This window comes from Leucopleurus acutus (genome assembly GCF_964270905.1).
Source record: "Leucopleurus acutus genome assembly, chromosome: 7".
Lineage (NCBI taxonomy): Eukaryota > Metazoa > Chordata > Mammalia > Artiodactyla > Delphinidae > Leucopleurus > Leucopleurus acutus.
The window spans coordinates 49,745,544-49,889,722 of NC_139150.1; the positions used below are offsets into that span (position 1 = coordinate 49,745,544).

The window sequence follows — 144,179 nt, forward strand, 5'->3', positions numbered from 1 at the left end:
CAGACAAATATTGTATGACATCATATGTAGTTGAATCTTTAAAAGCTGAATTCGTAGAAATAAAGAGTAGAATAATGGTTGCCAGGACTGGGGGAAGGGGCAGGGCAGGGGAAGGAAGTGGAAAGATGTTGGCCAAAGGGAACAAGCTTCCAGTTATAAGATGAATACGTTCTGGAGATCTAATGTACAGCATGGTTATTATAGTTAATAATACTGTATTATATACTTGAAAGTTGCCAAGAGAGTAGGTCTTAAATATTCTCACCACAAAAAAAGAAATGTTAATTATGTGACATGATGGAGGTGTTAGCTAATATTATAGTGGTCATCGTTTTGCTATACAGAGTGTTAACAAATCAACATGTTGCACACCTTTAACTTATACAATGTTTTATCTCAATTATACCTCAACAGAGCTGGAAAAAGAAAAGGCTCCAACATCTAACCAATAGGAGTCTCAAAAAGTAAATCCAGAGAGAATGCCAGGGGGAAAGGGAAGACATTTTCAAGGAAATAATTGAACATTCCCCAAAACTGGAGAAAGACACAAACCTTAAGATTGAAACAGCCGACCAAGAGCAGAGGACAATGATTAACAAAAAATTTAAAGCCTCATCCTCTGAAATTTACAAACACTAAGAATAAGCACAATATGTTAAAAGATACCCGAGAGAGAGAACTGAAGAGGGATTGAATTGGGCTCATACCAGCCTTCTCATCAGCAGCATTAAGTGCTGGAAACTCATTGCTCAAGCACGGGCCTCAGACCACAGACAAGATCATCATCTGGGGGCTTATTAGAAATGCAGGTCTCAGGGACTTCCCTGGTGGTGCAGTGGTTAAGAATCCGCCTACCAGTGCAGGGGACACGGGTTCGAGCCCTGGTCCGGGAAGATCCCACATGCCGCAGAGCAGCTAAGCCCACGTGCCACAACTACTGAGCCCGCGTGCCACAACTACTGAAGCCCGTGCGCCTAGAGCCCGTGCTCTGCAACAAGAGAAGTCACCACAATGAGAAGCCCGCGCACCACAAGGAAGAGTAGCCCCCGCTCGCCGCAACTAGAAAAAGCCCACGCACAGCAACGAAGACCCAATGCAGCCAAAAATAAATAAATAAATTTATTAAAACAACAAAAAGAATTGCAGGTCTCAGGCCCACCCCAGACCCACCAGTCACGATCTGCATTTTCACAAGATCCCAGGTGATTCATGTGCACACAGACAGGCTAGAGCACATAGGATGATGACTTCATGGTATGAGAAAAAAATTATTATGAACTAAGAATTCATATGCCCAATGATCAGTCAAGTATAAGGGCAGAATCAAAGCACTTTAAGGCAGAATACAAAAACTTTGTCATTCTAGTGAGTGATGTTGATAATGGGGGAGGCTATGAATGTGTGGAGGCAGGGAGTAGATGGGAAATCTCTTTACCTTCCTCTCAATTTTGTTGTAAAGCTAAAACTGCTCTAAGAATAGTCTTTCTTTTTTAAAAAGGTGATATTTAAAGCTATAAATGTAACCAATAAAAATATAATTATTAAACATTGGAAGACAGCAAGAAAAGGAGAGATTAAGTGAACTAAATTCTCATCTTTCATCATCTTTCATACCAGGAGGTCAATAGATATTGTCTAAATTATTAAGTCAGTAAATTGTGATATATTTTGTAGAGTTAAGGAAGTAAGCCTTAGAAGAACTAAAAATAGTAACAGGATATTTTTTTCCTCTTGTTACTCAATGATTCTTTTTTTTAAAATATTTATTTATTTACTAGGTTGCGCCGGGTCTTAGTTGCAGCAGGCAGCCTCCTTAGTTGCGGCATGCGAACTCTTAGTTGTGACATGCATGTGGGATCTAGTTCCCTGCCCAGGGGTCGAGCCTGGGTCCCCTGCATTGGTAGCATGGAGTCTTAACCACTGAGCCACTAGGGAAGTCCCTCAATGATTCTTTTTTAAAGCTGAGAGGTAATGACTTATTTTGAGGTCTCACTGAAATGTCCCTGTGCACAGATTAGAATAACATAAACAAGCTCCAAAATTTTATTGTCGTAACACATTAAAAGTTAATTTACTAACAGTTGCAGTCCAATGAAGGCTATTTCTGGTCAGTAAGCAGTTTTCCTCCAATTCAGGGATCCAGGCCACTTTCTTCTTGTGATCCAGGCCACTTCTATCCTTCTTGTGATATCCTGCAGGTCTTGGACTCTTTTGCACGTAGCATGAATGGGGAAGGAGAGCATGGAAAAGGCAGACTCACTTCCTAAATGACCTGGCCCCCAAAGGACATCCTCACTTCCACTTTCACTCCCTTGGAGAGAACTAGTCATGGCCCCATCTAGATGTCAGGAGGGCTTGTAAATGTAGTTCTTGGTGACAGTTCTATGTCATGAAGGGTGAGCTCAAATTTTTGGTGGGCAACAAACCATTTCTGCCACACTCTGTATCCAGATAGTTATGTATAAATGGCATGTACACCTTGCACCTCCTCAGAAGGGCATGTGGGTTCCAGACACTGCAAAGTCAAGTGCCCTGCAGATAGAAAGGATGGTGTGTTGATCAGATTTGCTCTGAGTTGTTTGAATATTAATTCCTTTCCCTTGCTCTGATATCATTTAACCAAGCACCTTTTTATAATCATTTCCTTTCCCTTAGTAGATCTGTCTCTTGTAACTGGATGTCCTCTTTGTAAATTAATAAATCAGTGTTATAATGGGACAGTGGAAGGAGGTGTGGAAAGAGACCGGGCAACATGCTGCTCCCTGGTAGCAGCTTCAGTAACACGTGTGTGACTTTGAACTGGTTATGTAACCTGTCCACTCCTTGGTATCCTTATCTGTAAAATAAGGGACTTGTTGGGCTTTGCCAACCCTTTCTGTTCTAAATTTTTGTTACTTTATAATTCTCTCCATCAGTGAACTGATCATATTGAGTTTCTGGAGTGCGGTCAGAGTGACCACAGCCTGGACTAGAAGTTCCCACATAAGTATAGCAACTCTTAAAGTCCTTTTCACCACAGCCACCCCTGCAATCTGTCACAGAGACATCAAACTTGAATAGTGAGACTCTAAAGAAAAACAGAGGTTGAGAGATAGTGTGGTAGCAAGGAATCTGCCTCATGATGAGAAATCGCCATCAGTACCAGAAGAGAAAGCTTTTATAGGGATTCAGCTCATCAGCCCCACCACAAAGCCCTCCTCAACAAAAAGGGTGATAAATTTTCCCAGGCACTTAACAGTTCATAAAGCAGTCACCATCCCCACAAGGTAAGCAGAATAGGTTATTAATTTCATTACATATTTAGGGTTTTTTGAAATAAGTTCATGGTTCAAACATTAAAAAGTACAGGGGCTTCCCTGGTGGTGCAGTGGTTGAGAATCTGCCTGCTAACGCAGGGTACACGGGTTCGAGCCCTGGTCTGGGAGGATCCCACATGCCGCGGAGCAACTAGGCCCGTGAGCCACAACTACTGAGCGTGCGCGTCTGGAGCCTGTGCTCCGCAACAAGAGAGGCCGCGACAGTGAGAGGCCCGCGCACCGCAATGAAGAGTGGCCCCCGCTTGCCACAAGTAGAGAAAGCCCTCGCACAGAAACGAAGACCCAATACAGCCAAAAATAAATAAATAAATAAACTCCTACCCCCAACATCTTCTTTAAAAAAAAAAAAAAGTACAAAAATGCATGTGTTGAAAAGTCCCCCATCTACCCAGTTCTCACCCCTCATCCTCCCACCCCACCCCCGAAAGAAATAAGTACTTGTCTTAGTTTTTTGTCATTTCAGAGACTTTCACACATATGTATTCTTTTCCCTCCTCTTATATTCATTATACACTGTTCTGACCTTGCTTTAATTTAATATATCAGAGAGTTCTTTCTATTATCTGTACATAAGAATCAGCCTAGGTTCTATAGAAGTCTATCTATAATTTATTTTATCAGTTTTATTTGTTTCTAGTCTTTTGTGAACGCAAACCATGCTTTAGTAATTTAAGTAGAGTTGTACGTAAGTCATTTCACACACTTGTGTATGAATGTATACATAAATTCCTCAGAGTGGTAATTTTGATAGATACTTTCAAATTGCCCTTCGATGACCCATTTGATAGATGAGCAAAGGTGGTAAGAACTTATGGTTGCAGATCAAGGGCAGTACACAGCTTGGTGCTCACAGGTATGATTTTCCTGAGTTGGAGCTGCATGGGTGTGAGTAGGTCTAGTACTGTAAGCTGACGCCGGCTGCCGTGAGGTGGGCACGCCGGACAGCTCACCAGAGTGCAAGCTGGAGGAGTGAAGCTTGGCTGCTGCGTGTTGGAAGGTCATAGGGCAGATGTGAGCTGAGTGCTTCCAGTGTCTGAGCAGGCACTTTGTGAGCCAGGAGCCCAGGGTGTGGGCACCGGCTTGTAGGAGGCTCCAGAAATAGCAGTTACACACACATTACAGGGTAGCCTTTGAGCCAGGTGGCCAGGAGGTGGCTCTCTGTGCCAGTCAGGTTCCTGCTACCCACACCTGGGTTCATTGGGTCTTAGATTTGGGACAGTGATAAGGCAGTGGCAGAGTTGTGGCCAACCACAATGTCACTTAAGCGTCAGTGAGGGCTAGTGGGGTAGTTTTGTTAAAGTGGAGCAGCCTTGCTTGCATATTTTAAGTAATAAAATATGTATTGATATATATGTGTGTCATTATATATTCTTATATAATATTTATATTATATATAATATATCTAAATATCTTATATATTCATATTATTTATATACAGTAGTCACATATATATTTAATTATATATATTTTACTTATATATATATAACATGTATATAACATGTATATATATATAACATGTATAATATAAAGTATATTTTAAATACATATATGCATATATAAATTATATATACATATAAACATACAAATTATACAAACATAAGTTATACATATTTATATATAAATTATATTTTAAATACATATTTACATAAATATTTAAATAATGGGATTTATTTCATATACTTTATTTTTTAGAGCAGTTTTAGGTTCACAGAAAAATTAAGTGGAAAGTACAGAGAGTTGCCATATGCCTCCTCTCCCACACATGCGTAGTCGCTCCCATTAACAACATCCTGCACCAGAGTGGTACGTTTATTACAACTGATGAACGTACATTGAACGTCATTATCACCCAAAGTCTGCAGTTCACATTAGGGTTCACTTTTGGTGTTGTACATTCTGTGGGTCGACAAGTATATTTTTTATTCTTGTTCTTAGTGCTACATTAACACATTTATTTAGCTAGTAACACTATGAGGTCGGTGCTGTTATTACCCCCATTTAGGGAAGAGGAAACTGAGGCATGTAAGGTTAAGTGACTTGCCCACGGTCACATATCTAGTGAGTGTTGGAACTGAATTTGAACCTAGGCAGGGTGACTTAGCATGTGTTCTTAACTGCTATGCTCTACTGCCTCTAACTTGATTCCCCAGTACCTGGGGTTCTCTTTCCTCTTCCCACTACTCCTCCAGGTGAGAGAAAAGTGCTCCCTGTGTTCTTACTTACCTGGCTTTCCCAGAGCCTCACTGCCTGTTTGAGGAATCTTCGCACAACTTCTGTCGTTCTCTACAGCAGGGGTGCTGTGGGTTAGCACAGGTGCACAGGTTAGCACAGATTCCTGGGTGCTGTGGCCATGACCCTGAGGGTTATCAGTGAGGGGGACAGAAGGGGAAAGGGAGAGTGAGGCTGGGAGTGATCAAGAGGGGAAAGGAGCAGTACAGCAACACTGGCCTCAGCGTCCAAAGAGATCTGAGATTAAAGGACAGCAGTGAAATTTGGGGGAGGGAAGAATATGGGACCAGTCCCTTTGAGAGACCAAAGAACAGACAGTATGGGACTTCTGGCTCTAGGTCACAGCAACAATCAGGCTTTTCACTCATTCACTTATTTGTTCATAATCTCCTGTTATTTGGAGGGAAAATTCTGATAATTGGAGGGTCTTTTGTTTGTTGAAAAGGGTGATGGAGGAGGGTGACGTTACATGCTTTTGGAAGAGCTTGAACACAGCTAAATTGTTCTGCAGAAGAAAAGGAGAGAGTTTAGGAAGCCCAAAAGGAAGATCTAGAGTTGCACTGTCCAGTATGGTGGCCACATGTGGCTATTGAGTCCTAACGGAGATGTCTGTAAGTGTAAAATTCACATTGGATTTTGATGACTTAGTAGGGAAAAAAGAATGCAGACTGTCTCAGTAATAATTGTTTATATTGGACATATGTTGAAATAATATTTTGGGTATATTAAGTAAAATAAAATATATTATTAAAATTAATTGTACTTTCTTTACCTTTTTTTAAATGTTACTACTAGAATTTTTTAAATTATGTATTTGATTTGCATTATATTTCTACTGGACTGTGGTGATCCAGAAGGAAGGGACAAGAACCATGAAGACTCAGGACTGTAGGGGAAAATTCATGAGAGAGGGAAGCCCTATAGCTGATGACAGAAAGCAAGATGTGGGAAAAATTAATCGATGAGGTTTGGGGAGGGTAATGGGTGTGATGCACAATGTAGTCTCTCACTCCAGTCTTCCCTATGAGATCTTTAGTAAAATTCACATTTTTTAATAAAACAAATTAAAAATAATTTCCTTTGGAGAAACTCATGTCTTCTCTTGAGGTGACTAAAAGCCTCTGTGTCCTAGCAAAACTGTATTTGAATTTCACTGGCCTATATCTGGGGCCTAAATGAAATCAGTTAACTAGAAAAAGAGTTACAGATACTCTACCTCTTTATATTCTAGTCAACATGTCCAATGAACTCAAGAGTTTCCAGACTATCCTTGAGTCACTTTTAAGAGAAAGTAGTTTTCTTCTTTCCCCACATACGTTTTTTTCCCTGTTAACTTTTTGCTAATGTGGCCAAATTGAGAGGGTTGATTGTCGAGGAAGGCTTTGAATCAATATGGGATTGCTGGCTCATCAACTTCAAATTCAAGTCATCCCCAATGTTGCTACCTAATAGTTGCTTAATGAATTTTGTACTTTGGGAGTTGTGAAGCTGAATTGTCAGGGAGTGAACCTTCCGGGATACAGCTGTTTTTAATCATCTTGCATATCAGATTTGAGGCATAACTGAAAAGACGTTTGCGGACAGTGGCCAGCATACCTGACGCTGCTTTCTTGACCTGTGAATAAGAAGAATGTCAGAAACAGGAACTTAATCTGAAGCTTTGTAATTAGGATTGTGGCTGACATTCTGGTGTGGATTTTGGGAAGGAAAATGCTAAAGGAAGTTACAGAAAACTTGAGGGAATAGAGAGAAGGAAGTTAACTGACTTTCTAATGAGCCAAATAATTTGTAAAAGTAACAGTAGCGGTAAATTTGAGGGGATGTGGTCTCAAAGGAAGGACTACATTCTAATGAATTACTGTTCAATTCATCCTTAGCCTGGTATTTCCCCCATTTCCATCTCCTCTTGCGGGATGAAGTAATGAGCCTCTGAAAACTAACATGGCTGAACCGATTTTAGAAATTTACTGTCTTTAACACTAAAATGTGGTGTGTGCATGGCTTTCTATATAATAACTGAAATATCAGGAAAATGGTCCAGGTTGATTATAACGGGTGATTTAGTACCCCTGAACTGAATGTAGTGTAGCAACAGAGATAGTAAATGTAGTGGAGGGTGAGGAAAGGAAGTTATGTAGGGGCATGAAAAAAGGGATTGAAATGGGGAAAAAATGTCTATTTTGTGTAACCCTCAGTAAATATGGATTTTGTAGGTGTGTCTGACTTTAAACCAGGGGCATTTCACAGAAATTCAGATAGACTTAATTTATTTTTTTAAAAAGATTTATTTATTTGTTTGTTTGTTTGTTTATTATTGGCTCTGTTGGGTCTTCCTTGCTGCGCGCGGGCTTTCTCTATTTGCAGCGAGTGGGGACTTCTCTTCGTTGTGGTGCCTGGGCTTCTCATTGCAGTGGCTTCTCTTGTTATGGAGCATGGGCTCTAGGCGCGGGCTTCAGTAGTTGTGGCTTGCGGGCTCTAGAGCGCAGGCTCAGTAGTTGTGGCTCACGGGCTTAGTTGCTCCGCGGCATGCGGGATCTTCCCAGACCAGGGATCTAACCCGTGTCCCCTGCATTGGCAGGCGGATTCTTAACCCTGTGCCACCCAGAAAGTCCTCAGATAGACTTTTAATCAGCTTTGATTTCCAGAGAATGTGCCTTGAATTTTTATAAAATTTACAAGATTTCCCCTCTGAGTTTCCATGATTGCCTTAAGCTTATTTCATGTATTTTATTGGAATCAGAGTAATAAATGAATGATTTGATTGTTAAAGTGTCAGACAGAGAGCCAGACAATAAGGTAGTCTGCATAAATTCAGAATTTTCTCTTTAATCAAAGGCTGGGTTGTGATCAGAGCTTTGAGGTTGGAATGGCTGAATTAATCCAAGTGGATGAATTAATTTTCCTGACTGTTCAGTGTTAGCCACAATTATACAGATTTCAAGGTGGATGAAAGTAATGAACCTGATTTTGTAGCCATCACACAAGAATGTATTCTTCCAAATGGCCTCTGTCCCTCTGTTCACTCTGCAAGGATAAAAGCATCTGTGAAAGATGTGGCCACTGGCCAAAACAGTATTTAAAGCCCTCTTTTGGAATTGACTTCAGAGCCTGAATAGACTCTTTTTAATAATCTTGGCTGTCGCATATCTTCATCCTTTAGGGATAGATTTGGTATTTGGAGAACATCAAACAGCATTCTCAGCTAAATCTTGTAAACGAGGTGGATGATGATTTTGGATGACACCCTTTGAGGTCAAAAATCAAGTATGACTAAATATGACTATAGAATATTGAAAACAGTTTGCTAGTAGCTTCAAATACCTCAAATTAACTTTGAAATCAGTTCCAATAAAGGAGTGGCCAAAGTATTTTGAGCAAAGACAGTGCCCTTGGAACATGGAAGTATAGAGTCTGCCAAGGTGACTATTCTAAAACGGATTACACCAATTTAGATGTTTGTTTAAAAAATCAATCGCATCACTTTCTGGGCACAGTGAAATGTAATAGGAAGAATAGCAAAAGCCAGAGGGATCCACTTCCACTCCTTTTGGCTCTGAGTGACCTTGGACAAGTTATTTAAGCTGTCTTAGCTTCTGCTTCAAAATTAGCAATTGGAGATAATAATTTCCACTGAGACTGTTGTGAGGGTTAGAAATACAGTATGTAAAACACCACATATATCACTGGCCTACACATAGTACAGGGTTTGTGATTATTTGATGGATTTATTTATACCGAGCCTTACTTCAAAATGGATTAAAAGTAGCTTAACTGCTTGTTTTCCACCTCTACGTAGCCTTATTTAGGAAAGGGTAATAATAAATGTACCATGTGCTCTAGTCATTATATTAACTTTTTTTTTTTTTGCTTTTTAAAAACAGTATATTGATCTGTTAAATACTAACTATGGTATGTGCAGAAAATGCACTAATGAATGTTAAATAGCCCTTAAAACGTATCAGACATGATTCTAAGTTTTATACATATATATAAAATATTAACTTGTAGTATATCTATTAACTTGTATCATCCAGTAACCATGTGATGTAAGTACTATTGGATTGACCAAAAAGTTCGTTTGGGTTTTTCGTAAGATGTTACGAAAAAACCCGAACGAACTTTTTGGTCAACCCAATATTACTATGCCCACTTTAGAGATGGTAGAATTGGAATATTTTCTGTGATTAAATTATTCAGAGTCAAAGAGCTAGTAAGTGATGAAACCACAATGCAAATTCAGGCAGTATGTCACCCACACCTGTCCCCACACTACTACAATACCTCATTAAGGATAGTGAATGACAGGATGATCCCTTAGGGATAAATGTGGTATTTGCAAACTAATAAGCACCATTTATAGCCAACTCTTGTAAATAAGGTAGGGGATAATCCTTTGGAGTCAAAAGTCAAATATGACTAAATACGAGAATAGAATATTGAGAACAATTTGCTTCAAACCTCATAAATTAACTTCGAAAGCTGTTCTCATAAAGGAGTGGCCAAAGTGTTTTGAGCAATGGCAGTGGCCTTGAAACATGCAAATAAAGAGTCTACAATGGCTAGTTGAGAAGGACCAGGACCCACCAACCTGTGTTGAGCAGGTGCTAGAAGGCAAATCCAGGTGCAGTATGGACAAAAGTGTAGTCCAGCAGGCAGTCCACTATCTCTAAGGGATCAACAAGTGGCCATCCAGACAAGCCGTTGGCATTCTTGATCCAGAAAATAGGGTATCCAAGGTGGTGAGGCAGCCAACATTGGGTCAGTCTGTCCACAGGTGAAGAACCCAGATCACTGGATCAAGGGACAGATCCACCAGAGCTTCCCACTGGCCAAACCCAAACAGAAGCCAGAGCAACAGGGAGCTGTTGATGCAGCCCAAAGAGGCCAGCCTCGCAGGGCACAGGCAGGGTGGGGAAGGTGCAGAGTGGATCTGAAGAGGGAAACAAGATGTCCAGCCCCCATGTCTTCATCAAAGCTGGACAGGGTCAAGGACACAGTCCTGAGGTCCGGCCAGAGACCTCAGTCTGGTTGACATCTGGTACTCAACTCATTCTGAAACCATTACCAAAACTATCTGCGAAGCCATGCTTCACAATTTCAGGCATAAGGATATCAGAGAAAACAAAATGACAGTTTGCTGAGGCAAGATAACTCTGTGTGAGGAGGCTTTTTCTGACCATGTAAGCCTATTTAAACTGGTAATGATTTTAGGAAGGTGAAATGTGTGTTCTGTATCCATCTTGGCTCCCAGTATCATTAAATTTAATTTCCAAATGATTCAAAGGAGATTAAGCTTTAATAAACTCTAGTCTTTTTTATTTCTGTCTTTTATATGTTACTCTTATAAATAGATGTATTGTGTTTAGAAGAGCTGATGATTTGAGTAGGGTTCTTGATGTCCTTTGGATTCCCTAGTAGATGTTTTATAATTGATCTAACTCATGGAAGGGAAACACATTTATAGGCTAGGGAAGGTAGATAAGAATACCTGGGTATTCCTATTCTGTCATCTTTTTTTTTTTTTTAATGAGAACCACCAATCTCCCAGCCCATGCAGATTGCGTGTGTGTGTGCACATTTGCATGCCCACTACATCCAGGGCATAATCTTGTTTGGCAACCACAGCTTTTGTTATGGAAATTAATAGTCTCAGTGTCATAGACAGCCCCTCCAGTGGCTTGGTGGCAGACGTCATGTTGACTGGAACAGTATGTGCGCGGGTGCATTAGGATAGGCTGCAGTCCCAAGAAATAGAACTTCCCTTCCAACTCCAGCAGGGCAAGACAAGCAACATTCATTAAGTCCACAGGAGGTAGTTGTACTACTTTAAATATTTGCAAAAATATAAAAACTTATATAAATGGAATCATATTGTTCATTCTAGTTTTCTCAGAGGAGAGAATGGCTAGTACAGACTTTCTTCTTCTTTTCCCACTTCTCTCTACCTTCACGTGTTTTCCCTACACCTGCATTACTACCCCACCCCCTCCCCATACTCACACAATACTCTCCAGGTTAATAATCTGGTGTCATTCTTTTTTTCTTTTTTACATTTCATTTTGTCTTCAGTCAGGCCCTTCTAAAACTACTTCTGAATGTGTTAAAAGAAACAGTCTATTGGAAATTGTTATTAACAACTTCTTAAGGACAGATCAACCAAAGTAATGATAGCCTCCCCTTCTATTCATGCCAAACCAACAGGAGCCTCAGCTAACATTACGAGCTACCTGGATTCAGTTGCTGAATCATGAAATGTTTTTATTTCTAAATGATGCACTGCAGTGGAGTTCCCTCCCTCTGTTCACTTTTTCCAACTCAGCTGTGGAACATTCCAGAACCAAGAGCCAGAAAGCCACCTGTGCTTCACCACAACGTGGATTCCCTCACTTCTGCATCCAAGATGCCGTAGCACCTCCTTTTCATGTCATATGGCTGCTCCTGCAGAGGAGACCCTCTTGCCTGTGTCTTCCAGGTCATCCAGCCTTTTTGTAGAAGGGGAGGGATTTTCTTTGATCAGCTGTAACTCCTCCCTTCTACTCTCCCAGCCTCCGGTGACACATGGGTCATAGTCAAGAACATTGGCTGGATGATGGCACTCCTCTCCTAGGCCTCAGTTCCTAGGATGCTTATGAGCTATGAAATCCAGAACCTATAAGAACAGTAGCCCTCACATGATTCGCAAAGGTGATGCAGTTGTTGTTTTAACTCTAGCTTCTTTTGGTAGCTGGAACCTATTTCTGTTTTGCATTCATCACCAGGTATTATAATCGCCAAAGCTGTCTGCCCTTGAAGGCTGGGATCATGGTTTAGAAACTTGCATCCCCCTTGCCTTGCACAGTGCCTGGTACATATCCAATAAATGCCAACTGGATCAGCGCCCTCAAATACAGGCAGAGGTTGAATCACTGGAGTTCTTGGGGCACTTAAAGCATCAGAAGAAGGTGGAGAATTTCACAGGGGCAGATGAGATCGGTAAAGATTCAAGGTGGAAAGAAGAAATGAGTTCTCCAAAGGCTGGGCATGCCAATGTCCAGAAGGCCCCTGATATTGGGAAGTGGGAGGATAATTATTTTCTTTCTAATCACTAAGAATTTACTGACTACCTACTACGTTCCCTCTGTACTTGGCACTGGGGAATCAAAGATAAATGACATGTCCTCATTTCTCAAGGACTTCATATTTATAAAGAATTGCTACTCAGAATGACAGGTGCCATAATATGATAGATAGATAGATAGTGAGGATGATGGGAGGGGTTAATCAGGCTTTATTACTCCCCTGCTTAAACCCCCCCAGTAGCATGCCAGTGCACTTGAAATAACTCTACCATGATGTACCAGGCCCTGCCCTGCTAGCCCCTTCCCAACTTTCCGTCCTCATCTCCTACCACATCATCCCTTGCTCAGTTCACAGACATTATTTCTGTCTTTGAACACAGCAAGTCCTTTCTCACCTCAAGGCCCTGCCCTCAGATCTTTAGTTGGCTGCCTCTTTCTTTATCAGTCAGACCTCAGTGCCCATATCATCTCCTCTGGCCACTATAGGAGGCCCTCTCTCCTCGGTCAGTTTCTCTGCCATTACTCTGTTTCATTTTCTTCAGAAGACTTTTTGTTCCCTGATGATTTTGTTTATTAACATAATTATTGTCTCTTCCCCTCTCCTTTCCCTCCACCCCCATGAACTAGAATGGTGGCTTCCTGAGAACAGAACAGCCTGTCTGGCTTGGCCACTGCTCTGCCTCTACGCCCAGAACATTGCCTGGAGGCTGGCACGTAGTAGACATTCATTAGGTATGAGCTTGCTTTGGGGAAGATAAGACAGATTCACCAAAGAAAAGTTAGGTGAAAAATGTGCTGAGGTCAGGCTTCCCTGGTGGCGCAGTGGTTGAGAGTCTGCCTGCCGATGCAGGGGACACAGGTTCGTGCCCCGGTCCAGGAAGATCCCACATGCCGCGGAGCGGCTGGGCCCGTGAGCCATGGCCGCTGGTTCTGCGCGTCCGGAGCCTGTGCTCCGCAATGGGAGAGGCCACAGCAGTGAGAGGCCCGCGTACCGCAAAAAAAAAAAAAAAAAAAAAAAAAAAAAATGTGCTGAGGATAGGGAAGGCAGTTAGGGCTAGTGTCAGGACTTCGGGGTGTTAGAATACAGGGTGGAGGTGAAGCGTGAAGATGAGGCTAGGAGGAGTGATGTGGCCCAAGGGCTCTGTTTGTCAGGAGTAGGACTCAAGCACCAGAGCCTAGAGGCGGGGGTGGGGTAGGGGGGTGACACCAGTTCCGCCAGCAGGTGTGTGACCTAGGCAATCACCTAACACCACCCGCCTCCATTTCCTCATTTTTAAAAGAACTGACAATAATCTCTCTAAAGACGATGGAAGAGTATGCTCTTCATAGGCTAGTGTGAGGATTAAATGAGTCGTTTTGTGGCAAATGCCTAGTAATGTCTGGTAGATAGTTAGCTAAGCATCTGTACTATGTACTGGAGGGAGATCGCTGAAGAGTTTGAGAAATAGGGCTATGGGATTCAGATTTGCATTTAGAAAGATGAGCAGGTTGGCTCATAGTGAGGTGAGGATCGACTGGAGGGGACTGAGAAATTAGTCAAGGAAATTTTTTAGGCGAGAGGGACCGAGACAAGGTAGTGGCAGTGAGGATGATGTGAGAGCTATGAAGACAATGGACTTGGTCCTCAGTCTGGGGAAGGAGGTTAGGGAAAGAGACAACTCAGTAATGATTCCTGGACTGGGGACGTGGTGGTGCCTTTCAGCCATATAGGAAATACAGGAGGTGGGGCCAGGTTTGGGAACTGAGATATTCAGCTGTGACAGGTTGAGATTGAGTGCTGTGGGAACTCCAGGTGGAGCTAGCCAGCCAGAGAAGCCCCACACCTTCCTGAACTGCAATATGATGCTAACACGCTTATTAGCACTGTACTTATTCGTACTTAATGTTAGCGCTTAATAGTTAGCGTTTATAATCTTTACTTTTTAAGCAAATACCGTGAGAAACATCTTTGTCCTCATCTGAGTTTTTCCTTTGAGATTTCTATGAGTAGAGTTACTGGGGCAAAGGTATATTACCTTTTTAAGATTTTAATTCATCTTGCCAAATTGCTTTTCAAAAAGGTGGTACCAATCTCTATACCCACAATAACCTTGGATTCTTTCAAAATAGCCTCAGTGGGGTTTTTAAATAAATATCACCCCCAAAGTTGCCAGGGTACAGGGAACCATCCTCTCGTGCGCTACCGATGGACCCGACCACCAACGTCAGCTCCACCTTTAAAAGTTGGGAGTTGCCTTTGTCCTAGAGAAATCCCTCAAATTGATGTCTGTTATTAATTAACATGCCGCAAACACTGCAACCCAAACTATATTCTTGAAACCACGGTGGTGAGTGAAATAGAAACGCTCCGTGCATGCGGGAATACTCCCCTGAGGCCGGGGGAGGGGGTATAAGGACAATGCACCCAGTGAATAGAAAGCTCCACTGTAGCAAAACTGCATTATTTTGACAGTATTTTTCCCTAAAGTAGTGGTTTCTTGTAACTTTGTTTACCATAACTCAGTGTACGGACATGCATGGAAATCTCATTTCCTTTGGATCAGTGCTCTATGAGATGGTACCATTTGCTGGTCAAATACAATTTTAACCCAGAATAAACTAAAATCTCTTTCTGATGCATATATCGATAGATTTTCATCAAAGTGAAAAGGGAAAATGCCATTTTCACTGAGGACAGTGTTTTGATCAGTTCTGCACATGGTTGTCATGAATTCTTGGCTGGTTCAGGTGTTTTGGATGGTGGTTGTTGCATTGCTAACACTAAGCACACACAGCTGACACACTGCAGGGCAACAGTACCCCGGGAAGTATCTGGCATGTTTGGTATCCCTCCCAGTGAATGCTTTCTTTGTGCTCAGCAGACTTAGATTTGTACATGAGTGTGGTTTTTATCTGTTGTCTTTTCCAGAGAGTCCTTATAAAGGAAACTTGGATAGACTGTTGTCGTCCATGTGTTGAATTGAATATTTGTTTTGTATTTTGCGTGATCCGCTGGAGGCCACCTAACTTGGGGGCCCTCAGCACCAGCATTTGCCTCTTCTGTTCAGTGCGTTAACCATCCATCTGGTCTGAATGGAGACTCGTACTTGGAAAACTTTCTTATACCTAGTTCACAGTCACTGTTCTCAGGGGTTAAATGAGAGGAGGCCACAGTTTTTCAAAGAAGACAGGGTCTAAGTTGTATGAAGTGGGACTCTTATCAAGGAAGGAAGCAATAAGGATTGATCATCTCTGCTAAACCACAATTGCTTTCTAGTGAGTATTAGTCAGTGGTGGATCCATCAAAGAATGGGAGAAAGATGATACTTCTGCTTTAAGATGAACTTGGTAGCTTCAAAATGGCCTCCTTTACTGCTGGGACTGTCCTAGTGCCTGAAGGAAATTGCTTTCATTGTGGTGGGAGTTGAGCAGAATATAATGCATCAAAACATGAGAGAGTCCATCAGATGTTCCTGGTCCTCCTGGAGCTCTCTGCTATTACATTAAAGAGTTCACTTCCCACTTTTGTCCATTTGTAAGATGAGCTCTCCAAAAGAACACTGTGAGAAAAGTTTACACATTTTAAAAATATATTTATTTATTTAGGCCGTGCCGGGTCTTAGTTGCGGCACACGGGATCTTTAGTTGCAGCATGCAAGATCTTTTTAATTGTGGCATGTGGGCTCCTTAGTTGTGGCATGCATGTGGGATCTAGTTCCCCGACCAGGGATCGAAACTGGGCCCTCTGCCTTGGGAGCTCGGAGTCTTACCCACTGGACCACCAGGGAAGTCCCTAAAAGTTTACACATGTTGAACCTATTTACCATAAATGTCTTGAAATCATAGGGATCCTGCTTGTTTTTTTGTGTATAATAAATGTGTAAATAAACACATTTATTTGGAATGTGGAAATAAACACATCTTTTGTGTTTATTTCCATACATTGCACACAGATTATGCTATAAAGCTATTTTGTGATAAGAATGAGAGAGGTTGAGACCAAAGCTGTGTCTCTAGCTGCAAGTCCCTCTGAAAATAGGGAAAGAGACCTAGCCATATTTTAAAGAAATAAGCGTGTTATCCAATATCAGCTATAATGCTAATTCATAGAATCAAAGAATTGTAGATCCAGGGTGTATGAGGGAAGTGAGTATTAGAAATTAGCTAGTCTGTATTTCTCTAAGTGCATTTGTCAGAACACTGGCCTGTAGGAAGAAAGTGTTTCCCAGTCAAACAAGTTTGTGAACCGAGCATCCTGTATCTTCCTCCCCTTGAATATTCACAATGAAAAGTCAACTCGAAGTCAGCATTTCCCAGACTTATTTGACCACGGAGTCTTTTCTTATCTAGGTAATAGGTGTTAACATCCTGCTATAGGAAATGAGTCCAGTCTCATGGTGGAGGTCCGGAAAATTGAGCCACTTAACCGGAGGCAACAGAGCCAGCAGTGCCAGGAGTAGAACCCATTGATGGTTGATAGCCTCCCCCAGAATGGCTGCGAATTTGTATTGACAGCAACGGATCCAAAACATTCCAAGATTATTTTTTTCCCTTGAAACTTATTTTAAAAATCGTTTCTAGTATAACTTAGATTTATCCCTTAGCAGATGGAAAATGTGTCAATTGTCTCATTCAATTTGGTAGTACTCTCTATTCATATGCATCAGAAACAGAACCTGAATAGTAAGCATGGTGGGGAACTAACGGCTCAAGAGGCTCTCAGTCTGAGGGGTGGGGAAGGGAGAAAGCCAGTAAGCAATTACACAAGGAGATATGTAATTACAAATTACGACATGTGCTACGAAGAAGATGAACTATGTGCTCTCAGGCTGAGCTTAAATTTGCAATCACTTTTGAATTGACCGAGATTCAGATGGGATCAATAACAGCTGTTTTTATGGTATCTTGGTACTCAGCTCCCGCCTACAGTCTGAACCACGTAATAGCCCCTCCCCCCTTCTTGTTTTTCCAGCCGGGTGGAGCAGAATGAGAGCGCAGTGAGCCGGCCCAGCCCCTCTCCCAGCCGTCGCCGACGCCCACCATGAACCACTTGGAGGCGGCCGCGGAGGTGGAGGTGACGGACGAGGCGGCAGGCGGGGAGGTGAACGAGTCGGTGGAGGCCGACCTGGAGCACCCGGAGGTGGAGGAGGAGCAGCAGCAGCACCATGCGGGCCGCCCCCCGCGCGGGCGCGCCGTCGAGGACCTCCGCGCCCAGCCCGGGCCGCAGCAGCAGCAGCAGCAGGAGGAGGAGGAGCGCGGGGAGTGCCTGGCGCGCTCCGCCAGCACGGAGAGTGGCTTCCACAACCACACGGACACGGCCGAGGGCGACGTGATCGCCGCAGCGCGCGAGGGCTACGACGCCGAGCGCGCGCAGGACCCCGAGGACGAGAGCGCGTACGCAGTGCAGTACCGGCCCGAGGCCGAGGAGTACACGGAGCAGGCGGAGGCCGAGCACGCCGAGGCCACGCACCGCCGCGCGCTGCCCAACCACTTGCACTTCCACTCGCTGGAGCACGAGGAGGCCATGAACGCTGCCTACTCGGGCTACGTCTACACGCACCGGCTCTTCCACCGCGGCGAGGACGAGCCCTATGCCGAGCCCTACGCCGACTACGGGGGCCTCCAGGAGCACGTGTATGAGGAAATCGGGGACGCACCCGAGCTGGACGCGCGCGACGGCCTGCGGCTGTACGAGCAGGAGCGAGACGAGGCGGCCGCCTACCGCCAGGAGGCCCTGGGCGCGCGGCTGCACCACTACGACGAGCGCTCCGACGGCGAGTCCGACAGCCCCGAGAAGGAGGCCGAGTTCGCGCCCTACCCGCGCATGGACAGCTACGAGCAGGAAGAGGACATCGACCAGATCGTGGCCGAGGTCAAGCAGAGTATGAGCTCGCAGAGCCTCGACAAGGCGGCCGAGGACATGCCTGAGGCCGAGCAGGACCTGGAGCGCGCCCCCACCCCGGGCGGGGGCCGCCCGGACAGCCCCGGGCTACAGGCGCCGGCGGGGCAGCAGAGGGCGGCTGGCGGCGAGGCGGTGCAGCGGTACAGCAAGGAGAAGAGGGATGCCATCTCGCTGGCCATCAAGGACATCAAGGAGGCCATCGAGGAGGTGAAAACCAGGACCATACGCTCGCCTTATACCCCCGACGAGCCCAAAGAGCCCATCTGGGTCATGCGCCAGGACATTAGTCCCACCAGGGATTGTGACGACCAGAGGCCGGTGGATGGAGATGTAAGTGTGTGCGGGTTCAGGCCCGCTCAGCTCCACGCGCGGCCAGGAGGGGAGACGGGCGCTCGGTGGCATCGTTTGTCATTGGGAAATGACTTGATGAGAGAAACGATCTGTGGGGATGCTCAGAAACAGTTTGTGCTTAAGCGCGCCTGAGTGAAACACAGGTGGGAGGGAGTTAAGTGTTGAGAGGTTGCCGTAAATCAGTGGTTCTCAAACTGTTCCTGGAGCACTTGTTCAGAAATTGATTTCCAGGCGCACCGCTTCCCATCCCCTAGTTTCCCACTTAGAAGGTATGGGGTGGGGCCTGAGAATTTGTATTTCTAACGTCAAATAAAAAAACAGGTCTGGATTGAGTAAGGAGAGACTTTATTGGAAAGCATTATTGCAAAGGGGAAAGGTCCTATTGTAACAGAGGAAGGGGGACTGTTGCAGTAGCAGAACCTCTAAGATCTGCAAGCGTCTCTAGAGTTAGGCACAAAGGGGGTTCTTTTGGAGGGAGGAGTAAACAAGGCTTGGAAGAACAAGGTGTGAGGAAGTGGGATGAAGCACAGCTTGAACGCATTGCCCATGAAAGAGTGTTTTAACCGGACATCAGCCTATTCCCAGGAGGAGCTGTTGAGTAGGGGTGGTAAGCTGGCCAAAGTTCAGGGACCTGGAAGAAGGCGAGGAGCTTCATCAAAGCCTGGTTAATAAGCATTTTGTCTTGATTAATCAGCAGTTCAACTAACCATTTGTCAGGCAAAGAATGTAAATTTGGAGGGTCTGTGTCTGGCCTTGTCATAGGTAAACAAGGGGGCACCTGTGAGCTACTCAAGTCTAATGGGAAGGTAGGTTCTTTGCCTAAGCCATTTCCAGAACACAAAACGAGGGGAGGGGAGCCCTTAACCTTTGCTGTTTTCCAGGCTCTCAGGGCTCAGGTGAAACTCAACGTTGTCACTAATAAGTTCCCAGGTGATGTTAATGCTGCTGGTCCCAGGACCATAATTGAGAACCACTGCCTTAAAGCAACCCTTAAAAGTTTGGGATGGATAGTGTGGCCTCTTTGGAGGAAATCCTTCTGCCTTTTGGGGGTGTCTGCAGTTTTTTCACTGTGACTTTCAGGAAGGGCTTAGTTTTCATCTCTGGTGGTACCAGAGTGTCCTTCTCACCTCACAAAAGACATGTTTTTGAACTGAAATACACTTTCTTGTGAAGAGCTACAGAAAGCTATTGCTGCCCTGTCTGCATTTTATTTTCTGTGTTTGAAATACCTAAGAAATTTGATAACTCGGCAAGCTTGAGTGTCACCACAGTCTAATCAAAATAAATCAAGAAGGCTAACCTTTACCCCCACTACCTGGCTCTAAAGATTCTCTTTCTCCTCTGACTCTCACTTTTCCATTCTCTTGAATAATTTTTAAGCACTTTCATTTTTTTTAAGCACTTTCGTTTAAAATGCGAGCTTGGAGTAAAAGAAGGGTCAAGTGGTTAAATTCGGTTTCATTTAATTCTGCATTTTATGATTGCACCAGCCTATTTCTCGGTATATCTTTCGGAGTGAGAAACAATTATTGGAAGCTGTTTGTTCATTTTACTTAAACAGGTAAAGGGCTATGCAGGTCAGAAAGGTATCATTCGCCTGCTCTTTTAGTAACAGTCAGCATTGGCTGTTAGCTGATTAAATCGCTGGCACCTTTAAGGCAAGGTTGGAAATGGGTTGGGAAGGGATCTGCATCCTCCCAGCCAGGGGGCGGCATTGGGTCAGTTAGTTTAGCACGCTTGGTGTCTCCCTCTGCTTTCCAGGCTTCACAGTCAAACAGTTAAAAATAGGTGCACTCACGTGCAGAATTGTCGGTGACCTCCCGCTGTCTCCAGGTTCCTTGTGGCTTGGAGGGATGGAGTGCAGCAAGTATTTTGCAAATGTAGTGGAAATGGAGCAGGTTTTTAAAAGTAGGGAGCTTCAAGAGGCCGGGTTCTACATCCTTTTTAGAAACTTGGAAAGCCATCCGAGAAAAAGATGCGGGAGCATTCGGTCCAGATGCTGGCCTCTTCCTTCAGCTCTCTCACCTGCACCAGCTCCATGAAACTACTAGCTTAACCACCTGGTCCTTGCAGCCTCACGATGAACCCATCACCCAGCCTCCACTAGGGCTGGGGGCTTGCTTTTATCCATTTGAACTAAGAAAACAGCTTAACCCTCTTGTAAGATGTTTCATTCAGGAGGTAGAATTGATTCCAGAATATTGGGTGATGCTTTAGAAACCCATCCAGTCAGAAATTCAACTTGACACTAAGAAATTGGTTAGTTGGGCTTTCTGGGTTATGAATAGTTAATACAAAGCAAACCCCAAGACCTGTGCTTTAAAATATTCCACCAGTTGTCTTTAAGCCATTTGAATTTGTGGGTTGCATTTCATCGGTCATGCCACATTTATCGGAAAGACCTTCATTTGCTACCTCTTTGATGGTATCATGGGGGAAATACATACATTCTGTGGATTTCTTCCTCAGCATCAAAAAATATTTACTGAATGCTCATTCCGTATATACTGTTGTAGAAAATGGAAAAGCACTATTAAAAGCCACGTGGCCTGAAGTCTTTCTGGAAGGTACTTGTTAAAAATACAAATTACTACCTTTCTTTTCCAAACCAGAATACCTAAGATGGGGTCCAGTGATCTGGGGTTTTGTTCATTAGGTTTGTTTTCCTTGTTTGTTTTTGTTTTGTAAATTCTCCCTGTGATTCTTGAGTATGTAAAAAATTAAGAACCACTGATTTAAAGGACAAGTATCATCTGGGTAGTTTCCCCGTGTTAGCTCTATGGATTAGAGACCTAGACCTAAACCACAGGTGTGGTTTCATGGAAGGGGCTCTCCCACTGTGGTTTTGGTCAACTGGCCTGGAAAAGGGGCCCTGGAATTCTTGTTACAGAAGCAGCTCGTTCTCAAAATAGCAACATCAGAAACTACAGTGATGCAAATAGATGGTAATAAAAACCACCTGTACTACTACTTGCCAGAGGTATCTGCTGATAGCTAAATCTGCTCTAAACACTACTTTTTTTTTAAACATCTTTATTGGGGTATAATTGCTTTACAATGGTGTGTTAGTTTCTGCTTTATAACAAAGTGAATCAGTTATACATATACATATGTTCCCATATCTCTTCCCTCTTGCGTCTCCCTCCCTCCCACCCTCCCTATCCCACCCCTCCAGGCGGTCACAAAGCACCGAGCCGATATCCCTGTGCCATGCGGCTGCTTCCCACTAGCTATCTACCTTACGTTTGTTAGTTCTAAACACTACTTTTAATTCACTCGGACCTTTAGCATTTTTCTCATACTTGGAGGAAACTGGCATCTGTTTGCAAGTGAATGCTACAGAATGCGAAAATAGGATTGCTCGTTAGCAAGGACTTATTGAACATAGACTAGATGCTCTGCAGTGAGTGAATATAATTGTTTTTTGAAAAAAGTATTTATAAATACTTTGCTTCTAGTAAAGGCTCTTTTCTAGATAGATGTTTGAAAACTACCACGCAGCCCCCTTCTTGAAAAGTATTGTTAATGAATGACCAGTTCTGAAAAGTTCCGCAGCCTACCCGTCTCTCTTTAGGCAACAAACTCACTCTGAGTAGAGAACAGAGCGGGGGTGGAATCAGAGGGATGGATGGGAGCAAGCACACAGCGTAATGGGAGGGTTTTGGCTACTTGGAGTAGTGAGTTGCACAGTCTGAATTGGTCTTTATCACTGCTCCCTCTTAAAGCTACACTAAACATACAGACACTAATACGTATAAAATGGATAACTAACAAGAACCTGCTGTTTAAAAATAAATAAATAAAACAAAATTCGAAAAAAAAAGCTACACTAAAATGACAGTAAAATAATAAAAATACGTAAAGCCACAATCACCAGGAGACAGAGGAAACAGCAGCAGATGAGAACAACAAAATTTTGGAACACCATAGTGGTGACTGGCTGTGGTAGACATTAGTGCCCCTCCCCCATATTGCCAGTTGTCCTCTGCTTTCAAGCCCAGGGATGACTGCACTGCACCTCCTCATACCCTAGGAGCAAGACAAGGCCAGTGAAACGGGAGCAGTGAAATGTGATGTTGCTTCTGGGCAGGAGCAGCTCAGAGCACCTTCTTCCCCTGAAGCCTCAGGTTAAGATGGCGGTGTCACAGGATGGCAGAGCCTCTGTCCGTGTGGGTCCCAAGTGACCGTGGTGAGCCGGGCTCTCTCCTGCCCCTGTGGACATGTAGTGTGAGAGAGGAAGCAACCTTTGTTGTTTTAAGTCTTGGGGATTTGGGGTGGTTTGTTGCCACAGCGCAGCCTGATCGATTCTCATTCATACACTGATGAGGTTTCTGTGTTCCCTACTCTGTGAGGATTTGTGCCGGGGACCCCCAAGAAAGGCTAAGGAATTTGAGACACCAGATACCGCCGATGGCAGGAGTATGGCTGAAAAACAAAAGAGGATTGTTTGAAGGTGTGTCACAGGAGAAATTAGACGCCAAATCCCTTCTCCAGCCCATGCCACCAAGTTTCCACTTCTCCTCCACCCCCCACAGAAGGTGGGAGGTTTACTAAAGAGAGGGTGAACCAGAGAAGTGCTGGAAGTAGCCACAGCTGAAAAAGGGGTTAAGGGGTACCTTATGGAACACAGGACCCACTAAGCAGTGAGACTCTGAGAAAGCCTTGGAATTCTTAGCCATCAGGCTTAGAACCTACCCCCTCGCAGCCCCCAGCCCCAGCCGGAGATTAGAACATTCCTCTCTGAGGAAACAGAAAGACGCAAGAGTAGGTACCTACAGTTACTCATGTTTGGGGCTTTTCCAGCATAAAATCTGGTTCCCTACCTGATCACCACGCAATGAAGGTTACTGCTGCTCATGGACCTTCCAACAGGCTTTTTGGGACCCACTGTTAAATATGAGTGGATATCCAAGCATCTCCGGACATTTGACGAACATCTCTTAACATGAAAGACAAAGACACAAAAAAAGCAAATGGAAAAGGAACTTGGAGAAATAAAGGCAGTACTCAGAGCAGGAAACAACTATAAAACATTCATCAGTATTCTCATCAGTATTCATCAGTATTCTCAGTATTATCAGTATTCTCAGAAGGGTAGGAGAAGATAGGGGAGCCACTAAATTAGGATGCCATTTTAAAAAAAGAACATTCCAAAAAGAATATTTTTTTTTACATCTTTATTGGAGTAGAATTGCTTTACAATGGTGTGTTAGTTTCTGCTTTATAACAAAGTGAATCAGTTATACATATACATATGTTCCCATATCTCTTCCCTTTTGCGTCTCCCTCCCTCCCACCCTCCCTATCCCACCCCTCTAGGTGGTCACAAAGCACCAAGCTGATCTCCCTGTGCTACGCGGCTTCTTCCCACTAGCTATCTATTTTACGTTTGGTAGTGTGTATATGTCCATGCCACTCTCGCGCTTTGTCACAGCTTACCCTTCCCCCTCTCCATATCCTCAAGTCCATTCTGTAGTAGGTCTGTGTCTTTATTCCTGTCTTACCCCAGGTTCTTCATGACATTTTTTCCCTTAAATTCCATATATGTGTGTTAACATACGGTATTTGTCTTTCTCTTTCTGACTTACTTCACTCTGTATGACAGACTCTAGGTCCTTCCACCTCGTTACAAATAACTCAATTTCATTTCTTTTTATGGCTGAGTAATATTCCATTGTATATATGTGCTACATCTTCTTTATCCATTCATCTGATGATGGACACTTAGGTTGTTTCCATCTCCGGGCTATTGTAAATAGAGCTGCAATGAACATTTTGGTACATGACTCTTTTTGAATTATGGTTTTCTCAGGGTATATGCCCAGTAGTGGGATTCCTGGGTCATATGGTAGTTCTATTTGTAGTTTTTTAAGGAACCTCCATACTGTTCTCCACAGTGGCTGTACCAATTCACATTCCCACCAGCAGTGCAAGAGTGTTCCCTTTTCTCCACACCCTCCCCAGCATTAATTGTTTCTAGATTTTTTGATGATGGCCATTCTGACTGGTGTGAGATGATATCTCATTGTAGTTTTGATTTGCATTTCTCTAATGATTAATGATGTTGAGTATTCTTTCATATGTTTGTTGGCAGTCTGTATATCTTCTTTGGAGAAATGTCTATTTAGGTCTTCTGCCCATTTTTGGATTGGGTTGTTTGTTTTTTTGTTATTGAGCTGCATGAGCTGCTTATAAATTTTTGGAGATTAATCCTTTGTCAGTTGCTTCATTTGCAAATATTTTCTCCCATTATGAGGGCTGTCTTTTGCTCTTGTTTATGGTTTCCTTTGCTGGGCAAAAGCTTTGAAGTTTCATTAGGTCCCATTTGTTTATTTTTGTTTTTATTTCCATTTCTCTAGGAGGTGGGTCAAAAAGGATCTTGCTGTGATTTATGTCATAGAGTGTTCTGCCTATGTTTTCCTCTAAGAGTGTGATAGTTTCTGGCCTTATATTTAGGTCTTTAATCCATTTTGAGCTTATTTTTGTGTATGGTGTTAGGGAGTGATCTAATCTCATACTTTTACATGTACCTGTCCAGTTTTCCCAGCACCACTTATTGAAGAGGCTGTCCTTTCTCCACTGTACATTCCTGCCTCCTTTATCAAAGATAAGGTGACCATATGTGTGTGGGTTTATCTCTGGGCTTTCTGTCTCCTTCCATTGATCTATATTTCTGTTTTTGTGACAGTACCATACTGTCTTGATTACTGTAGCTTTGCAGTATCGTCTGAAGTCAGGGAGCCTGATTCCTCCAGCTCCATTTTTCGTTTTCAAGATTGCTTTGGCTATTCGGGGTCTTTTGTGTTTCCATACAAATTGTGAAATTTTTTGTTCTAGCTCTGTGAAAAATGCCAGTGGTAGTTTGATAGGGATTGCATTGAATCTGTAGATGCTTTGGGTGGCAGAGTCATTTTCACAATGTTGATTCTTCCAATCCAAGAACATGATATATCTCTCCATCTATTTGTATCATCTTTAATTTCTTTCATCAGTGTCTTATAATTTTCTGCATACAGGTCTTCTATCTCCTTAGGTAGGTTTATTCCTAGATATTTTATTCTTTTTGTTGCAATGGTAAATGGGAGTGTTTTCTTGATTTCACTTTCAGGTTTTTCATCATTAGTGTATAGGAATGCCAGAGATTTCTGTGCATTAATTTTGTATGCTGCTACTTTACCAAATTCATTGATTAGCTCTAGTAGTTTTCTGGTAGCATCTTTAGGATTCTCTATGTATAGTATCATGTCATCTGCAAACAGTGACAGCTTTACTTCTTCTTTTCCAGTTTGGATTCGTTTTATTTCTTTTTCTTCTCTGATTGCCATGGCTAGGACTTCCAAAACTATGTTGAATAAGAGTGGTGAGAGTGGGCAGCCTTGTCTTTTTCCTGGTCTTAGTGGAAATAGTTTCAGTTTTTCACCATTGAGGATGATGTTGGCTGTGGGTTTGTCATATATGACCTTTATTATGTTGAGGCAAGTTCCCTCTATGCCTACTTTCTGCAGAGTTTTTATCATAAATGGGTGTTGAATTTTGTCGAAAGCTTTCTCTGCATCTATTGAGATCATCGTATGGTTTTTCTCCTCAGTTTTTTAATATGGTGTATCACGTTGATTGATTTGCGTATATTGAAGAATCCTTGCATTCCTGGGATAATCTCCACCTGATCATGCTGTATGATCCTTTTAATGTGCTGTTGGATTCTGTTTGCTGGTATTTTGTTGAGGATTTTTGCATCTATGTTAATCAGTGTTATAGGCCTGTAGTTTTCTTTCTTTGTGACATCTTTGTCTGGTTTTGGTATCAGAGTGATGGTGGCCTCGTAGAATGAGTTTGGGAGTGTTCCTCCCTCTGCTGTATTTTGTAAGAGTTTGAGAAGGATAGGTGTTAGCTCTTCTCTAAATGTTTGATAGAATTCGCCTGTGAAGCCATCTGGTCCTGGGCTTTTGTTTGTTGGAAGATTTTAAATCACAGTTTCAATTTCAGTGCTTTTGATTGGTCTGTTCATATTTTCTATTTCTTCCTGATTCAGTCTTGGCAGGTTGTGCATTTCTAAGGATTTGTCCGTTTCTTCCAGGTTGTCCATTTTATTGGCATAGAGTTGCTTGTAGTAATCTCTCATGATCTTTTGTATTTCTGCAGTGTCTGTTGTTACCTCTCCTTTTTCATTTCTAATTGTATTGATTTGAGTCTTCTCCCTTTTTTTCTTGATGATTCTGGCTAGTGGTTTATCAATTTTGTTTATCTTCTCAAAGAACCAGCTTTTAGTTTTATTGACCTTTGCTATCGTTTCCTTCATTTCTTTTTCATTTATTTCTGATCTGATTTTTATGATTTCTTTCCTTCTGCTAACTTTGGGGTTTTTTTATTCTTCTTTCTCTAATTGCTTTAGGTGCAAGGTTAGGTTGTTTATTCGAGATGTTTCCTGTTTCTTAACGTAGGATTGTATTGCTATAAACTTCCCTGTTAGAACTGCTTTTGCTGCATCTCATAGGTTTTGGGTCGTCGTGTCTCCATTGTCATTTGTTTCTAGGTATTTTTTGATTTCCTCTTTTATTTCTTCAGAGATCACTTCGTTATTAAGTAGTGTATTGTTTAGCCTCCATGTGTTTGTATTTTTACAGATCTTTTCCTGTAATTGATATCTAGTCTCATAGCGTTGTGGTCAGAAAAGATACTTGATACGATTTCAGTTTTCTTAAATTTACCAAGGCTTGATTTGTGACCCAAGATATGATCTTTCCTGGAGAATGTTCCATGAGCACTTGAGAAGAATGTGTATTCTGTTGTTTTTGGATGGAATGTCCTATAAATATCAATTAAGTCCATCTTGTTTAATGTGTCATTTAAAGCTTGTGTTTTCTTATTTATTTTCATTTTGGATGATCTGCCCGTTGGTGACAGTGGGGTGTTAAAGTCCTTTACTATGATTGTGTTACTGTCCATTTCCCCTTTTATGGCTGTTAGTATTTGCTTTATGTATTGAGGTGCTCCTATGTTGGGTGCATAAATATTTACAATTGTTATATCTTCTTCTGGGATTGATCCCTTGATCATTATGTAGTGTCCTTCTTTGTCTATTGTAATAGTCTTTATTTTAAAGTCTCTTTTGTCTGATATGAGAATTGCTACTCCAGCTTTCTTTTGATTTCCATTTGCATGGAATATCTTTTTCCATCCCCTCACTTTCAGTCTGTACGTGTCCCTAGATCTGAAGTGGGTTTCTTGTAGACAGCATATATACAAGTCTTGTTTTTGTATACATTCAGCCAGTCTGTGTTTTGGTTGGAGCATTTAATTCATTTACATTTAAGGTAATTATCGATATGTATGTTCCTATTCCCACTTTCTTAACTGTTTTGGGTTTGTTATTGTAGGTCTTTTCCTTCTCTTGTTTTTCTTGCCTAGAGAAGTTCCTTTAGCATTTGTTGTAAAGCTGGTTTGGTGGTGCTGAACTCTCTCAGCTTTTGCTTGTCTGTAAAGTTTTTAATTTCTCCATCAAATCTGAATAAGGTCCTTGCTGGGTGGAGTAATCTTGTTTGCAGGTTTTTCTCCTTCATCACTTTAAATGTGTCCTGCCAGTCCCTTCTGGCTTGCAGAGTTTCTGCTGAAAGATCAGCTGTTAACCTTATGGGGATTTCCTTGTGTGTTATTTGTTGTTTTTCCCTTGCTGCTTTTAATATGTTTTCTTTGTATTTAATTTTTGACAGTTTGATTAATATGTGTCTTGGCGTATTTCTCCTTGGATTTATCCTGTATGGGACTCTCTGTACTTCCTGGACTTGATTAACTATTTCCTTTCCCATATTAAGGAAGTTTTCACCTATAATCTCCTCAAATATTTTCTCAGTCCCTTTCTTTTTCTCCTCTTCTTCTGGAACCCCTATAATTCGAATCTTGGTGTGTTTAATGTTGTCCCAGAGGTCTGTGACTGTCCTCAGTTCTTTTCATTCTTTTTTCTTTATTCTGCTCTGCAGTAGTTATTTCCACTATTTTATCTTCCAGGTCAGTTATCCGTTCTTCTGCCTCAGTTATTCTGCTATTGATCCCATCTAGAGTATTTTTAATTTCATTTATTGTGTTGTTCTTCGTTGCTTGTTTCATCTTTAGTTCTTCTAGGTCCTTGTTAAATGTTTCTTGCAGTTTCTCTATTCTATTTCCAAGATTTTGGATCATCTTTACTATCATTATTCTGAATTCTTTTTCAGGTAGACTGCCTATTTCCTCTTCATTTGTTAGGTCTGGTGGGTTTTTATCTTGCTCCTTCATCTGCTTTGTGTTTTTCTGTCTTCTCATTTTGCTTATCTTACTGTGTTTGGGGTCTCCTTTTTGCAGACTGCAGGTTCGTAGTTCCCGTTGTTTTTGGTGTCTGTCCCCAGTAGCTACAGTTGGTTCAGTGGGTTGTGTAGGCTTCCTGGTGTAGGGAATTGCCAGCAGTGGAGGGTCTCCTGCAGAGGTGGGCGGTGGCTGTGGTTCACAGTGGGGACAAGGACACCGGCAGCAGAAGTTCTGGGAAGCACTCCCTGGCATGAGCCCTCCCAGAGTCCCCAAAAATTTTTAATTAAAAAATGCCAGCAGGAATTTTTAAAATCCTTTAGTAGGAAGCTTAGAAGACAAAGTAGAGGAGATCTTCAAGAAAGTAGAATAATTAAGGTAATGGATGGAAAGAAGTAGGAACATAGATAAAATTGAGATATTGTGAAAGACTGTTTCCTGGAAGCAAAGGACATGAGAGTTTCCTGATTAAAAGATTCCATTGGCCGGGCTTCCCTGGTGGCGCAGTGGTTGAGAGTCCGCCTGCCGATGCAGGGGACACGGGTTCGTGCCCCGGTCTAGGAAGATCCCACATGCCGCGGAGCGGCTAGGCCTGTGGCCCATGGCCACTGAGCCTGCGCGTCCAGAGCCTGTGCTCCGCAACGGGAGAGGCCACAACAGTAAGAGGCCCGCGTACCGCAAAAAAAAAAAAAAAAGAAAGAAAATGGAAGAAAATGAGATTCCATTGGGTGCCTAGAACAGTGAAATAAAAAAAAGATCCACATAAATTTCAGAACAGAAGGTAGAAAGAGAACATCCTCCGTGCTTTCAGAGAGGTAAAAACAGGTTACAAATGATCAGGAATCAAAATGGTGATGGACTCCTCAAAAGCAACACTGGAAACTGGGAGGCCTACACCCAGTCTAATTTCCAATTAAGTGTGAAGGTGGAATAAAGATATTTTCAGTTACGCAGAGTCCCAGAAAATTTACCTCCCAAGCACCTTTTCTCAGGAAGCTACTAAAGGATTGCTTCCCCAAAATGGGCGTGTAAATCAAACTCAAGAAAGAAGATGGGATCCGGGAAACGGAATCTAACAGGAGAAACAGGCAAAGCAATGCCCAGGGTGATGGGGGAGGAGATGACAACCATGTAGCAGGACAAGGCATCAGCCGGTCTAGGGTGGACCAGAACTTGGAGAGCTCCAGGTAGGAGGTTTCCAGAAATGGTGGAAATGAGAGATTTCCTAATATGTTTTTTTTTAATATTTTAAATCTGTATTTAATTAGAACTTTTTTTATCTTTGAAGGATATACTACTTTTTAAATTTTTTAGTTTATATTGGAGTATAGTTGATTAACAATGTTGCGTTAGTTTTACGTGTACAGCTAAGTGATTCAGTTATACATATACATGTATATATTCTTTTTCCAATTCTTTGCCCATTTAGGTTTTTACAGAACATTGAGCAGAGTTCCCTGTGCTGGAGAGTAGATCCTTGTTCGTTATCTGTTTTGAATATGGCAGTGGGTACATGTCAATCCCAAACTCCTAATCTATCCCTCCCCTGCACCCTTCCCCCCTGGTAACCATAAATTCATTCTCTAAGTCTGTGAGTTTTTCTGTTTTGCAAATAATTTCATTTGTGTCATTTTTTTGGATTCCACGTATAAGTGATATCATCCGATATTTGTCTTTCTCTGTTTGACTTACTTCACTTACCATCCCTGTCACTGCAAATAGCATTATTTCATTCTTTTTAATGGTTGAGTAGTATTCCATTGTATATATGTACTACATCTTCTTTATCCATTCTTCTGTTGATGGACATTTAGGTTGCTCCCATGGCTTGGCCGTTGTAAATAGAGCTGCAGTGAACATTGGGGTGCATATATCCTTTCCAACCATGTTTTTCATCATATATATGCCTCGGAGTGGGACTGCTGGTTCATATGGTAGCTCTCTTTTTTTAGTTTTTTAAGGAACCTCCATATTGTTCTCCATAGAGGCTGTACCAATTTACATTCTCACCAACAGTGTAGGAGGGTTCCCTTTTCTCCACACCCTCTCCAGCATTTATTGTTTGTAGACTTTTTGATGATGGCCATTCTAACCGGTGTGAGGTGATACCTCATTGTAGTTTTGAGTTGCATTTCTCTAATAATTAGCAATGTTGAGCATCTTTTCATGTGCCTCTTGACCATCTGTATGTCTTCTTTGGAGAAATATGTATTTAGATCTTCTGCCCATTTTTTTGATTGGGTTGTTTGGTTTTTTTTGATATTGAGCCACATGAGCTCTTTGTAAATTTTGGAGATTAATCCCTTGTTGGTCACATCATTTGCAAATATTTTCTCCCGTTCTGTGGGTTGTCTTTTTGTTTTGTTTATGGTTTCCTTTGCTGTTCAGAAGCTTTTAAGTTTCATTAGGTCCCATTTGTTTATTTTTGTTTTTATTTTCATAACTCTAGGGGGTGGATCAAAAAAGATAGTGCTGCAGTTTATGTCAGAGTGCTCTGCCTGTGTTTCTGTTTAAGAGTTTTTATAGTATCTGGCCTTACTTTTAGGTCTTTAATCCATTTTGAGTTTATTTTTGTGTATGGTGTTAGACAGTGTTCTAGTTTCATTCTTTTACATGTAGCTGTCCAGTTTTCCCATCACCACTTATTGAAGAGACTGTCTTTTCTCCATTGTATATTCTTGCCTCCTTTGTCATAGAGTAATTGACTATAAGTGTGTGGGTTTATTCCTGGGCTTTCTGTCCTTTTCCATTAATCTATATTTATCTTTGTGCCGGTCCCATACTATTTTAATGACTGTAGCTTTGTAGTATAGTCTGAAGTCACGGTGCCTGATTCCTCCAGCTCCATTTTTCTCTGAAGATTGCTTTGGCTATTTGGGGTCTTTTGTGCTTCCATACAAATTCTAAGATTTTTTGTTTTTGTTTCATTTTTCCAATGAAAAATGCCATTGGTAATTTGATAGGGATTTCATTGACTCTGTAGACTGCCTTGGGTAGTATAGTCATTTTGACAATATTGATTCTTCCAGTCCAAGAACATGGTATATCTTTCCATCTGTTTGTGTCATTTTCGATTCATTCATCAGCATCTTATATGAATAGTTTTAGGAGTACAGGTCTTTTGCCTCCTCAGGTAGGTTTATTCCTAGGTATTTTATTCTTTTTGACACGATGGTAAATGGGATTGTTTCTTTACTTTCTCTTTCTCATCTTTTGTTGTTAGTGTATAGAAATGCAACAGATTTCTATGTATTAATTTTGCATCCTGCAACTTTACCAGATTCATTGATGAGCTCTAGTAGTTTTCTGGTAGAATCTTTAGGATTTTCTATGAGTAGTATCACATCATCTGCAAACAGTGACAGTTTTACTTCTTCTTTTCCGATTTGGATTCCTCTTATCTCTTTTTCTTCTCTGATTGCTATGGCTGGGACTTCCAAAATTATGTTGAATAAAAGTGGCAAGAGTGGACATCCTTGTCTTGTTCCTGATCTTAGAGGAAATGCTTTCAGCTTTTTACCATTGAGTATGATGTTTGCTGTAGGTTTCTCATATATTGCCTTTATTACATTAAGTTCCCTCTGTGCCCACTTTCTGGAGAGTTTTTATCATACATGGGTGTCAGATTTTGTCAGAATTTTTTTATGCATCTATTGAGATGATCATATGGTTTTTATTCTTCAATTTGTTGAGGTGGTGTACACACTGAATGATTTGCAGATATTGAAAAATCCTTGCATCCCTGGGATAAATCCCACTTGATCATGGTGTATGATCCTTTTAATGTATTGCTGGATTTGGTTTGTTAATATTTTATTTTATTTATTTATTTTTGCGGTACGCGGGCCTCTCACTGTTGTGGCCTCTCCCGTTGCGGAGCACAGGCTCCGGACGCTCAGGCTCAGTGGCCATGGCTCACGGGCCCAGCTGCTCCACGGCATGTGGGATCTTTCTGGACCGGGGCACGAACCCGTGTCCCCTGCATCGGCAGGCGGACTCTCAACTGCTGCGCCACCAGGGAAGCCTGGTTTGTTAGTATTTTGTTGAGGGTTTTTGCATCAGTGTTCATCATGATATTGGCCTGTACTTTTCTTTTTTGTGTGTGGTATCTTTGGTTTCAGTGTCAGGGTGATGGTGGCCTCATAGAATGAGTTTGGCAGTGTTCCTTCCTTTGCAATATTTTGGAATAGTTTCAGAAGGATAGATGTTAACTCTTCTCTAAATGTTTGATAGAATTTGTGCACGCAGCCATCTGGTCCTGGAGTTTTGTGTGTTCGAAGTTTTTTTTTAAATCAGTGTCAATTTCAGTCTATTCATATTTTCTGTTTTTTCCTGGTTCAGTCTTGGAAGGTTGTATCTGTCTAATAATTTTTCCATTTCTTCCAGATTGTCCATTTTATTGGCATAGAGTTGCTTGTAGTAGTCTCTTATGATCCTTTGAATTTCTGTCGTGTCTGTTGTAACTCCTTTTTCATTTATAGTTTTATTGATTTGAGCCCTCTTCCTTTTTTTCTTGATGAGTCTGGCTAAAGGTTTATCAACTCTGTTTTTCTTTTCAAAGAACCAACTTTTAGTGTCATTGATCTTTGCTATTGTTTTCTTCCTCTCTATTTCATTCATTTCTGCTCTGGTCTTTATGATGTCTTTCCTTCCACTAACTTTTGGTTTTGTTTGTTCTTCAGTTGCTTTAGGTGTAAGGAAAGGTTGGTTTTGATTTTTCTTTTTTCCTGAGGTAAGATTGTATTGCTGTAAACTTCTCTTAGAACTGCTTTTGCTGTACCTTGTAGGTTTTGGACCGTCATGCTTTCAGTTTCATTTGTCTCTAGGTATATTTTAATTTCCTCTTTGATTTCTCAGTGATCCATTGGTTGTTTAGTAGCATATTGTTTGGCCTCCACGTGTTTGTGTTTTTTAGGTTTTTTTTCTTGTAGTTGATTTCTAATCTCATAGCATTGTGGTCAGAAAAGATGCTTGATATGATTTCAATTTTAAGTTTACTGAGGCCTTGATTTGAGCCCAAGATGTGATCTATCCTGGAGAATGTTCCATGTGCCCTTGAAAAGAATGTGTATTCTGCTGCTTTTGGATGGAATGCTGTATAAATATCAATTAAGTCCATGTGGTCTAATGTGTCATTTAAGGCCTGTGTTTCTTTATTGATTTTCTGTCTGAATGATCTGTCCATGGATGAAAGTGGGGTGTTAAAGGCCCACACTATTACTGTGTTACTGTCAATTTCTCCTTTTATGTCTGCTAGTATTTGCCTTATATACTGAGGTGCTCCTGTGTTGGGCGCAGATACATTTACAGTCGTTATATTTTCTTCTTGGATTGATCCCTTGATCATTATGTAGTGTTCTACTTTGTCTCTTGTGACAGTCTTTATTAAAGTCTATTTTATCTGATATGAGTATTGCTACTCCAGCTTCCTTTTGATTTCCATTTGCATGGTATACCTTTTTACATCCCCTCGCTTTCAGCCTGCATGCGTCCCTAGATCTGAAGTGGGTCTCTTGTAGACAACATATACACAGGTCTTGTTTTTGTATCCATTCAGCCAGTCTGTGTCTTCTGGTTGGAGCATTTAATCCATTTACATTTAAGGTAATTTTATCGATATGAATGTTCTTACTGCCATTTTGTTAATTGTTTTGGATTTGTTTTTCAAAGTCTTTTTTTCTTCCCTACCTCTTCTGTTCTCTTGTGATTTGGTGGCTAACTTTAGTGTTGTATTTGGACTGCTTTTTCTTTTTGTGTGTATCGTAGATATTCCATGAGGTTTTGATAAAGCAGTCTGTATATAAACAAGATTGTTTTAAGTTGCTGGTCTGTTAATTTCAAATGCATTTCCAATATCCTGCATATGTGCCCTCCTTTTCTCACAATTCCTAGTTTTGATATCATATTTGTGTGCGAATGATTTCCTGCCTTTATATTTGCCTTTAGTGGTGAGGTTTTCCATCCGTAATTTTCTTGTTTCTAGTTGTGGCCTTTTCTTTTCCGCCTAGAGAAGTTCCTTTAGAATTTGTTGCAAAGCTGATCTGGTGGTGCTGAATTCTCTTAGCTTTTGCTTGTCTGTAAAGTTTTTGATTTCTTCATCAAATCTGAATGAGAACCTTGCTGGGTAAAGTATTCTTGGTTCTGGGTTCTTCCCTTTCATCACTTTAAATATATCACGCCACTCCCTTCTGGCCTGCAGAGTTTCTCCTGAGTAATCAGCTGATAACTTTATGTGAATTCCCTTGTATGTTATTTGTTGCTTTTCCCTTGTTGCTTTTAATATTTTTTGTCTTTGATTTTTGTCAATTTGATTACTGTTTGTCTCGGCGTGTTCCTCCTTGGATTTATCCTGCCTGGGACTCTCTGCACTTTCTGGACTTGGGTGACTGTTTCCTTTCCCATGTTAGGGAAGTTTTCAGTTATTATCTCTTCAAATACTTTTTCAGGTCTTTCTCTCTCTGTTTTCCTTCTGGGACCCCTATAATATGAATAGTGGTGCAGTTAATGTTGTCCCCAGATGTCTCTTAGACTGTCCTCATTTCTTTTCATTTTTTTTCTTTATTCTGTTCTGTGGCAGTCATTTTCACCATTCTGTTTTCCAGCTCCCTTATCCATTTTTCTGCCTCAATTATTCTGCTATTGATTTCTTCTAGTGTATTTTTCATTTCAGTTATTATATTGCTCATCACTGTTTGTCCTTTAGTTTTCATAGGTCATTGTTAAACATTTAGATCTGTGCCTCTGTTCTTTTTCCGAGATCTTCACTCATCTTTACTATCATTACTCTGGATTCTTTCAGATAGATTGCCTATCTCCACTTCATTTAGTTGTTCTTCCTGGGGTTTTATCTTGTTCCTTCATCTGGGACATACTCCTCTGCTGTCTCATTTTGTCTTTCTGTGATTGTGGTTTCTGTTCTGCAGGCTGCAGGGTTGTATTTCTTCTTGCTTCTGCTGTCTGCCCCGTGTTCTAAGAGGCTGTGCAGGCTTCCTGGTGGGAGGAACTGGTTCCTGCCCACTGGTGGTTGGAGCTGGGTCCTGTCCCTTTGGTAGGCAGGGCTCTGTCAAGCAGTGTGTTTAGCAGGAAGCTGTGTGCTTAGGAAGACTTTAAGCAGCCTGTCTGCTGATGGGTGGGGCTATGTTCCTACCCTGTTGGTTGTTTGGCCTGAGGTGTCCCAGCACTGGAGCCTACAGGCTGCTGGGTGGGGCTAGGTCTTGGTGAGAAAATGGTGGCCTCCTGGTGGGCTCACGCCAATGAGTACTCGCTAGAACTGTCGCCGCCAGTGTCTGTCCCCATGGTGAGCCATAGCTGCACCGCCTCCAGTGCTAGCAGGTAGGTCTGGCCCAGTCTCTTATGAGGTCACTGCTTTTTCCCCTGGGTCCTGGTATGCATGAGACCTTGTGTGCACCCTCCAAGAGTGGAGTTTCTGTTTCCCCCAGTCCTGGGGAATTCCTGCGATCAAATCCCGCTGGCCTTCAAAGCCAGATTCTCTGGGGGCTCCTCCTCCCACTGCCAGACCCCCAGGCTGGAGAGCCTGACGTGGGGCTCAGAACTTTCACTCTTGTTGGAGAACTTCTGTGGTATAATTATTTCCCAGTTTGTGGGTCACCAACCTAGTGGGTATTGGATTTGATTTTATTGTGATTGTGCCCCTCCTAGTGGCTTCTTTGTGTTTGAATGTAGGGTATCTTTTTAAGTAGGTTCTGTGGGGGGGGTTGTTGTTGATGTTTGTTCAGCAGTTAGTTGTGATTTTGGTGTTTTGTAAGAAGAGGTGTGCTCAAGTCCTTTTACTCCATCTTGTCTCCATCTGAGATTTTCTAATATGTTTGTACTTAGAGGAATCTTAGATTGTCTTAGAGAGTTTGGCATAAATTATTGATCAGTACACAGAAAACTAAACAAATGGAAAAACAATGCAGCTATTTACCTCACTGAAAACAATTGTTATGCAGGCACGAAATGCGATAATGTAATGCATGCGCCTCAGGGAGTACCACGTGCATAGTCCTCGGCATGCGAACACTGAATATTGATTAACCAGAAATGGGAATATTGAGAGGATAAGGGAAGGTATAGTATAAAGTAGGTAAATCCTAGTCTTTTATAGTAGAAGCCAAGAAATAATGTCTGCAATTGAAAAATCAAGGAGAGGCAGTGTAAACACCCTATTTATGATGTGGAAGTAAATACCAGAAGAAATGCTAAAAGGGGGTGGGGAGGAGTAGGGAAAAGGACTTCAGTTTTTGCCATAAGCCATATAGTACTGTTTGACTTTTAAAACTCGATTTCTGTATCTCTTTGCCTTATTAAAAAAACAAGAGTTGGGGGCTTCCCTGGTGGCACAGTGGTTGAGAGTCCGCCTGCCGACTGGGGAGACACGGATTCGTGCCCCGGTCCGGGAAGATCCCACATGCCGTGGAGTGGCTGGGCCCGTGAGCCATGGCCGCTGAGCCTGCGCGTCCGGAGCCTGTGCTCCGCAACGGGAGAGGCCACAGCAGTGAGAGGCCCGCGTACCGCAAAAAAAAAAATAAGAGTTGGAATCGTTATTCAGAGATCACTAACTGTACAAAGGGATTGTCTCAATGTTATCATCCATTTTCTTGAAAAAACAGAGAAAGGCAAACACTTCTGTATATTATGTGCACAATTTATAGAAAGTGACTGCTTTATTAACTGTTATATGGTGAGCTGAGTGTTCTGAGTTTTTCATTTTAATTTCATGCTGTGTTTGTGTATGTACTAAGCACACACACTTACATTTGGCTTATATTACACACATAAGAGTAAAGAGGTAAAAAGTAGGTCAAGGATAGGGCTGTACTGCTTAAGGTGAAGAACCCTAATTGGTAAGTGGATTTGCATCTTGACAGTGAATAACCTGAAGAGTTCAGGAACTGTGGGTTTGATAATGAGCTTAGAGTTTAGAAACTGCTGAACATACATGGGAAGGATGGCAGCTAGAATACGAATAGCTGCAGTGAGAACGATGTTTGCTGAGGTCAAAGTGGATGCATTGATTTCTCCTCAGGTTTATACACTCACTTAGGTTAATGGTCTGTACTTTAAAAATGAAATGTTTTCAAGGTGCCATAAGCCATGGTAGGGTACATATAACGGCCCATTCTGCAACTTAGGGTCAGCGGTAAATGGCCATATCCTTGGCAATGGGGAGTAATGCTCTAAATAACAGAACCGTGTTGTCAATTTAAAAAAATTCACTTTTCTGTGAACTGTGAGGACCTGATGTGACCAAGGCAATGTTTTTAAACATGTAATAATCTTACTGTTACAACTTGGAAATGAAAAGGCCTGACCTGGAAGTCCCTATCAGAGAGCAAATATGTAATTTATTTCAATCATGAAAAAGCCAAAGGAGGTAGGAGTATGTGTGCTTTTGCTCTCTCCTCCTGGGTTTGAAGTATTCCTGATTATTTTAATTCACCTTTTGAGTATCACCTGTCAGTTCAGCTCCAGACCAGCCCTGTTTACAGGGCAAGGCAGGTATCTCCCCACTGTCATCAGAGCATCACCATATTGGAATCACTGGCACAAACCAGTCTGATGATCTGCACAGCAGAACGCGAGGTCTCCAATTCTCTGTGCTGCGTGGAACGAAGCTACGTGATGGGAAAGATTGATTTTTTGTAACCCCCAGGCTCCAGTTTTTTCTCTTGACCTGACCCCACTCCCAAGAGGAATCTTTCTCAACTTTTTAATGGATTGTCTCACTAGTCAGTGTGTATGTGAAGCTGTGTCAAGAAATGTGGGGAGAACCGCAGGGAAGGAACTGCATGATTTTGCCAGAGAGCATTTTGTTGTCACTTTCCAGGTAGCAACGCAGCACGCAGGGCCATGGTTTGGGTATCTCTCGTGCTCGCTTAATAAGTTGGAGCTCAGGAAACTTCCCAGGAGTCTTCAGAAACCATTGTGTTAGTTCTCCCAACTGTACGCTCTCGGTATTTTCTGTCAGTGGACTGGGGCTGTACAGGGGAGGAAGGGAAGGTGCAGGGAGGGGAGCAGATAGATCATAGCTAATTGAATTCCATATGTAACCCAGTTAAATCCTGGGCCCATGGAATTATGAATTGCGATTTATCCGTAAATGTGATCATCTTCAAAATGGGAAATACTCCCATTACAGGTGTATCTGACAACATGTCCTTAATACAGAGATGTAGCTTGTCAATCCACTTTCTTTGAAACACAGGTTTTCACTGGAGAGCAGGCATGGCGAGGATGTTGGGTTTTTTTGACTAATGCCACCTCACTCTCCTGAAGAGTCCCACTGGCAATTTCTCTCTCCCGCTGTTTTGCACAGGAAGACAACGGGCACTCAGCTGCCCACTTGGTGTGCCTGGCTGACCTCTTTAGTTGGTCACATCCTGCCCGTGGGACACCAGAAACGGACGAAGTCTGGGAATGGATTGAAGGAGGTTTGGAGCCAGGCTGGGCATTTTGGCCTCAGTTTCCACAGACAGAATAGCTGAAAATAGCTGGGTTATGTGACCCAGCAGCCTTGACCTACCAATCATGGTCCGTGACACATTTCACAGCTTTAGAGCACAAATTATCCAAGATGTCTACACCCTTTGTCTTGGGCAAAGACAGATTCCTCCAGGCAGTAATTTCCTCATGGGATTTCAGGGATGACTAGGCAGACCCCACTGGACCGAGACCAGATGGCGCTTTTGGCGTGTAAGGACCCCCCACCCCCGCCCTGCATTGGCTTACTCATTGGCCTTGTACTTACAAATTCTACATCTGCTTCTGTTTATGCGGACTTGCCTCCATACCCCACTCCTTACCACACTGGCCCTCACTTCTGACCAGATCCCATGCGTATTCAGTGCAGTCAGGGCCCCAGTCTTTGAACGGATAGATTCCAGATTCCAGACTTCCTGATTAAAATCTCTGGAGGTCGGGTCTTATCATGAGTATCTCTGAGGCCCAGTCAGAATTGGTAACCACCAACTTAAACTGCAAACTACAGTTTAAAACTTGATTCTTTACTGTCTGTCTTTCTACTTGTCTCACGTGCATTCACCTATTGCCTCTGTAAGTCACTGTCAGGTCTATTGAAGGCATAGTGTCCTTTCCTCCTCTTGTAACTCAGAGGAAGTCACAACGCTGGTGCTCAGTAAGCATTCATTATATGTAAATCTTAGCTCTGTCGTCGACCTGCTGCAGCTACGTTGAGTTGCTCACCACCTTTCTTCCTCAGATTCAGTTTCCTCATCAGTAAAACAAGTTATCAGGTTTATTTCCCAGAATGGCTGAGTGAAAATGGTTTTGCAGACATTGAGTTCTCCATGGAAATGTGAAATCAGAATTACAAGTTTGGGGTATTAGTTGCCTTAGTAGGTCAATACCCACTTAACATTTAGGGTTGGTCAATGGCAAACTGAACTAGAGGAGTTGGCTGTTAGCACCCCTTCCTCACTTTCCCAGCCTGGTGTTGCCCTTCTGCTTCCCCCAGCACTCACATCCCTCCCGTGCCCTCATGGTACTGCCCATCTGGTCAGGCACTCTGAATAACCTAGGGTCTCCAGTTCCACTTTGAGCAACACTTTAGCATCAGCTTTTATTTTGCAGGGCTGGTCTGATTAAGTCAAACTCAACTGCTAACTAGTGATAATGGCAGTATGCACCACCCCCTTAACATAACATTTACCTTTTATTGGCATCCCCAGTTCCAGAGACCAATTGGTGAAAGTATTTTGAGCGAGGAAACCATTTGGGCACTAACACTTCTTAGACAGAAACCAGCCACTTTCCTGCTGAGAGGGAGCTATTGCTAAAATCCTGGGAAGTGTGAGGGCTTGATGTTAACACCTGCCCTGATCATGTGCACTTCTGTGCCCACCTTCTTTTTTTTAGTTTTTATTTTTTTTGGAGAAAGATGATGTAATGAGGGTGGAGAAGCATCCTGGCTTCATCTGAGCCTTGGTTTCCTTGACGTCACCTCCCCCCATCCTCTCTCCCTTTCCCTCTATCCTGAATCCAACATCAGCCTACATGAATTGTTGTTGTTGTTGCTGGGAAACTCTTGACCAAGGTCACGTATACATGCTAATTCATTAAGGCTTGTTGGCAGCATCTTATCCTGTTATGGTCGTGTTGTCAAGCTTACAGGGGTGAGTGAAAAGAACCGTTTTTGACCAAAAAAAAAAAAATGTTTCTGCTGCTGAAGGCTTCTGTTTTCATGAAGGATTCTTGTTAAGGTATCCTTCTCTGAGAGGTCCTTTTGCCAATGCACATTCCTTAGGGAGTTCTGGCCAGCCATAGTTTTTCCGGGATCTGAATAGCAAAGGATGGAGTTGAAATGAGATCTGCAGTCAAGCAGACAGACTTTAGAATGAATATGTATTCTGTTGGGGCCTGATTTCCCTGAGTAGAGCAGTTCCTAGCTGGAATGTGATTCTTGGCAGGTGGGGGGCAGGGAGGAGAGTTTTCCTAGGATAGTCAGCTCCATTCTGTGTCCTTTCGTGGCTTGAAAAGGACTAGACCCCAAGCAGCCTTAACTCAGAGTGTTCTCCTGGCCTGCTGTGGAAGAGTATCCCAGTATCCCAGTATTGGCTCTAAAACCAACTTTGTTCTGTTATATGGTTCATGCTGTTTAGAAAAGGGGGGCTGGCAGACCCTCTAGGTTAACATCCCAGAAACTTACCCAGAAGCATAACTTTAGAACCAAAGGATCTGATGTCAGGACAGCAAAAATGGGCCCCAGGATATTTTGCTAAATAGAACTCAGAAGCCAATAGGAAAGCTCGTCTTAGACAAATGAATGATATCAGAGGAATAAATGTGCTCTCAACCATCTGCCATGCAGATTGTCATCAAGTGATTGGATTGAGCTGTTACAGTTGTTCCCTTGCTAACACTTTTGGGTTTAATAGAGTACAGGCTACGTATAGGACACTGTCTATGAGTAAGAAATAGGGCTTGGCCACATAGCCACACTCTTCTTAGTTTTGTCAGTGAACCAAAGAGAGTTGTGACTACTTTATCTCATCACAAATTGAAAGTCTCTCAACTTATCATCCACTCGTTTAACAAATACTTCCGAGTTCCTTCTGTAGCTCAGGCACCATGCAAGACACCAGGGATACAGCAGCCACGGAGATGCAGGCTCTGGCTAAAACAGACACAGGGCCTACCTGTGCAGACTTTATGATCTGTTCGAGGCTAGTTCTTTATTGAGCCCTCAGCCAGACCTCAGGTCTTCTCTGTTCTTGAGGCTTTCCTCTGAAGCCGCCTTTAGTGTCTCAGCTGTGTAAAATCTGCTGCTGTGTAAAAAAAATTGCCCCAAAACTTAGTGGCATAAAACAAGCCATGTTGATTGTCTTACAGTTTCTTTGGTCGAGAATCTGGCATGGCTTAACTGGTCCTCTGCTTTGGGGCCTCTCAGAGACTGCAGTCAAGGTGTCAGTGGCCTGTAGTCACCTTAAGGCTCACCTGGGGAAAGCCCTGTTCCCAAGCTCATGCACTTGTTGGCAGGATTCAGCTCTTCTTGGGCTGTTGGACTGAGGACCTCAGTTCCCAGGTGACTCTTGGCCACAGGCCTCCTAGGTTCTTTGCCGCTTGGGCACTCTCCTCCCTGGCAGCTTGTGTTAATAAAGTGTGCCGGACAAGAAGGCCGAGTCTGATAGCAAGATGGGTTACAGAGGACTGTGACTTCCCATCACAGAGTGACATCCTTTGCTGTATTTTATTGTTGCTTAGAGTAAGTCACTAGCCCACACTCCCTCCCCAGGAAGGGGATTACACAAGGGCCTGAATACCAGAAGCTGCGGGTCACAGGGGCCACTCGAGAAGTCCACCTGCCGCGTCTGGTGTCTCGTCATTACCTTGTGCCAGCAAAGAGCTGCTGGGCTTAAAGCCTGAGGACACAGCAGCTGCTGGCCTCCTCCTACCCCCAGCCGACCTGGTCCGCCATTCCCAGCTCCTAGGCTGTATGAATTTTGTTGTCTGGCTGGGAATGGGCAGATCTACAGATCCTGACATGACTGACAGAGAATGAAGCCAAAGTGGTGGAAAAGGGAATCGGGGTGTGAGCCAGCACCAAGGTGAGGCGGGCGGCTGTGTCAGAGAAGGTTAGGGCTCAGAAGGGCCTGTGGAAATGGGAAAGAGGAAGGATTTTGTCCTGAAGGAACACGCACGACCACGTGGATTCTTAAGTAGAAGGATTTTAACTTTATTCTCAAGGGACTTCCAGAGCCCAAAGAATTTTCTGTAAAGAGTCCTTCATAAGCTAAGGCAGAGCTTTCAACCACTGTGCCAATGATCCAGCTGGATTTTGGAGACAGGGGCAACCTGGACCACCGGCTATGTTGCCTTCAACTCCGGCAGCTTCACTCGGGGCTCCAGACCCTCTCCAGGTGACCCCGCGTGCTGTCCCAATGCTGTCATCTCTCTGTACGCCATGACGCAAAAGGAGGTAGAGAGGCACCAAGTTAGGGGGTCTTGCGGTGCTGAGAGAACAGGCCTTGAGGCTGGCTGGCATCCTGGGGCCTTGACTTCTCCTTCAGCTGTGGGGTGTGGCACCTGTTCTTTATGCTCCCATCTCAACCGCTGCCTTGCTGTGTACGTGGCGGGAGCGGGGTGGGGGTGGGGGTGGGGTGCGGGTTGAGTCGCAGGTGTTATCCATTATGGATGAGGTCTGGAGAAGGCCGTGGTGAATAATTGAGCAGGTTTCAGGTGCAGATTGAACATTAAAAGGAAGGAAAGAATGAAGAGAGCCAGGGAAAGAATTCTGGATTCTGTTGCACAAACAGAACACTGTGTGTAGATGCTTTCTGTAACTTTCCAGAAGGTCTGTTTTCTTTGCAGTCTCTCTGGTGATTTTCAGTCTTATGTGTGATGGTGGTTCTCTGGTTAATAACTGAAAAAATGACAAGCTTTCCACAGCAGCAGTGAAGATTCTGATGGCTTCAGTCTGGCCTGAGTGGCTCATGAATCCAAACGAAAGCAATTTTTAAGAGTGATAATGGAGAAAATGGCCTCACACATGAGCCAGGGAGAGTTCAGTGGTAGGGGCTATTTAATGTGGACACTTGAGAGTCAACACCCAGAGGCTTTCTATCTTTTAACTAATTCATGGGAAGAAGACAGTGTCTTGAGAGATGCCCAGTGCTGTAAATTCAGAAGAAATACCTCCTGCACTGCCCACCATTTTGAAAAAGCTTCCTTGAATGGGGCTGACAGCCACAGGAATTGCATCAGACTGACCCAGATTATAGTAGGTACAATCTGGCTGCGTGCAGAGCGGTAAGAAACGCAAGAACAAGAGAGGAGGGACAGAGAAGCCCCGAGGACCCTCTCTCTCTGGTCTGGCCTGCAGAGTTGTCCACACACAGGAAACTGTCACTTAGATGGGTGGGTTTTCCAGCTGTGGATTGTTGAGGTCCTTTGCTTCTCTTTTTTCTACCTTTTGGCTCTATTACAATTCATCAGGTAGACTCAGGGAGAGAGACCTGTCAGCACGTCTCATGAAGAGTTAGGTGAGAAGGAAGGCCGAAGCCATCTGTTACAACGAGTGTCTTGAATGTTCTGTGCCTTTCACGTCTCGTGCACCCACGTGCTCCCCCATTGCCATGGCTGGTTGAGAGGTACGTTGGCTCTGGGAGGTCTCTCTGTTTCCTGTCGTCAGGCTTCAGAACTACCCTGCCCACCTCTGTTTCCATTAGTTCCCTCCAGCTCAGTTCCACTCATATTTGTCTTGACTTTTTCTGAGAACCACAGACCTGGTCCAGCTCTCAAACCCAGTTTGGGATTACCTATTGGTTTGGGTCAAACCATGCCGACCCTGGGGACAGCTTCTTTTTGTATTTGTGGATCTGGCTTGCCATTTCCCCTTATTCAGATTGCAGTGCAAGGATGTTAGAGCACAAGAATGTTCAGCAAGTGTGAAGAGGTAGGGAGGGTCCACTTGCAGCATCCTGTGCCCCCAGAGACCCAGGCCTCAGCTGGCCACATGCCCAGGTGCATTCTGACGCAGGTTTTAAGAGAGCCTCTTTTTCCCAATTCCCACTCCTTCCATCCACATGAGCTAAATGCTTTTTTCACAGGTTCTGTAAACGCAGCAGAGTTTATAGAGTGTGTGAAAGTTTCTGGTAGCACCTCAGAACCGAGTTTATTTTTCCCCAGAAATAGTAGGCATTGCTGCCAGAAGGAGTACGTCTGCCCCTTCTCAGAAACATCAGGTGATGATGCTACACCAGTGACGCACGGCTGCCGGGGACATGGGGCACCCAGGGGTTAGTTAATGCAGCTAGGTCAGACACCCTGGGATGTGGTCACGTCTCCTGTTACAAGTTGCATTATTGACTAGGGAACATCTAACACCACTAGAAACAATCCATCAGACACACACTGAGGTCAGGAGTTAGCCTCAGCTCACAAGTGGACACACAAGAGCTGGCCCTTCTACCCAAAGAACACCAGTAAAGATGGAGAATTTTTGGATGTACCAATTTGAGTGTCACGAAGACGAGGTAGGTGGATCCTCGGGCTTCAAAATTATGTTTGCTGCTTTGCTCTTGGTTTTCTTCTCCTAGTCCTGTCAGATTGTGCGTTCTCTGCATTTCCCTTGATAGTAGGAGTAAGTGGACAGAGCTGGAATAGGAATAGGACGGGAAGAAATGTAATCAGGTTTGCCTGTTGCTCCCAAGTCCAAGATGACCTGAAAAGAGAAAAGGCTGTTTGATCACTTAGAAAGATGTGCACTTTGCTTCCTCTCCAACAGCGTGGCATTGTTATTTGCTGTGAAAATGAGTTCCTTTGGGCACTGTAGCCTCTAATTCTTGGCCCTGTGTCGTGTCTTTTGCTTCCATGATGCTAATGAAACTGAATGGAGATTAGTGCCTTGCACATTAGGAACTGTTTTGCTAATAAATGAACTAATGGGCATAGTGAACCCTGTACAGTGCCTGGCACATAGTAATCCATCTGCAAATGGTAGCTATTATTGTTCTTAGCAGATAATGTGTTATTACAGCAAATAGTATGCTCTTAGCTGCATCTCTCAATACAAACTAATAGTCACTTTGGTTTTCCTCTCACCGTTCAATGTGGCCTGAGGAAGCCAGTGTAGGAGAACCATCAGGGAATATGGACCTAGATGGAGACATGAATAGCAGGCTTCCTCCATAAATGAGTCCATCACAAGTTGTAATACCTTTCCAATAAATACAGTGAGGCTATTTTTGGGAAAAAATAACATCGGTTTATAGATCAACTTTATCAGATAAGTTATCCCACCTTGCAGGGATGACTCTAGTTAATAGTTAACTAGTCAGTTTTGTGGATTTTTTTTTCTTTTTTGCCTTTAAGAACATGGTTTCAGAAGCTTGGAGCCCTTTAGATGGTGATAAAATGAGTGATCTGTGTGGTCCCCCCAAGATGAAAGCAGCCTCTATCTGAGGAGATTGCTGCAGTGCAAGGTTCTCTCCGAGCTACGAGGTGGGCCGGAACTTCACACTACAGCCTTGCCATGGGTTTAACAGACTTGGAGATGGGAATGGGAGCATTTTCCCTGTGGGAAAAGAGGATGGAAATAGAATATTCTGACAGTTATCTCAAAATGTTCCATTGGTATTAATTGAATCCATTATAAATGTGTATATAAAACACTTCATTAGGCCCAGGCTATTATCATTTTAATGACATAATTATGCCCCTACAATGCCTATGCTAACTTTCCTGCTTCACCACATTAAGGAAATACAAACGTGCATTGATAATATAGTTTGAATTGAGAGTGAATAATTATGGGTTTCTTCAGCAGTTTCAATTTTCAGAAGCACAAACATATCTTGGAGCAAGGAGAAACTAATCATATATTTGTTTTTTTTAAATAATTGTAACATGGAGTAGGTTAATTTAAAACACCTTAGATCAGTGAGGAAAGCAATGTACATTTACTTGAGAAAAAGGATTATGCTGTTTAAACCAATATGCACAGTGAAAAAGCTGTGTGAGGACACAGGAAGCACAGAAGCTCCATACAGCCCCCAAAATGGAAGTTTCCCAGGAAAACTAGAGCATGTACTGTGGCCTGCCCTGAGTAATGCCCCCACCTTTGAAAGTCCATATAGAAAAGGGAATGGAACCAGAATGTTCAGGCTGGACAGGACTTGAATGACCAAATGCTTGATTACGGTCTATGAAATACCACCCCTGAGCACACTTGTTCCTGCTGTGTCTGCAAGACTACTCTAATCATCTGAGGGTGCAGACGTGTAAGCAGAATCTGTCGAAGAAGGGAGACAGACCGTGATCAAGAATTAGTAAAGGTGAGGCATCACCTCACACCAGTCGGAATGGCCATCATCAGAAAGTCCACAGACAACAAATGCTGGAGAGGGTGTGGAGAAAAGGAAACCCTCCTACACTGTTGGTGGTAATGTAAATTGATACAGCCACTATGGAGAACAGTATGGAGGTTCCTTAGAAAACTTAAAATACATCGACCATATGACCCAGCAATCCCACTACTGGGCATATACCCTGAGAAAACCATAATTCAAAAAGAGTCATGTACCACAATGTTCATTGCAGCTCTATTTACAATAGCCAGGACACAGAAGCAACCTAGGTGTCCATCAAGACATGAATGGATAAAGAAGATGTGGCACGTATATACAATGGAATATTACTCAGCCATAAAAAGAAACGAAATTGAGTTATCTGTAGTGAGGTGGATGGACCTATAGTCTGTCATATATAGTGAAGTAAGTCAGAAAGAGAAAAACAAATACCATATGCTAACACATGTATATGGAATCTAAAAAAAAAAAAAAACTGGTTATGAAGAACCTAGGGTCAGGACAGGAATAAAGACACAGACGTAGAGAATGGACTTAAGGACATGGGGAGGGGGAAGAGTAAGCTGGGACAAAGTGAGAGGGTGGCATGGATATATATACACTACCAAATGTAAAATAGGTAGCTAGTGGGAAGCAGCCACATAGCACAGGGAGATCAGCTCAGTGCTTTGTGACCACCTAGAGGGGTGGGATAGGGAGGGTGGGAGGGAGATGCAAGAGGGAGGGGATATGGGGATATATGTATGTGTTTAGATGATTCACTTTGTTATACAGCAGAAACTAACACAACATTGTAAAGCAATTATACTCCAATAAAGATGTTAAAAATAAAATAAAATCAGCCTTAAAAAAAAAGAGTAAAGAGCAGACATAGAGAACAGACTTGTGGCTGATGAGGGGTAGGAGGGTGGGGAGAGGGATGAATTGGAGTTTGGGATTAGCAGATGCAAACTTATGTATAGGATGGACAAATAACAAACTCTTACTGTATAGCACGGGGAACTGTATTCAATATCCTGTGATAAATGATAATGGGAAAAAATATGAAAAAGAATTATATATGTATAACTGAATCACTTTGCTGTACAGCAGAAATTAACACAGCATTGTAAATCAACTGTACTTCAGTAAAATTAAAAACAAATATGGACGAGAACCCTAGCTATATGTGGGTACAAACTTCCACATGAGCACATAAGTGCAATGCTGCATGTGTCCAGAACCTACTGTGGATATAAACCTGTTTCCTTTTTGTGTGTCCTTTTTCCTCTGATACTAGAGGATTGGTGTTCATGCATCCTTCCATGTATTCAACACACTTACTGAACTCCTGTTGTATATTTCATGGGGAATCCTGTATTAAGCACTTGAAGAAGAAAATGTAAATTAATCATAAATCCTGCCTTCATGGTGCTTATTAAAATATTGTAATTAAAATATTATTCAATAGCATTAGAATTTTATAAAATATAAGGGAGAAAGTGATGCACCGTAAGAATGGCACAGATAAAATACAAGCAGCTCTCATAGGAGAGGGATTCCTTTCACCTAAGAGAATTGGAAAGACTTCATGAAAGAGTTAACATTTGAAATGGGCCTTTGGTGTGTTGTGGACATGTGGAGTTCAGACAAGAGCATCAGCAAAGGCTCTGAGCAGAAACTCACAGGTTATATACAGGGAACAGAAAGGAGTTCAGTTTGGCTTGACGACAGAGAATAGGAACTGGAAGGGTAGAAAATGGTAAAGAAATTAAGGCCAATCCTTGGATTCCTTGAGTGCCAAGGTAAAGAGTCTAAGATTTATTCTTTAAGCAAAAAGGAACCACTAAAGTTTTTGAATTGAGGAGTGAATTGCTCAGAGCTTGTTAAAACTGTCTTTAAAAATGAGAGTAAATAGGTGCTTAGTGAGAAGCCTCTGGATGTCTTAGTTTGGGCTGCTGTAACAAGATACCGTAGACCCAGTGACTTAAACAACAGAAATTTATTCCCCACAGTTCTGGAGTCTGGGAAGTCTGAGATCAGGGTACCAGCATGGTCAGCTTCTGGTGAGGGTTCTCTTCCTGGTTTGCAGATGGCTGTCGTCTTGCTGTGTCCTCACAGGGTGGAGAGCAGGGAAAGAGGAAGCACGTTCTCTTGTCTCTCTTATAAAGGCACTAATCACTTTCATGAGGGCCCCACCCTCATGACCTAATTAACTCCCAGAGGCCTCACCTCCTAATACCATCCCACTGGGGGCTAGGGTTTCAACATATATGTTTGAGGGAGACACAGTCTGTAACACTGGTGAAGAAGGGTCATGAGTTCTTAGTGTTTGGGTCACATGTAGTATGTCGACTGCTTGGTGACCTTAAAAATAAACTTATTCTCAGGTTCTGTGAGTTGCTCCACATCTAGCCTTCGTTGCAGTGAAATTTTCCTTTGGAGGGAATGTGTACTTGGATCCACGGGTACTGAGACTCGTTAAACTCGGCTAGAGCTGGCTGGGGTCTTTCACCAGGTGTCCTAAACAGTGGAGTATCTCGGTGTGTCATGGTTATACATAAGCTGTGTTCTCAACTAACACTAGAGCAATGCATATGCACACGATTCTGTTTTGTAAATCGATCACCATAATAGCATCAAGCTCAGCCCTCATATTCCTCATATTCCGACCTTGAATGGGAGACTGTGGGCATGTCAGAAATTGCATACAGCCATCGTGTATACCCCCCAACCATAGCCAGTAATGAGCTATTCTTGCCAGTATACAAGTAAGAGTCTTGGGGCTTATAAATTAACTTAAAATCTTTGTGGTATGATTTTTATAGAGCCTTCTGTGTGCTTTTTAATTTTATTCATGAATAAAATGTTAATAAGGAAGGAAACGAGATGAAGAAAACATCCCAGTGGGTATGTCTTGTCCTTGTGAACACTCTCCCATAGGGGTGAAATCACTTTTGTTACTGTTGGGATCTTAAAAGACTTATTAAATATTGATCGAGTGCATTGTGTGTGCCCAGGCACTGAGCTGACCCTCTGTGTGCTTTGTCACCAATTAATCCTCACCTCAATCCCGAGAGGCAGGTAATTACTGTTTTCCTCAATTGTCAGGAGAATCAGAGAGGTTGGGAACCTGCTCAGGGCCTCAGCTGTGAGTGGTAAAGCCAGAATTCACACTCAGCTCGCCAGATGCTAGGGCTTGAGCAGTTACAGTTAACCCCTTCGGTATCCTGAAACCTCAGCTGCAATTTTACTTGTTCTGCCACAATACAAAATAAAACGCCCATCTTTTTCAAAGGAGAAATGTTAACTTGTGTTCCCTGTAATCACCTATACTTTTGAAAATAGACCCTAATATTGGAAAGCCAGGTCATGATGGCTTTGAAGACTAGACACAGTGTCTTAGCAATTGATTTTTTTTTTTTTTTTTTTTTTTTTTTTGGCGGTACGCGGGCCTCTCACTGTTGTGGCCTTTCCCGTTGTGGAGCACAGGCTATGGACGTGCAGGCTCAGCGGCCATGGCTCACGGGCCCAGCTGCTCCGCGGCATGTGGGATCTTCCCGGACCGGGGCACGAACCCGTGTCCCCTGCATCGGCAGGCAGACTCTCAAGCACTGCTTTTTTTTACTTCTGCCAACCAACAGGCTTTGTTCAGGGCCTTCCAAGTACCAGACACTGTGGCAGGAAAGGCTGTGTCTTCTCCACTGGAAGCCTTCTTTGACCCAGATGGTCTCTCCTCCCTCCTGCTCTTGACTCTTATGGCAGCTGTCATGTCACATTTTAACCACCAGAGGAGAGGGAGGGGTGTCCCAAAGGATCCCTATGTAAGTGTACCTTCAAAGGCCTACTTAAAATTAATTCACTTACAACAAAGACCAAAGTTTCAAGTAAGAATGGGGAGAAAGGGATTTGATTAGAACTTTACCTTGAAAGACAGTACTAAAAAATTACAAACATAAGCTTAGTTTATCTTTTGACTAACAACATGTAGGTTATAATTTCATCTATATGTGAATTCTTAGAGAAGAAGTATTTTGTCATTTATTGTATTGAAGTATAGTTGATTTACAATGTTCTGTTAATTTCTGCTGCACTGAAAAGTGATTTTTATGCATATATATTCTTTTTCATATCCTCTTCCATTATGGTTTATTACAGGATATTGAATATAGGTTCCCTGTCCCTGATCCCAGTCGGACCTTGTTGTTTGTCCATCCTATATATAATAGTTTGCATCTGCTAATCCCAAACTCCCAGTCCATCTCTCCCTCCCTCTCTCTCCCTCTTGGCAACCACAAATCTGTTTTCTACGTCGGTAAGTCTGTTTCTGTTTTGTAGATAAGTTCACTTGTGTCATATTTTACATTCCGCATATGTGATCTCATATGATATTTATCTTTATCTTTCTGACTTACTTCACTTAGCATGATCATCTCTAGGTCCATCCATGTTACTGCAAATGGCATTATTTCATTCTTTTTTGTGGCTGAGTAGTATTCCACATACATGGAATTGTATGGTACATACCACATATATGTACCACATCTTCTTTATCCATTTATCTGTCAGTGGACATTCAGGTTGTTTCCATGTCTTGGCTATGGTGAATATTGCTGCTATGAACATAGGGGTGCATGTATCTTTTTGAATTATAGTTTTGTCTGGATATATGCCCAGGAGTGGGATTGCTGGATCATATGGTAACTCTATTTTTATTTTTTTAAGGAACCTCCATACTGTTTTCCATGGTGACTGCACCAATTGACATTCCCACAAACAGTGTAGGAGGGTTCCCTTTTCTCCACATCCTCTTCAGCATTTGTTATTTGTAGAGTTTTTAATGATGGTGGTACCTCACAGTAGTTCTGATTTGCATTTCTCTAATAATTAGCGATGATGAGCATCTTTTCATGTGCCTCTTGGCCATCTGTATGTCTTCTTTGGAGAAATGTCTATTTAGATCTGCCCATTTTTCAGTTGGGTTGTTTGTTTTTTTGTCATTGAGTTGTATGAGCTTAGAAGAGAAGTATTTACTTGGGGAGTTGTAATTTTTCTCGAAAAAAATCCTTGAATCGTACAATAGAAGAACTGCCTTCAGTTCACACATGACTTGCACAGCATGATCAGAAACAGTCCTTTCAATCATAAAGAGGACCATTTCAGCAGAAATATTTAAAGACTGTTTTGCCAAGGGCCTCTCTTTATTATCAGATGTTCAGATCATGCTCTTTTAAAGCACCTCTAACATTGTCATCCTTCCATTTTTCTCTTAATTGTTAACTGGTGTAACTCCACCAACTTTTCAATGGTCCATAGTGGGTCTGAGCAGTTCTCCAACTTTGCCACCTTCAACTTTCTGAGATTCTGCTTTTTCTTTATTTATTTTTGCAGTATTTGCACTTCTACTCTGCAGTGCAGTTGCTGTTTTGTTTTGATTTTGCCTAGAAATGCCAGATGGTCCCAACAGTCAACAGAGACCAGCTGACAAAGACATGGACCAGGTAGATGCTAGTGTTTTGGAGGGAGGCTGTTAAGGTGGACACCAACCTTGCGAGTAGTCGGCTCCATAGTGGCTGTTTTTATGTTATGGTGACTTTTATTTTTCTCAGGGACTCAGAGACATTGCTGCGGAGGACACACTGCGTTTGTTTGTGGGTCTGTCTGCCCTGCTAGATCAGGAGCTCCTTGGGCACAGTCAGGGATTTGGGCTCCCCAGACACTGTCTGTACTTCATGTTAAATAAATGAGTGAATGGCCCAGGTCAGACTCACTTTTTTGTGTCTTTTGACTGGAATTCCTCCAAAAGTCTTTCAAGATCCCTGTACACGTCTCCAGATCACAGCTTTACTCTCAGTCCTGCCTCAGTCCTTAGGCCTTTCTGAAAAGAACGCTGCCCGTTTGGAAAGAGCCAGGGGCCCTTTACCCATGGTTTTGGGGTGTTCCTATTACCATCCTGTCAACTTTTCTGGGTGGTAATCTTCTCTTCATGCTGATGTCCAAGGATGAAAGAGGATTAAGGGAAAGGGAAGAGCAAACCCCTCAACCCTCTAGATTTTCCACCTTAATTCAGGAAATAGTTATTAAAGTGCCTACATTGTGCTTCTTCCATGAGGACAGTAGGCCAGTGGCTCACAAAGAAAATACCTCTGGGCAGAGAGTAGGCAGTTTGTCACCAAGTGGGGCTCCGGTGACTCGTCCCTGCCCTTCAGCTCCTCTCTCCCTTCCCTGCAGAGCTGTGCTTCCCTCCCTGCCTCTGTTTCTAGTACCTTCCACCTCTTCCCTATCCCATCCCATCCTGCTGCATGAATACCATCCCGTTTTCAGGATTCAACTGAAGCAATTCCTTCCCAATATAGCATTGCTGATAGACACCCCTCCCCTTCTGCAGAGAGACACCCTCCCAACCCTGTGTCTTTATGTATGGATTCATATCCTAGCCACCTGGCACGACGCTGACTTTACGTGTCTCCTCCCACTACCTGGAAAGGAGTGGGGGACAGAACCACAACATCGTTTTCCTCTTTGTTTCCCTGGCCCAGTGCTAGGAACACAAGGAGGCACTGAAATGTCTGTTGCAGGAATAAATTAATAGTAATTATTTGTGCACTGTTTTTTTCCCCTTCGTGCATAGCCTGAAAATTCCAGGAACTGTTTGTCTCTCACCTCTACCGCCAGCCGTTAGTTTGCCCCAAGGAGATGTCCAGTTGGAATGAAAATGAATGATTGGCTTTCCCTTGGGATGCTATTGCATCCTTAGGCGTAAGATCGGGACTGTCCATCTCTTGTCCTGGCATTGAAGAGCCTAAGTCTTAAGACTGACAGCTCTGCTTTGTGGAACCCCAGAGCTGTGGGAAATCTGCTGGAACATAATTTGCAGAAGACATATTGTTGAGCTTAAGGAGACCTCCTGTAATTACCAACACAGGGAATTGTTGAGTCATCTTTGAACACTACCTCCCTAGAGACACCCTGTGTGGCACTTACCTTTGTGAATTTCCAAGCCCACATTTGCTTCCCACCCTTGGTCTCATTTGCCTAAAACTGAATATCTGTTCAGTAACCCAGAAGGCTTGAGACTCCAGACAGAAATGTGTAATGATAGTTTTTATTTTTTGCATCATTTTGTTGGTTAAATTTTGCCTCCAGTACATCTTTGAAATATAAAAAGTATTATCCAATTTCCGGTTTTCTCTCCACTCTTGAGCATATAACAAGGCAGAAGTTGAATTGATGTTAACACCCTTGTTTGGACTCCATGGAGCCTGTGTCTGCTCTGAAGATGTTTGTCCACCTTGACTTTGTCAGCAATGGTGTGGTGGGTAGTGGGCTTCCACCAGGTAGGGTACTCTCTTGTTTGGGGACAGTTTTTGCTTTAAAGGAGCTTAGCTGGAGCTAAGGTCTGAGTCTTCACAGGCAAAGGCCACTTCTCTAGTTCAAAATGCAGATGTAACATTCTACACATAACAGCGTAGAGGTCTTATATCAGAAAGAGGCTTACCACTGATCACTAAAAAAATGCAAGAGAGTAGTGGCTGACTGCTTTCTGTACGAGTTGGAAAACATGGTAAGGCTGGACACCTCACTGACATCAGTTATTCAGTAAATGTTTACTGGGTGCCTACTGTTTATAAGACACAAGGCTAGGAACTTGGATTATAAAGATGAATAAGACAAGAGCCCTCCGGAGAGTTCTTGGGAGAGGGGAGGCAGACACATAAACAGATAATTACAAAACCCGAAACATGCCATCAGGGGAGAATGGTACCTTGAATAGAGTCTGAGAAAGCTTCAGCAAGATGAGTGCTTTCGAAGGAGAGAATGAGGGAGAACTCTCTGGGTGGAGGTCAGTAACGGCACATGCAAACAGAAGGAAGCACAAGGGGCCTTATTTGCATGCAGAAGGCTGGGGCATGAGTGTCTGAGGGGAAGCGCCGCCTGATAAAGGCTGGTGTGGGTCCCCTGAGAACCTCGGTGAGAGCAGTGCCCACCAAAGTCACATTTGTGCCTCTTCTCCAGTGTCCCATGGTGGACGCCTGGGACTGGTCATCGAGCCTTACTGTGGGGTCTGACCTGCCTCTTCTGCATCCCAGCCTGCTCTCCAGATAATCTGTCTTCTCACATCATCTGGCGATGACCTGGTGCTCACAACATCTCAAAGACTCCATTTTCAGAAGATTTGCCACAGAAAATAATTAGAGAAATAGGCACTGTGGGATACTTTGGGAGCATTTATTTTTTTCAACGAAGGTGATATACATGGCTCTCAAACCAAGCAATTAAAGAAAAAGCAGCTGCTCTAGCTTCCCCAGGGACTAGACCTTTAAAATTTTTGTGACAGAGAAAATTACTTGGGGAAAAATAGACATAAATGTCCAAGGAAGCTCTTCAAGTTTGAAAAACTGGGAAAATTTAAAGGCATTAAATTATCATGAAAACTTGACTACATTAATTTTGAGTAGGCCAGACACAGAGCTAACTCAGCAAGTCCCCACCAACTCTCTTGGGTGCCGAATGAAAAATTCTGTGTGTTCTTTTTAAAGGCACACGGGGCACCTTTCTTGTGTCCAGGGACCGTGGGGCTTGGGTACTTCGTGTCTGATGTTACCCTAATGCTCATCCTCTTGACTTAACTGCGGAGCAGCTGATTTCTGCATGTGAGTGTTAAAGAGACTCATTGGTCCTCACCTCCCTGCTCAGGATCAGGTATATCGGCTCATGGGAAACAAATCCAGGCTTCACAGCAATAGACTGGGGTGGTACCACATCTGTGTGCATAATACTGCATTTCACCATATCATGCTTCAGTTCATTTGGTGTTTCCTGTCATTAAGACTCTTTGGAAAGGATTTATTGTTTTTATGATTTCACACAATGCTTGCTGGGGCCCCCCTTGTATGTGAACGTGCCCCCTCCCTTCCTGAGCACCATTGCTCTGTGGGACATTCTCCCTTCCCACGCAGAGGTGTATTACTGATGTCTCTGTGCCTCCGCTTCCCCGTGAGGTTCAGTCTCCAGAGGTCAGAAGCAGGTTCTAGCTATTGCTCGTGTGATTTTGCTTTCTTTACCCAGAACATACCTCTCCTCACTCACAGCCCCACGCTTCCTCAGAGAATAGGTCCTTGACTGGGTTCGGTTTTATGCCTTCTATCAAACATCACCAACAGACTGTGAAGCTGCATGTTCTTCCTCTCAGAGGACCATGGCTACAGAATTCGTAAGCATCCCTGTGGCTCACCTGAAGGTTCTCTTCATCCCCCCAGATTTCAGGAGCGTGCAGAATTGTTTGGGAATCAGCTGGGGAGGGTTTTCAGCGCCTGCACTATTCCCATCCCTGTGCTTGTTTTCTTTCTTTGGTCATTCAGTCAGCAGGGCTTAAAGGGCGCTGGCCTGGAGCTTCAAATCCATTCAAGCAGGACCTGCACAGGGAGCCTGAGCCCATCACCAGGTTGGGGACTATGCTTTCCAAACCTTTTCTGTGCCTTATTTTTAAACATACCATTTCACAAAGAATTTTTTAACTCTTCTAAGAGTATCAAGGTAATGTTTTTTGGATGCCGAAATATCTCTGTGTTTTCAGTGGCCTCTGGATTATATCAGACAGAATATTTCACAGGGGGTGTGGTTTCCAGTCATCAGAATCAGTCCCAGCTGCCTCTTTAAAAATTCATGTTTTAATTTTTCCCTTTCCTTTCAGGTAATCTTGGGCAGGTGATTTTATAAGACATTTAGCACCCAAAGTCTTTTGTTTCCCTCAGTAAGAAAAATGTTTTAAAAACGGAAACATTTGAGTATCACTATTAGCTTTACTCATCTAGGGCTTTAAGTTTGATATTCAGCTTTCGCGATGCTTGAACCCTTGGCCTAAGGTGGGGGGCCGGGTGAGGCTGAACTGTAAGAGCTCCTTTGGAAACAGGGCAGGAATCTAACGAAAGCTCCACAAATCCAAGCCTTCTATGTACATTTGGCAGTTCCTTTCCAAGAAAGTTTTCTCACTGCTGAAATGTGCTTCAGATATGTGCACCTCTGTGTCCCCCAGGGCTGGGCGGTTCACCCAGTCCCTCACTCTGTGATGCTCACTGTGATTTCCTCTGCTGTCTGTGTTCCAGTCCCCGTCTCCTGGCAGTTCCTCACCCCTGGGTGCAGAGTCTTCGAGCACACCCCTTCATCCCAGTGACCCCACGGAAGCCTCCACAAATAAAGAGGTAGGGTACCATTTTGTTTCAAAAGCCATCAGCCCGTTCTGTCTTATTCCGTTTCTGGTTTATGCTTTCTCCAGCCTGCCACAGAGCTGCTGACCCAGATTACCCTGCGGAGAAAAATTCTGATCTCTCCAGCGTGGAATTCGGTGATAAAGCCATGCCATCCAATTTGACAGCCGCTAGCCACAGGTGTCTATTTTAATTCATAAATAAAATGAAAAAGTCACCTCCTCAGGCACACTAGCCACATTTCAAGGGCTCGGCAGCCACACTTGACTAGTGGCTATTGTACTGGAAGCGGAGATTACTGAACATTGCCATGATGGCAGAAGGTTCTCTTGGACGTGGGACATCAAAAGCTCTGTTTAGCAGCATCCTTCCTAGAGGTGAGCCTCTAGGTGAGCCTCAGTGCTATGGCATTACAGTTGCTCTGTGGTTTGGGAAATGGGCTGGTTTCTTAAATACTAATTTATTTCAGGCCCAAGTGAAATATCTTTCATGACAACAGGATGACTGCTTGTCCTGGCTTACCTGGGGTGGTCCTGGTTCACACCTGTTGTCCAAGCAGTACACCTGGTGAGCACCCCGTCTCACGTTTGAAAGCAGCAGTGCTGTCCAGGAGAACTTTCTGTGATGCAGGGAATGTTTTACTTCTGGACTGTCCCATATGGTAGACACTATGACGTGTGCCTAGCAAGCCCTTGAGGTGTGGCTAGTGGCACTGGGGAAATGAATTTTGCATTTTATTCCATTTAAATTAACTTAAATAGCTGTGTGTGGCTAGGGGCTGCTGGACAGTGCAGCCTTAAAGTGTCTCTTTGGACAGCAAATCGTATGGTCACCCTACTGATGGAGGCCATGCTGAGCACTGGCAGAGAATATTGAAGAGAGAAGATGCTGCTTTGCTCCCACTAAGGGTTCTGGGGCTAGAAACGGGCAGGTGTTTTTCCCCTGAGAGGGAGCCATTGCTCTCTCCAGCACCTGTTGTCCTTTGACACCTGACTAACTGCTACCCTCACCTACTTATGAACTAGCAACAGGTAAACACTGGCGTGCACCATCATCTGTGTGTGGGCTCAGCTCATTCTAAATATAGATGCTGCCTAATCAACACTGAGGACAGGCGTTAAAGAGCTAAACCACATAATGAATGATTGTCTCATTTTTCCTTCCTTTTGCTAATAATTTTCCATTAAATTCAATGGAAGAAAGTGACCTCCATTTTAACCTGAGTGGCAGATCGCTTCTAAAAGGAGTCTTAGTTAAAATTTACCCTTAAAATATCATTGAATTCACATACGTTTGCCATTAAATATTCATGCAGGGGAGAAGTATTTTTTTCATTAATCTATTCATATTAAACCAAAAAAACATGAGGAGACCTTCTCTGAAACGGCACCAACATTAGAATTTAGATTTGAAATATGCTTTGTCCTTCTCTGGTCTTCATCAGGCCACAGGAACAGGAGTAATGGGCTTACGGTTTCTGCTGGCCCTGCATCCTACAACGTCACCTTGTACTTTATTCATAGCACACGAATAGGTAAGAACAAATGGCAAGAAGAAAAGCCACAGTGATAATAACAGTAATGAGAGTTACCATTTCTTGAGCATTTATGGCATTCAGGCACCAGGCCAAGCAAGTCACATAGTATCTCATTTAGTCCTTAAAATACTTCCGCGAGGTAGGAATTAATGTCCTCATTTGTTAGTGGAGGAAGCTGAGAGGTTAAGTAACTTACCTGAGGTCTCAGATCTCACATGTGGTAGGGCCAAGTTTTGAATCCAGAGCTCCAGAGAGCCCAGGCTCTTAACACCAGAATCTGCTATCCCTGCGATGAAGAGTACTTGCAGGTCACACACTGAATGGACAGGGTAGCTTGTATGTTATTATTGCAGTTTTCAAGCCTCTGGGCTCTACACATGGTTCATGTGACCTCCTGGAACATCCCAAAGATTTGGCCTTTAAGTTCTTGAATGTGGCTTTCTTAATTCTTGAATGTTAAGGATCAACTAATGTTCATCTCTGTCCACATGTGGGAAAACACAGGGCTAATCAGACATCTGAATATTCAGCGTTTGATTATTCATCAGATATAATAAGCAAGTTTCTCATTTGGCACACGTTTCTGCATATCTTTAGAAATAACGATGAAAATCCTCTTTGTGTGCAATAATTAGAGATTAGAGACTCTTTCGTTTCACAAAACTCTTTAAAAAAAAAATTTACTACCCCAGAGATTAAAGACAGCCAGTCATGAGTTCATGACTAGAGAATAAGTGAATGTACCAAATGCCCTCCGTTGTGACTCTAAGTAAAACAGCAGCTTTTAGAGCCACAGACTAAAGCAATTCTTTTGTAGCATCTGCTAGAATCTAAATCTAATAGCCCAAGAAAATATAAATATAAATTGGCTTCTTGCTTGTACCTGGAGGCTAAACCATTTTGATTAGATGAAGTAAAGCCCTCATTGCCCCTAGATGCTGAGGGCAAGGACAGGGAAGTGGTTGGGGAATAAGAATCTAAAAGTCTTTGGCTCTTACGAAGAAGCTAGCTTTCATCTGCATACCATGAAGTTACGGATTTTTTTCCTTAAAGCAACAGAGTTTAAGCCAACAGGCACTCAGCTGGGCCTATCTTCTCACTTGAGTAAATGGAAAGTAGAATTAATGTGAAGCACCATTGAAATTGGAGTCCTCTTTTCTCCTATCCACATAATCCTGGCTTTCACTAGGTGTGCCTCTTTCCATAAATGCGTTAGCAGCCAGTAACTTTTCATTCCTGGTGATCTTGTGTCCTTAGTTTCTTTAAAGGTGGTCCTTTCTGAAACCAGAAACCCACCCTCTTTGGTGTGAGGAACCATTTCATCCCAGTGAGCACATCTGCAGCAGGTTTACTGAGATTGATCTGCATTGTGTATTGTGTGATTAGTGTTGAATTCTTGTCATTGTCCTGGATTGAGTTTAGAGTCTTAAAATGGTTTCTTCGACTGCCTCCAATTTTTCACATAACAATGAACACTAATATTTTTTAGAATGTTTTGCAAATATTAACTAATTAATCATTCCGTAGCCATTCCCATCTTCCAAGTGAAGAGCACTGTATAAAGTGCTATGATATGGAGTCGTTTCCCATGATATACCAGCCATCATCTAGGGGCCTTCAGTCTTCGAGTCCACTAGGCACCTCAGAGTATACCATCAATTCAGGTCAACCTACTGAGTAGCTATGTTGTACTAGGTAGTCTTGTTCTGAAATGATCACCTAACACCTGGTAGATTCTTGGCAATGAAAATCTTTAGGTTTTTTGAAGATAACCCTTGGCCATGCAAACCCTGATTTTGCCCATTTTAGGGACTCTTGTCTTTTACGTTAGCTCTCCACTCTCCTGTAATGCTCTCATCACCCTGCCCTAGACATACCGGCTGCAAATTCTGTCACTGGTTAGAGCAGGAATGAATTACCTATTCTTATTCCACTGAGAGTTAACTCTAGGACATTTGCTTGTGAAATGAACCAACTGGTAAGTACTGCTCCTCTGAGAGCTAGCATTTAAACTGCCATCCAATCAGGTTCTAGAAGGTTTCTAGCTGATAACATCCACTTCCAAGGATGCTTTGGGAGACTGACCTTTGCTATGAGGTTTTACTTAGTATAAGAAATTCCAGGGTTTTTAAATTACCTCTTTGTTTATTGGGTTCTTATTTTAAGGTAAAACAATAATAACTTATGTAATGGATTTTTTACACTAAAATACATCAGTAAGGGATGAAAGGAAGAGATAAAAACTGTAGCAATCATTTTTAGCACAGTTAGAGATCAGTGCAGCAAAGACATAAAGTGGAATAAAATTCTCAAAGGGAATTCTTAATTTTAGCATATAATCATTTCATTGGTGCCTTTACTAATCAGCAGTTTCTCACTTAGGCACCCAAATTCTTAAGAATACAAATTGAGTCCTTCTTATTGCTATTAATGATTATGAATTTTGGTCCATGGGTTATTTTTTAAGATGACAGACATCACTCTGATTGCAGAATGTAGGATTTTTAGATTATCTAAAATATGAATGGGTGGTTCTGGGCTTCGGGTAACCTTTAATAATAAATGCATATGTTTATTCACACTTCACTTTTTGTAGCCAAAAATGGTTGACAACTGGTTAATATCTGTCATTGGTGATGTATTTATTTTTCATGTTGCACAGATGGCTGTGTTAATGCATTTTTCATTATGCTTTGCCCTTTTTGAAACCTCTTTGTCTTAATTGCAGTCAAGAAAAAGCTTGGCTTCATTCCCAACCTACGTCGAAGGTAAGAGCTGAGAAGGAAATATTGAACACCGAGTCATTCATGAATCTTCTAGCATTTTGGGTATTGGAAGCCCTGGGCTGTTAGACGATAGTGGGGAAAAGAGACCACAAAGTCACCTATTCTCAGTCTTAAGTCTTAGAATCTTAGACTAAAACAGCAGTAGCCATGAACCTCTCAAAGACCCTTCTCCCTGCCTTTGCTGATTCTGTCCAGGAGACTCTGAGGCTGGGGGCTTTGCCCAGCCTAGAACTGGCCATATTGGATCCAAAACCCAAGTCTCCTTATCTCTAGTCCAATATACCTCTTGCATCCATCAAGGCCCATTCAAATGGGAATGATGTTTAACTAAGGGAGAAATTTTGCTCTTCATTTAAAAAAAAAATAAAAAGACCTTCCCAGTAATTCCCGTCTCTTGCTTGGATGAGCTAGTGATAGTAACATTTATCAAGCTCTTTCTTACTGTCTGCCAGGTACTGTTCTAAGCACTTTCTATGTAATAACTAGTTGAATCCTCACGTTGATCTTGTGAAGTGGGTTTTATCATTATCCCCATGTTATGCACGAGAGAACTGAGGCATGCGGGGTGTGAGCAACCTTCCCAAGATCCCACAGTTAAGTAGCAGAGACAGGCTGGGAACCAGAAGTCTGACTCCACCATTCTCCCTGTAATCAATATCCGATGCAGTGCCTTTGTTTTCTGCCACACAAATGTTGATATTATGCAGGTCCTATGGATTCTGGCAATTTGCTTGTAGTTTGGTGTTCCTGGCAATATCTTGTCACCTAGTTTTGTTGTAAATATATTCCAGTGGCCTTTGGTTTCCCTATCTAGTTTCTTTGTTTTAGGTGGTGATTAAGAGAGAATAAAAAACTATGCTACTACTACCATCTTCTTAGAACCCTCCAAAGTAGTTTTTTAATGCTAAACAAATTATGTAAATGTTTGTCTAACACCCTCCTCTGACTTCTCAATTCATTTATAATAAAATTACAATTTATTAACCTAAAAAAAAAATCTGATGCAGTACTGCCACACATGGTTGTGCAGGTTGTTCACTGCACAAATGTATCCTGTCAACAAGCCTAGTGGGGCCACAACTCAATCCAGGCTAGACATCCCAGATTGAGGTCAGGCCACACAACTGGAGCGTGCTACTGATCCTCTACCAGGGAGGACAGCAGATGATTTGGGGGGCAGGGTAGATTGTCATTCCCTTGAAGGAGGATTTTCTGGGGGCCAGAGGATGCCCAGACATCGTGTCTGGGCTTTGGATCCTGTGCATGAACCGTTGGTGTGTTCCACTGCCCAAGAATGAATTACCTGGATTCATAAACCTACCTGAACCCTTGGGCCAGAAGCCCAGGACAAGCTCACAGGTTTGGTTGTTACTCAGGTTTCTTTCTTGAGTAACTTGGAAATTATTTCCACCATCTTTGCAAAGCTCCAAAACTCCACAAGAGTACCTTGGGGAGTTTTCAGAAGTTGACTGTTTCAGAATAGTCAAAACTATTCTTCATATCCATCCCTCTAGGCCTAGAGATTCTCAAGCTCGGCATTAACACGAGTGTGAAGATATAACGTGTGTGCTCATTCACCCACAGAGCAGCATAAAGGCATCACTGAAAAGGAAAACCTGCAATTCTTTGACTTAGGACCATTATAACTTTTTTTTTAACTTTTAAAAAATCCACTAGCACTGAGCCTAAAATGAACTTATGAAATTCGGGCTGTTTTTTGTGAGTGTAATACCGTGACATTTGATTTTAGTCAGTTTCCCCAGAGGATAATTGACATAAGATCATATCTCAAATATATATTTGTTTAGGTCCAATATTTCTGCCTCTTGGCTGCCTGATATTTATATAGTCACTTAAATATTATCTGGATTGCTTTTAAGTATATCTGCATATCCATACTCATTATGGTTAAAGAAGGACCCTTTTCAGTAAATAGAGCTAAATCCACTGATGAATATATGATATAGGAAGTCCCATAGAGAAGATGTTGCATTTTTGTTTTTCTTTTCTTTCTTTTTTTTTTTGCGGTACGCGGGCCTCTCACCGCTGTGGCCTCTCCCATCGCGGAGCACAGGCTCCGGACGTGCAGGCTCAGCGGCCATGGCTCACGGGCCCAGCCGCCCCGCGGCATGCGGGATCCTCCTGGACCGGGGCACGAACCCGCGTCCCCTGCATCGGCAGGCGGACTCTCAACCACTGCACCACCAGGGAAGCCCTGTTTTTCTTTTAACATTCATTATTTTCACAAAATAAATGGAAGCTTTTTAAAAGTTGCTATTCCAGGTGAGACCTTTTTTTCCTCAATACCGGGTTGTCAAAAATGATTATGTTTCTGTAACATTATAAATCTATCACTGGAATTTGAGAGAAGACTGATAATCTCTTACTTTTTACAAGGCATAGTGTGGATCCAAGCTTGTCCAGGTATTATTTTAGTTTGACAGCGCTTCCCTGCTGTGTACCTAAAGTTGTACATTGTAAATGACCTGCATCCTTCTCACATCTATAAAAGCTTCAGGGTAGGAAGGGTGTAGCTGTTGAGAAGCATGTAAGTGACTGGTATGTGGTGGAGGCAGCTGTGGCTGTGTATCACTCAGTGTTTATCCAGAGTCTCAGAAAGATTGAGAATCAGAAAACTAACAGGTTTCCTGACTTAATTACTACACACACGCTTCGTGAAGGCCTTTCCTAAAACATTGTTAAATTTCTTTTTTTCCACCACCAACTTGGTTTTAGGAAAATGAATAGATTACTTTAAGGCTGTACCCTGATAAGTAGCTTATCGTGGGAAGCAGCTGTTTAAGCGCAAGATGAGCTGGATGTGTAAGGATAAAGATAAAAACCTTTCAGATTAGCTCTCCAAAAGGAAAAAGCACATTGTTTCCATTTCAAGTTATCTAATTTACGACGCTGAGGTTTTAACAGTGGGTTAAAAAGTATATTTTAGTCTTTCCAGATATGGCATTCAAGCCAAAGAAAATACATATATTTTCATTGCAGAATTAAAATGCCTTTCTTAGCACATCTGTTGTAAAGTTATATATTATTCCGAAACATGTTTTAATTTCCAGTAGGGTTTACAGGTGATTGTGGTTAGAATCAGATGCCCCCATTTTAAATATTTAAAACTAAGGTTTGATTTAAAAGGCTGGTGAATGAGAACAGAAAATTCCAATTTTCCTTGGAATTGATATGTATGTAGACGCAGGCCGGGAACATTGTAGCCTGTGAGTCAGCAAGGTTAGCAGCATGAGACCATGGCTTTAGGGTAATGTTACCTGTCTTGCAGATTTCAGGTTAGAGGCTATTTTGGGAATCCAAACATTTGGCAACAAATACTCATTTTTCTGATTTATAAAATTTGTTTCCCCCATTATGGATAAGATGGAAGGGGGCGATATGCATGGGTGGCGAGTAAAGGAACTGCTGTAAAATGAGTTTTTCTAATAAGACGGCCTTCTGCTCACCTAACCATTTGTCCAGCAAACATTTATTTGATACCCACTGGGTGACAGACACTGACTAGACACAGGACAGCCAGAGATGACTGTGACGAGCTCTTTGTCCCAAAGAGCTCGCAGTCTAACAGGCAAAACAACATCCTTTATCCCTGAATTTTATGTTTCATGTTTAAATAAATATTCACATTGTTTCTCACAATAAATGGACTGGGTGAAATAAGCTTCTCTAGGAAGAGATTGTTCCTTCTATTTGCAAATGAGGGCTGAGTGAAGGTAGACCAGAGAGATGCTCCAGAGTCGCAGGTTGATGCACCTGCTCAGGGGTCTCTGGAACTGGCCCACCTGTGCTGGAGGTGAGCGGCGGGGGAGAGGTGGTGTGATCGGGGGGGGGGGGCGGGGGTAGAGCGTGGCTTCACTCACCACTGTGGCTCTGTGTGTTACAGTTCCTGGACCTTGTGACCCTGAGGACTTGATCGATGGAATCATTTTTGCTGCCAATTACCTGGGCTCCACCCAGCTTCTCTCAGACAAAACCCCCTCCAAAAACGTGCGCATGATGCAGGCCCAGGAAGCAGTCAGCAGGATCAAGGTGAGGGGGCGCCGTGTGCTCCGAGGGGGGCGGCGGGCAGATGTGGGCGCCTGAGCCGGCCGTAGTGCTCACCCCACACCTCACGTCCCGAGCTTAGAGGAGAGGAGATTGAGGTGACATGGCAGGCAGTGCTTATACACGTACCTGCCAACAGTTCTAAATGGAAAAAAGATTTCCAAAGTATGCTGGAGTCCTGATGTATAAATGCTACATAATTTGGTTGTTCTTAATGGCCAGTCTTGAGGAAAAAGTGATAAGCTTTGAAAAGTTGAAAAGGTGAGAAAGGATAACATTGTAAGTATTATATTTCCAATATAATATGTGAGAGCTGTATCACCGTATTTCCTTGTACAGTTAGAGACCAGTGAAAACGTCCGTGATACAGTGTGGTTCCAACTGGCTGTCATTGCATTCGAACCGGTTGATCCTGTTCAAGCTAGATTGAACTGGCTTGCTTCACCTAAAACGAGCCATTTGATCAGATCTACCCTGGCTACTCTGAACCAAGTCAGTGCAAGGGTAACTCAGTGCAAACCAGTCATAACCTGTTTGAATCTGCCTTATCAAGATTTAAAAGCAGCGAGCCTATTTGATCCCTGAAGAAGCACTTTGGTCTAGTTTAAATCATTCACAGCTAGTTCGAACCGGCCAGAGCTGGTTCGATCCCATGGAAATGCAGAGCTCTAGAATCTCCACCACGATGCTAGTGCCACCTAGAACCACGCACAAGCCAAGGGCGACAGCGACCCTCATGGTGCCATCACGCAGTTCAAGTGCCATTAAGGGCCACCAGCACCTGGAGCCCCTGAGGCTGTTTCCACGTAGAGCCACAGGCATCGCATCACCGTTGAAATCAGAGCCGGGTGTTTCGAGTGACTTGGGATAGGTTATGACTTCCCAGATTTGGTTCTGTCTGGTGTCCACCGGCCAGAATCAACTCCCTCCTCAAGGGACCAGTCCCTTTTTCATGTCTCCTCTCTCACACATCCCCAAGTTCCATCCTGGGCTTCGTGTGGCATGTGGAATGAGAAGCACGAGTAGAAGGCCATACGTGAGAGTCCTTTACTGTCTCCATCAAGGGAAGAATATTTCTCGAGCACTTATGAGTGCAAGGCTGTGCGAGGTCCCCTGAGGGAGGGAAAATAGCGATTTGTAAAGTGAGATCCTTACCCTCAAGCTCAGCAGCACAAATGAGAAGTGAATCAAGCCAGCGCACGTGCAGGGGGTGCCAGAGGAGGAGAGAGGGGTGTCAGGTACTGAGGGCCACAGGAGTGCGGAGAGACCTTGAGAGATGAGATGCTGCCTGAAAGCCCAAGGGAGGGGAGAGCGGCAACCACGGAGGTCACAGAGGTCACACAGCAGGGGCCGTGCTTCTGGTCCTCCGGGGCTGATTCCCATCTTATTCACATGCCCAGGCTGTGCCCTGAATATTAAACAAGGTCAGCGCTGGCCCTTCCCTTCACTACCCATCACAGCACAGTAAGCCCACACTGCAACTTTTGATAATATTATCGACATTTTAGGAATTAGGATGTGTAAGCCAGAGAGTAATTTACAGCTACATCTTACCCCCAGAGATGCATCTTATCCTGCGACTCCCAACAAGACAACTCCCTGACAATGTATCAAGCTGACCTTCCTGCCCTCCGCATCTTTCAGACTCAATAATGCTGCTGGTAGAACATCAGGTTCCTGTTCAGCTGCCCATCCAAGCTTGGCCTGATGCTTTTTCACTGTCTCCGTTATCATAAAGAGGTGACAGTAACACCCACAGATGTCCCCACAGCCTTCTCCATCTTAATTTAGTATCTCCCAGGCACAACGTTCAGAACAAGAACGCACAAACCTCTCTGAGAGAACAAGCTGCTTTTCAGGCATTGTCCTGCCGTATTTCATACAGAGCAGAGAACTTTAAAAACATAGTCTTTAGGGACGTACTTCTGACCCCTCCTGTCCCACAGTTTCCAAACATGTTATGATTTTGTTACATTAACATTTGCTAGGTAAACCCCCAGGGTGCCAGATGGTAAGCAAAACACCACAAGAGAAATTGAGATAGAGAAGTTTATGACTCACAGGTCCTGGAGGAAGTACCTGCACACCTGGAGGGGCCACGTGGGGAGGTCAAGGCAGGACCTGGGCATAAGCCTGTCTTTATTGGGGTCTGTGGGTGGAATGCTTTGAGGTTGCCAGACTAAGGCCGGATTGTTCACTTCAAACCAAAATGGGGTTTTGGTGAGCTCCATGGGGGTCTTACCCGAGGGGCACCAACGGGGAAGGCCCTGGGAGGCGGGGGGAGACTTGTTCACAAGGGCCGTCGAGGCGGTCCTTTCAGGAGCTTCCATTTGCGCGTGACTCTGCGGGCTACTCTCCACAGCATTTGCTTGCATGAAGGAGCCAATGTCATTTTAAGGCCCACGCCAGCCGCTTGGCCAAACCAAATGGACGCGGAGGCAGTAATACCGTGGAGTAACTTAGCTGAACTCTTAACCCAGCACTTAGTTTCCCAGGTTAGTGGTACTGTTAGCTCCCCCAGGGTCAGTGGGCGTGCAAGGACCCGGCGTGGTTCTCTGACAGACGGGGACCCCGGTCAGAGAACCATGTGTTTGGAAATGGGGTGGTGCTTTTGGTTGTCACAGTGTCTGGGACATTTATATTGGCATTAGTGGCCAGAACCAGAGATACTTGATACCCTGTCGTGTCCAGAACGGAGCCACATGACAAAGATTCATCTCCTCCAGAATGCCAGAGCACTTCCCTGTCAAGGAGCACTACCAGGGCCCATTCAGATGAATCCTCCAGAAGAAAGCAACAGTCCACCCCCAGAGAGTACTGAAGACCCCTGAGACCAAAAACTGCACGTTGCTTTTAGATGAGTTTTTCCTGGGTTCTGTTTACTGGCCTCCTGACCGGTGCCCTTGACTCCTGCAGCTAGAGTCTCTCTGTCTTTCCCCTGCCCTGTGACACGTATGTGTACTCCGTGACCTTGAGGGGAGAGCAGGCACAGACGCATCACCTGAACATAGAGCAGCGCTTAGGAAAGACGCCGCGTCCCAGTACCAGATCCTGCCCAGTGCCAAGTGTTCTGTGCATTTTCTGATTTCCACAGTGGTTTCTGACAGTGTTTTTTCCCCTTCTTTAAAGTGCAGCTCCCTAGTGAAAAACCAGAAAGCTTACTCTGAATCTTCAAAGGATTGGTATCCAGAAGTTCCACAGGTCGTTTGAACAAAAAATTAGATGGCTTTGTCGATCAGAACAGGCAACACAGAGGCTCTCTGATTATAAATCCATTTTAGACCTGCCTAGAGCAGAGAAAGCATTTGGAAAACGTATATTTATTTTTACAGCAAATTACTCTAGTGTGAGGAATTCATTATAGAGTAGTAAGATTAAATGGTTGCATTTCATTTATAAGTATCGTTTCACAATGTGCTTCTTGCATCTGAAGGAACTGTTGCCTAACATTAAATATTTTCTGCCTCATGTTCCTTTTACACCATTTAAACGCCTGTCAGATTGTTTGCCTTTACACCCAGCCTGACGCTTTTTCAAATTGTAAGTGGAGAAGGCTGCGTCTAGAACCCATGGTTTCTTTCCACGCCCCCTAGAAAGTTACCGTCAGGATCGTGCACAGAGACTGCATTGCGTGCGCAGGGAACCGAGGGGCCGAGAGCATTTCTCCAGATCACTCGGGTGGTCTCAAGGGGAGCGTGCACTGCGGTGCCCACACAAGCTCCCTTCTCTGAGGGAGGTGGTACCACGCTTTTTCCTAAAGAGAGGCTGCCCCTTCGGGAGTGAGTTACTCTGGGCCACCTCTAGAGACACGCAGAACAGAATGAGGCTGCAGGGTTTATAGCCACGTCCATCCAGGAAGGAAGGGGGAAAAATTTACTTGGAAGTCCATTCAGTAATAACCTCACCACAAACTGATGAGTAATTCCTGGCTTGGTGGTCTCACCTGCACAGAGACAGAGGAGTTTCCTCCTTTCTTTTTCCGATTCCTTCTTCCCTTCCTCCCCGCAGGGATCCCATCTTGCCCCTCTCTTTCCTCTGCCTGCATTGTTTGTTTGACCTGACGTGGATGCCAGTGAGACCTGCCTCACCAGGAGTCCAGTTGTGGCTGTGTGTTTTTGGTGCTTTCTTTCTGAGCAAGCACTGAACCTGACGTTTGGGTTTCCATTTCAAAGCAGGCTTTAATTTCTGGTCTGTCCGTCAATTACATGGTGCCTGTCACTCACATAGCAGCAACCGTGCACTGGAATTGAATAATGATACTGAATTTGCACTTGGAGTCTTAAGAATTATGATTTTCCTAATTTAACAAAGAATTTATAGGTTTATTTGCCAAAATGGGAGGCGAATTTGGAGTTGTGGTTTGGCTAGATATGAATTTGGCTCAAAAAGCAAACTGTCCCTGTGCAGGATCCTGTGATAGGCATCTTAGGAGATAAACATCAACCAATTCCTTGACCTTGAGAAACATGCATTTTAATAAGGGAGCCAAGAAGAGTGTTTAGGTAACAGTAATACAAGGCAGGCTGAGGAATCTGAAATTAAAAGACATTTCCATCCACCAAAATGTAAGAAATAAGGTGCATCTGAATGCAATAGCAGAATTACAGGACATCTGCCATTTTTTTTAAGTTTTTTTCTCATCTTTGCACCCTCCCTAATATATTCTTTCTGCCTTTGTTCCTAATTTTTGAGAAGTAGTAATATCCTTCCAGGAAGCTTCCCATATGATTTAGAAAAGCATTAGAGCAATGGTCCTCAAAGTGGGACCTGGGAATTTGTTAGAAATGCAGATTCTCAGGCCCCACCCCAGTCAGAAACTCATGGGGGTAGAGACCAGGAATCTGTTTTCATAAGCCCTCCAGGAGACTGTGATGTATGCTATAGTTTGGGAGCCACTGCCTGAGAGACGGGTGGGTCATCCAGCCTGAAGGAGCCTCTGTTCTCCAGCTGTGCTCTGCACGTTCTGGGCAAGCCGAGTGCTTCTCGCTGATGGGGTTCCATTGGCAAATAAGCGCAAGAAACGCTGCCAAACGGATCTTTTTGGGTATTTGCCACATGTGTTTTCCTAGTAAAGGCTCTGAGAAGTCCTGTACTGAGGAAATTTAATTCAGTTTGTTTAACCAGAAGCTCCCACAATTACTTGAACGCAGAATACATCATCGCTGTGGTGGTACCTGATAGTCTTGTTGCAAGGATTCTTTTAAACATGTTTTAGGGAAATATTCTGGAGAGAGCTTTGCCCTACATGCTGTCAGTATCAAAAGTGCACTATGGGGCTTCCCTGGTGGCACAGTGGTTGAGAGTCCGCCTGCCGATGCAGGGGACACGGGTTCGTGCCCCGGTCTGGGAAGATCCCACATGCCGCGGAGTGGCTGCGCCCGTGAGCCATGGCCGCTGAGCCTGCGCGTCCGGAGCCTGTGCTCCACAATGGGAGAGGCCACAACAGTGAGAGGCCCACGTACCGAAGAAAAAGAAAAAAGTGCACTATGCAGAGACAGCCCCCCACCCCAGCCCAGGGTGGGAATCCTGCCTTAACCCTACCTAGAGAACCAAATGGGAAGCCAGTGCAGCTAGCTCACTCACCTCCCTTCCTCTCACTACATCTCCGTGCTTTGTTCCACCCTCATTCCCACTTCATTCTCTGCTCCTCAGCGGGAAGACGGGGTGATGTGCTAAATTCTGCCTGAGCCGTAGAAACTGCTTCATGTCCGTGCAGAGTGTGGTGTTTGTCTCCATTTTCTTTCTCCATTTGTGAAGCTCACAAATGGCGTTTTGATATTTTTTGGTCCATGCATTTTTGTAAGAAGCATGCATTATCAAATATTATTCTGTCTTTACTAGCCTGCCCCAAAAGGTCAGATTTTCCCATTCTTTTATAGAGAGATTTTCTTTAAGCGTTAAAAATTATGATTTAATTGTAGAATGAAAATGTCTATCAGTGTAGCCTTGTCTAAGCCATCTGATTTCCCATCTGACTTGAAGTCTGTGGTTGATAAAGACGATATTGACACTGGTAGCAGACCCTTCACGTACATGATCTCATTTACTCCTCCAAATGGAGGGGGTGGGGAATCCTGTGAGGTAGGTATCATTAACCCCATTTTACAGACAGCCTTAGAAGTTTATAGATGAGAAACTTGTCCAGATGGCACAGTAGCAATTTGGAATATAGAGTGAGATTTCCAGGGTTTGAATATCTCTTCTGCCACTTAATAGCTGTGTGACCTCGGGCAAGTTAATTAGCCTCTCTGTGCCTCAGTTTCCTCTCCTGAAAGATGAGGATAATGTAGCACCTACCTCACAGGGTTGTTGTAAGCTTTTACATTGGTACACGTGAAATGCTTAGAAGGATACTGGCATATACCAAGTGCTCAGTAAATGTCAGCTGGGAAAAGAAAAGCTAGAATAGCCAGGAGGATCCCCGGCATAACTAAACTTGAAGGGTCTTAAGAACAGCAGATACCCAGTACACATTGCAGATCGAGTGATAGGATGGACGGTGCTGCAGTATGTCCTGTGCACCACAGCCTGCTGGTGGTAAGCCATAATCAGTCTCATGAAACACGAGGATTTAAATGGATGTTGTCACTCCCTGCTTCAAGATGCATGCTGGCCTTAAGCCTCTCTTAGACCTTTCTCTGCTGTTCCAGCTTCTCATTCTGACCCCAACCCCATCATCATTTCCAATGTTATGTCTAAATTTTTAATTTGTTTCAGGGCACTTGAATACCATAAGCGATTTAAAGGTGGTGTCACTCTAAGTGCATAAAATATTTTTAGCTTCATAAAAATTGTCTCAGAATGCCTTTCATGAAACTCAGTTTGCCTTTGGATTCTCTTCCTCATCACGCATTCCAGTAAAAAACAGAATGTGGGCATTCCATGGATGGCAGACTTACTTTCCTTTGAAAAGGGCCCTTTCAGATCACTCTTCCTGAGAGTGAAGAATTTTGACCAATAGCTATTAGGTTTTGGTATCAAAAATCATGGAAATTTATATATTACTGCCATATCATTCAGGGGAGGTAGTAGAGGACAAACAGATGTTAGGATCTCACAGCAGTTGTTTATCTTCAGGATTATAACTGGTGCAGATCAGAGCATCCCTGGCAGAACACTGAGATTCCACCCAGTAACCTCTGTGGCACAGCATCAGCACAGGGCCACTCCTCAGATGTGCGGGTATTTCCACCGTCATGCACAGTGGTTAGGATGATGCTTGCAGTTGCTGCCTTCAGACTTTTCCAGAGTAGGCTGTTCACCTCGAACTCATGACCAGCAGTACAAGCTGTGGGGGGGCTCTGTGGGAGTGGGGCTGCCCTAGTCTCCTGGTGAACCAAGATTAGCCATTTGGTGTTTGGATAGCTGACTCATCGAGTTTAGGTAGTACAGACAACACATGTAGTCACTAATGAAATAGTGACACGCTGCTGAGAGCAAGAGCTTTCCCACCAGGTGAGTACCAAGGATGTGAGGGAGCAGCTCTCCCTGTACCCCACCCCCATCCCCACAGCAGTTACATGGTTTGGCCATTGACTCACCATCGTTTGAGTAAGATCTGTGTATATGTACCAAGCCCTACCAAAGCCAAGAGGTTGCACCCTGACATAGGCAGATGATAATCATCTAACATCATAATCATATAAGAGCAAACACAAATAGAGTGCTTATGATGCACCAGGAACTGTTCTGAGAGCATTGTATATACAGTTGACCCTTGAACAGCACAGGTCCCCTTACATGTGGGCTTTTTTCAGTAGTAAATACTGCAGTACTGTATGTTCCAAGACTGGTTGAATCTGTGATTGGTTGAATCCGAGGATGTGGAACTGTAGATACAGAGGAACCGAACTGCATATACAGAGGGCCAACTGACTGTAAGTTATATGCAGATTTTTGACCCTGCGGTGGTTTTGGCACCCCTAACGCACACATCGTTCAAGAGTCAACTGTATTCATTTTATCCTCAAAACAGCCCTATGAAGTCGATACTGTTTTTAACCCTCATTTTACAGTTGAGGAAACTGCAGCACAGAGACATGAAGTGGCTTGTTCCGAGTCACACAACTAGTAGGTAGCAGAGCCAGCATTCAGTTTTAGACAGTCTGGCCTCAGAGTTTCTATTTTTATCAACTATTCTATCTTGAATAAATATTACATCCATTTCTAGTTAGGTATAGGCTCTATTCATGTTACACAAATTTAAGGCAAGAAGTATTACTAGAGATAAAGAGGGAGAACAATTCAGAAATCAGTAACAAAAAGATAACTAGGAAATCTTCAAATATATTAAAATTAAGAAGAACACAGTTCTAAATAATGTTCAAAGAAGAAATCACAGTGGAAATTAGAAAGTGTTTTGAATGAAATAATTAAATTGCAACATCAAAATTTGTGGGATACTGCTAAAGCAGAGATTAGAGGAGGCTCATAGTTTTATATAAATATATCAGGAAAGAAAAAAGTTTGCAAATCCATACGTTAAGTTTTCATCTTAAGCTAGAAAAAAAATTGGCAAACTGAAGCCAAAGAAAAAAGAAGGAATAAAGGTACAGGCTGAAATCAGCGAAATAGAACACAGGCATACAGTAAAGGAAATCAACAGAATCAAAAGTTGGTTCTTTGAAAACATCAGTTGCAGTGAAGTGTAAGAAGCACCTCAATACATGTCCTTCCTACTACTACCCCTGGCAGCTACTAAATTCTGATCTAGGAAATCGATTATAGAGTGGGATTTTTTTAAGCCAGTCCTCCTCCCACAGAAATGCTTTATACCACTGTCAGTATTAGTTTGTTGATTCCCTTTTCAACTGAGTCTCTGCAAATTCTTTTCTAACTGTTCTCCTGTCTCTGTTTGTTCCATGCTAAGCAGATGGCCCAGAAATTAGCCAAAAGCAGGAAGAAGGTGCAGTACAAACAACTTCATCAGCTTGGTGTTATGCCTGTTTTTTTTTTTTTCCCCATTTATTTACGTTTTGCCTTTTTTCTTATTTCGTGTTTTTGTTTTCTGCATCCAGCAAGTTTTTGTTCAGCTTTCTTTTTGAACCGCCCCATAAGCCAACGTTTCTCAAAACTCAGTTGCCCAAAGTGGCTGTTTTCTGTTGCTCATTAGTCATCTCACTCCAGAGGAATGACAGGGAGCAGATTGGGGATGCTGAAGGGATCCTGCAGTAGTGTGCAAGTGCCCACCATTCAGGAGCATTCACGTGGCAGGGACCTGGGTCTGCTCAATTCTAGTCATGTTTGATTTGTGGATCTGTCAGATTGCTGGATGCAAAAAAGAAAACTCGCTAATAACCACACGTGTGCAGAGTCAAGCCCTGAGTGAATCAGACTAATGTGCTTTTTTGGTTGTGAAGCTTCTAGGTGCTTATGAGCTACCCATGGGACACTGAGGCATTGGGGCTCACTCTTACTGGGGTAGCTTCAGGAGTAGGTACTGCTTCTGTGGTGTGTGGTGTGTGGGAACACGAAGACCCTCTTACCACAGCTGCCTTGTTTGCACCTGCTGTAAGCATTGTCCCCCCAGGAGCAAACTCTGACTTCTCCAAGGTCCTGGGGGTATGAGTCAGTTGCCCTTTGTTCCTTCAACCTGTTGGGCTCTGAAACCCTTGCAGACAGTGCCATTCACGATCATTGTTCATGGAGTCAGATCTACTACAGTTACTGCTTCCATGGCGGAAGAAGCAAGGAGGGGTCCGCATTTCTCCCTGTAACCTGGAGATGCTCACTCCCGTCCCCGTGTCATCCTCTGTGTGGTCCCTTCAGCTTTGGCGGTCTAGTTCTGAAGTCTGCATCGCTGTTCTGGTGACTGTGTCTCAATGCCTCTGTGTATGAGCTAACCTTGCTTGCACGCACCTGGGTCAGAGTAACGTATTGAGCTTTCTCTCGGTGCATTTTCCTTCTCAGGCCCCTGAAGGTGAATCTCAGCCAATGACTGAAGTGGATCTCTTCATTTCTACCCAGAGAATCAAAGTATTGAACGCTGACACGCAGGTATTAGCTGGCTCCCACCTTCCTCGGGGGTGAAGCTTAGCATGACCACTAGGAGACTGTGCGCTTGTCTGTAGAGCAGCTCTCCGCAGATGCTGGCTTCCACACAAGCTAGAAGGTTGTGTATGCAGTGCCTGCTGCCGGGCTGGGGGATGGGAAGGGACTTGGTAGGGAGGATTGGGGCTATTCAAGATCAAAGGAAAAAATAAGCCTTGGATATTGTTTGCTAATAATTCTCATAAGTTTTTATCAGAAGATTCATGAACAAACTAGCCTTTTAAGAAATTTTGTTTCAAATCACACACACACACACACAATACAATCATCCAGTCATCACATGCAGATTTTTTATTTTTTAACTTCCCCACCAGAGATTCTACTGGTTGTAAAATGATTGAAATTCCTTTTCACATACTACAGACCACTTCCTGCTCTGGGTTATCACAAGCCAAGGGAATTGCTCCCAGGCCTGGGTGGGCGCGTGTAAGTCTGCCAACAGAGTGTTTGCAGCGAGCTCCCACGTGTGAACCGCACTTGGCTGGGCTGTGGGGTGGCAGGCTGTCTCATGGGTCATTCGATGCCACACTGGACATACCATCCTCTCCCTGCTGCCTTCCAGGAGACGATGATGGACCACCCTCTGAGGACCATTTCCTACATTGCAGACATCGGGAACATCGTTGTGCTGATGGCCCGCAGGCGGATGCCCCGCTCCAACTCCCAGGAGAACGTGGAAGCCTCCCACCCATCCCAGGATGGAAAAAGGCAGTACAAGATGATCTGCCACGTCTTTGAATCTGAGGACGTAAGGGCGGCCTCCCTTCCGTGTGATCTGGGCTGCCCTTGGGTGGCCAGGTTCCCTCTAGTTCTCAGAACCTTAATCATATGTGAGACAAATACTTATTGAGCACTTATTATGGGTCAAGCACTGTTCTAGTGCTAGGGGTATAAGGCTGAGTAAAATAGACAAGATATTCATTGTAGAGCTTGTAGAGAGACAGAAGATAGATAGATAAATATACTTAATACAAAGTTAGGTAGTGGAAGGTTTGATAAGGAAAAACTAGGTCAAGGGATAGAGGGGCCAGGGGCTGTTTCAGGTAGAGTGATGAACAGAGTCCTTTCTGAGGTGACATTTGAGCAGAGACCTGAGTAGAGTTGAGAGTGAGGAAAGAGCAGGTGCAAAGGCCCTGAGACAGGGGCCTGCTGATAGAGGTTGAGGAAAGGCAAGGAGGCAAGCCGCTAGAGAGGACAGAAGGGTGGGAAGAATTCAGCCAGACCCACAGGGGACCCGAACAGGTCTCACCTGGCCACTAGGGCATTTGGGGAGGACAGTTCTTGGATGTGCAGGACTGCCCTTTCCTAACAGGAAAGTTAGCATCCCTGACCCTTCCCACCAAATGGCAAGAGCACCAGCCACCCACTCCTTAGCAAAACCAGCTGCTCCTCCAGTCACAAGCCTAGTGATCCCTAACGCCCATCTCTCCAGGTGATAAGGTCAGCGGAGGAAATCAGCGTACAGCAGAGGTGGGGCCCATTCTTCCATTCAGCCTTCTCACCCAGTTGTCCCTAGAACTGCCAGCGAGAACACCAGGCTTCAAGCTGTGTTAGCTTGAAGCTTGTCCCCCAAAGCTCGACAGGCCTTGGAAACTCGCTCTGGGCCTTGCTTTTTTTTTTTTTTTTTTTTTTTCTGGCCAAGCCATGAGGTTTGCGGGATCTTAGTTCCCCAACCAGGGATTGAACCTGGGCCCTCGGCAGTGAAAGCACAGAGTCCTAACCACTGAACCACCAGGGAATTCCCCCCACGATGGTTTTGAACTACAGAGCCTCCCCGAGAGGGCCGTGTTGGTGCCGTTGACTGGTCTAACTTTTCCTCCTGCCACAGTGGAATAAGCTGTATTTCTCATATTGAGCAGGGAACCCTTATATACTTAAAGAAAATTGCCTACAGTAGCCTTGGCTCCTTAAAAGGGGCCATTTTTCTCCAGAAGAGTGTTCATGCAGCTGCTTTAAATGGCCTTCCTCTGAGAAGTTAGGAGTCTGAGGCGAGCTGCTTTTCTCCAGGGAAACAGAGCTGACATGGCTGTAGCCACAGACAGGAGGAGACGCTTACACTTTTGTACCATCTTTTACTTGTCTGGTTCTCTAGAAAGCAGTCCCAGGGACACGGTCACTGAGAAGGCAGAGAGCTTGAAGCACCCGTCCTGGCCATTCTCCCCGCTTTTCCTTTAAAACTGAGGCCAAACCTGCAAACTGGGAGAAAATGAGTTTAGAAGGTTCTCGGAAAGTTCCAAAGGAGTTACATTTAGAATCTTAAGTTTCATGTGTTCTGCAGGCCCGTGAAAAGGTGGAGTTAGCTCTGCTCACCGGACGTGAGGGTCCCGGTACGACCCTCTGCCACCTCCCTCTGGCTCGGTGCTCCTAAGGAGGGCTTTCTTTCCCTTGGGGCTCCTTTGGGTCTGTAGGGGGAGATGATGAAGGGGAAGAATGAGTAAGCAAGAGTGGACCTGGGAATCTTACTGCTTTGCTTCCAAAGCCCAGGACAGAAGGGGGAGAGCATGGGCTGCAGAACTGGGAGGACCGTTTGTGGATCCCGTCTCCCATTCTACAGAAGCTCAGGCTGTGCAGCTGCTGAGCTTCCGTAGAACGGGCTGCCGTGCGGCTCAGGTGGACACGGCAGAGATATAAGTAGCCTGTGTGTGTTTGCCCGGTGCATCCACACGTGACGGTCGGGAGGACCGCTGGCCGTGTTCTCAGACACACTTTTTTTAGTTCGTCTGTTCACACGAGCCTCTGATGCCCACGGTGATGCCTCAGCAGGAGGCAGCGTGGTGGTCCTTGATGTGACTTGTGGCATGTGACGTCACCAGATCCTCAGAGTGAGAAAAGTTGAGCATTTCTTTCCCCACTGCCAGCCACACAGAAATTTCTGATATCACAGTTAATTAGCTGCTTTCAGCAAAAATTACCAAAGGTAGGGAAAGGAGGAGTGCAGATTAGAGTTGTGTGTGTTTGAAACATTGCCCTAGAGTTTTTTGTTGTTTTGCGGGCTTTCTACCCACTACTATTAGAGCAGCAGTCCCAGTGGTGGGCAGGAGGTGGGCTCCGGAATCAGGCTGCCAGGATTCTCAGCCCCCATCCCCACCCCAGCGTAAGCTCTCAACCTCGTTTTCCTGATCTGCCCAATGGGAGCAAAGAAGACAGATCCGAAGTCTAAGAGCTCTGAGAAACAAGGGATTTTTGTACTCAGTTGGTTGATAAACCTGCTTTGAGCCGCCATGAGACACTTTATAGGATTTGTCCAGCTTACCGTGAATCTTACACATTTGTTGCAGGAACGTTACTGTGTTTAGGCACTTCTCCAGGCTCTAATGGGGTTTTTACACAATGTGTGATAAATGCACCCTGTTACCTTTCTAAAATGTGAACATTTCTGAATTCTGAAACACTGCCTTCAGAGCTTAGGATGAGGGCTTATGGACCAGTCATACTTACATCTTAGACTTGCTGTGAGGATTTATGTGACGGTGCTTCTGCAGCATTTAACACAGCACAGGCTCAGTTGCTGGTGTCTCTCCCAGTTTGTAATGTTGGTTAATTAATGCAGGGAAAGGTTATCAAAGCCCAGTGCAGGAGAAAGAACAACAGAAGCAGAGTTCCTGTCCTGTGAGCGGTGTGACCTTCCTTGAACGGGTTCCTTCACGTCTCTGGCCGCAATCTCCTCACCTGGAAAATGCATAATAATTTGTAATGTCCCATCCATAGATAATATGAATGAAATGAAATTCATAGATAATGTAACCTCCCTTTTTGAAAAAATTTTCACAAAATAACCAAAGTATTGCCATAAATATAACACAAAGGAGAAATAAAAGGAAAGCAAGCTAAATAAAATAAAATAGGTTGATAGACACACACTCACACACACATGCAGAACCACCATGCTCTACGGCCAGTGTGCAGGCTGATGGGAATGTGATTTATTGGCAACCCACATCCCACGAATAGCATTGATGCTGATGATTTTCCAAAGTCATGAAGCTTACTCGTGGTAAAGTGTTGGACAAAACAAAATACCGTCTTCTCCCAATTTACGGAATAGTTGTATTCTGGGACTGTTCAGTGTGTATTAGAGTGTGCAACTAAAGTCCTGTGTTTTTATATAAATTATAGTTGAGTCCCAGCCTTTAGACACAGTTGTTATATGTACATGAAGGTCCAGTGGGATATTTGAAAGTTGTGCAGGATGTAAAACAGCTCATCCCATGTAGGACTGTCCTTTGCACGGCAGTAGGTCCAGCATCTCTGACTCCTGTCCATCAAATGCCAGGAGCTCCATCAGGACCATTGTCATAGACAAAAGTGTCCCCACTAATTTTGAAAATGACCTCTAGCAGGCACTGCTGCCCCATGGCGACCCACTGGGCTAGCTGCTGCCTAGGGCTCTGTAGTCCTGAGGGACCCAGGTCGCCCACCAGCAGTGCTGCCCTGTTGACCCCGTCTCCCCTTTCCGGCTCCTCTCCAGGCTCAGCTGATTGCACAGTCCATCGGGCAGGCATTCAGCGTGGCATACCAGGAGTTCCTCAGGGCCAACGGGATTAACCCCGAAGATCTCAGCCAGAAGGAATACAGTGACCTGCTCAACACCCAGGACATGTACAACGACGACCTGATCCACTTCTCCAAGTCGGAAAACTGCAAAGATGTAGGTACTTTCCAGAAGCTGTTCTCTGAGCTGGGCCAGCCGGGCCCACCCGCGATAGAAGTGAAGGCAGAGTGGCTGGGCTGAAGAGTGAGCTCAGGCCCATCTCTGTCTCACCTCACATGAGGCCCGATAAAGACTGCAGCCGAGGGCCGTGGCCGGTGAGACAGGGCGTCGTCTGCTTCCTGCAATCCAGAGCTGACTTTGGGGTGGGTTCCAGAGGCAGACGGGACCTGGACCCTGCCCTTTACCAAGCCCACAGTCTAGGAAAGGGCACAGAAGATTTTAGATGATGGTGCTGGTACAGGCACTCGTCAGAGACAGCTGTACTTGGCGGACTGGAGCCGATCTCGGCTCTCAGGTCTCAGATGATAAGTGCCGTGCTCCCCCAGGGACCGAGCTCTGCAGGAGTGTCTGGAGGAAAACAGGGCCATCTGATCTGGTCTGAGGTCTGAGTATTTGGATAGTGTAGAGGAGTGCAGAGGGCTGAGCCAAAGTAACAGAAGCATGAGGGTCCGAAAGCTCAGGAATTGTCTGGGGAGCCACAAATGAGGCAGCCAGGCTGCAGCAGGGGTTGTGCATAGGAGAGGATGTGAAGAGGCCAGTACAGGCTTTGGGTCAGAACTGGAGGGCTTGAGAGTCCAGCTGTGGTGAGGGGCCTGCACTTTATCCACTAGGTGTGAGAAAGTGATCTTTCTATCCACTAATGAATGTTAAGTGTCCTAGGCGCCCTGGAAGCGGAGCCTGAGATGGGAATTTTTGTACATGGGATTTGGGGGAAGGGTGCACTCAGGAAAAAGTGAGTGTGGGCGGCAGGGTGGTGGGGATGCCAGGGAGGAATGTGGCCTTGCTGGAGATGAGCATCATTCTGGTCCAAAGGGAAGCTCCAGCTCACACATCGCAGGACGGACCTTGTCCCACCTAGAGCCAAAAGAGCTGGCAGGCCTTTGTAGGCTGACTAATCAATCACTGACACCAAGGTCAGACGGAGGTGTGTTAGCGTGCTTGGGCTGCCGTAACAAAGTTCCCCAGACGGGGGGCTTCAACAACAGAAATGTATTGTGTCACAGTTCTAGAGGCTGGAAGCCCGGGATCAAGGTGTCCGCAGGGTTGGTTCCTTCTGAGGGGGAAGGTCCATTCCAGGCTGCTCATTTGCTTGTAGATGGTCATCTTCTCCCTGTGTCTTCACTCTGTGCATGTCTCTGTGTCCAAATTTCCCCCTTTTGTAAAGATACCAATCATATTGAACTAGGACCCACCCTAATTATTTTATTTTAGCTTGACTGCCTGTGAAAAGATCTTATCTCCAAACAAGGTAATATATGCCATGGAATATAGAGAGGACAGGACGCATTTGGGTTGGAGTCATCAGGGAAATGTCTGTCATGTTTAGTCAAGACAGGAATAGGGAAAATGCTTTGATTTCTGTTGCTACCCTGGATGGTTGCTGATTCAGGCTTTCTACATGTTTTCTTCCTTTCAGGTCTTCATAGAGAAGCAGAAAGGGGAAATCCTAGGTGTGGTGATTGTGGAGTCTGGCTGGGGATCCATCTTGCCAACCGTGATCATAGCCAACATGATGCACGGAGGCCCAGCGGAGAAATCGGGGAAGCTGAATATTGGGGACCAGATCATGTCCATAAATGGCACCAGCCTGGTGGGCCTGCCTCTGTCGACCTGCCAGAGCATTATTAAGGTAACTGGAGATGGGAAAAATCAACCTCTCTTGTAGACCTGAAGTGATATGAAGTCATCAACATTTGAGCGTATTCTAAGTGTCAGGCACTGAGAAGGACACAAATACAAAAGGCATGGACTTGCACTTGGGTTGTTTACCATCAAGTTGCTATTTACCAATTCCTCCCTGAAATTGTTTTTTCAGGGATGGTATATCTGGCTCACATAGCATCACTCACTAACACCATGCCCTCGCAGACATCACTAATCAATCACAGCATTCTGTCCCATTAAGCCCCCACTCAGCCTCAACAGAATTTTCCTCAGCTCAGTAATCAAGACAATCACTTATAGTCAGCTGGGTGTTCTTGAGATGACTTGCCATCCCTGTTACAAATCATGGAAATGCTTCAGATCCCAGGACACTTTCCTTTACTGTGATCCAGGTGAGTGTATCCTCCCCAGAGCCTGCGTAACATGATCCACACATGCCACGTAGAAGGAAGGAAACTGGTACAGTCTGTATACTCCTTCTAAAACCGGAACATAATTACTTCTTGTTCAGCCTGAATTGATACTGTTGTGTGAGGCTGAGAAGAGCTACTTAAAGGAAAATTTAATATGAGTATTTGAGGGCAAGAAATTAGATTTTCTTAGAAATGAAGTATCCATGTGTAGTCTCTTGAGTGCATTGGAACTCGCTGATTGCATGGGAAGTAGGAACAAGTATATTTTTCCTTCACTACAGTATCTGTAGACCCTGCCCGCTCTGTACCAAGCAGTGTGGTACAGGCAGACTAGGATCCTATGACTTTTTTGGCTCCTTGGGGTTTCCTGAAAGACTGTTAACTAGAATATAGCTCTGTATGTGTGTGTGTGTGAGAAAGAGAGAGAGAGAATAAGTGTGAATTTATAGAATAGTTATTCTAAGCAGAAGAAAATCACAAAAGAACATCCTTGGCCAAGGGCCCTGGGATGGAGGGGAGGTCAAGGTGAGTGTATAGGCCAGACATGTCTACCTCGTTGTGTTTTTTGTTTGTTTTTTATGTTATATAGGAATTCATCTTTTTTTCTTTCTTTTTCCTGCTTTTTTTATCAGTATTTTTTATTGAAGTATGGTTGATTTATAATGTTGTGTTAATTTCTGCTATACAGCAAAGAGATTCAGTTATACATATACATATTCTTTTTTTAATACGTCCTTTTCCATTATAGTTTATCATAGGATATTGAATATAGTTCTCTGTACTATACAGTAGGATCTTGTTGTTCATTCATCCCATATATAAAAGCTTACCTCTGCTAACCCCAACCTCCCACTCCATCTATCCCCCAACCCCCTCCCTCTTGGCAACCACCAGTCTGTTCTCTATGTCTGTGATTCTGTTAATGTTTCATAGATAGGTTCATTTGTGTCACATTCTAGATTCCACATATAAGTGATATCCTTTGTATTTGTCTTTCTCTTTCTGACTTACTTCACTTAGTACGATAATCTCTAGTTGCATCCATGTTGCTGCAAATGGCATTATTTTGTTCTTTTTTATGGCTGAGTAGTATTCCATTGTGTATATGTACCACATCTTCGTTATCCATTCATCTGTCAGTGGACACTTAGGTTGTTTCAATGTCTTGGCTATAGTGAATAGTGCTGCTATGAACATAGGGGTGCATGTATCTTTTTGAATTATAGTTTTGTTGGGATATATGCCCAGGCGTAGGATTGCTGGATCATACGGTAATTCTATATATTTTTAGTTTTCTGAGGAACCTCCATACTGTCTTCCACAGTGGCTATCTGACCAACAGTGTAGGAGTGTTCCCTTTTCTCCACACCCTCTCCAGCATTTGTTGTTTGTAGAATTTTTAATCATGGCCAACCTGACTGGTATGAGGTGGTACCTCATTGTAGTTTTGATTGCATTTCTCTAATAATTAGCGATGTTGAATATCTCTTCATGTGCCTATTGGCCATCTGTATTTCTTCTTTAGAGAAATGTCTGTTTAGGTCTTCTGCCTGTTTTTCGATTGAGTTTTTTTGTTTTTGAGCTGTGTGAGCTATTTGTATATTTTGGAAATTAAGCCCTTGTCAGTCATATTGTTTGCAAATATTTTCTCCCATTCTGTAGGTTGTCTTTTCATTTTGTTTCGCATGTTTATTTTTTTTAAGTTTATATATTTTTGGCTGGGTTGGGTCTTCGCTGCTGCGTGGGGGCTTTGTCTAGTTGCGGTGAGCAGGGGCCACTCCTCGTTGAGGTGTGAGGGCCTCTCATTGCAGTGGCCTCTGTCGCTGCAGAGCACGGGCTCCAGGTGCACGGGCTTCAATAGTTGTGGCTTGTGGGCTCTAGAGTTCAGGCTCAGTACTGTGGCGCTCGGACCCAGTTGCTCCGTGGCATGTGGGATCCTCCCAGACCAGGGCTCGAACCCCTGTCCCCTGCATTGGCAGGCAGACTCCCAACCACTGTGCCACCAGTGAAGCCCTGCCTGTTTATTTTTAATGAAACAAATCTAAATCCTCATGAGATAATCACACCCAGAAAGAAAATAGTCCTTTTTGGGCTCATTTCTTTTTGTTATAAATAAATTCTACCTCTTGCTTAACATACATTAAAGATAAGATTAAAGGTCCTAGTTTGAACATGTATATTCATTCAAACATGTTTAATTGGGCTTCTGTTAGCCTGAGCTGAACTGTGAAGAAGCCAGAATGAAAAAAATAAAAATTTAAAAAGCCAGAATGACAATATGCACATGGAGGATAATTTATAATTGAAAGGGTTCAGTGGGCCCTAATGGCAACATAGAAGTGAAATGCTAAGAGCATTTGGAGTGGGGGAGCGGAAAATCTTACCTGATTTTTTTTTTTTTTTGAGGTACGCGGGCCTCTCACTGTTGTGGCCTCTCCCGTTGCGGAGCACAGGCTCCAGACGCGCAGGCTCAGCAGCCATGGCTCACGGGCCCAGCCGCTCCGCGGCATGTGGGATCTTCCCAGACCGGGGCACAAACCCGTGTCCCCTGCATCGGCAGGCGGACTCCCAACCACTGTGCCACCAGGGAAGCCCTACCTGATTTTTAAGGTGGGCCTTGAAGGAGGAGTTAGACTCAGGTGGATAGCAGAAAGGAAAGTGGCCTTTGGGAGTTTCTTCTGGAATTGATGGATGGTGGACTGGCTTTGTGTTGGGAGAGGCAGGTCTGAGCCAGCCTGAGAAGGCTGATCTGATGGTGTGATAATGTGCAGAAGCCAGGGAGGGCCAGGGGTAGGGAGAAAGGACCCACCCACGTTTGGCTTCTCACTCACACATGGCAAGGTTCACAGATGCCCTCTCACACCAGGGAGCAAGTTACTTATTAAACACCGATGCATGTGTGAGAACTGTCGAGGGGCCATGGGAGCCAGAGATGCCTCAGACACAATCCGCACCCTAAGGAGCTTGGCCTCGATGGGGAGGAGGGAATGAAAGGACTGATAATAACAGTGACTGAGTGCTGTGCACCCGGACCATTCTGAGAATGTGTGTGTTCACTCGCAGAACCCTACAGCAGCCTTCTGTAGGGTAGGTGCTATTGTGCAAGTTAGGAAACAGGCACAGAAAGACGATATAATCATTCGAGGTCACACAGTGTGTCAGTAGTGCAGCCAGGTCACTCGGCCACCCTGATATCGTTCCAGCGGTGTCCGTGGTCAGACCCTGGCGCTGTGGTTCTCAACCTGGGGGAGCTTGACCCCTTGACCCCCCGGGCGTCATTTGGCAATGTCTGAAGACAGTTTGGGTTGTCACGACTAGGGAGAAGGAGATGCTACTGGCATCCAGTGGGTGGAGGTCAGGGATGCTGCCAGATATCCTACAATGCACAGGACAGTCCCCACAACTAAGGATTATCCAGCCCAAATGTCAATAGATTGAGAAAGCCTGCCTGCGGGAGATAGTTCAGGTGTGGGAGAGAAATCTGGAGAAAGGGAGGTCAGTGAGGGAGGGAGGGGGGGGGGTAGTTGATCTACGTCTGGAAAGGCTTGGGGAGGAGGAGCCAGAAGAGAGGATAACTTGAGCGCAGGTGGGGCTGGGGCCTGGGTGGGAATAAGCAGACCTTCCTAAGGACTGGCAAGGCTGCATGCCTGAGCCCATTTACACACCTGCCCGGCAGTGCCCAGCCCTTGGCACTGGTCACCTCCCTTCCTCTTCATAAAAAAACAGCCTGTGAGGGAGGGTGATGGCAAATGCCTGGTTCACAGATGAGTCATCAGCTACTCAGAAGGTGCAGACAGCATGCCCAGGACACCCCAGCTGACGGAGTCCAGATCCCCATCCACCCTCCCTGCCTCTGCACAAAGAAGGCAGACGAGGTGAGGGAGGCTGTGAGACCCATGGCCTGCCTTCCCCTGGTACCACACGGGGCCTGGTCTTCTGCCCAGTGCATCACACATCAAGGTGGAAACAGACTAGCGCAGGGCGCAATCGGCGCACTGTCTGAGCAGTTTCCTAAGGGGAAAAGGTTTGTTTGCACGAGTAGCTGACCTTTGATGTCTATAAATGGAGTCTCTCTGGAATCGGGAAATTAAAAGGCCATGTGGTGATGAAAGAGATGTAACTGATGAAGATGGAGAGGAAGAAAGCCAGCACCTCTGTGGCCACCCTCGGCAGAGAAGTACTTAGCAGGCAGGCCCCAGCTGGGACACAGCTGCCCTTTCTCAGCACTGCAGGATGCGCTGCCTTGTCGAATAGAAAAGGGTGATTGGCCCTGTCCCCTTCTCCCCCCACCCCGAGAATCTTCCTACTGATGCCAGCTAGAATTGCCAGTACCGAAGAAGGCGTTTAATGGGTTGTCTCCTTGTTTTTAAGTTCTGTAAAAACGTATCTTTTTTGCCTGCCCCTGAGCAGGTACTCACACTGCCCTACCCTCACCCCTAGGCCCCCGCAGGGGGGCATTCTGGGCTTCTTCAAGGCTTCCCATCAGTATCGCTTGTTTCAGTGTTATGTCGGTGCTCCTTGCGATGAATTTAGCGAGCAGCTCTCATCCTGGAAAATCAGTGCTTAGCAAACTTTGATTGAATCACCCAGGGATCTTAGTAAACTGCAGGTTCTGATTCGGCAGGTCTGGGGTGGGCTTCTGCATTTTCAACAAACTCCCCGGTGATGACATCGCCAATAATGGGCTTCGAGTGTTCTGCATCTTGCCACTTTAATGCATGTTGACCTTTTCTCTCCCCTGGTTATAGGGAATAGAGTATGTTTCTAGAATAGATTACAGGTATTGAATTATTTTCTTTCTTCCCTAGCTCTTATATTTCCTGTCATAGTTCCTAAAGCATAATTATTGGTAGGCAAAGCATGTTAGCAGACCGCCTGTTCGTGCCATCGCCTCTACGGTCCTGCCCTCCAGATTTGTTTTCTTTTTGAAACTAGAGCACCGCTTCCTTACCTTCCACAGGATCATCACGGGTCTGCTTTCCCGTTGCTGTAGAGACCATTCTGGCTTCTCTCCTCTCCCGTTCCCTCTTCCCTACTCTTTCCTCCCACCATATTTCTTAATTTGCTACACCATTCCACTGTTGTCATGGGGACGAAATGACCATTTATTTAATCGGCACCTCCAATAAAGTGGCAGCTGAGAAATCCGAGTTAATGGGACCCAACTTGAAGCATTGATGGGGAACAGCAGAACAAGTGCGTGGTCTGGTTGTTTCAGATTTGCCATCTCTCTGGGCTTCGTCTTGCAGCAGATATCCCCAGTCTAGAAATTCTTTCACTGAGGGACAAATCAGCATCTTAAATCAATGTACACAAAAGAACCCACCGGAGCGATGTGGACTTTTTAGGTAACAGAGAAAACAGAGTCATTCTCTTGCTTTTCAGGAGCTCTCCAAGGTTTTCCTGTACCTCACAGACACACCGGAACAACCCCAGTGTTTCATAGGTGCAAACATTTAAAGCGGGTAGCTCTATCTGGAGGGTTGTGTTTCTGACAACATGCTCCTTATTTTCATCATCCTTTGCTCTTGTTTCCCACACACTCCTGGTCTTGTGGTTTGTGATGTGGGGAGAGAAAGGGGAATGGACTCTGGCTGCCCTGCCTGTGCCCGCAGCCCTCCCCTGAGCTCCCGGAGGCCTGGCTCCACCAACTCCCAGCGCCTAACACATGTGTTGGCACATTGCAGGTGATCCATACGTATCTACTGATTGAGTGATAAAGAGGGGGCTCTCAAGGGAAAAAGAAATATATGCACGAATGGTATCTGAGCAACACCCCCAAAAGAGAAGCCGATTTGTAATGTTAGAAATAGCTGTTTCTGAGCATGATGGTTGAGATGTGGTGTTGTCAGCAGACATGCTTAGGAAAGAATAAAAAATGCATAACAAGGGCTGAGATCGTAGCAATTAGAAGTGGAAGAGCTCTTAGTAGCTTTCAGCATTTGTTTTGAAGATGTGGTAGACTGAGGTAGAAGGTGGAATAGAGGGTCTAAGACCCTCCGGGCTGTGGTGGAGGAAACACAGCTGCAGCCCAGGTCTCCTGACCAAGCAGAGGCCTCTTCACCCAGCCCCGCTGGTCCCACTGTTAGGGGAAGAATTCCAGCACATCCCCGTGGGCATGGGTGACGGGACCTGCTGCTGTGCTGGAGGCCCGGACCTCCGCAGACTTCCTTCACCCCAGGAGAATCGCCCTGGGCACATTCTGTTGCTCTCATTTGAAAACATGTCTTGAACCGGAGAAGTTTCCTAGAGCTGTTTCAGAAACCACGGAGGGATGCTGGTAACAGCTGCCTGCGAGTGCACACACGTCACCACAAGCCAAATCACAGCCGCTGGGAGGCTCCAGTCCTGCAGAAAACAGCAACTCAGGAGACTGAGGAAACAGCTGGGGGTGGGGAATTAAACTGACCTCCTCAAAACTCACACGTTGAGAGGACAAGCTGGAATCACCCAAAGGAAGTGGGGCAGCCAGGGAGCCAGAGCCCTGAAGTCTCGCCAGGTAGGTGAGTAAACTAAAAACACGGCCCCATGCAAGGCTGGGCGAAAAGGCTGGGGGCACAGCTTCATCCTTCTGTCACTCTCCCTGGCTCCTCTGTCCAGTAGGCTTTACTCATGAATAACACACACCCTCCCATTATCTATATGGGGAATCACGGTGTAGGCGAAAATGCTCTGGGTTTGAATACAAATAGACCTGGGACAGAATCTTGCTGTGGGTGAACTTGGGTGAGTGGTGAAGCCGCAGTTTCCTGCTCTACAAAATGGGCATAATTAGAGCTGCCAGTTTGTCAAGGAGATTAAAGGAGACAGCTCCTGTGACTCCAGGTCGGTGCCTGGCAAGAGTCAGCGTGCAGTGACAGGTGGTTTGGCTAGTTTCGTCATCAGGATGGGTTTAATGGACAGTGACCTTAGGGGTGCTCACACACATGGGGGTGGCTGACTGAGCACCAGGCCAACTGGCTCTCTGTCACCCTCCCCCTGGCGTGGCTAGCCCATGCTCTCATGGAGCACACTGGCCACAGGTATGAGTAGTAAACTGACATCTTTGACTCTGATCATCCCTGAGTGCATGTGAGTTCATTGTTCTGCGGCAGTGGTCTGTACCAGTTCTCAAAAATGGAGTGTATCGCCAGGAAGTGTGTATCAAGTCATCGGGAAGACTCATTAACACACAGATTGTTGAGTCCTACCCCTGGAGTTTCTGATTCTGTAGGTCTGGGTGGACCCCAGACTCTTGCTTTTTTTTTTTAATTGAAGTATAGTTGATTTGCAATATTGTGTTAGTTTTAGGTGTACAGCACAGTGATTCATTTATCCATATGTGTGTGTGTGTGTGTGTGTGTGTGTGTATATATATATACATTCGTTTTCAGATTCTTTTCCCTTATAGGCTATTACAAAATATTGGGTATAGTACCCTGTGCTATACAGTAGGTCCTTGTTGGTTATCTATGTTATGTATATAGTAGTGTGTATATGTTAATCCCAGCCTCCTAATTTACCCCTGCCCCCACCCTGCATTTCTAACAAAAGTGTCCTGGTGCTGCTGGTGTGGGGTGTCCCCACTTTGAGGACCTGTTGGCCGAGCATAGGGGCCAAAAAAGCCCCTATCCATCCCTCAGTCTAGAGTGTATCCTCGTTACTTAGAAGCAAAAGGTGTGTGGGTCCCTCCTGCCACTCAGAGGGGCAAGTTACACTCTTGCCACAAATTCTGTTGGCACCAAAGTCATCTAACACCACTTTCACCTCTCTGCTTGCCAAGGTGCTTGTGAGGAAGGCAGAGGCTCCCTTATCCCCGTCCGGACCCCACTGAGCCTCAGACGAGGCAGGTTTAATGTCCACGTCTGCGTCCTCATCCGTAAAATGTGAAGCAGAAGACCTGACCTCCCGCAGAGGGAGTGTTTGCAGACTGGTCGGAGGGTGACAGTTGGCCACAGCGGTTGTGGAATTTACAGACTTCTATTTATAGACTAAGAGGCGATCACCCTTCGGGCTGAAATGGATTTGTCATTGTCCTCCCAGGCCTCTCTTTCCACTTCGCCGATAGAGGGCACACACTGGACCGGTCTGTGAATTGATGGGGCAGGGGGGTGAGGGGGGCACCTCCAGGGGATACGACGGACTTGGTGGAATAGAGCCTACCTTTGCCTGTCCCTCCTCTGCTGGTGGAGAGGCTGTCCACTCACCCCACAGTACCGTCTTTTAGGAAGAGCTTCTCCCCTCAGCTCTGGCCCTTTGGAGGAGTGGACCTTGGCAGGCCTGGCGCTGTTTCCCAATCAGCTGGCCTCGCGAGCTGGGAGTGCAGTGGGACAGGCATCAGATGGGAGTGCTGAGTTCTCCCCGCCTCAGCTCTCAAAGCAGGGCCTCCAGCCACAAGCGGTGTGGTCTGTCTACCCTGGCCCTTTCCCTGTGTGCCATGATGGAAGCGGGCTGGAAAGCACCTGCTGTTGGCCATTTGGTCTGGACCATCTGGCAAGTGGGAGTTGCCTGAGGCAGAGCACGCAGGCTGGGGAGATGTCGGGGGGTGGGGAGAGTTCATTTCGGGACTGAATTACTTTTGTCTGGCACCTTCCTCTTGGGTGAGGCTCACAAGTCGGTGGCGGGACCAGCAGGAGAAGCTTCCCACCGCCTGAATGAGGGAAAGCGTAGCTTTGTGATGATTTTCTAGGGGTTCTCCTGTGCAGACCCGGGCTCTGGTCCCTGCTGAGCGTGTGTTCAAGGGGCAGGAAGACAGGCCTGAGCTCCGCTTAGATCAGAGTGGGGTGAAGGAAGCGCTCTACATAGGCTCAGAAACCAGATGGAGTCCCTCTTTATCTTTAAAAACCAATTTTGCCTCTACACTCCATTCCAATTTAGAGGGAGGGACGAGTTACCAGGGAGCATGAAGTCGGAGATGACCATTAAGCCCTATTTCCTCCTACTTCCCTCTCCACCAGCGCTGGTCCTACCACCCTATTCATTCTCCCAAGGAGGCCTTCACTGACTGCAGTCCTGCCTCTGTGCCCTGCTTCCCCCCCAGATGCTTGTGGGAATGTCGATAAACTGTAGAATCCCTAACAGGCAGAGAGAATGGGGAAGCAGGACCACCAGGGGCGAGAGACAGCAAGCCCTGATGAATTGGGCTGTTGTGTGAATTAGTTGTCCTTTGTTAGAAAAGGAGGAATTGCTATGAGTATGCGTTTCAGAGAAAAAGTTCCTTTCGTGCTTGTCTCCCACCTGACCAGGAGAGAGACTGCATCCTTCATCTTTCAAGCCAAAATGCACATGTGGCAGTTTTCCTCTTAGCTGCACAGACGATCGCCTTTTTCAGATGCCTTGAATGCAGCCCGTTTCCCCAAATGAAGACATTGCCCACAGAAACTGGTCTCTGCGTGGGCTAAAAGGGCTCCACGTAAACCTAATGGTTTTCTCCCCTAGGTTGACAGAATCTAGCTTGGACTGTCCGACGCAGGCGCTATCAGGCTGGACGCGGGGCACTGTGGAGTCAACGAAGAAACCGAGGCCCCGTGCAGCATCTTTTGCCTTTGGTGCCGTCTGCATTTCTCTCTTGTTGGCATCAGTGGTCATCGAATCCCCTGTGCTTTATTCACATTTCAGGGCTTGAAGAATCAGGCCCGGGTCAAGCTGAATATCGTGAGGTGTCCCCCAGTGACCACCGTGTTGATCAGGAGACCAGACCTTCGCTATCAGCTGGGGTTCAGTGTCCAGAACGGAATCGTAAGTGCAACCCCACACCTTTTCCAAACGTCTGACACACGAAACCGCGGCCCAGGGTTTGGGTTTGGGGGCTGTTCCTGAAAGCTGGTCATTTTCCAGAAAGAATCCAGCACGGAAGGGACGAATGGTTGAAGGCAGACTCACTTCCTCCATGGGCAGAGAATTCTGTGCCTTCTGTGGGGGAAGAGAGGTACCCTCCCAGATCCATGTGCCCCAGAGCCCAGCGACTCTGTGATGCGCAGGGTGACCCTCCCAGCTGCCAGCTTGAGATAGTTTGAGGTACGCACCTTCCCAACCCCCCCCCCCCCCACCAGCCAGCAGCTTCCCAGGGCGGTGGGCGAAGAGCCCTGGGGGCTGGGCTTCCAAACCCTTGGTGATACCAGTGCAGCCCAGGCTGAGAACGCAGCCCTGTTGCCTGAATGATCTCTGCCTTGCCTTTTTAACCTGAATTTGGCACTTGGGAGATAAAGAGTATTTTCATCGCCTGGATGTCTGCCTTCAAATACTTCCTTTTTTTTTCCCCTTTATTGTGATAAAACATACACAACATTAAGTTTGCCATTTAAACCATTTTTAAGCATACAGTTCAGTGCCTTTAAGTACATTCCAAAAGTGGTTGTGTCCATCAGTGCTATTTCCAGAACTTTTTCTTCATCCCAAACACAAACTCCATAGTCAAGACTACTGGTTTTTTTTGGTCCTGGTTTGCCTTGTTCTGGACTCATAGTAGTTCTGGGCTTTGGTGACAAATCTGTAACCTTCTTGGTATTATAGATTTTGGATGTGCCCTCCTTCTCTTTGCATTCATCTTTGCAGATAGAAAAACCCTATTCTTTTTCCTCCCTTAATTTTTTTTTTTATAAATTTATTTTATTTATTTATTTTTGGCTGCGTTGGGTCTTCGTTGCCGCGCACGGGCTTTCTCTAGCTGCGGCGAGCGGGGGCTACTCTTCGCTGCGGTGCGTGGGCTTCTCATTGTGGTGGCTTCTCGTTGCGGAGCACGGGTTCCAGGCGTGCGGCCTTCAGTGGTTGTGGCTCGCGGGCTCTAGAGTGCAGGCTCAGCAGTTGTGGCGCACGGGCTTAGTTGCTCTGCGGCATGTGGGATCTTCCCCAACCAGGGATCGAACCTGTGTCCCCTGCATTGGCAGGTGGATTCTTAACCACTGCCCCACCAGGGTAGTCCCCTGCATAGGCTTTTAAAGAAAGGTACAGTCAGGAGTGAAAAAGTCAGCTCTGTAAATTCAAACCATGTTCTTTTGGGAAATTCCGATTGCTTTGTGTGTGAGGTAGGGGTGGCTATAGCCTGCAGCACTGAGCCCAGAGCCCTCCCCCAGCCTGCAGCCTCTGCCCACCGCAGTGCCTGGCTGCACTGAGACGAAAACCAGCCATGTTATCATTTCTGCCAGAGGGAGTTTGAACAAGAACCACTGAGTTGGGACAGCCAAAGGGAGCTTCTGCCTTCTAGCTGGCCACACTTTGGAACACGAAGTGGGGTTCTAGCAGGTTCTAGCCCCATTTTACCTCAGGTAACTGTGACCCTAAAAAGTGGGCTGCTAGCATTACACAGTTCAGTGTTTGAGTCCCAGATAATACTAAACTGTGTTACACAGGCTGACAGTTTGAAAACATTGGCAGCTCTGTGACAGGCCCAAACAGCTCTTTTTACCAAGACCGAGCTGGGATGAAAAGTACTCAGAATTCACTGTGCCGCGAAATCCAGTGACGTGCTGCGTCCCCTGTGCAGAGTGCGAGAACGAGGGGGCCATCCGGGCATCCAGAGTCCTAGCTCTTATAAAAAGAAACAAAGAGATGTAAATGTCCACAGCCTGACCATGGCAGCTCCTCAGAGATGACAGTGCTGGGGATGGAGGATTCTAGAAAAGATAGCCTCCCAACCCCACCCAGTTCCCTAGCAGGCGATGCCGGCCAGGGTGGGTAACTTGGCCTTTGACTCTGATAGATCTGCAGCCTCATGCGAGGGGGAATAGCGGAGAGAGGAGGTGTCCGCGTGGGACATCGCATCATTGAAATCAACGGGCAGAGCGTGGTCGCCACCCCACACGAGAAGATCGTGCACATCCTCTCCAATGCTGTTGGGGAGGTAAGGGAGAGTCGGGGGCTGGGGGTCCCCCTGGTGCGCTCGCCCCCTCCACGAAGCCCTCCTGAGTGTCCTTCCCTGTCCTCAGCACACCTCCACACCGAACAGTCTGTCTCGGACCAGAATTTAAACCTGGTAACGAGTGGTTATCTTAGAGCTGCTCCTCAAAATCCCGTCACGTCACCCTCAGCCTTCTCCTCTGGCATCACCTCTTGCCCACCTCCTCTTTTTAGTTCTCCGATCTGGGCATCTTCTCTCCATAGCTGCCCAAGTTCTCTCCATTTTTCCCAGCTAATCCTGCCAAATGTGCCTGGAAGATTTTAAGTCAGATTCAAATCTAATCAACAGCTCCCCAGAGACAGTTCCCTGGTATGGCTGGGCAGGGGTCAGAACAGCTGTTCTGGGGCTGATTTCCGGCCGGGGGGAGGGAGGGAGGCAGGAGCAGCAAAACCCCACAGCAGTCCTACTGTTTTAAGGGTTTTGTCCTTTTGAAAAAAAAAAAAAAAAACCAGGCCTGGTGAGAGCAAGAGCTTTTGGGAAATAAACCACCTTACCTGGTTTTCATTGTCCACTCTCCGTCAACCCTAACTTTTTAGAAGCCCATGGATTCCGTACTTCCTGGAGGCCACTTGGGTCAGGCCCCTGTTAGGAATGGTGGGGGGATGAGGGGTGTACCTTCAAAGGCGTCCCACGGCAAGAGGTGCCGCCTCTCCCGCTAGCCCTGGGGCAGTGCCCACACAGCTCTCAGAGCCTTGGTCCCCCCGCTAAAGTGCGTTTCTGCCCTCAGATTCACATGAAGACGATGCCGGCTGCCATGTACAGACTGCTGACGGCCCAGGAACAGCCCGTCTACATCTGAAGCCACGCCCCCGCCCCCGGGCAGCATGCATGGAGGACTCTCCTCACTTGTGGTTGTGTTTCTCGTGCTACATCTGTGTGCCCACTGAGACATTCCCCTCTCATACCCAGCACTCGGTTTGACACAGAAGGAAAAGAATCCACAGAGACCTCCTTCTCTGTCTCTCTCTAGTTTGGTTTTTTTGTTGTTTTTAACACCAGGGAAGTTTTGTATGCACTCCCTTGAGGCTGGAGAACAGCCAGTATCCACCCAGAATCTGCCCAGGACCATCCTGAAGGGCCCTTGGGGGTCCTGAAGAGGGCTGTCACCGCTCAGGAAGGATCTTCCCTTCCCAAGAGGTGCAGACCTCTTAGAAGGAACTCCTAGGGGTGGTGAAGAAGCTGATTCAGCAGTGCCTATGATCCAACCACTGCTCTCTGCTCTCTTCCAGTCAATTTCTGGGAATATGGTAGTAACAGGGAGGACCAGCCCGTGTCTTTACGGATATGCCTGCCCACCATGTACGTGGGGCATCATACATTATTTCTGCCCAGAATTTCTGAGCCAACCTTATGCCTCTTCTGTAGTTTTAGTTTCAACATAATTGTGTTTTCTAATGCAAACCTTTTCACCCAGGATAGAAGGGGAACTGCCGTGGACAAGAATACCTTCGTGTTGCAGAGAACTGGGCGATTCCCAGGGCACCCTGGTTTCCCAAGGTTAGCAACCATTAGCTAAACACAGGCAGGTGCTTCCTGCCTCCTTCTACATCACACGTACGTACACGGTCTCACTTGCATATATTTCAGCCTTCCCTCCTCCCTTCCGCCAGTGAGGCACCCAGAGCCCCTGGAAAACCCACGTCACCTCCATGTGAGGCCCTTTCCCCCAGCAGGTGAGGCCTGCAGGGACTGGTGAGCCCTGTCTGGAGAGAACCGCCCCTCTGAGGCTGAGGCCTGGCCCTGCCAGCACCGCCTTGGCTAGAAGTGTTCTGGTGAGCTCCCCTCGTGCCTCTACCCGACACACACATCCCACACTGGGAGTCTGGGAGCGATGAACTGTTCCCCTTGAAGATGAGGCCTGGTGGAATCATGTTATGCTTCCTGGCCCAAGGTGGGACCAGCCTTGTTCTCCACTCAGGACCATGAGGCAGGATGTGACATTTGAGGGCCCAGAACAGTATATAAACCACAAAACTAAGGGGACAATCATGACCTCAAGCGATGCCTAAGAAGCCCCAAATGTGTTCCAGAAACATCTTGCTGCCTCGTGGGCCTGAAAAAGCTTTTATCTGGTGTGGAACATTACGTGTTTTATCAGGTGCCTCATGTCCATGGGTTTTGTCTCAGTTTGGTGCAGATGTTTTAGTAATATGATTCTGAGCCAGTTTTCACTTACTCTTGGTCCAAAGAGCATCTTGTTTTCATGTGGGTGGGGTGTGGCTTGGATTGGTTTTTGTTTTGTTTTGCTCGTGACCTCTGCAAAGACAAGGGAAGAGAAACGAATATATTTTGTGATATTAATGTAGTCCCTCTTCTCAACATCTGCGTTATTTATGTTGTGTCCATGGAAATAGGAACCCGGTGAGCACGTGTTGGATAGTATGGGTTTATACGTCGAATGGAGGGGTTTCAGGGAGGGAGAAAGTGAATATGAAAAGGTTGGGAACAAGATACTTGTGCCAGAGAGCTGTGTGGTCAGTGCCCCTGGGATCTCTGTGCCATCTTGAGTTTTCTGCTTAGAGTCAGGAAAGCCGGTTGTTTCAGTGGCGTCAGTGGCTGGACTCCCAGTGTGACCGTGGGACAGGCCCTGCTGAAGAGTGGCTGTGCTGCCCGCATGTCCCCTTTAGGAAGGGGCTGCCCCTTCTCCAGGCTGGGCAGTCTGGGACCCCTGGATGACTTTTGAGGACACTTAGCTGAATGCTGCTGGGAGACCAGCCCCAAGGCTGACCCACTGCAAACGTGAGGAGCCGGGAACCTCAGCTGCATTTACCAAACCGTAGTGTCTGATGACATACAATTAAATACTAAAGAGTCCTAAGTTCATCTTTCCTTTGCCAGAAGGAGCGGGTAAAATAGGAATGAAGCGTTCTGGGTGGCATTTTCAGGCATGAGGAGCCTGGGGAAGTCACTGGAGAGAGGCTCATGCCATCTGCTCCCAGGGTGACCGCTTGAGCCGCCTGCCCGAGGGCCCATTCCGAGCCCCCGCAATCGGCCAGGGGACGGGAACCCCACCAGCATGTCCCTGGGCAGCCTCCCACATAATTATATAAGGCTCTTCACCCAAAGGAGAGAAGAGACAGAATATACTTTCTATTGCTACTGCACAAAAATCTTGGGAAGTTTGACAGGTGCTGAAAAGGCCAGTGTGGTGAACTCTCCTAGAAGGCTAACATTTCAGCATAAGATTACCCACCACATACCTCTGTGTTCGTAAAAGTGGCTCCTCACGCCCAGATAGCGAATGTTTCCGGAGCTTGGTCCAGGTTCAGAGGGCTGTAGTGTATTCTTTTCCCTGCTCCCACTGGATGGAGGGAATCAGCCCACCTTTGGAAGTTAACCAAGGAGCCAGAATCTTAATAGTAACTGTTTTTGAAAGTCCCACGGGAAGTGGTGGTCTGTTTCCCTTCTGACATCCCAGTATATATAGTTACATATGTAAATATCTGAAACCCCATGTAATGGGGAAGACTATGTACAGAACAGCCTTCCCAAACATGGCTCCGGGCAGAAAGCCACTCTTGCCACTTGGCTAGGACATGCTGGTGACTCAGCTTTGGGGACAGATTCCTAGATCCGTCGACCCCTCCTGGTCCAGCCAGGATGCACCAGAACCCACCCTGCCTCTGCCTTCTCAAATGTGAGCATTTCAGGGAGCCACCATCAGCCTTGGGTTCACGAGAGGACGAAGCCCCCAGAGACCAATGCCTGGAGCCTGCTCCCCTCACTGGAGCGGCTCCTCCAGGCCTGGAGCCCATCACGGGGCACTGGACTCCGAGTCCCTGCAGCCGGGTCTGCTTTCTGAACATTGCCCATCAGCACTGGCCTCAGAGAGTCCCAGAGTAACCTACTACCTCCCCATCACTCCCACCACCCCTTTTCACACCCGTCACCCCGTCCGCATGCAGATGAGACCCACCCACAAGCCCTTCTTGGGTCCCTCAGCCCAGCAGTGAGGCTGTTAACAATGTTTACAACCAAGGGCACCTCCTCTTAGGTGTGTTTACTCTCCCACTTACAAGGCCACTTGCTGGTTTGAGTTTCATGTCTGTCTGCTCCTTCCCTGGTTGAGTCCGACTTGAGCACACAACACTGATCTTACGTCCCGACCCTCCATCAAGGCAGTCGTGAGGACCGTGTGGGAAGGAAATTCCGTGTACATATTCAGCAGTCCCTAGAGTATGAACTTGTACTATTGTTCTGTAAAGAGGGTGAAATAGAGCTTATTGTAAAGCGCTGGGAGAAGTATAGTATTGTATTTGTAACAATATGGTTCTTTGTATACACAAAACTCAATGATCTCTATATATAAATATAAATAAATATATAAATAAGATCTATATACACGTGAGCCTGGAATGTTGATGCCGCACACCCACTGAATGTACTTCCTCTGACAGTCTGGTCACCGGGCTGGCCCTCCCTCCCCTCCTCCATACCGTTTTGGGGGTTGTGATGTATTTAATGTGTTCTCTTCCTTTATTTAACTGAACGCTAATGTCTGTAAGAGTTGCTGCAACAATAAACAAGAACTTCACCTCTTGGCCTGGGCTGAGTGTCTTAACTGTTTCGGGGGAGGGACAAAACTGTAAGTGGGGGAAAGGTGTCGTCATCCCAAAAGGCCACCTCCTACCCATCCCGTGGGACCTGCTCACAGCCCAGAAACCATTTCCTAAACGGGCAGGTTCTGTGAAACCAACACAGCTGTAAAACACAATAGGCTGTGTCTTTTTGAATTACGGTTTTCTCAGGGTATGTGCCCAGTAGTGGGATTGCTGGCTCGTATGGTAGTTCTATTTTTAGTTTTTTAAGGAATCTCCATACTGTTCTCCATAGTGGCTGTATCAATTTACATTCCCACCAACAGTGCAAGAGGGTTCCCTTTTCTCCACAGCCTCTCCAGCACTTATTGTTTGTAGATTTTCTGATGATGACCATTCTAACCGGTGTGAGGTGACACCTCATTGTAGTTTTGGTTTGCTTTTCTCTAATAATTAGTGATGTTGAGCATCTTTTCACTTACCTCTTGGCCATCTGTATGTCTTCTTTGGAGAAATGTCTATATAGGTCTTCTGCCCATTTTTTGATTGGGTTGTTTGTTTTTTGGATATTGAGCTGCATGAGCTGTTTGTATATTTTGGAGATTAATCCTTTGTCCGTTGATTCATTTGCAAATATTTTCTCCCATTCTGAGGGTTGTCTTTTCATCTCGTTTATAGTTTCCTTTGCTGTGCAAAAGCTTTTAAGTTTCATTAGGTCCCATTTATTTATTTTTTGTTTTTATTTCTATTTCTCCAAGAGGTGGGTCAAAAAAGATCTTGCTGCAATTTATGTCAAAGAGTATTCTGCATATATTTTCCCCTAAGAGTTCTATTGTGTCTGGCCTTATATTTAGGTCCTTAATCCATTTGGAGTTTATTTTTGTGTATGGTGTTAGGGAGTGTTCTAATTTCATTCCTTTACATATAGCTGTCCAGTTTTCCCAGCACCACTTATTGAAGAGGCAGTCCTTTCTCCATTGTATATCCTTGCCTCCTTTGTCATAGGTTAGTTGACAGTAGGTGCGTGGGTTTATCTCTGGGCTTTCTATCCTATTCCATTGATCTATATTTCTGTTTTTGCGCCAGTACAATACTGTCTTGATTGCTCTAGCTTTGTAGTATATTCTGAAGTCAGGGAGTTTGACTCCTCCAGCTCCATTTTTTTTTTCCTCAAGATTGCTTTGACCATTCAGGGTCTTCTGTGTCTCCATACGAATTTTAAGATTTTTTGTTCTAGTTCTGTGAAAAATGCCATTGGTAATTTGATAGGGATTGCATTGAATCTGTACATTGCTTTGGGTAGTATACTCAGGGTAGTATACTCATTTTCACAATATTGATTCTTCCAATCCAAGAACGTGGTATATCTCTCCATCTGTTTGTGTCTTCTTTGATTTCTTTCATCAGTGTCTTATAGTTTTCTGAGTACAGGTCTTTTACCTCCTGAGGTAGGTTTATTCCTAGGCATTTTTATTCTTTTTGTTGCAATGGTGAATGGGATTGTTTCCTTAATTTCTCTTTCTGATCTTTCGTTGTTAGTGTATAGGAATGCAAGAGATTTCTGTGCATTAATTTTGTATCCTGCAACTTTACCAAATTCATTGATTAGCTCTAGTAGTTTTCTGGTGGCTGTGTATAGTATCATGTCATCTGCAAACAGTGACAGTTTTACTTCTTCTTTTCCAATTTGGATTCCTTTTATTTCTTTTTCTTCTCTGATTGCCATGGCTAGGACTTCCAAAACTATGTTGAGTAATAATGGCATATATCCAGAGAAAACCATAATTCAAAAAGACACATGCACCCCAATGTTTACTGTAACACTGTTTACAATAGGCAGGTTATGGAAGCAACCTAAATGTCCATCGACAGATGAATGGATAAAGAAGTTGTGGTACATATATACAATGGAATATTAGCCATAAAAAGGAACGAAGTTGAGTCATTTGCAGAGATGTGGATGGACCTAGAGACTGTCATATATAGTGAAGTAAGTCAGAAAGAGAAAAACAAATATATTAACGCATATTTGTGGAATCTAGAAAAATGGTACAGATGCACTGGTTTGCAAGGCAGAAATAGAGACAAAGATGTAGAGGACAAACATATGGACACCAAGGGGGGAAAGGGGGGCATGGGATGAACTGGGAGATTGGGATTAATGTATATACACTAATATGTATAAAATAGATAACTAATGAGAACCTGCTGTATAGAAACTAACACAACATTGTAAAAGAACTATACCCCAATAAAAAATAAATTCATCTGTATACCACAACTCAGAAAACTTACGTATAAGAGAAAAAAAAAACAATAGGCTGTGTCACCTGTTAAAGCCGATACTCCACAGTCTTGTCAGCCTCCTTGGAGTACTCTGAATGGGACAGAGGAACCCTCTGGACTTCTAAGGGAAGGAAGAGAAATAGAGGTTAATTACCTCCCTCAAGAAATGTCCAATAAGGGAGGTAGCCTTGGTTAAGTGGATAGTGGAAGGGAAACTCTGCCCTGTCCCGTTTCCCCCACTTGGCCTGGCTGAAGGCTCTTGTGGTGCTCTTTACAATTCTGCTTTTTAAGCTTGCTGGGCATGACTTCCCTGCTGCCAATGATGGGCTCAGGGCACCCAGTTCCCCAACACAGAGTATCTAGCCATGTTTCTAAAGCAAAATGCCCTTAATGCTTCTCCTCTATGGACACAACTGCCCAGTCTTCCCTCTATAAAGCCTAGTCCCAGCTCCTGAGGGTCCATGAGTTAGGGCTGCTGAAAGAATGTGGCCATTCTGGCTGTCCTGCAGCCTGTGTCCATTCTGGCTGTCATGCAGCCTGGCCCCAGGGGCTCCCTCCCCTCCTTTCTCCCCTCTCACAGAAGGCAGATCTCACCACATAGGATGCCTGCTGTCAAGGAAATCAGAAAGAAAACACATCTTACTGATGTGTGGAGAAGTTACAACTTGGAAAATGACCAACAGCCTGTCTTTAAGTACCTTCTATGTGCCAGACACTGTTCCAGCACTTTACACAGATTAACTCAGTTAATCCTCACAGCACCTGAAAGAGGTAGATGCCACTAGTATGCCCATTTTGTAGATGAGGAAACTGAGGCACAGAGAATTCAAGGACTTATGTTTATTTTTCCAACGGCTCCCAACTGTGCTAGGACTTCCCGTTCTGTCACAGCTGATGAACTCAGCATTATACTTTTTGGTCTCTTGGTTCTTACACTGTTTTCTTTCCAGGTTTCTATCTTTTGCAAACCTCAGTTCCTATTCAATCAAAGCTGCCTCACCTCTTAAAGACTTAAACGTAAGACATGACACCATAAAACTCCTAGAAGAGAACACAGGCAAAACATTCTCTGATGTAAATCGTACCAATGTGCTCTTAATTTGGTCACCCAAGGCAACAGAAATAAAAACAAAAATAAACAAATGGGACCTAATCAAACTTACAAGTTTTTGCACGACAAAGGAAACCATAAGCAGAACAAAAAGACAACCTACAGAATGGGAGAAAATATTTGCAAACAATGCGACCAACAAGGGCTTAATTTCCAAAATATACAAACAGCTCATACACCTCAACAACAAGAAACCAAACAACCCTATCCAAAAATGGGCTGAAGACCTAAACAGACATTTCTCTGAAGAAGCAATACAGATGGCCAATAGGCACATGAAAAGATGCTCAACATCACTAATTATTAGAGAAATGCAAATCAAAACTGCAGTGAGGTACCACCTCACACCAGTCAGAATGGCCATCATTAAAAAGTCTACAAACAACAAATGCTGCAGAGGGTGTAGAGAAAAGGCAACCCTCCTAACTGCTAGTGGGAATATAAGTTGGTGCAGCCACTGTGGAAAACAGTATGGAGGTTCCTCAGAAAACTAAAAATAGAGTTACCATATGATCCAGCAATCCCACTCCTGGGCATATATCCAGATAAAACTATAATTCAAAAAGATACATGCACCCCTATGTTCATAGCAGCACTATTCACAATAGCGTAGACATGGAAACAACTTAAATGTCCATCAACAGATGAATGGATAAAGATGTGGTATATGTATATAATGGAATACTACTCAGCCATAAAAAAAGAACAAAATGGGGCTTCCCTGGTGGCTCAGTGGTTAAAAATCCACCTGCCAATGCAGGGGTCATGGGTTCGAGCCCTGGTCCAGGAAGATCCCACATGCCTTGGAGCAACTAAGCCCGTGTGCCACAACTACTGAGCCTGCACTCTAGAGCCCACGAGCCACAACTACTAAAGCCTACCCGCCTAGAGCCCGTGCTCCGCAACAAGAGAAGCCACCACAATGAGAAGCCCACGCACCGCAACAAAGAGTAGCCCCCGCTCACCGCAACCAGAGAAAAGCCTGCATGCAGCAATGAAGACCTAAAGCAGCCAAAAAATAAAATAATAAATTTATTTTAGAAAAAGAACAAAATAATGCCATTTTCAGAAACATGGATGCAACTAGAGATTATCATACTAAGTGAAGTAAGTCAGAAAGAGAAAGACAAATACCATACGCTATCACTTCTACATGGAATCTAAAATATGACACAAATGAACCTATCTATGAAACAGAAATAGAATCATGGACATAGAGAACAGACTGGTGTTTGCCAAGCGGGAGGGGGTTGGGGAAGGATGCAGTGGGAGGTTGGGGTTAGCAGATGTAAGCTATTATAGAATGGATAAAGAACAAGATCCTACTGTAGAGCACAGAGAACTATATTCAGTATCCTATGATAAACCATAATGGAAAAGAATATTTTTAAAATGTATATATGTGTATAATGGAATCACTTTGCTGTATAGTAGTTAATTATCACAACACTGTAAATCAACTATACTTCAATTAAAAAAAGAAAAGAGCTGCCCCACCTCCAGGCTAGACTTTGGCTCCAGGTTCTGGGGGCGGGGCTTAGCTTTCCCCCCATCTCCCTCCCTCTCTGCATGACCCCTGTAAGGAAAGGTCATGGGTGGGAGCTGGGCAGAGATCTCCCAACTTTAGATGCTGGGCTTGGAAAGGTCACAGGCCTCTCCCTGTCTGGGTCCTTCTGCTGATCCAGTTCATTGACTAGGGACTCCACGTAGACAAACGGTGAGCAGTCCCCAGACACTGGGGGTCCCTCCAGCCCTCAACCCCATCTTCCCACTGGCCCCTCAGGCCACAGTACTCTAAAGTTTACACATCCTCAACCCAATCTGTGTCCCCAGCAAGTCTGCAGCCCCCAGTCCCATCAGCCAGCAAACTCGTGTGACATCCATTTCCCTCATCCCTCAGAGGACATGTGGCCAGAGACCCTTGACCTCTCTCACTTGGCCATCCCATGAACCATGTCTCCACCAACAATGCTTTCCACCAGCCAGTCCCTCAGATAAGATGGTCACCAGTGTGGGGGGAGGGCTGGGGCACCCAAACTTCACAAGTGATCCTCTTGGGGTTCGCCTCCCTTGGCTTGGGGCAGGAGAAATACTTCTTTCCTCACCCCATGAGAAGAAGGGATGTAAAGACCTCCTTTCCTACATTCTGCCTTCCCCCGAATGGCAGCACCCTGCCGCGATCCTCATGTCGCCAGGATGACGTGGGAGCGGCAGCTGGTGATGGATCCTCCTCTTTGGCACCTCTAAGCAAGCCCCCTGGAGGTGTGCTGTCCCCTGCAGGTGGTGTCTGCCCCCATGGCTGAGGCTGCCTCTACCACAGATAAGACCTCATGCTTTCCCCTCTCAGCTTTTATCTCTGCTGCAACTGCAGAAGAGGGAAAAAATCCACCCAACCATTGCAATGCACACAGAACCATTCATTGAGAACCATCACAGAACTTTCACTTTAGTCTTTCGTCTCTAATTTCCCCTTATACCACGATCTCAGTTACTTAACCCCTCGGAGCTTGTTTCCTCATCTGCAAAATGGCATCTACCTCGTGGACTATGTGAGGATCAGGGGCCCCAGAGATCCAGGTCTTCATAAGCTCCCCCAGGATTTGCATGTCCCCGGACTGTACAAGCAGTGGTCACGACTCAGGAGGGCCCCCAACCCTGTGAGAGTATATGCTGTTGGTGTCTCCACTTAGTTCAGGGGACACCAGCACACCTGCAGCCCCAGCCTAGCTTGCTTGTAGAGCACTATGAACTACTAATTCATTTAATTTTCCACAAATGCAGATTTTAGTTCCTAGTAAACACTTCTGGAATGTCAACGCATAATTTTAAAAGTCAAAAATCTGACTCTCAAGTGCAAATCAAAACTACACTGAGGTACTACCTCACATTAGTCAGAATGGCCATCATTAAAAGCTCTATAAGTAACAAATGCTGGAGAGAGAAAAGGGAAGCCTCCTGCACTGTTGGTGCAGCCACTGTGGATAACAGTATGGAGGTTCCTCAGAAAACTAAAAATATTGATAGAACTACCATATGATCTAGCAATCCCACTCCTGGGCATATATGCAGACAAAACTCTAATCCAAAAAGATACATGCACCCCTATGTTCATAGCATCACTATTCACAATAGCCAAGACATGCAAACAACCTAAATGTCCATCAACAGATGAATGGATAAAGACAATGTGGTATATATACAATGGAATACTACTGAGCCATAAAAAAGAAAGAAATAATGCCATTTGCAGCAACATGGATGCAACTAGAGATTATCATACTAAGAAAGAAATATACCATATGATATCACTTATATGTGGAATCTAAAATATGACACAAATGAACCTAACTATGAAAGAGAAACAGAATCATGGACATAGAGAACAGACTGGTGGTTGCCAAGGGGGAAGGGGTTGGGGGAGGGATGGAGTGTGAGGTTGGGGTTAGCAGATGTAAACTATTATATATAGATCGGATAAACAACAAGGTCCTACTATATAGCACAGAAAACTCTATTCAATATCCTGTGATAAACCATAATGGAAAAGAATATTAAAAAAGAATGTATCTATATATCTATATATATCTATATGTATATATGTATAACTGAATCACTTTGCTGTACAGCAGAAATTAACACAACATTGTAAACCAACTATACTTCAATAAATAATTAAAAAACAAAAATCTAACTCATACAAATATAGAATGAACACATTAAAGATTTATTAATTATTTATGATGAAACAAGTAAGATGGTAAAGCTGTTCAAAAGAGTATTTTGAAGAACTAAGTATTTACAGATTTTTAAAAAAGGAATTAGAATGAAATTACTAGGTTAGATATAATTGGTATGTCCTTTAAGGACCTACAACTATAACTTTGGGATTATCTTTTCTAAGCAAAAATCATTTGCATCTCTAGTTGGGGGTAGAAGGAGAACTGTTGGATGATAATAAATGCTATACAGAAAAATAAAGCACAGAAAAAGAACTGAAAGCAGGGATTCGAACAGATATTTGGGCACCCATGTTCATAGCAGCATTATACACAATAGTCAGAATGGAAGCAACACAAGTACCTAACAAAGGGTTAGTCAATAAACAATGTGGTATACATATAAAATGGAATATGATACAGCCTTTAAAAGGAAGCAAAGTCTGACACATGCCACAACATGGAAGAAGCCTTAATACAACTATGCCAAGTGAAATAAGCCAGTCACAAAGGGACAAATACTTCATGACCTCATTTTAAGGAGATATCTAGAGAAGACAAATTCATAGAGACAGAAAGAAGAATGGTAGTTGCTACAGGCTGGGGTAGGGCAGAATGGGGAGTTTTTGTTTAATGGGTATGGAATTTCCATTTGAGAAGACGGGAAAAGTCATGAAGACGGGTGGTGGTTATGGCTGCACAACAGTGGGAATGTCCTTAATGCCACAGAACTTTACACTTAAAACTGGTTAGATCTAGGAGCTTCAAGATGGTGGAAGAGTAAGACATAGAGATCACCTTTCACCCCACAAATACATCAGAAATACATCTACATGTGGAACAACTCCTACAGAACACCTACTGAATGCTGGCAGAAGACCTCAGACCTCCCAAAAGGCCAGAAACTCCCCACGTACCTGGGTAGGGCAAAAGAAAAAAGAAAAAACAGAGACAAAAGAATAGGGATGGGACCTGCACCAGTGGGAGGGAGCTGTGAAGGAGGAAAGGTTTCCACACACTAGAAGCTCCTTCACGGGCGGAGACTGCGGGTGGCGGAGGGGGAAGCTTCGGAGCCACGGAGGAGACCACAGCAACAGGGGTGCGGAGGGCAAAGCGGAGAGATTCCCGCACAGAGGATCGGTGTTGACTGGCACTCACCAGCCCGAGAGGCTTATCTGCTCACCCACGTGGGTGGGTGGGGGCTGGGTGCTGAGGCTCGGGCTTCGGAAGTCGGATCCCAGGGAGAGGACTGGGGTTGGCTGCGTGAACACAGCCTGCAGGGCGCTAGTGCGCCACAGCTAGCCGGGAGGGAGTCCGGGAAAAGGTCTGGAGCTGCCTAAGAGGCAAGAAACCATTGTTTCGGGGTGCGCAAGGAGAGGGAATTAAGAGCGCCACCTAAGCGAGCTCCAGAGACTGGGGCAAACCGCAGCTATCAGCGCACACCCCAGAGACGGGCATGAGAAGCTAAGGCTGCTGCTGCCGCCACCAAGGGGCCTGTGTGCAAGCACAGGTCACTCTCCACACCCCCCTTCCGGGGAGCCTGTGCAGCCCGCCACTGCCAGGGTCCCGGGATCCAGGGACAACTTCCCCGGGAGAACACACGGCGCACCTCAGGCTGCTGCAACGTCACGGTGGCCTCTGCCGCCGCAGGCTCGCCCTGCACTCCGTACCCCTCCCTCCCACCCCGCCTGAGTGAGCCAGAGCCCCCGAATCAGCGGCTCTTTTAACCCCGTCCTGTCTGAGCGAAGAACAGACGCCCTCAGGCGACCTACACGCAGAGGCGAGGCCAAATCCAAAGCTGAACCCCAGGAGCTGTGTGAACAAAGAAGAGAAAGGGAAATTTATACCAGCAGCCTCAGGAGCAGCCTCGGGAGCGGATTAAATCTCGACAATCAACTTGATGTACCCTGCATCTGTGAAATACCTGAATAGACAACGAATCATCCCAAATTGAGGAGGTGAACTTTGGAAGCAACGATATATATATATTTTTTTTTCCCTCTTTCTCTTTTTGTGAGTGTGTATGTGTATGCTTCTGTGTGTGATTTTCTCTGTATAGCTTTCTTTTTACCATTTGTCCTAGGGTTCTTTCTCTCCGATTTTTTTTTGTTTTTAAGTATAGTTTTTAGCTCTTCTTATCATTGGTGGATTTCTTTTTTGGTTGGGTTAATCTCTTCCTTTTCTCTTTTTTATTACTTTTAAACTTTTTAAAATAATTATTATTTATTTTTTATCTTAATAACTTTTATTTTATTTCATTTTATCTTCTTTCTTTCGACCTTTTATTCTGAGCCGTGTGGATGACAGGCTCTTGGTGCTCCAGCCAGGTGTCAGGGCTGTGCCTCTGAGGTGGAAGAGCCAAGTTCAGAACATTGCTCCACCACTGACCTCCCAGCTACACGTAATAACAGACGGCGAAAATCTCCCAGAGATCTCCATCTCAATGCCAAGATCAAGTTCCACTCAATGACCAGCAAGCTACAGTGCTGGACAGCCTATGCCAAACAACTAGGAAGACATGAACACAGCCCCATCCATCAGCACAGAGGCTGCCTAAAATCGTACTAACGTCACAGACACCCAAAAACACACCACCAGACGTGGACCTGCCAACCAGAAAGACAAGATCCAGCCTCATCCACCAGAACACAGGCACTAGTCCCCTCGACCAGAGGTTTGTGTAGATTAAAGGTCTGCCCAGCAGAGCAACACGCAGCTCTACCCACCACCAGTCCCTCCCATAAGGAAGCTTGCACAGGACTCTAAGATAGACTCAATCACCGGAGAGCAGACAGCAGAAACAAGAAGAACTACAATTCTGCAGCCTGTGGAAGGAAAACCACATTCACAGAAAGATAGAGAAAATGAAAAGGCTGAGGACTTTATACCAGATCAAGGAACAAGATAAATCCCCAGAAAAACAACAAAATAAGGTGGGGATAGGCAACCTTCCAGCAAAAGAATTCGGAATAATGATAATGAAGATGATCCAAGACCTTGGAAAAAGAATGGACGCAAAGATCGAGAAGATGCAAGAAATGCTTAACAAAGACCTAGAAGAATTAAGGAACAAATACCTAGAAGAATTAAAGAACAAATAAACAGAGATGAACAATACAATAACTGAAATGAAAAATACACTAAAAGGAATCAGTAGCAGAATAACTGTGGCAGAAGAATGGATAAGTGACCTGGAAGACAGAAAGGTGGAAATCACTGCCGTGGAACAGAATAAAGAAAAAGAATGAAAATAAATGAAGACACCCTAAGAGACCTCTGGGACAACTTTAAATGCAACAACATTCGCATTATAGGGGTCCCAGATGGAGAAGAGAGAGAGAAAGGACCCGAGAAAATATTTGGAGAGATTATAGTCGAAAACTTCCCTAGCATGGGAAAAGAAATAGCCACAGAAGTCCACGAAGCGCAGAGTCCAAGGCAGGATAAACCAAAGGAGAAAAATGCCGAGACACACAGTAATCAAATTGACAAAAATTAAAGACAAAGAAAAATTACTGAAAGCAACAAGGGAAAAATGACAAATAACATACAACGGAACTCCCATAAGGTTAACAGCTGATTTCTCAGCAGAAAATCTACAAGCCAGAAGGAACTGGCATGATAAATTTAAAGTGATGAAAGGGAAGAACCTACCACCAAGAGTACTCCACCCAGCAAGTATCTCATTCAGATTTGACGGAGAAATCAAAAGCTTTACAGACAAGCAAAAGCTAAGAGAATTCAGCACCACCAAACCAGCTCTACAACAAATGCTAAAGAAACTTCTCTAAGTGAGAAACACAAGAGAAGAAAAGGACCCACCAAGACAAACCCATAACAATTAAGAAAACAGTAATAGGAACATACATATCGGTAATTACCTTAAACGTGAATGGATTAAATGCTCCAACCAAAAGACACAGGCTTGCTGAATGGATACAAAAACAAGACCCATATATATGCTGTCTACAAGAGACACATTTCAGACCTAGGGACACATACAGACTGAAAGTGAGGATATGGAAAAATATGTTCCATGAAAATGAAAATCAAAAGAAAGCTGGAGTAGCAATACTCATATCAGATAAAATAGATTTTAAAATAAAGAATGTTACAAGAGACAAGGAAGGACACTACATAATGATCAAGGGATCAATCCAAGAAGATATAACAATTATAAATATATATGTACCCAACATAGGAGCACCTCAATATATAAGGCAACTGCTAACAGCTATAAAAGAGGAAATCAACAGTAACACAATAATAGCGGGGGACTTCAACACCTCACATATACCAATGGAGATCATCCAGACAGAAAATTAATAAGGAAACAAGCTTTAAATGACACTATAGACCACATAGATTTAATGGATATTTATAGATATTCCATCCAAAAACAGCAGATTACATGTTCTTCTCAACGGCACACGGAACATTCTCTGGGATAGATCACATCTTGGGTCACAAATAAAGCCTCAGTAAATTTAAGAAAACTGAAATCATATCAAGCAGCTGTTCTGACCACAATGCTATGAGATTAGAAATCAATTACAGGGAAAAAAACATAAAAAACACAAACACATGACGGTTAAACAATACGTTACTAAATAACCAAGAGATCACTGAAGAAAGAAAAGAGGAAATCAAAAACTACCTAGAGACAAATGACAACAAAAACATGACGATCCATAACCTATGGGATGCAGCAAAAGCAGTTCTAAGAGGGAAGTTTATAGCAATACAAGCCTACCTCAAGAAACCAGAAAAATCTCAAATAAACAATCTAACCTTACACCTAAAGGAACTAGAGAAAGAAGAACAAAACCCAAACTTAGTAGAAGAAAAGAAATCATAAAGATCAGAGCAGAAATAAATGAAATAACAATAGCAAAGATCAATAAAACTAAAAGCTGGTTCTTTGAGAAGATAAACAAAAATGATAAACCTTCAGCCAGACTGAAGAAAAAGAGGGAGAGGACTCAAATCAATAAAATTAGAAATGAAAAAGGAGACTTTGTAACAGACACCACAGAAATACAAAGCATCCTAAGAGACTACTACAAGCAACTCTATGCCAATAAAATGGACAACCTGGAAAAAATGGACAAATTCTTAGAAAGGTATAACCTTCCAAGACTGATCCAGGAAGAAATAGAAAATATGAACAGATCAATCACAAGTAATGAAATTGAAACTGTGATTAAAAATCTTCCAACAAACAAAAGTCCAGAACCAGATGTCATCAGAGGTGAATTGTATCAAACATTTAGACAAGAGCTAACAGCCAACCTTCTCAAACTCTTCAGAAATTTTCAGGGGAAGGAACACTCCCAAACTCATTCTATGAGGCCACCATCACCCTGATACCAAAACCAGACAAAGATACTACAGAAAAAGAAAATTAGAGACCAATATCACTGATGAATATAGATGTAAAAATCCTCAACAAAATATTAGCTACCAGAATCCAACAACACATTAAAAGGATCATACACCATGATCAGGTGGGGTTTATCCCAGGGATGCAAGGGTTCTTCAATATACACAAATCAATCAATGTGATACACCATATTAACAAATTGAAGAATAAAAATATGATCATCCCAATAGATGCAGGAAAAGCTTTTGACAAAATTCAACACCCATTTATGATAAAAAGTCTCCAAAAAGTGGGCATAGAGGGAATCTATCTCAACATAATAAAGCCTGTATATGACAAGCCCACAGCAAACATCATTCTCAATGGTGAAAAACTAAAAGCATTTCCTCTAAGATCAGGAACAAGACAAGGATGTCCACTCTCACCACTATTACTCAACATAGTTTTGGAAGTCCTAGACACAGCAATCAGAGAAGAAAAGGAAATAAAAGGAATGCAAATTGGAAAAGAAGAAGTAAAATTGTCACTGTTTGAAAATGTCACGATACTACACATAGTGAATCCTAAAGATGCCACCAGAAAACTATTAGAGCTAATCAATGAATTTGGTAAAGTTTCAGGATACAAAATTATGCACAGAAATCTCTCACATTCCTATACAGTAACAATGAAAGGTCAGAAAGAGAAATTAAGGAAACAATCCCATTCACCATTGCAACAAAAAGAATAAAATACATAGGAATGAACGTACCTAAGGAGGTAAAAGACCTAAACTCAGAAAACTATAAAACACTGTTGAAAGAAATCAAAGATGATATAAACAGATGGAAGTATAAACCATATTCTTGGATTAGAAGAATCAATATTATGAAAATGACTATACTACCCAAAGCAATCTACAGATTCAATGCAAATCCTATCAAATTACCAGCGGCATTTTCTACAGAACTAGAACAAAAAAATCTTAAAATTTGTATGGAGACACAAAAGACCCTGAATAGCCAAAGCAGTCTTGTGGGAAATTAAAAGAGCTGGAGGAATCAGACTTCCTGACTTCAGATTATACTACAAAGCTACAGTAATCAAGACTATATGGTACTGGCACAAAAACAGAAATATCAATCAATGGAACAGGATAGAAAGCCCAGAGATAAACCTACGTACCTATGGCTAACTCATCTATGACAAAGGAGGCAAGGATATACAATGGAGAAAAGACAGTCTCTTCAGTAAATGGTGCTGGGAAAACTGGACAACTACACATAAAAGAATGAAATTAGAACACTCCATAACACCATACACAAAAATAAACTCAAAATGGATTAGAGATCTAAATGTAAGACCAGACACTATAAAACTCTTAGAGGAAAACATAGGCAGAACACTCTATGACATAAATCACAGCAAGATCCTTTTTGATCCACCTCCTAGAGAAGCGGAAATAAAAACAAAAAAACAAATGGGACCTAATGAAACTTCAAAGCTTTTGCACAGCAAAGGAAAACATAAACAAGACGAAAAGACGACCCTCAGGATGGGAGAAAATATTTTCAAATGAAGCAAATGACAAAGGATTAATCTCCAAAATTTACAAGCAGCTCATGTAACTCAATATCACAAAAACAAACAACCCAATCCAAAAAATGGGCAGAAGACCTAAATAGACATTTTTCCAAAGAAGATATACAGATTGCCAACAAACATATGAAAGGATGCTGAACATCACTAATCATTAGAGAAATGCAAATCAAAACTACAGTGAGGTATCACCTCACAGCAGTCAGAATGGCCATCATCAAAAAATCTATAAAGAATAAATGCTGGAGAGGCATTTATTGGAGAAAAGGGAACGCTCTTGCACTGTTGGTGGGAATGTAAATTGATATAGCCACTAGGGAGAACAGTATGGAGGTTCCTTAAAAAACTAAAAAGAGAAGTACCATACGACCCAGCAATCCAACTACTGGGCATTTACCCTGAGAAAACCATAATTCAAAAAGTGTTATGTACAACAATGTTCATTGCAGCTCTATTTACAATAGCCAAGACATGGAAGCAACCTAAGTGTCCATCGACAGATGAATGGATAAAGAAGATCTGGCACATGTATACAATGGAATATTACTCAGCCATAAAAAGAAACAAAACTGAGTTATCTGTAGTGACGTGGATGGACTTAGAGTCTGTCCTACACAGTGAAGTAAGTCAGAAAGAGAAAAACAAATACCGTATGCTAACAGAGATATATGGAATCTAAAGAAAAAAAAGTTTATGAAGAACCTAGGGGCAGGACAGGATTAAGGACACAGACATGGAGAAAGGACTTGAGGACACGGGGAGGGGGAAGGGTAAGCTGGGATGAAGTGAGAGAGTGGCATGGTCATATATACATTACCAAATGTAACATTGATAGCTACTGGGAAGCAGCCACATAGCACAGGGAGATCAGCTCGGTGCTTTGTGACCACCTAAAGAGTGGGATACGGAGGGTGGGAGGGAGATGCAAGAGAGAGGGGATATGGTGATATATGTATATGTATAGCTGATTCACTTTGTTATACAGCAGAAACTAACACTCCATTGTAAAGCAATTATACTCCAATAAAGGTGTAAAAGGAAAAAAAAAAAAAAGCCCAGAGACACACCTACACACCTATGGTTAACTAATCTATGATAAAGGCGGCAAGACTATACAATGGAGAAAAGACAGTCTCTTCAATCAGTGGTGCTGGGAAAAATGGACAGCTACATGTAAAAGAATGAAATTAGAACACTCCCTAACACCATGCATAAAAATAAATTCAAAATGAATTAGAGACCTTAATGTAAGACCGGATAGTATAAAACTCTTAGAGGAAAACACAGGAAGAATACTCTGACATAAATCACAGCAATATCTTTTTTGATTCACCTCCTAGAGTAATGCAATAAAAAAGAAAACTAAACAAATGGGACCTAATGAAACGTAAAAGCTTTTGCAAAGCAAAGGAAACTACAAACAAGACGAAAAGACAACCCTCAGAATGGGAGAAAATATTTGCAAACGAATCAATGGACAAAGGATTAATCTCCAATATATATAAACAGCTCATGCAGCTCAATATTAAAAAAACAACCCAATACAAAAATGGGTAGAAGATCTAAATAGACATTTCTTCCAAGAAGACATAGAGATGGCAAAGACGCACATGAAAAGCTGCTCAACATCACTAATTATTAGAGAAATGCAAATCAAAATTACAATGAGGTATCACCTCACACCTGTTAGAATGGGCATCATCAGAAAATCTACAAACAATAAATGCTGGAGAGGGTGTGGAGAAAGGAACCCTCTTCCACTATTGGTGGGAATGTAAATTAATACAGTCACTAGGGAGAACAGTATGGAGGTTTCTTAAAAAACTAAAAATAGAATTACCATATGATCCAGCAATCCCACTACTGGGCATATACCCAGAGAAAACCATAAATCAAAAGGACACATTCACCACAATGTTCATTGCAGCACTATTTACAATACCCATGTAATGGAAGCAACCTAAATGCCCACAGACAGACGAATGGATAAAGATGTGGTACATATATAAAATGGAATATTACTCAGCCATAAAAAGGAATGAAATTGGGTCATTTGTAGAGACGTCGATGGATCTAGAGACTGTCAATGAGAGTGAAGTAAGTCAGAAAGAGAAAAACAAATATTGTATATTAATGCATATATGTAGAACCTAGAAAAATGGTACAGATGAAACAGTTTTCAGGGCAGAAATAGAAACACAGATGTGGAGAACAAACATATGGACAGCAAGGGGGGAAAGGGGGGCATGGGATGAGTTGGGAGATTGGGATTGACATGTATACATTTATATGTATAAAATAAATAACCAATAAGAACCTGCTGTATAAAAAAATAAATAAAATTCAAAAAATAAAACAGAAAAAGAAGTTCTTCCCTTCACATAGATGTATTTATATGAATGAATTATTTCCATGCTTATATCTATAAATACATAAAAGAGGAATAAAATCTACCTTGAACCAAAAAAGAAAAAAAAAACAGAACCCACCAGTTATATGGAGGAAAACCCTATCAGGGCACTTGCTCCAGTGGTAAACAATTCTGAAGTTGGTCAGAGGTGGAGAATCGTCTCCCATGCAGCCAGCAGCCCCCCCTGCAAGGAGTGTCCTCATTGCAAAGCTGGGGGACCATGCCAAGGCGTCTGTGAGTAAACATGAGCTGAGCCCCAGGCCAGCTGCTGCTGAACTGTTCCTACCCTTCCCAGGTAAAACACCTGAATATGTACAAGGACTTGAAAGCCTAGAGGAAGGGTCGTGGAGCCACACCAGCAACAGCACGCCGGCTGACTTGGTGCCTGCAGGCCAGCCAGGATGGTCCTGGCCCCGGGAGCTCTTCTGGAAGCTTTCCATTTCCCTGCCTGAGATACCCCTCCTGTCCCAGCCCCCACTGCTTTTTTCCTTCCTCACCTCTGCCCGGGGAGAAATTCCAGCAGCAGGTATGGGTGACACATCCTCTTCTTTAGCAGGTGGCAGCCTGGCAACTCCTGCAGAAAGTCCAGCAGAGCCCCACTCACACCGGGCCACCCACAAAGCCGTGGCCCCTCACTCCCTTCCACCAGCCCAGCCCCGACACTGCTGACGTGGCATAGAATACGGCGTCAGGCACAGCTGCAGGGGCTCTTGCTGCCTGGAGCGGTGTTTATATTGACCTCAACCCAGGCACACCTGGGGAGGGCTGGCTGGCAGGGTCAGGCTGCCCAGGTCAGCCAATCCTCACCCCTCAGGGGCTCACAGCTGCAGAAAATGGACCTTGCTAAACCGGCCAGGTACAGGGAACAGGTGTGGAGCTGCAGCTCCGGCTTGTTTTCTAATCATTTTATCTGGCCCATGCGTGGGAGACAACTTCAAGAAGACACACTCTTAATGAGAGGAACCCAGGAGTCAGGGAGAGCAGGGGTGGTGGGTGGAGACAGAGGCCTGGTGCCTTGGCTGCAGTGGAAGTCTCTGGAAGACCAGGCGGAGGGAGGCCGCACCGAGTGATGCCCAGGGTCACAGACCTGTCGGAGCTGCTGTTTGTTAGTTCAAGTCCTGCTCTGAGGTGCTCTGTGTCAGCTCTGAGCGACAGGTGAGCTGGGGGTGCTCTGCAATGAGGGCTATGTGCACGGTTCCTGTGTGCCCAGCCCTGCCGGTGTACCCGCCCAGGACAGCTCCGTATCCTGGGAGGGGCCTGACCATGAGAGCCCCGTGGGCTGCTGGAGACCTGCCCAGGTGAGCCCCATATCCTGAGAGGGGCGTGACCACGAGAGCCCCGTTGGCTGCTGGGGACCTGCCCAGGTGAGCTCCATACCCTGGGAGGGGCCTGACTACGAGAGCCCCGTGGGCTACTGGGGACCTAGTAAAGGATGTCAGGACAGTCAGTGAAGCGACCGAGGATATACGTCCAGTAGTTCCTAATTCCTACACACTGCTGGTCATTCTACCATCCACCAGGACATGGTATTCTGTATTAGACTTCAATGATGCCTTCTTCTGTATTCCATTAGTCCCAGACTCACAAGAAATTTTGGCTTCTGAGTGGCAAGAGTCAACATACAACAAAAACAATACTGCTGGGCCGTCCTGCCCCAAAGGTTCAAAAATTCCCACACCATCTTTGGGGAAACGTTAGCTAAAGACCTAAAAGTTCTACCTCTGGAAAAGGGAACCCTCCTTCAATATGCAGACGACATTCTGATCGCCAGCCCTACTAACGACGCCTCTGAACTACCTAGCCAATAAAGGATAGAAGGTGTCCAAGAAAAAGCTCAAATATCACAGACTAAGGTGACCTGCCTGGGCTTCATTCTCACAGACGGTCGGAGAAGCCCGTCCCAGGAAAGGGAAGAAGCCATTTGCAGCCTTACCCCTTCTAAAACTAGAAGACAGCTTAGGGGTTCCTGGGGAGGCCGGGGTTTGCTGCATCTGGATCCCTAACCACAGCCTAATAGCTGTGCCTCTATATGAAACACTGAAAGGAAAAGATGATGATCCTTTCGAATAGAATCCAGAAGTGGCCTTTCAAGAATGGAAAGAGCAGTCAATTCAGACCCTTGCCCTGGAACTCCCTAATTGAGCTAAACCCTTTGACCTTTACATTCCCGGTGAAAGGTGAATCGCCATTGGAGAATTAGTGCAAAAACTGGGACCACTTGAAATGGAGCAACGCAAGAATGCCATCCAGGTAGGATAAACTAAGGTCACCAAGGGCTTGGCCCGCCGCCCCATCCGGCCAGGATACTGGCGGTATCTAAAAACCTGGAAATCAGCAGCCCGCAAGGCCAGCTCCCTCCTAAGGGAAAAGGACCCCACGTAGTGATCCTAACCACCAACCATGCCCTGAAGTTGCAGGGTTCGCTCCGTGGGCACACTGACCTCGAGTGAGGAGGCCCTCCAACTCCAACATCCAGAGAGACAACCGGGGGCAACGGGCCCCCATGACGACTCGTGTGAACATCACTTGACCTGGAGCTTCTCTCAGAAAACAAGAAGAGTGTGCCCCAAAAGAGCAGACTACTGCTTGCAGGACTTACTGCACCCAGAGGGGAGCTAATAAGCTTGGCGGGGGAACCGTATATCACGCTGTCACCATAGAAAAGCCTACAGACACCACGGTGACGGCGGCCAATGAGACCGGCTGGACTCCTGGCTACTTCAAAAGGCCGTTGACTCAGTGGCCGTCATGGTCCTGGATCACCACCGACCCTGGACTGTCTGGGAGTTGAGCGGGCAGGGCTCTGACACCTGGTGCTGTTTGTACGTTAACTCAGGGGCCTAACTGAAGAAAGCGCAGACTACCGGTCAGAGCATCTAGGCTGGCAGAAACCGTCAGCCTAAGGTGGCCGAACAATGTGGGGCGGGGTAAAACCGGCCCCCGCGGCGTCTCTGCGCATCTCTTTCCTGGACCCTTAAACATCATTAGAATCTATAACGCTTCCAATGCTGGTGCTCAGACGGACGAGCAGTGAGGCAGGAGGCCTGGGGACAATCAAACTCACCTAGAGGCTGCTGGGGAGAAGTTCTGCCCCTCCCCGCCCCCCGGGTATGAGGACTCCCAACTCGGCATGAAGCAGTTACAGAAGAGGGGTCTGCACCCTCTGCACCCCAAGAATGAGGAACGGGACAAAAGGCAGAGGAGGGGTTTGTCACCGGCAAAGCCCGTGAAAAATTCCTGGGAGATAAAAATAGAATCTGGGCAATAAAATAAAGTCTAACCTTTTTTTCCTTTGTGCTTTGTCTAATTTCACGTGCTCCTAGGGTTCCGCATGCAGAGGTCCCACACCCGGCACTTTAGACCCGAATCCCTAGTGCAGAATGGCTGCGTCGACACCTCAGCTCGCAGGGCCTCATGCAGTCTCCGCGACGTAGAGCCTGAGCTGCTGCCAACCTGGCCCTCGAGAGCTCCGCCCCTCCCTCCCACTGACGCTGCCGGGATCCCTACACAGCAGCCCAGCCCACAGCCCACGGGGAAGCTTACGCTCTCACCTCTCCGTTCTCTGATCAAAATATAAAGTTTCCTTTGCTTCTGAACCAAACTCAGTCTCGATCTGTTGGCTCCAATGACACTGGGCAGGGGGACCCGTGTTGGGGCTCACTCTGGAGGATCAGTAACAGAAATTGAGAACATTGTAACTTCAATGAACAGATGTGTGAGCCAAACTGTAATTAACATAGAACAGTGTATAAGGCTCGGGTAAAATAAGATGTTTCTAACACTTCCATTGGATATTTCCATCACTTTTTTATAAGCAAGTTCAGTGAAGAGGTTAGTCTTATTTGTCAGGTCAACATTAGAGAAATGAAGTGATTTCTTTCCAAGGATGTACATCTAATAATCTTGGCTGAAGCTTCAATCTTGTTTTGAATGCTTTTCCATTGAAAATGATACCTCTCTTTCAGCTCCCCCATTTCTGAGAAGTACAAAATCTTATAATTTATTATTACCAAAGGGGAAAGGTGGGAGGAGGAATAAATTAACAGTTTGGGATTAACACATACACACTGATATGTATAAAATAGATCATCAACAAGGAACTACTGTATATCATCTAAAGAAAGAGAAGGAGAGACAGAAAGAGAGAAGAATTCACAGCAAGCATATATTAAAAACTCCTAAATAAGAAGTTTTTGGATGTTAAAAAAAAAGAACTCTTCAATAAGAAGATAATGTAATAGCAAAAATGAGGAAAATATACCAAAAGATATTTCAAAAAAGAGAGTACAGAATGTTAAGTAAACATATCAAAAGATGCTTGGCTTCTTAGTAGTCAGTTAAATGCAAAAAAGTGACACCTGGAATTATCACTCACCAACCAGAAAGTTCACATGAAAATGACAGGTATTATCAAGTTTGACAAGAATGTGTATAATCATTGAATCTCATTCACTGATGCTGAGGATGAAAAATCATACAAATGTTTTGAAAATATTTAGAAATATCTAAAAAGATAAACACATGAAAGCTATGACTCAAAAATTTTACTACTACATGTATACTGAACAATAATTTATACACACACCACCAAAGCTCAAGTTCTAGAATTTATATACCAGTGCTATTCTCAATAGACACAAACTAAAAATCACTCATATTGTAATACACATTGGAATAAATTAATTAACAGTTAAATATTCACACTATGGAATCCTATGCAACAGTGGCAATGCATGATGACAACAACAAGCAACCATATAGGCATATTTACAAGCAACATAAAATTAAAAAGCCCTGTTCAAAAGTGATTTTACTGTGCCATAACATTTACATAAAATACAAAATACAGGTAACATGATCTTTCTGTTAGATACAAGAACAATATTAAACCTTAAGGGGAGTCACTAGAATGGGACCAGGGGGCCTCTGAGTATCTGGCAATTTTCTGTGTCTTTATCTAGAAGCTATGTATAGAATGTATTCAGATTCTGAATTTTCTGAAATTTGTCATTTCCTTACAAACCATGCATGTTTTTAGTTGTTTTTTTATACATAACAAAAAGTAAAAACGATAGACTAGGGAAGGTAATTATATTAGCACTTTAATATCCATGCTTTTCAAGATGTAAGTGAAAGGTATTAAATACTTGACATTGTGATTACTTCTTAAAGGAAGGTGAAAATTTGAGATTAATAAATAAGACATACTTCTTCATGTATAATCCTCAAACAGGAGGGGTAGAAAGGAGTATTATTATTTTTATTTAATACAGACTCGTTAAGATAGAAAATAATGAAAACAGACTAAGTTTAAAAAAGAGCACACTGGACTTCCCTGGTGGCACAGTGGGTAAGAATTTGCCTGCCAATGCAGGGGACAGGGCTTCAATCCCTGGTCTGGGAAGATCCCACATGTCTCAGAGCAACTAAGCCCATGTGCCACAACTACTAAGCCTGTGCTCTAGAGCCAGCAAGCAACAACTATTGAGCCTGCATGACACAACTACTGAAGCCCATGCACCTAGAGCCCATACTCCACAACAAGAGAAACGACCTCAAGGAGAAGCCCATGCACCACGACGATGGGTAACCCCTGCTTCACACAACTAGAGAAACCTTGTGCAGCAACAAAGACCCAACACAACCAAAAATAAATAAAATTAAATCTTTTGACTTCTGAGATGACTCACTCACGTGGCTGTAGGTAAGAGGTCTCAGTTCCTTGCCACATGGATCTCTCCTTAGGGCTGCTTGAGTGTGCTCATGACATGGCAGCTGGCTTACCCCAAGAAGAGTAATCTAGCAGAAACCAAAGCAGAAGCTGCAATGTCTTTTGTAACTTTGGAAGCTGCACTTTGTAATTTCTGCAATTTCTTATTAAACAGTCAGCCCTTTTCAAGTGCAAGGAGCCACACAGGTACATGAAGACTGGGAGATAATTAGGGGATAAATAGGGCCATCTTGGAGGCTGGCTAACAAAGTGGCTGACTAGTCGAAGACTGAATTTTCTTTTCTTCATTTCTGGAGAGAAAATGGTCAGTGAATCTCATTGGTGGTCTTTGAGATGTACCAAAGCTACCTCTTGCTCTCACCCCCAGCCGTGTGGCTGACAAGGTCTTGGTGCTCTGGCCGGGTGTCAGGCCTGTGCCTCTGAGCTGGGAGAGCCGAGTTCAGGACATTGGTCTACCAGAGACCTCCGGCACCTTGTAATATCAAACGGCGAAAGCCTCCCAGAGATATCCATCTCAACGCTAAGACCCAGCGCCACTCAGAGACCAGCAAGATCTAGTGCTGGACATCCCATGCCAAACAACTAGCAAGACAGGAATGCAGGCCCACCCATTAGCAGAGAGGCTGCCTAAAATCATAATATGGCCACAGACACCCCAAAACACACCACTGGATGCCGACCTGTCCACCAGAAAGACAACATCCAGACACACCCACTAGAACACAGGCACCAGTCCCCTCCAGCAGAAAGCCTACACAACCCACTGAACCAACCTTAGCCACTGGGGGCAGACACCAAAAACAACGGGAACTATGAATCTGCAGCCTGTGAAAAGGAGACCCCAAACACAGTCTCCAAAGCCAAATGAGAAGACAGAGAAACACACAGCAGATGAAGGAGCAAGGTAAAATCCCACCAGAACAAACAAATGTAGAGGAAATAGGCAGTCTACCGGATAAAGAATTCAGAGTAATGATAGTAAAGATGATCCCAAATCTTTGAACTGGAATGGAGAATATGTAAGAAACATTTAACAAGGACCTAGAAAAACTAAAGAGCAAACAAACAATCATGAACAACACAATAAATGGAATTAAAAATTCTCTAGAAGGAAACAATGCAGAATAACTGAGACAGAAGAATGGATAAATGACCTGGAAGACAAAATAGTGGAAATAACTACTGCAGAGCAGAATAAAGAAAAAAGAATGGAGGTCAATCTGAGACACCTCTGGGACAACATTGAACATACCAACATTCTAATATAGGGGTCCCAGAAGTAGAAGAGAAAAAGAAAGAGACTGAGAAAATATTTGAAGAGATGATAGTTGAAAACTTCCCTAATATGGGAAAGGAAATCATTAATCAAGTCCATAAAGTGCAGAGAGTCCCATACAAGATACACCCAAGGAGAAACATGCCAAAACATACATTAATGAAACTATCAAAAATTAAAAACAAAGAAAAAATATTAAAAGCACCAAGGGAAGAACAACAAATAACATACAAGGGAATCCCCATAAGGTTAACAGCTGATCTTTCAGCAGAAACTCTGCAAGTCAGAAGGGACTGGCAGGACATATTTGAAGTGATGAAAGGGGAAAAGCTACAACCAAGATTACTCGACCCAGCAAGGATCTCATTCAGATTTGACAGAGAAATTAAAACCTTTACAGACAAGCAAAAGCTAAGAGAATTCAGCACCACCAAACCAGCTTTACAACAAAGGCTAAAGGAACTTCTCTAGGCAGGAAACACAAGAGAAGGAAAAGACCTACAATAACAAACCCAAAACAATTAAGAAAATGGTAATAAGAACATACATATCAATAATTACCTTAAATGTAAATGGAGTAAATGCTCCAACCAAAAGACACAGACTGGCTGAATGGATCCAAAAACATGACCGGTAAATATGTGGTCTACAAGAGACCCACTTCAGACCTAGGGACACATACAGACTGAAAGATAGGGGATGGAATAAGATATTCCATGCAAATGGAAATCAAAAGAAAGCTAGAGTAGCAATTCTCATATCAGACAAAAAAGACTTTAAAATAAAGACTATTAGAGGAGACAAAGAAGGACACTACATTGATCAAGGGATCAATCCAAGAAGAAGATATAACAATGTACATATTTATGCACCCCACATAGGAGCCCCTCAATACATAAGGCAAATGCTAACAGCCATAAAGGGGAAATCGACAGTAACACAATCATAGTAGGGGACTTTAGCACCCCTCTTTCACCAATGAAAGATCATCCAAAATGAAAATAAATAAGGAAACACAAGCTTTAAATGATACATTAAACAAGATGGACTTAATTGATATTTATAGGACATTCCATCCAAAACAACACAATACACTTTTTCTCAAGTGCTCATGGAACATTTCCCAGGATAGATCATATCTTGGGTCACAAAAAAAGCCTTGGTAAATTTAAGAAATTTGAAATCGTATCAAGTATCTTTTCCGACCACAATGCTATCAGACTAGATATCAATTACAGGAAAAGATCTGTAAAAAATACAAACACATGGACGCTAAACAATACACTACTTAATAACAAAGACATCACTGAAGAAATCAAAGAGGAAATAAAAAAATACCTAGAAACAAATGACAATGAAAACATGAAGACCCAAAACCTATGGGATGCAGCAAAAGCAGTTATAAGAGGGAGGTTTATAGCAATAAAATCCTACCTCAGGAAACAAGAAACATCTCAAATAAACAAGCTAACCTTACACCTAAAGCAATTAGAGAAAGAAAGAAAGAAAAACAAAAACCCAAAGTCAGCAGAGGAAGGAAATCATAAAGATCAGATCAGAAATAAATGAAAAAGAAATGAAGGAAACAACAGCAAAGATCAAAAAAACTAAAAGCTGGTTCTCTGAGAAGATAAACAAAATTGATAAACCATTAGCAAAACTCATGAAGAAAAAAAGGGAGAAGACTCAAATCAATAGAATTACAAATGAAAAAGGAGAAGTAAAACTGACACTGCAGAAATACAAAGGATCATGAGAGATTACTGCAAGCAACAATATGCCAATAAAATGGACAACCTGGAAGAAATGGACAAATTCTTAGAAAAGCACAAGCTTCCAAGACTGAACCAGGAAGAAATAGAAACTATAAACAAACCAATCCCAAGTACTGAAATTGAGACTGTGATTAAAAATCTTCCAACAAATGAAAGCTCAGGACCAGATGGCTTCACAGGCAAATTCTATCAAACATTTAGAGAAGAGCTAACAACTCTCCTCTCAAACTCTTCCAAAACATAGCAGAGGGAGGAACTCTCCCAAACTTATTCTATGAGACCACCATCTCCCTGATACCAAAACCAGACAAGGATGTCACAAAGAAAGAAAACTACAGGCCAATATCACTGACGAACATAGATGCAAAAATCCACAGCAAAATACTAGCAAACAATCCAACAGCACATTAAAAGGATCATACACCAAGATCAAGTGGGTTTTATCCCAGGGATGCAAGGATTCTTCAATACATACAAATCAACGTGATACACCATATTAAAAAACTGAAGGATAAAAACTATATGGTCATCTCAATAGACGCAGAAAATGCTTTTGACAATATTAAACACCCATTTATGATAAAAAACCTCCAGAAAGTAGGCATAGAGGGAACTTTCCTCAACATAATAAAGGCCATATATAACAAACCCACAGCAAACATCATTCTCAATGGTGAAAAAGTGAAACCATTTCCACCAAGATCAGGAACAAGACAAGGTTACCCACTCTCACCACTATTATTCAACATAGTTTTGGAAGTCCTAGACATGGCAATCAGAGAAGAAAAAGAAATAAAAGGAATCCAAACTGGAAAAGAAGAAGTAAAGCTGTCACTGTTTGCAGATGACATGATACTATACATAGAGAAAATAAAGATGAAAAATCTGAAAGAGAAATTAAGGAAACACTCCCATTTACCACTGCAACAAAAACAATAAAATATCTAGGAACAAACCTACCTAAGGAGACAAAAATCGTTTACTCAACAAACTATAAGACACTGATGAAAGAAATCAAAGATGACACAAACAGATAGAGAGATATACCATGTTCTTGGATTGGAAGAATCAACACCGTGAAAATGACTATACTACCCAAAGCAATCTACAGATTCAGTGCAATCCCTATCAAACTCCCAATGGCATTTTTCAGAGAACTGGAACAAAACATTTCACAATTTGTATGGAAACACAAAAGACCCCGAACAGCCAAAGCAATCTTGAGAAGAAAAACAGAGCTGGAGGAATCAGGCTCCCTGACTTCAGACAATATTACAAAGCTACAGTAGTCAAGACAGTATGGTACTGGCACAAAACCAGAAATATAGATCAACGGAACAAGAGGGAATGCCCAGAGATAAACCCATACACATATGGTCACCTTATTTTTGATAAATGAGGCAAGAATATACAATGGAGAAATCACAGCCTCTTCAATAAGTGGTGCTGGGAAAACTGGACAGCTACAGGTAAAAGAATGAAATTAGAAGACTCCCTAACACCATACACAAAAATAAACTCAAAATGGATTAAAGACCTAAATGTAAGGCCAGACACTATCAAACTCTTAGAGGAAAACATAGGCAGAACACTCTATGATATACGTCACAGCAAGATGCTTTTTGACCCACCTCCTAGAGAAATGGAAATAAAAACAAAAATAAACAAATGAGACCTAATGAGACTTAAAAGCTTTTGCACAGCAAAGGAAAACGTAAACAAGACGAAAAGACAACCCTCAGAAGGGGAGAAAATATTTGCCAACGAAGCAACTGACAAAGGATTAATCTCCAAACTTAACAAGCAGCCCATGCAGATCAATATCAAAAAAACAAACAACCAAATCCAAAAATGGGCAGAAGACCTAAATAGACATTTCTCCAAAGCAGATATACAGATTGCCAACAAACACATGAAAGAATGCTCAACATCACTGATTATTAGAGAAATGCAAATCAAAATTGAAATGCAAATCAAAATTACAATGAGGGATCACCACACACAGGTAAGAATGGCCATCATCAAAAAAATCTACAAACAATAAATGCTGCAGAGGTGTGGAGAAAAGGGAACCCTCTTGCACCGTTGGTGAGAGTGTAAATTGATACAGTCACTACTGAGAACAGTATGGAGGTTCCTTAAAAACCTAAAAATAGAACTGCCACTACCATAGGACACAGCAATGCCACTACTGGGCATATACCTGGAGAAAACCATAATTCAAAGAGTCATGTTCCACAATGTTCATTGCAGCTCTATTTGCAATAGCCAGGATATGGAAGCAATCTAAGTGTCCATCAACTGATGAATGGATAAAGAAGATGTTGCACATCTTCAATATAAAATGGAATATTACTCAGCCATAAAATGAAATGAAATTGAGTTATTTGTAGTGAGGTGGATGGACCTAGAGTCTGTCATACAGAGTGAAGTCAGAAAGAGAAAAACAAATACTATATGCTAACACATATATATGGAATCTAAAAAAAAGAAAAAAAAATGGTTCCGAAGAACCTAGGGGCAGGACAGGAATAAAGATGCAGACATAGAGAATGGACTTGAGGACATGGGGAGGGGGAAGGGTAAGCTGAGACGAAGTGAGAGAGTGGTATGGACTTATATATACTACCAAATGTGAACGAGATAGCTAGTAAGAAACAGCTGCATAGCACAGGGAGATCAGCTCAGTACTTTGTGACCACTTAGAGGGGTGGGATAGGGAGGGTGGGAGGGAGATGCAAGAGGGAGGAGATATGGGGATATATGTATATGTATAGCTTGTTCACTTTGTTATAAAGCAGAAACTAACACACCATTGTAAAGCAATTATAGTCCAATAAGATGATATAAATAAATAATTTTTGCCCTCCCCCAAATTAAATCTTTTTTAAAAATAAATAAATAAAAAAGAGCACTCAATAACATGGTAACTCTAAACCTAAGTATTTTCAGTACTATAGTAAATGTAACTGGATTAATATCTCCTATTAAAGTGTAATTTTTTATATTATGTGCAACTAAATTTTTTTCACAATATACAGGTAAAATAAAAGAATTACGTTAGAAAGGAGAAAACATTCCATGTATTTAAAAACAATAAAATAAGCATATAATATCATGCTTATAATAAGCATATAATACGCATCTTAGATAAAGTAGTCTTTAAGTTCAGAACAATTTGTCATTATTGTAATTAATATTATTATCCCAATTTCTTAAAAATATTTCAATACTTTTTCTATTTGAAAAAATATTTTAATATTTTTTTCTTTACTCTTTTGTGGTCTAATACATGGTAAGTATTTAGGTGCTAACATAACCTAAAAATATATGTTGTTTTTTTTACAGCCGAACAAAACTGAATCAAGAAGAAATAGATAATGTGAACATACTGATCACTAAAAGCAAAATGGAATCTGTAATTTAAAAAAACTCCCTACCAACAAAAGTCCAGGATCAGATGGTTTCACAGGCAAATTCTACCAAATATACAAAACAAAACTTACACTGATTCTTCTCAAACTCTTTGAAAAGATTGAAGTGTAAGGAATACTTCCAAAGACATTCTATGAATCCACCATCACCCTGATATCAAAAACAGATGGGGGGGACTTCCCTGGTGGCACAGTGGTTAAGAATCCGTCTGCCAATGCAGGGGACATAGGTTCGAGCCCTGGTCTGGGAAGATCCCACATGCCGCGGAGCAACTAAGCCTGTGTGCTACAACTACTGAGCCTGTGCTCTACAGCCCAGGAGCCACAACTACTGAGCCTGACAGCCACAACTACTGAAGCCCACGCACCTAGAGCCCATGCTCTGCAACAAAAGAAGCCATCACAATGAACAGACTGCACACCACAATGAAGAGTAGCCACCGATCGCCACAACTAGAGAGAGCCCGTGCACAGCAACGGACACCCAATGCATCCAAAAATAAATAAAGAAATTTACTAAAAACAAAACAAAACAAAAAACAACAGATGGGGACTTTTCTAGTGGTCCAGCAGTTAAGATTTCGCCTTCCAGTGCAGGGAGGGCGGGTTCAATCCCTGATGGTGGAGCTAAGATCCCACATGCCTCACAAACAAGAAACCAAAACATAAAACAGAAGCAATACTGGAACAAATTCAATAAAGACTTAAAAAAAAATAGAGAAAGACACTACCAAAAAAGAAAATTGGGGCTTCCCTGGTGGCACAGTGGTTGAGAGTCCGCCTGCCGGTGCAGGGGACACGGGTTCGTGCCCCGGTCCGGGAAGATCCCACATGCCACGGAGTGGCTGGGGCCGTGAGCCATGGCTATTGGGCCTGCACGTCCGAAGCCTGTGCTCCACAACGGGAGAGGCCACAACAGTAAGAGGCCCGTGTACCGCCAAAAAAACAAAAAAAACAAAAAAAAAACACTTACCGAAGTGGGTATAGAGGAAACATATCTCAACATAATAAAAGCTATTTATGACAAACCCACAGCCAATATAATACTCAATGTTCATAGGCTGAAAGCCTTCCCCCTAAAATCTGGAACAAGACAAGATGCCCACTCTCACGTCTTCTCTTCAACATAGTATTGGAAGTCCTAGCCACAACAATCAGACAAGAAAAAGAAATAAAATCTAACCACATTGGAAGGGAACAGGTAAAGTTGTCATTATATGCAGATGACATGATAATATATATAAAGGAAACCCTAAAAGTTCAACACAAAAACTACTAGAACTGATAAACAAATTCAGCAAAGTAGCAGGATACAAGATTAACATACATAAATTGGTTGCATTTCTTGGTTTTTCTTTTTTTTTTTTTTAATTTATTTTGGCTGCATTGGGTCTTCATTGCTGTGCACGGGCTTTCTCTAGTTGTGGCCAGTGGGGGCTAGTCTTCGTTGTGGTGCGCAGGCTTCTCATTGCAGTGGCATCTCTTGTTGCGGAGCATGGGCTCTAGGCACGCGGGCTTAAGTGGTTGTGGCACACGGGCTCAGTAGTTGTGGCTCACGGGCTCTAGTGTGCAGGCTAAGTACTTGTGGCACACAGGTCTAGTTGCTCCACGGCATGTGAGATCTTCCTGCATCAGGGCTCAAACCCATGTCCCCTGTATTGGCAGGTGGATTCTCAACCATGGAGCCACCAGGGAAGTCCCTGGTTGCATTTCTTTACACTAACAATGAAATATCAGAAAGGAAATGTAAACAAGCAATCCTTTTTAAAATGGCATCAAAAAAATAAAATACTTAGGAAAAACCTCATGGAGGTGAAAGAATTATACGTTGAGAACTACAAAACATTAGTAAAGGAAACTGAAGATGATTCAGAGAAATGGAAAGACATCCCACGCTCTTGGATGGGAAGAATTAACACTGTTAAAATGGCTATACTACCCAAAGCAATCTACAGATTTAATGTGATCCCTATCAAATTGCCCATGACATTTTCCCCAGAACTAGAACAAATAATCCTAAAATGTATCTGGAACCATAAGAAGTGAGAACTGTCAACACAATCCTGAGGAAAAGGAACAAAGCAGGAGGCACAACCCTCCTAAACTTCAGACAATACTACAAAGTTACAGTAATCAAAACCACATGGTATTGGCACAGAAAGAGATACAAGGATCAATGGAATGGAATAGAGAGCCCAGAAATAAACTCACACACCTATGGTCAATTAACCTTCGACAAAGGAGGCAAGAATATAGAATGGGGAAAAGACAGTCTCTTCAGTAAGTGGTGTTTTGAAAGTTGGACAGCGGTATTCAAATCAGTGAAGTCAAAACATACCCTCACACCATACACAAAAATAAACTCAAAATGGCTTACATGCTTAAATATAAGATAGGACACCTTAAAACTCCTAGAAGAGAACATAAGCAAAACATTCTCTGACATAAATCATATCACAGTTTTCCTAGGTAGTTCTCCCTAGGCAGTACAAATACAGTAAGTCACCTACATACGAACCTTCAAGTTGTAAAGTTTCAAAGATGCAAACGTCCATTCGCATGTCCAGTCATGTAAGTTAGTTCATGTGTCTGGCACACATTGTCATGTGCTTGCATCCTCTATAAGTGGTTGTGCTTTTGTGTACTTTACAGTACTGTATAGAGTACAGTAGTACAGTACCTTTATTTCAAGCCCAAGATGTCTGGAAGCAAGAGTAAAAGCAGCAGTCATGTAGCTGGTACTGTTAAGAAGGGCCAAGCGATAATGATGGAAACAAAAGTGAAAGTAGTTGAGAGAGTGGAGCGAGGCAAAAAGATGTTAGACATCACTCATTCTTATAACATGAATCATTCAATCATTGGCATGAATCTAAAGAACAAAGACAAGATCATGGAACATGTGAAGTCTGCTGTGCTGATGATGTTGACAAAATATCGAAGAAGCATGGAAAAGTGATGGAGGAGATGGAGAATCTTCTCAGTGGGCGGATGCAGGATCAACACCAGCGCTGAGTCCTGCTCAGCTTAATGCTGATTCAAGAGAAAGCTAAAAGCCTTTATGAAGACTTGAAGAAGAAACACGGCAAAGAATCAGAGGGCACATCTTTTAATGCCAGCCATGGCTGGTTTCATCAGCTCAAGGCTAGAGCCAACCTTCACAATGTAAAAGTAAGTGGAGAGGCAGCAAGTGCAGATAGGGTAGCTGTCCGGGAACTTCCGGAAACACTTTGAGAAATTACTGATGGTGTGTATTTACCCAACCAGGTTTTTAATGTGGATGAGACACAACTCTACTGGAAGAGGATGCCAGACCGAAGTTACATCAGAAAGGAGGAAAAGTTGATGCCGGGCTGTAAAGCAGCAAAGGATAGGCTAACTGTTGTTTGGTGGCAATGCTTCCGGTGATATGAAGCTGAAGCCTCTCTTAGTTTATCATTCAGAGAACCCAAGAACCCTTAAAAACATAGCCAAGGGCTCTCTTCCTGTTGCGTGGACGCATAACCCCAAATCCTGGATTACACAGGCCACGTTCCAGGACTGGTTTACCAGCACTTTATCCCAGATGTAGAGAAATATTGCTTGGAGAAGGACGTTCCAGCAAAACATTCTTTTGCTGCTCGACAATGCTCTGGGCAATGCCCCATCCATGAATGACTTTCATCCCAACATCAAAGTAGTGCATCTGTCACCGAATACTACGTTGCTCATCCAACCTATGGACCAGGGAGTTAGAGCGACTTTCAAGAAATATTATTTATGTCACACTTTTTGTCAGGCAGTAAAGGTAAGTGACAAATCAGGAACAACCTAGGGACAACTTTGGAAGGACTATAACATCTACAAGACCATAAAAACATTGACTTTGCATGGTGTGAGGGTATGATGGTCACCATGAATGGGGTTTGGAAGAACCTTTGCCCACAGTTTGTTCATGATTTTTGTGGATTTGAGAAGGTAGATCAGAAGTCCGAAGAGGTCTTCAGCAACGTAGTGACCCTCAGAGAGAAGCTGGAGCTAGATCTGCAAGAGGACGATTTCACTGAACTCCTTGCTGTGCAACATGAGGAGCTTACTGATGGAATTGGAGGCCCAGAGAAAGGATGAAGAGGGACAGGAGGAAGAAGAAGTAACTGAAGAACTGAAGAGATTCACGACACAGAAAACGGCAAGGGAATCTTCTTTATTTGAGGAAGCACTGTTAGTTTTTGAGGCACAGGACCCGAACCTAGAATGGTACCCAAAGTTGGCAGCAGCCATTCAGAACGCAATCCGGTGCTACCTTGTCATCTATGATGAGAAAAAAAGAGCTACTACCCAGACATCAATGGATCATTTTTCAAGAGGGTAGATAGAATTAAATCCAGCAAGCAACCAGAACTTGTGCCATCAACGTCAGGTATGAGTGAAATGGCAGCTTGCCCTGTCTCCTACTGCTGATAATCCTTCACCTCTATCTTCTCCCACCTCCTCTCCCTCCTCTAATAAGTAACTCTTCTCACCTGTTCCCTCGATGCCAGCCCGAGTATCCCAGCTGTTGTACTGTATTACTGTACTTTTCAAGTTACTGTACTGTAAGATTAAAAATGTTTTCTTTATTTTTGTGTTTGTTTTTTATGTATCGTTTGTGTGAAGAGTATTATAAACCTATTATGGTACAATACCATATAGCCGACTGTGTAAGTTGGGTACCTAGGCTAACTTTGTTGGACTTACAAACAAATTGGACTTACAAACGCACTCTTGGAACAGAACTTGTTCATATGTAGGGGACTTACTGTAAAAGCAAAAAAGAAACAGGAACTAATCAAACTTATAAGCTGTTGCACAGCAAAGGAAACCATAATCAAAATGAAAATACAACCTGTGGACTGGGAGAAAATATTAGCAAATGATGAGACCGACAAGGGCTTAATTTCCAAACTATACAAACAGCTCATACAACTCAATAACAAAATAACAAATAACTCAATGGAAAAATGGGTAGAAGACCTAAATAAACATTTCTCGAAAGAAGACATACAGATAGCCAATAGGCACATGAAAAGATGCTCATCATCACTAATTATTAGAGAAATGCAAATCTAAATTACAATGAGGTATCACTTCACACTGATCAGAATGGCCACCATTAAAAAAAATCTACAGTTAACAAATGCTGGTTGGGGTATGGAGGAAAGGGAACCCTTCTACACTGTTGGTGGCCATGTAAGTTGGTGCAGCCACTATGGAAAACAGTATGGAGGTTCCTCAAAAAAACTATAAAGAGAGTTGCCATATGATCTAGCAATCCCACTTGTGGACATATATCTAGACAAAACTATAATTCAAAAAGATATATAAAACCCTATGTTCATAGCAGCACTATTTATAATAGCCAAGACATGGAAACAACCTAAATGTTCACTGAAAAATGAATGTATAAAGAAGCCGTAGTATACATATACAATAGATATTACTCAGACATAAAAAAGAATGAAATAATGCCATTTGCAGCAACATGGATGGATCTAGAGATAATGATACTAAGTGAAGTAAGTCAGAAAGAGAAAGTCAAATACCATATAATATCACTTATATGTGGAATCGAAAACAGGACACAAATGAACATGTCAGCGAAACAGAAACAAACACACAGATATAGAAAACAGAGTTGTGGTTGCCAAGGAGAGAGTGATGGAAAGATTGGGAGTTTTGGAATAGCAGAAGCAAAGTATTCTACATAGGATGGACAAACCACAAAGACCTACTGTATAGCAGAGGAAACTATATTCAGTATCCTGTGATAAACCATAATGGAAAAGAATATATATATATATATATATATATATATATAACTGAATCATTTTGCTGCACAGCAGAAATTAATACAACAATGTATAAAGGCTGCAGAGGGTGTGGAGAAAAGGGAACCCTCCTGCACTGTTGGTGGGAATGTAAACTGATACAGCCACTATGGAGAACAGTATGGAGTTTCCTTAAAAACTAAAAATAGAACTACCATATGACCCAGCAATCCCACTACTGGGCATATACCCGGAGAAAACCATAATTCAAAAAGATACATGTACCGCAATGTTCACTGTAGCACTATTTACAATAGCCAGGACTTGGAAGCAACCTAAGTGTCCATCGACAGATGAATATATAAAGAAGATGTGGCCCATATATACAATGGAGTATTACTCAGCCATAAAAAGGAACAAAATTGAGTTATTTGTAGTGAGGTGGTTGGACCTAGAGTCTTTCATACAGAGTGAAGTCAGAAAGAGAAAAAAAAATACGATACGTGAACACATATACATGGAATCTAGAAAAATGGTACTGACGAACCTAGTGAGAGGGCAGGAATAAAGACACAGATGTAGAGAACAGACTTAAGGACACAGGGTGGAAGGGGAGACAGGGACGTAGTGAGAGAGTATCACTGACATATATACATTACCAAATGTAAAAGAGCTAGTGGTAAGCTGCCGCATAGCACAGGGAGATCAGCTCAGTGCTTTATGTCCCCCACAGGGGTGGGATAGGGAGTGTGGGAGGGAGCCTCAAGACGGGGGGATATGGGGATATATGTATACATATAGGTGATTCACTTGGTTGTAAAGCAGAAACTAATACAGTGTTATAAAGTAATTATACTCCAATAAACATGTATTTAAAAAACCCACAACATTGTAAATCAACTACACTAGAAAATATTTCTTAAGTGCAAAAGATTTTTTGGATGTAAGTTTTATTGTGTGTGTGTACCACAGGTTCAATATATATGAATTATGTCAAACTGATTACATTGTTTTTCAAAATAAAGAATTTTTGATATCCACTTCATAATATAAATGCAGAAAAACTATATTATTTTTTTCTAAAGTTCAGAAATAGCCATTTTGCTCATTCGGTATACTATAAACCACTAACTGTTAAAAAGGGATTCGTGACCTCTTCCTTCCAAAGAAATATTTCTGTGCTCACACAAGTTTAATAGGATGTTCCACCATGAACTGACTTCCCACCTTAGAGACATGAGATTTGCATCCTGAAATCTCTTTCTTGCAAAAATGTCCAATTAGCACTACAGAGAAGAAATGCTTTTTTCCAGATCTCAAATTCCATACAACTTTATCAAGACAACATGTATGTTTTTTTTTTCACACACACAGACTGTATTTTATTTTTACAAGCAATAAATCAACTGACACCAAGCATTGTAAATGGATGACCACAACAAAACAACAATGATTGCAATTACCAAACACGAAACACACTCATACTATGTCATAATATTGACATTCAGTCCAGGAATCCTCCACTGTAACCAGCTCCTTCGCAGTGGAAGACATCATGTATTTTTAAATTATCAGCACTCACCTGAGATCTTCAAAAATCAACAAAAATATAATTTTGTGTTCTCTTTCATTTATTCTGGTTCTAAGTGGTCATTTCTAAATGAAAGTATTTAAGTATGTTAACGTCATCTTATAACATCATATTTCAAATGACTACCATCTCTCCAAATATGAAATATGAGGAACTCATAATTAGGCTCTCCAAAGTATTACTCTCTGAATCTGTATTACCCTTCTGCTGAACTCCACACTGTTCCATATTCTCTGAGAATATTCTTTTTCTTGTATGGCCATCACATGCTCTTTCATTTCATGAAATTTTATCCTATAATTTTATGCCTAGTTTATTTCTGAGGATATGCCTTATTTCAGATTGATATTTATAGACACAAAGACTTCTCTATAATTCCCTGAGAGTTTCAAGAACTCCCTCTTCTTTTTTTTTTTTAATACCTAGATTCTGAAGCTCTCCACAAAGCATTACTAAAATTGCATTTACATAAGTATCTACATATTAATCACACATTAATGCACTTAACAATTGTACTACACTTTATTGCTAATTTTGGAGCATAAATGCAGCTGTCTTATTTACCACCCTCTTGGAAATCACTTTAATATTTGCACTTAGGACTTGAAAGAGAATGGATAAATAAAAACCTGAAGAATATGCAAATACAATTTTTATATTTCTCATGAAATTAGGTGACTATCTAACCTTTAGCCAGAAAAAAGAAGAGCCCAGATACTCTGCAGGCATGATACTCGAGAATGTGTGGTCTTCCAGCAGGAAAACATGCAGTAATCCATGTGGCAGAGTTTACCTGTGACCAACTGGGGTTAGTGACCTATGCACTCCTTACATGCAACATATCAGGAGTGGAAGAAGGGAATTTGTCAGTTGTGGCAATAAGTATAATGAAGATTTGTAGCAGGTCATGTTCATATATTCAACACAGGTACAATCAAAATTTTGCTCAATTCTGGTAGATCTAAGTCTGTATCTGTTACCTTGTCTTTAATGAGGAAATGTCAGAACTGACTTACAAAAAAAAAAAGTGTGTGCTTGTTTTAATTACAGTCACGGTGAGTAAGACATAGCTCAGAACAGCTAATGTGACTTAGTGATTCTCTCATCAGGAAATACAGTTTCTACTTCCCTGTTTATTCTCCACATCCTGTAGTAAGTTAAGTTTCAATGAAAGATAAATCCACAGGGAGAAAAAGAAAAGAAAACTTACATGTGTTGATAAGATCATTCTGACAGGTTTTACCACGTATGTCAGTGTTTCTGGCGATGGACACAAGACAGAGTTCCCTACTCTGACATTTTCACTGATGCCATCCCCCTTGATCCTCAATTTGAAAGTGGATAAAAATGTTTTCTATGTTTTCTTCTTTAAGAAATTAAATAAAGAATGCATTCTAGACATGATCCTCTAATGATTTTCAGTCAGTGGTCATCAAGAGAAGAAAAGCACAGAATCTCATCCCTACAGAAGGGTGACATTCAGTCAGGTAAGAAAATTCTCCCCAAAATGAGAGCTTCATCTTTAACATGGAATCAGAGGCTTTCACAGGTTCTTCATCACTCTGCACTCAGCACTGCCATATGGGATTGGATCTGAGAATCTCACATCAGATGACTGACAAACATGTCATAGTACACTGATCTGGTACCAGATCCTGCCTCTCTTATTGCAATATTCCAGGATATTTCCTGGAGCCCTCTACTCTATACAGGTACACTTCCAAGTAGAAACAGAAGCTTTGATTCTCACTGGGACCCCTGCTCTGTCCAACCAACCTCTCTAGAAATATGATGTTCTAATCTCTCCTGATTAGAACATTTCAAGGTCTCTCCCTGTGCTAATTTAGTAAAGGTAAAAGAGAAACAAGAAAGAGCAAACTATGCAGGGAGCAATATATAAGATTCCTTTACTTAATGTATTTATCTGATATACCCAAATATTGAGAAATATAGATTCATTTCATAATGGTCAAGAAAAGAGGAGGAACCTCCATGCCAACAGTATATATAGAATGGAATCAATATTGCATAAGCTCCAGCTTAAGCTTAGCTACGAGGTACTAACTCTTCTCATAAAGAAGCAGTAACTCTCCATCATTTGAAGCACACTGAGGACTCAGACAGGTGGACTCTGAGGGTGTAGTCTCCTCACTCGAATTCTGTACCTGCATCACAGAGCAATAAAATATTCCCAAAGAATTATTAAGGATGCAGTGGGGAACCGAAAAAAAAAAGATGAATCCATAGCCTGCCCTACCATCTGTTCTGTGGGATATTACCACCATCGTGGCCCAATATGACCTTCCCACTTTTCTCTGGGCCTCCCTACTTTCCACCTCCGTCCTCTCATTACATCTTACCTACACTTGGAAACGACTCTAGTTTTTCCACTTATCTTTATCAACAAGTAATCCAAAGAGCAACTGTGTATATAACTCCTTAGAAACCTCAGGTCTGACTCAGGAATACATGACCTTCGAAGTCCAAAGTTTTCCTAATTCCCTTTATTATTTTTTTCTAATTTCCATGTACTTACACTCTCAGGACCTCCACTGTTCTCAGGTTCGTCTTCCCTGCAAAATCTGTCAACCTAGACATAGACTTAAGTACCACCCTCTAATTATCTCCTAGGGAATCCAGTTTTTAAAAAAGCCTCAGCAAGCCTTATGGACTTTATTAAAGACTCTTTAAGATAACCCATGGGAGATAGCAGTACCCCCACAGATATCTATTTAATACACCCTCAGAGTAATTCTTTTTTCTTTTTTATAGTCTCTTCTGTCCAATGAAGACTCTCAGCTCTTCTTCTTCAACATATGCAGTGTCTCACCCTTCTGATTACTCTCTGCTCTATCCCAGGGCTACTCCCTTTCCTGATATTACATTCTTTCCCAATTTTGTATGTTAGTAAAATCAAATAACATAAAATATAACATGTTAATTATTATAAAGTGCACCGTTCAGTGATATTAAATACATTCATATTATTGGGTGATGAACATCACCATTTATCTCTCTAATTCTTTTCTACATTTTAAAACTGTAACTCTATATCCTTTAAACATAACTTTCCTTTTTGTTCCATAACCACCTGAAAAGCATCATTACCCTCCCAATTTCTATGGTTTTGACTACACTAAGTACCCCATATAATTGAAATAAGTAGTTGTATTGTTATGACTCACTAAAAGTCACAAAAATGGCATTTTGGTAGCTAAATTTCCTCAAGATTCATCCATGTTGTAGCATATTCCTAGATCTTTTCCTTCTTAACACTGAATAATATTGTATTATATGGGTATACCACACTTTGCTTATCCAGGAACTAGTGGATGAACGCTTAGGTTGCTTTCATATTTTAGCTACTGTGATTATTACTGCTCTAAACACTGGAGTACAAATATTTCTTTAGGACCCTGATTTCAATTCCTTTGGGTATACCTCATAGTAAAATTCCTGGATCATATAGTAATTCTATTTTTCAATATCTGAAAACTTGCCATACTCTTCTGCAAAGCAGCTGTATCATTCTACGTTCCCACTGACATAGCACAATGCTTCCAGCTCCCTCACATCCTCACCAATACTTGTTTTCTGCTTGTGTATGTGTGTGTGTGCTTGTGTGTGTATGCATGCACACAAATATATAAACATGCATTTAGTGATACGGAGCATCTTTTCAAGTACTTAGTCATTTGTACATCTTTTTGAAGAACCATCTATTCAAGTCTTTTATCCATTTTTGAATCAGGGTGTTTGCTTTTTGTTGAGTTGTAGGAGTTCTCTGTATATTCTGAATAGAAATCTCTTGTCAGATAGATGGCTTTCAAATATTTTCTCCCATCTTGTGGGTTGCCATTTTATTCTGTTTACATCTCCTTGATACACATTTTTTTAAATTATGTACTGCAAATTGTTTATTCTTTTTGTTAGCTGTACCTTTGTTGTTCCTTCGTTGCATGTTGAGGAAAACACTGCCAAATCCAATGTCATGAAGCTCTTGTCCTGTGTCTTCTTCTAAGACTTTTTATTTTATTAGGTCTTATATTTAATTTCTTGATACGTTTTCATTAATTTTTGCATATGATATTAGGTAAGGGTCCATCTTCCTTCTTTTGCATGTTGACAACAAGACTTCTTAGCACCATTTGTTGAACATACTATCCTTTCTACTTTGAAAAGTCTTGGCAACCTGTCAAAAATCATTTGGCCATATATCAGGGTTTATTTCTGGGTGTCGTATTCTATTCTATTGGTCTTGAATAAGGGAGAAAATAGTATAACCTATCCAGGTTGATGAAGAACGTAAAGAAAGACCAGGACTGAGAATTAGGAGGGCAATATAAAACAGCAGGGAGTAAAAGACAGTGTGAGAGAAGATCTTGTATTTGCAAGTTCATGGAAATATGATCATGTTAAACCACCAAACACCTGATTTTGAACAATACGGTAAATGTGCTAGCAAGAAACATAATACTTACCCATCTCTGGGAAATATAGTATGGGCATAAAGATAAACTACACACAAATATATTAAAAAAGGAAGGGTTTTCATGGTGTGAGAAAATTGTGGGATTTGAAATACAATTTACTTCTGTTCTACCATTGTCTCTAAAATTTATCAAAGTGTATATACAAGCAATTCCAATTCTGGTAATGTGCTTGACAGGTTTATATATGAACTTCAGCAGACCAGTAAATGTACATTCATAGTAGGACTGTTCCCTAATCCAAAAAACAAAGCACAAAAACTGGAAAGACTAGAGTTCACTTTGTCAACACACATACAGATGCAGTGATGGTTAACGGTCCAAAAACAGAAGGTGAGCATGGGTGCAAGAGGTTAATCCCCAGGCTGGAGTGGGGTGCAGAGTTTGAGGGTAACAAAGGTAGAAAAGGCTTTTGTCCTATCCTTGATTTTTGAGGTAGGGAAATTCACAGGTCACTACCTTCATTTCAAAATGAATGAATGCACTATTCAATTTTTCAAAACGGGAGAAGTAAGCATGAGTGATAATAAATTTCAAACTGTCGCTAATCAAATAAGATACTAAGAAAAATTAAATAATATGATTTAAGAATGAAGTACAGAGATTGTCCAAGATGGTAGCATTCAAAGACCCAGAGCTTGATGCCTCTCATGGGCACACCAAAGTCACAACTGTTTACAGAACAGCAATTGATGAAAAAGGCCGGGACCTACCATAAAAGATGTTTTAGAGCTAAAGACATAAGGAAGGCACCTCGGCAAGACAGGAAGGAAGGGCAAAATCTCAATAGAGTCAAGACCCATACCACCAGGTGGGTGGTCCACAAATGAGAGAATAATTACAATTTCAGAGGTGCTCCCAGGTAGCAAGGGGAATGAACCCAACATCAGGCTCTCAAGCCCAGGGATCCTGTGCTGGGAAGAAGAGTTCCTAGAAAGTTGGGCTTTGAAGACCAGTAGTGCTTATTTTCCAGAGAGCCAGAGGGTTGTGGGAAATAGATTCCACACTTAAAAGATGCTCACAGGGCTTCCCTGATGGCACAGTGGTTGAGAGTCCACCTGCCGATGCAGGGGACACAGGTTCGTGCCCCGGTTCGGGAGGATCCCACATGCCGCGGGGCGGTTGGGCCCATGAGCCATGGCCGCTGAGCCTGTGCTCCGCGACAGGAGAGGCCACAACGGTGAGAGGCCCGCGTACCAAAAAAAAAAAAAAAGAGATGCTCACAAAATCCCACATGAGCCGAGAATCAGAACAGAAGCAGTCATTTGAAAGGATCCTGGGTCACACCTGATCTTGGAGAGTATCCCAGAGAGGCAAGAGGCAACTACAGCACAGCCTCAGGGACATAGACACTGACAGCAGCCATTTGGGGGAGCTCCTTCTACCTCATGGCCATTGGTACCAGCAAGCATAATTTCAGAATCCTCCCTCTATTTTTTAGCCTCAGGACCTAGCCCTACCCATTTCCACCAGACTATAGACACAAGTATTAGGATGCTGCAGGCCAAGCAACTAACTGAGCAGGGGCATAGCCCCCTCTACCAGCAAACAGGCTGTCTTCAGACACTCTCAATGCACAGCTGCCCCTGGACATGGGCCCAGCCACCAAAAGCCCCAGGACCAGCCTCCACACCTCAGTGGACAGGCACCAGCCCCAGAGTCCCTGGCCCCTCTGATAAGTGAGCCTGCTCTGGCCTTGGAATCAGCCTCACCATCGGCAGGTGATTACTGCACAGGGACTGGATGGAGCTTGGACGTACCCAACAGCAAACCTGCTCTAGCCTTGGGATCAGCCTCATACACCAACAGGCACACACCAGCTCCAGGAATACCACAGCCCAGCAGCCTGTGTGACCAGAACACTCACTTGCAGGCCAGAAGCAGCCATGGACTCAGCTGGGTCCTGACCCTGCCCATCAGAATGCCAACACAAGATTTGGGATACCCCAGACCCTGCTGACAGCTGTGTCAGGAACAGTGATCCAACACCAACTCTGCGACTCCTGGGCCCTGCAGCCAGAGCTCAGGACGTGTGTTGTCCTCGCAGTAGCCAGCACAGCCCCAGGACCAGTGACTGGGCACTAGCCCTGATATCACCTGGACTGCAATTCAACCCATAGTGATCCAGCACTAGATTTGGTGTCCCCCAGAGTTGTGCAGCCAGCTGCTTTATGATTTAGCCTCACCAAGCAGCACAGACAGCCTCCATACTAGGCAGAGTCTAGCAAACAAGCACTCTGGGGGCAGCCAAGCCTACCAGACCACCCACAGTAGTCGGCCCACCACAACAGAAGAGCCCAAGCAGCCCACGTAGGGGGTACACCTAGAACATATAGCTCTGGTGACCAGGGGACTGTGGGCTGCTGGGACACATAGGACCTCTCCTACAAAAGGCCACTTCTCCAAGGTCAGGAAATGTAACGAACCTACTACATACATAGCAATAAAAACAGCAAGTTAAGAAAAATGAGGTGACACAGAAACACGATCCAAATGAAGGAACAGGATAAGAACTCAGAAGAAGATCTAAGTGAAGTGGAGACAGCCAATCTCCTCAACAAATAGTTCAAGGTAATGACTATAAAGATGATCAAAGAACTCAGGAGAAGAACCGACGACCAGAGCAAGAAGTTAGAATTTTTTTAAAAAGAGTTAGACCATTAAAGAACAACAAAACAGAAGTGAGGAATACAATAACTGAAATCAAAAATACACTAAAAGGAAACTACTGTAGACTAAATGATACAGAGGAATGAATCAGAAAACTGAAGGACAGAGTACTGGCAATCACTGAAGATGAACGGTAAAACAACAGATTAAAATGAAATGAGCAAAGTTGAAAAGACCTGTGAAACAACATCAATTGTACTAATATTTGCATTATACTGGTCCCAGAAGCAAAAAGGAAAGAGAAAGCAGTGTAGAACATACCTGAAGACATAAGAGCTGAAAACTTCCGTAACCTGGGAAAGAAATCAGATATCCAGGTCCAGTAAACACAGTAAGGCCAAAACAGGATCAACCCAAAGAGGACCACACCAAGAGTCATTGTAATTAAAACGGCAAAAAAATAAAGATAAAAAGACACTATTAAAAGGAGCAAAGGAAAAGCAACAAGTTACAAACATGGGAACTTGCATAAAGTCATCAGCTGACTTTTCAGGATAACCTCTGCATGCCAGAAGGGAGTGGCATGGCATATTTAAAGTCATGAAAGGGAAAAGCCTATAACCAAAAATACTCTATCCAGCGAGGCTCTCCTTCAGATTTGATGGTGAGATCTAAAGTTTTACAGAGAAGCAAAACTAAAAGAGCTCAGCATCGCCAAACCAGCTTTATGAGAAATCTTAAAGGGGCTTTTCTCAGTGAAAAAGAAAAGGCCACGACTGAAACATAAAAATTAGGAAAGGAAACTTACTAAAGGAAAAACCTCATTGGATAAGGCAAATATTCAACAAAGGCAGTAAATAAACCATGTACACAGCTAATAGGAAGGATGAAAGAAAACAGTAATAAAATCATCTATATTCACAATAAGAAGTTAAGGGACACACAAAACAAGTAGATATAAAATATAAGGTCAAATTCAGTAACTGTGGGGGAGCAGAGTAACAGTGCAGGGTTGTTAGTGTCCATTTGAAAGTAAGAGCTCAGCAACTTAAATAATCACACACACACAAAAAAAAAACTGAAAGAAATCCAAACATAATATTAAAGACAGTCCTCACATCACAGAAGAAGGGAACAAAAGGGGAAGAAAGGAACACTGAAGAAATTAAAGAGGGATTCTAAAAGTACCCAGAGACAAATGAAAATGAACACAAAATGCACCAAAATCTATGGGACACAGCCAACGCAATTCACAGGGGGAAATTATAGTGATACAAGCTTATTCTTAGGAAACAAGAAAAATATCAAATAAACAACCTAACTTTACACCTGAAGGAATTAGAAAAAGAAGAAAAAACAAAACTCAAAGCTGTCAGAAAGAAAAAAATTAAGAAAACAATACCATATGCAATCACACCAAAAAGAATAAGATACCTAGGAACAAACACACCTAAGCAGGTAAAAGACATGTACTCAGAAATCTATCAGCCATGGGTGAAAGAAGTTGAAGGCAACAGAAAAAGATGGGAAAATATAGCAGGTGCATGGACTGGAAGAATTAATACTGTTAAAATAAGCATACTACCAAAGACAATCTACAGATTTAATGCAATCACTATCAGAATACCAAAGCATTTTCACAGAACTTGAAAAAGTAATTTTAAAATTTGTATAGAAACACAAAGACCCCAAATAGCCAAACAATCTTGAGAAAGAACAGAGCTGGAGGCATCACACACCT

The 144,179-nt window shown here is 43.4% G+C and overlaps 1 protein-coding gene across 1 annotated transcript; it reads left to right on the forward strand.

Moving 5' to 3' along the window:
- Window positions 1-17,624: 17,624 nt before the first annotated feature.
- Window positions 17,625-95,556, forward strand: APBA1 (amyloid beta precursor protein binding family A member 1; the record flags this gene model as incomplete). The annotated part of the gene is made up of 12 exons (XM_082843119.1): window positions 17,625-18,815; window positions 57,523-57,618; window positions 61,890-61,929; window positions 65,852-65,997; window positions 74,885-74,917; window positions 75,922-76,008; window positions 76,625-76,810; window positions 80,531-80,710; window positions 82,191-82,403; window positions 92,449-92,568; window positions 94,529-94,669; window positions 95,454-95,556. 12 exons carry the CDS (start codon window positions 17,625-17,627, stop codon window positions 95,523-95,525), a joined length of 2,505 nt encoding a protein of 834 aa, XP_082699245.1. The 3' UTR covers window positions 95,526-95,556.
- Window positions 95,557-144,179: the final 48,623 nt, after the last annotated feature.